Source organism: Acanthochromis polyacanthus, chromosome 13 (genome assembly GCF_021347895.1).
Source record: "Acanthochromis polyacanthus isolate Apoly-LR-REF ecotype Palm Island chromosome 13, KAUST_Apoly_ChrSc, whole genome shotgun sequence".
In the NCBI taxonomy this organism is placed as follows: domain Eukaryota; kingdom Metazoa; phylum Chordata; class Actinopteri; family Pomacentridae; genus Acanthochromis; species Acanthochromis polyacanthus.
The window spans coordinates 34036829-34153102 of NC_067125.1; the positions used below are offsets into that span (position 1 = coordinate 34036829).

The 116274-nt window shown below is 40.3% G+C and overlaps 9 protein-coding genes across 10 annotated transcripts; 1 reads left to right on the plus strand and 8 right to left on the minus strand.

Moving 5' to 3' along the window:
- Positions 1–3507: 3507 nt before the first annotated feature.
- LOC110971865 (extracellular calcium-sensing receptor-like) lies at positions 3508–6784 on the minus strand. The gene is made up of 6 exons (XM_051958297.1): positions 6530–6784; positions 5587–6399; positions 5276–5503; positions 5013–5136; positions 4667–4880; positions 3508–3565 (listed from the first exon to the last, which is right to left on the minus strand). Exons 1-6 carry the CDS (start codon positions 6782–6784, stop codon positions 3508–3510), a joined length of 1692 nt encoding a protein of 563 aa, XP_051814257.1.
- Positions 6785–7371: 587 nt separating this feature from the next.
- Positions 7372–11429, minus strand: LOC127536793 (extracellular calcium-sensing receptor-like). Its single transcript, XM_051958056.1, has 5 exons — positions 11151–11429; positions 10194–10988; positions 9839–10066; positions 9593–9692; positions 7372–8899 (listed from the first exon to the last, which is right to left on the minus strand). Exons 1-5 carry the CDS (start codon positions 11412–11414, stop codon positions 7983–7985), a joined length of 2304 nt encoding a protein of 767 aa, XP_051814016.1. The 5' UTR covers positions 11415–11429; the 3' UTR covers positions 7372–7982.
- An 810-nt stretch (positions 11430–12239) lies between these two features.
- On the minus strand, positions 12240–16980 carry LOC127536894 (extracellular calcium-sensing receptor-like). Its single transcript, XM_051958298.1, is given in 6 exon segments — positions 12240–12421; positions 12424–13146; positions 15076–15199; positions 15448–15573; positions 16157–16495; positions 16663–16980. Coding segments are annotated over 6 exon segments (1812 nt in total).
- A 779-nt stretch (positions 16981–17759) lies between these two features.
- On the minus strand, positions 17760–22844 carry LOC127536895 (extracellular calcium-sensing receptor-like). The gene is made up of 6 exons (XM_051958299.1): positions 22636–22844; positions 21265–21559; positions 20761–21099; positions 20052–20177; positions 19679–19802; positions 17760–18667 (listed from the first exon to the last, which is right to left on the minus strand). Exons 1-6 carry the CDS (start codon positions 22842–22844, stop codon positions 17760–17762), a joined length of 2001 nt encoding a protein of 666 aa, XP_051814259.1.
- A 950-nt stretch (positions 22845–23794) lies between these two features.
- On the minus strand, positions 23795–27482 carry LOC110955967 (extracellular calcium-sensing receptor-like). Its single transcript, XM_022201166.2, has 6 exons — positions 26882–27482; positions 26458–26743; positions 25555–26373; positions 25235–25465; positions 24952–25075; positions 23795–24819 (listed from the first exon to the last, which is right to left on the minus strand). The coding sequence occupies exons 1-6, from the start codon at positions 27085–27087 to the stop codon at positions 23906–23908; spliced, it is 2580 nt and encodes an 859-aa protein (XP_022056858.2). The 5' UTR covers positions 27088–27482; the 3' UTR covers positions 23795–23905.
- A 1673-nt stretch (positions 27483–29155) lies between these two features.
- Positions 29156–32897, minus strand: LOC110955966 (extracellular calcium-sensing receptor-like). Its single transcript, XM_022201165.2, has 6 exons — positions 32695–32897; positions 32327–32615; positions 31368–32174; positions 31048–31275; positions 30432–30555; positions 29156–30295 (listed from the first exon to the last, which is right to left on the minus strand). Exons 1-6 carry the CDS (start codon positions 32895–32897, stop codon positions 29385–29387), a joined length of 2562 nt encoding a protein of 853 aa, XP_022056857.2. The 3' UTR covers positions 29156–29384.
- Positions 32898–34514: 1617 nt separating this feature from the next.
- Positions 34515–37592, minus strand: LOC110955981 (extracellular calcium-sensing receptor-like). Its single transcript, XM_022201196.2, has 6 exons — positions 37450–37592; positions 36990–37278; positions 36144–36899; positions 35843–36070; positions 35635–35758; positions 34515–35434 (listed from the first exon to the last, which is right to left on the minus strand). The coding sequence occupies exons 1-6, from the start codon at positions 37557–37559 to the stop codon at positions 34515–34517; spliced, it is 2427 nt and encodes an 808-aa protein (XP_022056888.1). The 5' UTR covers positions 37560–37592.
- A 17539-nt stretch (positions 37593–55131) lies between these two features.
- LOC110955964 (extracellular calcium-sensing receptor-like) lies at positions 55132–58771 on the plus strand. The gene is made up of 10 exons (XM_051958057.1): positions 55132–55205; positions 55322–55625; positions 55844–55930; positions 56053–56160; positions 56287–56453; positions 56625–57102; positions 57190–57420; positions 57525–57648; positions 57758–58230; positions 58331–58771. Exons 1-10 carry the CDS (start codon positions 55147–55149, stop codon positions 58769–58771), a joined length of 2472 nt encoding a protein of 823 aa, XP_051814017.1. The 5' UTR covers positions 55132–55146.
- A 20619-nt stretch (positions 58772–79390) lies between these two features.
- Positions 79391–112652, minus strand: LOC110955979 (neprilysin). 2 transcript variants are annotated; one of them, XM_022201194.2, is made up of 23 exons: positions 111982–112652; positions 108671–108847; positions 107245–107280; positions 103849–104010; positions 92108–92188; positions 91701–91796; positions 91494–91612; positions 91306–91374; positions 90596–90730; positions 89903–90004; positions 89655–89791; positions 89376–89469; positions 88091–88219; positions 85251–85349; positions 85043–85120; positions 84734–84837; positions 84324–84382; positions 84117–84236; positions 83581–83714; positions 83091–83156; positions 82127–82222; positions 81835–81911; positions 79391–81671 (listed from the first exon to the last, which is right to left on the minus strand). In XM_022201194.2, exons 1-23 carry the CDS (start codon positions 112022–112024, stop codon positions 81572–81574), a joined length of 2313 nt encoding a protein of 770 aa, XP_022056886.1. In that variant the 5' UTR covers positions 112025–112652; the 3' UTR covers positions 79391–81571. The 2 variants fall into 2 exon arrangements, with proteins under 2 accessions (XP_022056886.1, XP_051814015.1); XM_051958055.1 differs by lacking the exon at positions 111982–112652 and adding an exon at positions 111563–111868.
- Between the last annotated feature and the right edge of the window lie 3622 nt (positions 112653–116274).

Genomic DNA, 116274 nt, shown 5'->3' on the forward strand with positions numbered 1-116274 from the left:
CCATGCTCTCATGTTCATGGACCTACTGCTTTACAATGAGAAGCATATGAAGTAAGCGTCCCAAAGAAGGAGAAAAAAGAGGGCATGGTAGAGCGATCTAAGAGTTTGCACGAGAAACATTCACAAAATATGTATTGTTTATGTATTATTTCTTTGATATTATGTTAAACTGAACATTTTGGGAGATGTCAGAGGTACGGAGGTCAAAATAAGAGGTGACAGTGACAGTATTAAAGCTATAGATTACATATCTGATCCTGAACAAGTTCAGTGTCAAGTTGGTCTCGTCACTTCTTAAACAATTATATCGTGACTCTCAGCTGTATGGTGTGGTCACCCCGATGCTGGGGCAGAACAATTAATATCTGTTTTGATGCTGCAAAACTTCAAATGTCAAGATGGAAGAGATATTTCTTCAGTGGCAAATCATTAGGTTCTGCCTCGAGTTGAAATTCATGTAATAATTTGATTCCTTCTTTTTTAATTTAGATATTTTGTTGTTATTTTGTTGTTTGTCATGAGGCAAAACTTTCATTTCACTTCATTTCAGTGTTGTAGTGCTTCATGTGTGGGGTCATGTAGGCCTGATGTACTACACAAATCCACTTATGGAGGATGAGTTACACTGGAAATTCAAAATTTATAAATCATAAAATTGCACAATATCGTTCAGCTCTTACAGACAGGATGTTAATATATTGAAATACATGTAAGATTTTGGCCTTCACAGTTTTTCGGGGCTGTCTACCAAAAGGAGTGAGACAATAGATTGTAAATATATATATTTTTTGTTTGCTTTTTAAAAATTATTTATTATTTTGCTATGCCAAACAGTTCAATTTGATTTCTTCTGGGGTAAAAACTGGTCAGTACACTTGAGATCACAGCTAACAGAAAAACAACATAACAAGAAAGGATGTGAGGGAGGGCGAGATCAAAACAGAGCCTTAATTGAAATAACATCCAACAATTACATGTTGTGACAAAGGTGTTAATTAATGTTGGCCCTATTTTTTTCCACTTGAAGCAACGTGCCACCTGTTGTTCCTGTTGTTGTGTAAAAGGATGAAGCAATCTCTTGCAATGTTTACTCTCCTGTGTCTGCTTTTCGCTGCAGCTGTCCCATTGGAGTCAAGCCACTGGGTAATACAGTCGTGCTTGCAACAGATGGGGACTTATTTACCTTCCACTGTTTTTCTTCTGGCTTGTTTTGAGTTTGCATTTGTGTAGCTCTTTTTTTCATGATGTATTTGAACTTCAGAGTAGCAGTGTCATCTGATTTGGTTTACTTGCAGCCGGCCCCCTATCTGTTTTGAGTAGTGTTATCATACATTACATACATTCCCAGGTAATCTGCTTTTACTGTATTATTCATTAACATACAGATAGTCAGTTAGAGATTTGTAGCAATTTTAGCTACTTGTAAGTGCAGCATTTCACCAAGAACCTGCACTCCATCTACTAGGCTGCTCCTGTATCTAATTCAAAACCACATTTCCGTATCTGTATGTTTTGCACACCTAACCTTAGCCTGCACCTCGGCCTGCGTTGGTGAGATGCAGGCCACAAAAGTTCATCTGCAGTCTGCCATTTTCGTCAATACCATCATAAAAGTAGCATCATAACCCCTCGACAGTTCATGGCCTGAATACAAGTGAATGTTTTGCCGCTGTTTTCAGCTGCGTAGTTTCATTATGAGTCAACTTATATATTTTGAAAGGACAAAGACTTGAGATCCAAGCATTTAGACACTTTAAGATGCAAATATTACAACAACTGTAGCAGGAGCAGCAGCAGCAGCAGCAGTAGTTTTTTACTCTGTAAGAAGAGTGTGCACACAATATATTGTCATTGTCTTCTAGTGAGGGGTTAAGGAAACACTTCTTGTATTATTTTAAAGTATTTAATTACTTTATTTCCATTCCACGTTCCCTTTATGAGCTATTGTGTTTTAGTTTTCCAGATTCACTTTAAAGTCGTTGGTGTAAGACAGTTGAGGAGTCCAGCTACGAGTGTTGAGCACAATCACCCACAATTTGGAATGAATCTAGCAAGCTCCGTATAAGATACTACAAAATAAAATAGATATCACAGAAATATCAGCCATATTTTGGTTTTTTTTGGGCACCTAAAATGTTGAATACCAAAACAGAAAGATTACTGGACTTTAAGAGAAAACCTTTTTTTGTGGATTTTAAGAGGCAGACAAAATCCCACTTCTTGTTGAAATCTTTTCACTGCAGCTCATAAAGGAAACACGGTATAAAGATTGACTGCTGTGCACACTACTGAAAATATCTGGGGTAGACAAGTGAGGCCTGGTTTGAGTGTTCATCGAGGTAAGACATCAGCTCATTTGCTGGAAATTCTCTGGACAAAAATATGTTCTAATCACACAGGGGCTCAATCAGACATTATATAGGCTTTACATGAGGGTGCTGGCTGTGTAAAGTCTGTTTAATGTCCAGTCCAACTGTTTTGGACATTTGTATTCTCACTTACAACTCCTCTTAATGTGTAGATACAACACGGTCTCACGGGGATTCGTGAAACTGTTACGTAAATTTTTTGTTTCTTTTTCGTGCGCACCAACACGATTTCGTCATGTTTTTCGTGCCGCTCACCACGAAATGTTTTTCGTGTTGCTCACAACGAAACCTGCTGTGGTAATCACATCTGAAAGTGGTTTATACCGGCGGATTCATGACGATCTAAGCTGTCCATCGGCGTATACTGCTTGTGTGATCGTGTTTGCGGCCGCCGGCCGCCGGACATTCTTTAAATTCCTATGCAAATTGGTAAGTGTACCACCGGGTTATGGTTAGGTTATGGTTAGGTTATGGTTAGGGTTATGGTTAAGGTTATGGTTAGGGACGATGTCATGCAAAATATAGCGTTGGATTCGCCATGGTTTTACATTAAAAATATAATACACACATTCGTTTGAAATACGTTCTGGGTGGCACGAAAAGTCCGCCGTTTAAAATACATTGGTGTGCATTTCGTGGTGAGCGGCACGAAAAACATGACGAAATCGTGTTGGTGCGCACGAAACCGAAACAAAAATTTACGTAACAGTTTCACGAATCCTCGTGAGATCGGGCTGGTAGATAAGCTCAGGGCTGCAGTCCTTATGTGAAAACAACTGCAAAAATCGAGTCATGCTTATATCACTAAATCAGAATTACTACGGTTTAGAATCATGTTTGCATATTTGCATAAAATGAGCATTGTAGATTGTGACCTCTATCTTTTACACCATAACTGCATTGCAGGACCTTTTGCTTTGATGAGAGGGAATATTATGAGGGACCAATAACTCCCTTTCAAGGTGCTTATGTGATTTTTGTACTATGTGAACCCACCTTTCAATCCAATACGATTGGAAGCAGTCGCAGCAGTATCTTAAGTGACTGATATTATGTTTTGTGCTTCATTTTTGTACACTAAACCTTGCATTTCGGAAGAAAATAACTGTGGGACAGACATAAAAATTATGAAATGACATCAAGGTACAGTTTTCTCTTGAGCCAATAGGTATTTTCTCCATTGTTTTCTTTTTTTTCTTTCCAGTATGGAGCACTAGTTAAACTATGTCAATTTCTCAAATTAGAAATATCTGTGCTGTATCAAAGATCTTATTTATTTCTTAACTGTCACTACATTTTTAAAAGTAAAAATGTTTTCAGAGTTGGGGCAGCTAATTTCACCTTGAGGATACATTTGTGATTGTAGGTGGGGCTGTGCTTATGTACAATATTCTCTTTTGAGCTCTTTTCTATTTGCAGTTGTGAGTTTGTGCAAAGGTGAACAAATACATAAGAGAAAAAACTTTACAACATGTAATAAAAATTTATTCACTGTGTCAAGAATCATACACTGTACTACAAAAGTGTGAGCACAGATGACAGCTCAGTCACAAAAGGAACATTGCACAAAATAACCAAAACATCTAAACTGTTAATAATGTATATCGCTATTTGATGTCTTTCCCATTATGTGCTTCTTAGTGTTCTGCTCTGGTCTAAACAAAATAATGAAGCATTTTGGCAGAAAAATGCAGAAAAGTAGACCATAACTGGAGGCCAGAATAGCAAATATCTCCACAGCTACAGTGAACTTTCCAGGAGAGCTGACATATGCTGGGATAAATGCGGTCCACACTGCACAGAATATCAACATGCTGAAAGTGATGAATTTAGCTTCATTGAAATTATCAGGCAGCTTTCGAGCCAGAAAAGCAATTATAAAACATAACACAGCGAGAAGTCCTATGTATCCCAGAACAGCGCAGTAACCGATTGCTGTGCCAAAATCACACTCTAAAATGATTCTGTCCTTAAACAGCAGCATGTTCATGAGAGGAAAGGGAGGAGTGATTGTTAGCCAAAGGATGCAAATCAAAACCTGTACAAGAGAAAATGCCAAAACACTGAGTCTCTGTTGTGCAGGTCCGAACCATTTCATCATATTACTGCCTGGAAGTGTAGCCTTAAAGGCCATCAACACCACTATCGTTTTCCCCAGAACACAAGAGATGCAGAGGGCGAAGGTGATGCCGAACGCTGTGTGTCTCAGCATGCAGGACCACTCAGAGGGCCGACCGATGAAGGTCAGAGAGCACATGAAGCACAGAGTTAAAGAGAAGAGCAGCAGGAAGCTCAGCTCTGAGTTGTTGGCTCGTACTAGAGGAGTTTCTCTGTGGCAGTAGAACACTAGGGTTGTGATGAGAGTTAGAAAAACTCCCAGCAAAGAAAATAGCACAAGCAATGTTCCCAGAATTTCATTATACGCGAGGAATTCTATTGCTTTGGGGATGCAGGCATCTCTTCGTTTGTTGGACCAGAACTCTGGTGGGCATTTCAGACAGATAATTGAATCTGTGAAATGAAAAATAAGACAGGGAATTATGGAGCAGAAATAGATTTCAACAGTGAATAATTAAAACTGCTTCTCTGATTTTCTTTTTCACTTTCCATCAGGTGTACACCACTGGTGTGCTGTTTATCTACCTGTTAAATTGGTGATCTCTCCTGCCGGGCAGGGTATGCAATCATAACAGCAGACTGGTTTTCCTTTCTGGAGGACTTTGTGAGTTCCCGGGAGACACTTCTCACTGCAAACTGACACAGGCACCTTCGACACACACATGAGAATAATGTATGCAAGTTGTATGTGCCTTTAAATCCACATGTAGAAATAATACAAGTCAACTTTGTCATAAAGAAGCAATTGTTTTCAGTAAATCTGTAAGGAGAACTCCAAACCGCTTTACCTCAGGCAGCCCATTTCCCCAAACAACTGGGATACTGTTCATGACAAACTGGTGACTGTCTGGAAGAGAAGCATCATAAATGCCAAGTGTTTTTCCTTCCATGGTTCCTCTGCTTGCAATCTGTAAATTAACAAGTTCATATCTCGCCGGTGAGTCTCCATTTTCGTCAAAATAAACTCTTTCCCCCTCCCTGGTTGTGAAATTTACAGTGTGAAGATATTGCAAGACCTAGAACAAAATTACATAGGGATTAGATGCACAGATTTTTGCTATGTTTTCATTCTGTCACTATCATCTGGTTAGTTTCTCACCTGCCACGGTTGGATGTGTCTGATACCAGCACAGCTCCTGTTAGGAAAGGCCCCTTTACCTCCATCACATTTGATCAGGTTGTCAAGAGCGTGAGCCACTGCGTAAACTGATTTGTAGACGTTATTAGTGAATCTGAGCTCAGACACATCAGTGAACTTTGATTCAACATTTTGCAGGCTCTCAAAGCCGCTACATGGCTGTTTCTGTGGGTTTGCAGTTTGATTCAGAGAGCAATCAAACACATCTTCCCAGAAGTCTCTGACAAACTGACTTTCAGGGAACTGTGAGGGGTGGAGCTGTCTCAGATACTCTCCCAGCCTGGGGATCTCAGCTTTGGTGATGGTGAAGCCCAGCGAGCCCACCAGGATGCTGTGTCCCTCACTGTCAGTCAGAGAGTGATCTGTGATCCAGGCGTCACTGCCGATCCACTGCAGACCTGTAACGTTCTGTTTGTACAGCGCAGCTGCCAGCAGCTTAATTTCTCTGTGAGACATAAAAGCTACTATCACTTTGGAAGTGGAGAGCTTAATGATCTGTGTTATTCTCTGCAGAGTTTCAGGTGGATCCGACGAGGAAAGTGCTTCAGAATACTCAACGCACACTCCGTATTCTTGTGCTGTTCGGATAAATGCTGCTATGCCATTGAAGCCATACTCATTATCCACAGCTAAAGCCCCAACCCAGGTCCAGCCAAAGTGCCTGACCAGCTTTGCCAGCGCTCGGCTTTGGTAGTAGTCACTGGGAATAGTTCTGAAAAAAGTGGGATACTCTTTTCTGTTGCTCAGACAGGCACAGGTGGCAAAGTGGCTGATCTGCAAAGAGACATACAAACATATGACAAAGCAAACAGAACCATTGTTGCATGTGGTGGTTATACCTTTGCAGAAAAGAGCAAAATAGCACACTTTAACTAGCTTAATTTACCCTCCTTCTTTGACTTACCACAGGTATTTGAAACCTTCCAACAACCCGTGCAAATGCAATAGTCGGTCTTGATCCTGAATGCCCCAGGATAGCTTGGACTGTTTCTGATTTAGTGCAGTTCTCATCACTGAATTCTTCCTTTAATCCACTCATCAGCGCCAGGCCAGCTCTCAGGATGTCCATGGTTCCACAGTTACCATAAATCTTGTAGCCGAGTTTAACATTAGACAGCATTTCAGGATTTCTGTTGATTTCATTTATAGCAAAGATCATTGCTTGAGCAAATTTGAATTCTCTAAAGTTGAAGCTGGGAGAGAATGAAATGATATATGTTCATGGTAAAGATACAACAAAGCAAAATACACAGACACACTTAAATCACTTAAAAAATAAAAAACAATACACACTTTTTGCATTTTCTGACTTTTGGAATTGTCTGAAATGTGTTAACTACATAGTCCTGCCCTGTGCGAAATGAAAAAATGCCTCCAATAAGCAGATGACCATCCTGGAAGAGTTCAGGTGGTTGTGAAAAGCCCTGCAGTCGACACACAGAATCTCCCTTCTCCATCAGTAGAGCCAAGAAGAGCAGCCTCAGTGAAGGCATCGCTCTGCTCTGCTCTGAAGGTCAGTACAGTCAGCTCCACATCTCACGGCATCAGAGCTTTATACACGTTCAACAACAGGTGCAGAAGTTGTCATGGTTGAACTCGGCCTCAGGAGATGAACCAAACAAAATAAGCCAAACATGTTTTTGTCTGTGAAAGCGTGTTTATTATTATTCTTTGGTTACAATTTATTATCTGTATTATACAGTGTAAAATGTAAAGTAATTTGAATATAGGCTGGTGTATTTACATTATCAGTTAAAGTTGTCTTTAATATAGTACTAGATGCTGCTTTTTCGATATCAGATTACAAAATCCATTCTAGTAGTAAAAGACATATCTTTAAGTAACTGAGGATAAGTCTGTACTTGACAGTCTGGTTAACTTTCTGAAACGCAAGCTCAGTCCACTTTCTGTCGCATTTTAACTCACTGTGGGCTTATTTTTCACTGCAACCTCAAATTGTGCACCTCTATGGAATCAACACAAACTTGGCTAGAAGTAGAGCAAACTCAAAAATGTCTTGCTTGCAGGAAAAGAAAATTAAGTGCCCACATGTGCTACTATAAAGGAAAAAATGGAAGCTCGACATACTATACATGTTTCACTGTTTATATTTGTAATTTGTTTCGATATGCGTTGCTTCTGCTCTGATAACACAGCCTGCAGTTCAAATGAAGAGTCCCTAATTTTTGAGGACAGTTGGCTTCCCATTTGCAACAGGGATGTCAGATTTTTTTTTCATATGATCTTGTGCACATGGTTTATTTTACATGCCTGGGAGTTGTGGGGCTCAGAGGGTTAGCAAACTATTATGAAAAAGTGTCCATGGCACTAAAATTCCTTTATCACTACATTGTTTTTCAGAAAGATTTTCTTGGCCCATTCCCCATCATATTCTTTTTCGTATTCTTCTCTGGTCTCAGTAAGATGATGTAACATTTGGGGATAAAGATGCAAATTAAAAGTCCAAAACTGGAGGCCAGAATAGCAAATATCTCTACAGCAACACTGAACTTCCCAGGAGAGCTGACATACGCTGGGATAAAAGTGATCCACACTGCACAGAATATCAACATGCTGAAGGTGATGAATTTGGCCTCATTAAAATTATCAGGCAGCTTTCGAGCCAGAAAAGCACAAATGAAACATAACATGGCCAGAAGTCCGATGTACCCAAGCACGGCCCAGAAGCCAACAGCTGAGCCCAGAGCACACTCCAAGATGATTTTGTCCTTAAATTCCTGAAAGTTCACTGATGGAAAAGGAGGAGAAATGATTAACCAGAGGATACAAATGATCATCTGTATAAGAGTGAGTCCCAGAACACTGAGTCTCTGCTGTGCAGGCCCGAACCATTTCATCACATTGCTGCCTGGAAGAGTCGCCCTGAAGGCCATCAAAACCACCATGGTTTTCCCCAGAACACAAGAGATGCAGAGGACGAAGGTGATGCCGAACGCTGTGTGTCTCAGCATGCAGGACCACTCAGAGGGCCGACCGATGAAGGTCAGAGAGCACAGGAAGCACAGAGTTAAAGAGAAGAGCAGCAGGAAGCTCATCTCTGAGTTGTTGGCCCTGACGATTGGAGTTTTTCTGTTTTTGAAGAAAATATAAGCCACAAGTGCAGTCATGCATGTTCCAAATAAAGACGCTGTAGTGAGCAGAGCTCCCATAATTTCTTCAAATGACAGAAACACCGCCTCCTTCTTTATACAGGCATCTCTTCTGTTATTTGACCAGAATTCAGGAGGACATCTGGTACAGGTGACAGAATCTGAAAATGAATATTGGAGCAGATGTTAGATTTGCTGAGTGGATTCATCTCATACTTCTGTGTTTGCATCTATGTTATCCATGCAATACTCATGCAAAAGTATCTCCAGACATGATACTGTGACAAAAATTCAAATAGGACCATTTTTTGATCATTGTGAATGAGGTCAGTTTCATTATTAGATATCTCGGGCAACTATTGTGCATTGTTAGGGCCACACTGTAAGAATCCTGGGGAGTTGAATTTTCAAATGGGGGGGTGGGGGGTTGGGGGGGTGGATACATTATCTTGGGTTTTGTGTATTCTGGGTTGCTAAAGAACCAGGGTGTGTGAATAATGAGTATTGCTTGAAAAAACAAATCTCACAAAACATTCACAGACAAAACAAAACAAATTGCACTCATCTCTCTCCTCCTCTCCAATGATATTTCCATTCAAAAACAAATGTGGGCAGAAATTTCAAATCAAATTATTTCTTCACATGCAGCTGAACCTTGACTTGAAGTTCTTTGGTGTGTATAATTTAATCTGGCAAGTTCTGAAACTCTGTTTGGTATATTTGCAGAAGAGATACAGCATAATCTTCACATAATTATATGATGGAATTTATCCATGCAACTGGCTTGGTGTGCTACATTACTCTCAGATCCTTTCAATAAAAAATTACTAAACCTGTGATGTTGCTGATTTCTCCCTCTGCACATCTTGCGCAGTCATAACAGCAGACTGGTTTTCCTTTCTGGAGAACCTTTCGAGTTCCTGGGGGACATTTCTCACTGCAAACTGACTCAGGCACCTGCATGAGCAAAAACAATAGAGAAAAATGGATGTTGTTTTTACAAGCCTCTCATAAATTTTGATGCATCAGAAGTGAATATTACAGAGGAACAAATCAATTTTAAAAGTTTAAATATCTAATACAGTAATCACTCGACAGCTTACCTGCTGTGAGTTCTGCGCCCAAATTAAAGATGTATTCTGCAGATTGAGCTGTTTGTCTGCAGGTAATGATGCATCATAAAGACCAACGCTGACAAAGTCCACAATTCCTTTTTCTCTGGGCTGCCAGTTTATGATTTCATACTTTGCTGCAGGATCTCCATTCTCATTAAAGTAGACCTCATCTCCGTCTTTTGTTTTGAAGTGAATCGTTTGTATGTGCTGCAAAATCTAAGAAGATGTGTGCTCATTCAGGTAATTACTTCAAAAGCACAAAGACACAATGCACCAACTATAATGTAGTTTTTTCAATGTTACTCAGTGTCAGAGTTAATATTTCAATTGCCATCTAGCTCACCGTGATTGGATCTAGCTGTAAGTCCTTGTTGCATGTTTTGTTACAGCTGAGCGTGCTGTGAAGTGCATGAGCCACGGCATACACTCCCTTATAGACGTTGTTAAAGATCGGCATGAGTGACATGTCAGTGAAGCTGTTCTGAACTCCTGTCAGGTCTTCCTGTCCAGTACAGTCTCTCTGAATCTCTGCTGAGGACTTTGACTGATTGAATTTACAGCTAAATAATGTTTCCCAGAACTCTGTGAACATTTTATTATTTGACGAATTCAACGGCTTCACATTCATCATGAACGCCTTCAGGCCACTGACGTGTGCCTTGGGGATGGAAAGGCCGATGGCTCCATCTAGGATATGATATTTATCTGTTGCTGCTGTTTGGGAATCAAAGATCCAACCCTCGCTGCCAACCCACTGGTATCCTGTCAGGTTGTGGTGAGACAGCTCATGTATTAACACATCCATGTCCATGTGGGACAGGAACGCAACAATCACTCTAGAGGTTGAAGCCTTGATAATTTCAATTATCTTCTGTATCTTATCAGATGGATCTGTTCTAAAAAATGACACAGAGTACTCCAGACAGATGCCCAGCTGCTGTGCAGTCTCTATGAATGTAGCCATGCCATTATTGCCATAATCATCATTTGTTCTAATAGCTCCAACCCAAGTCCAACCAAAGTGCTTGACCAACTGGGCCAGAGCTCTGCTCTGGTAGTAGTCGCTGGGTATGGTTCTGAGGAAGGATGGGTACTTGGTTTTGTCACTGAGACAAGCACATGTGGCAAAGTGGCTGATCTACAGGAGAAAAAAAAGAATTGAAATGAAAAAGATAAATGTTATAAGATAAAGAATTATAATCGAAAACATTCACATAGTCATATTTGCCCCGAGGAGCTGTAAATATAGAATAATCATAATTTTTCACAAATATAGTTACATTTTGATCTATTTACCCACCACTGGTATGTGAAAGGGTCCAATGACAGTAGCTATTGCTGCACAGGGAGAGGAAGACGTTTCTCCTATTATGGCCTGCACTTGTGCAGGTTTGATACAAGGTTCCTCAGAGGGTGCAAACACAACTTCATTCCCATTAGCCAAAGCCAGAGTGACTCGTACACTTCTGGCAATGGAGCCACAAGTATCATAGATTTTGTATCCGAGAGAGACGCCAGGCAGCAGGTCTGTGCTGTTGTTTATCTCCTCAATGGCAAAAAGCATGGCCTGAGCAAACTGAAACTCTCTGAAATTCAAACTGGATTCAGACAGAAACAATCTGACTTGCATTAGTTTGCTCTTAAAATAGAGACAGTATTAAATGAAGCATTCACTGGTATTAATACACAAAAAGTAACACGCTGTAAATACAAACTGATTTTTATGTTGTATTTTACCTGGTGCATTCCAGTGGCAGAGGTTGTGCATGTAGCTCTCCTGTCTGTCCTTCCACCTGCTGTGAAAAGAAAACATTCCCCCCAAAATAATGTCTCCATCATTAAATAGTAGAGGGCTCTCAGAATCTCCTCTCTGCCTGCACACTGGCTCCTCAGCTCGAGACAACAACACCACCAGCAACAGCTGTAAAAGTGCCCAACCCTGCTCCGGCCACCTCTGTGTGGATGTCATGCTGTCAGAAAGAACTAAACCACTGGGTGGCATGACTTTTACCTTACTGTAAATGAAGACCTGCACTGCTATTTATACATTTTGGAGCAAAAAAATGTATATTTATAGAACAAGGTGGAGTAAGAGGAAGGCAAACTTTTATTAAAGATGTTTTGCATGAGCGTTATCATGCAATAACATACATTTAGAGATGAATTACCATGATTTAAAGATTTGTTTGGTTGAGTTTTCCAACTAAATGGTGTGTAACAAATAAATACTTTTGGGCCCATCAGAAACCTAAAAATTGAATGTTTTCTTTTCAGTTTTACAGGTTCTTGTTCTGACAAATTTTATCATGTTAGTAGTTGTTAAAAAACATATCATGCCTTTCATGGGTCTTGGTATTAAAATGCTTTTATCATTATATCATTTTAAGAATCATTTTCTTGGCCCATTCCCCATCATATTCTTTTTCGTATTCTTCTCTGGTCTCAGTAAGATGATGTAACATTTGGGGATAAAGATGCAAATTAAAAGTCCAAAACTGGAGGCCAGAATAGCAAATATCTCTACAGCAACACTGAACTTCCCAGGAGAGCTGACATACGCTGGGATAAAGTGATCCACACTGCACAGAATATCAACATGCTGAAGGTGATGAATTTGGCCTCATTAAAATTATCAGGCAGCTTTCGAGCCAGAAAAGCACAAATGAAACATAACATGGCCAGAAGTCCGATGTACCCAAGCACGGCCCAGAAGCCAACAGCTGAGCCCAGAGCACACTCCAAGATGATTTTGTCCTTAAATTCCTGAAAGTTCATTGATGGAAAAGGAGGAGAAATGATTAACCAGAGGATACAAATGATCATCTGTATAAGAGTGACTCCCAGAACACTGAGACTCTGCTGTGCAGGCCCGAACCATTTCATCACATTGCTGCCTGGAAGAGTCTCCCTGAAGGCCATCAAAACCACCATGGTTTTCCCCAGAACACAAGAGATGCAGAGGACGAAGGTGATGCCGAACGCTGTGTGTCTCAGCATGCAGGACCACTCAGAGGGCCGACCGATGAAGGTCAGAGAGCACAGGAAGCACAGAGTTAAAGAGAAGAGCAGCAGGAAGCTCAGCTCTGAGTTGTTGGCCCTGACGATTGGAGTTTTTCTGTTTTTGAAGAAAATATAAGCCACAAGTGCAGTCATGCATGTTCCAAATAAAGACGCTGTAGTGAGCAGAGCTCCCATAATTTCTTCAAATGACAGAAACACCGCCTCCTTCTTTATACAGGCATCTCTTCTGTTATTTGACCAGAATTCAGGAGGACATCTGGTACAGGTGACAGAATCTGAAAATGAATATTGGAGCAGATGTTAGATTTGCTGAGTGGATTTGTGTCAAATTTCAGTGAGGCAGCTTTTCTGTTAAAGCTCGTGTTCGGAGTTTCCGTTTGTTTTCAATTTATGTGTCATTTTTTAACAAAGCTTAAATGTGTTAGTCTCGTTCGATACTATAATATAATGTTATTATAACGCGATATGAAAATTTATTCCTGAGCTCCGCCTTCCTCTCATAGACCCCCATGTTATTCCAAAAAGCGCCGGTTGCTGCCGACCAATCAAGTTCGAGCTTCAGCTTTGTCATGCTGTCAATCAACGGTTACGCGCACAGCAAGCAAGCCCATGCAGAGGTGGGCGAGCTACGCACTACGCAACCGTGTGCACATTTGTTTTGCTTGTGGAGGAGAGAGCATCAGGGATCAGCAACTTCCCGAAAAGTTACCAATCCTATGGCTTGTCAGGCCAAGAGACTGCAGGACGTTTTTTGGCTCGGGGTGCTCGCCTCGCTCCCCGACCACGGCCTCCATAGCCCGCCTGACGGCTTCGTTTAGATGTCCAACCTCTGGAGGAAGATGTTGGGGCGTCTGGGACATACTCTTTGTCAGAGGAGTCATGCAATTCTGAACTCTAGATAGAAATAAATAAATAATGTAACACATATACACGCGTAAATGCACTAAGTTTGATAAACAACGTCATTGTGAGGGATACACGAGTGTAATCACATATTGAAACTTTACTAGTTCGTCCTAGCAGATTCATGTTATTTTGGTATTAGGAAAAGTTAGACTCAATACAGAATTCTAACATAATTCCTTTATTATTTACTAAATGTACTAAATGTAGAAGAGTGGAAAACAGCAAAACAGGCAAGATGCTGCAGCACTCCGGGCACTCCTTTCAGGTACTGCGCGTACACAAATAAAGGGGCCAAATCAGAGGGAGGGTGGGACCAACAGTGTTTTGGGAGACGCTGCGATTCAAACTCCAGACACGAGCTTTAATGTAACAATGATGTTACACAATTACCAGATGATAGACAACAGTGTTTTTTTCCAACCTGTTGCTCTGACTGTGAGCAAACTAAAGACTTATTGTTTTTGCTTTCATTTTCTTTTCATTTTCAAGGACAGTGCTCAAATCTGGTTGGAAATTTGACCGAGAAAACTGATTCCACAGGAGCAGCTGTGACAGATTCTCCCGTCAGTCAAAATGTCTTTTGGGAATGCAAATAACCAATATTTTGACTATTTCTTCTAACCATTTAAAGAATCCGGAATAGCTTTTTCATATTCTGCTTGTGCTTTCAAATTGTCTGCTTCATAAATTGAATAAACTAATAAATTCTTCATCACCAGCCGCTCCAAGTACAACTTTCTTTGCAAAATCAAAACCACATACAAGTTCAGTAACATAATTAGACATGTCAATAGCTGTTTGATACACTCATGCATTTTTTTCTTGAACATAAATGTGTTAAAGACACACTGGAAGAATACTGGGCAGTGGAGTGTTTAAGTCGGAAGAAAACAATGAATTACTCTGAGTTTCATGTATTCCTGGTTTCCCAATGAGTCAAGGTGTGTGTTTGGTGAATACTGCTTCAAGACATTTGGAAATGGAAACAAAGCAAACTGCATCAATCCCCATGAAGATATGTCTGTTTTAAAAAAAACAAAAAAAACAAACATAGACAGAAATCTCAGATCAAGTGATTTCTTCATGTGTGGTTAACTTCAGTTTGCAATTCAGCTGGTGTGTATTATTTCATTTAGCAATTCTTGAGACTTTAACATATTTGTAGACAAAAACATAAGAAAGTAATGATATAATTTTGACATCCTCATTCTTCCAAGTTTCTTACAATTGACATATGATCATGATAACATTGGTGTGCTACATTACAGCTCAGATCCTTTCAATAAATATTACTAAACCTGTCATGTTGCTGATTTCTCCCTCTGCACATCTTATGCAGTCATAACAGCAGACTGGTTTTCCTTTCTGGAGAACCTTTCGAGTTCCTGGGGGACATTTCTCACTGCAAACTGACACAGGCACCTGCATGAGCAAAAACAATAGAGAAAAATGGATGTTGTTTTTACAAGCCTCTCATAAATTTTGATGCATCAGAAGTGAATATTACAGAGGAACAAATCAATTTTAATAATATAAATATCTAATACAGTAATCACTCGACAGCTTACCTGCTGTGAGTTCTGTGCCCAAATTAAAGATGTATTCTGCAGATTGAGCTGTTTGTCTGCAGGTAATGATGCATCATAAAGACCAACGCTGACAAAGTCCACAATTCCTTTTTCTCTGGGCTGCCAGTTTATGATTTCATACTTTGCTGCAGGATCTCCATTCTCATTAAAGTAGACCTCATCTCCGTCTTTTGTTTTGAAGTGAATCGTTTGTATGTGCTGCAAAATCTAAGAAGATGTGTGCTCATTCAGGTAATTACTTCAAAAGCACAAAGACACAATGCACCAACTATAATGTAGTTTTTTCAATGTTACTCAGTGTCAGAGTTAATACTTTAATTGCCATCTAGCTCACCGTGATTGGATCTAGCTGTAAGTCCTTGTTGCATGTTTTGTTACAGCTGAGCATGCTGTGAAGTGCATGAGCCACGGCATACACTCCCTTATAGACGTTGTTAAAGATCGGCATGAGTGACATATCAGTGAAGCTGTTCTGAACTCCTGTCAGGTCTTCCTGTCCAGTACAGTCTCTCTGAATCTCTGCTGAGGACTTTGGCTGATTGAATTTACAGCTAAATAATGTTTCCCAGAACTCTGTGAACATTTTATTATTTGATGAATTCAGCGGCTTCACATTCATCATGAACGCCTTCAGACCACTGACGTGTGCCTTGGGGATGGAAAGGCCGATGGCTCCATCTAGGATATGATCTTTATCTGTTGCTGCTGTTTGGGAATCAAAGATCCAGGATTCACTGCCTACCCACTGGTATCCTGTCAGGTTGTGGTGAGACAGCTCATGTATTAACACATCCATGTCCATGTGGGACAGGAATGCAACAATCACTCTAGAGGTTGAAGCCTTGATAATTTCAATTATCTTCTGTATCTTGTCAGATGGATCTGTTCTAAAAAATGACACAGAGTACTCCAGACAGATGCCCAGCTGCTGTGCAGTCTCTATGAATGTAGCCATGCCATTATTGCCATAATCATCATTTGTTCTAATAGCTCCAACCCAAGTCCAACCAAAGTGCTTGACCAACTGGGCCAGAGCTCTGCTCTGGTAGTAGTCGCTGGGTATGGTTCTGAGGAAGGATGGGTACTTGGTTTTGTCACTGAGACAAGCACATGTGGCAAAGTGGCTGATCTACAGGAGAAAAAAATAATTGAAATGTAAAAGATAAATGCTATAAGATAAAGAATTATAATCGAAAACATTCACATAGTCATCTTTGCCCCGAGGAGCTGTAAAATATAGAATAATCATCAGTTTTTTCACAAATATAGTTACATTTTGATCTATTTACCCACCACTGGTATGTGAAAGGGTCCAATGACAGTAGCTATTGCTGTGGTAGGAGAGGAAGACGTTTCTCCTATTATGGCCTGCACTTGTGCAGGTTTGATACAAGGTTCCTCAGAGGGTGCAAACACAACTTCATTCCCATTAGCCAAAGCCAGAGTGACTCGTACACTTCTGGCAATGGAGCCACAAGTATCATAGATTTTGTATCCGAGAGAGACGCCAGGCAGCAGGTCTGTGCTGTTGTTTATCTCCTCAATGGCAAAAAGCATGGCCTGAGCAAACTGAAACTCTCTGAAATTCAAACTGGATTCAGACAGAAACAACATGACTTGCATTAGTTTGCTCTTAAAATAGAGACAGTATTAAATGAAGCATTCACTGGTATTAATACACAAAAAGTAACACGCTGTAAATACAAACTGATTTTTATGTTGTATTTTACCTGGTGCATTCCAGTGGCAGAGGTTTGTGCATGTAGCTCTCCTGTCTGTCCTTCCACCTGCTGTGAAAAGAAAACATTCCCCCCAAAATAATGTCTCCATCATTAAATAGTAGAGGGCTCTCAGAATCTCCTCTCTGCCTGCACACTGGCTCCTCAGCTCGAGACAACAACACCACCAGCAACAGCTGTAAAAGTGCCCAACCCTGCTCCGGCCACCTCTGTGTGGATGTCATGCTGTCAGAAAGAACTAAACCACTGGGTGGCATGACTTTTACCTTACTGTAAATGAAGACTTGCACTGCTATTTATACATTTTGGAGCAAAAAATATATATATTTATAGAACAAGGTGGAGTAAGAGGAAGGGCGTCATGGCAAACTTTTATTAAAGATGTTTTGCATGAGCGTTATCATGCAATAACATACATTTAGAGATGAATTACCATGATTTAAAGATTTGTTTGGTTGAGTTTTCCAACTAAATGGTGTGTAACAAATAAATACTTTTGGGCCCATCAGAAACCTAAAAATTGAATGTTTTCTTTTCAGTTTTACAGGTTCTTGTTCTGACAAATTTTATCATGTTAGTAGTTGTTAAAAAACATATCATGCCTTTCATGGGTCTTGGTATTAAAATGCTTTTATCATTATATCATTTTTAGAATCATTTTCTTGGCCCATTCCCCATCATATTCTTTTTCGTATTCTTCTCTGGTCTCAGTAAGATGATGTAACATTTGGGGATAAAGATGCAAATTAAAAGTCCAAAACTGGAGGCCAGAATAGCAAATATCTCTACAGCAACACTGAACTTCCCAGGAGAGCTGACATACGCTGGGATAAAGGTGATCCACACTGCACAGAATATCAACATGCTGAAGGTGATGAATTTGGCCTCATTAAAATTATCAGGCAGCTTTCGAGCCAGAAAAGCACAAATGAAACATAACATGGCCAGAAGTCCGATGTACCCAAGCACGGCCCAGAAGCCAACAGCTGAGCCCAGAGCACACTCCAAGATGATTTTGTCCTTAAATTCCTTAAAATTCATTGATGGAAAAGGAGGAGAAATGATTAACCAGAGGATACAAATGATCATCTGTATAAGAGTGACTCCCAGAACACTGAGTCTCTGCTGTGCAGGCCCGAACCATTTCATCACATTGCTGCCTGGAAGAGTCTCCCTGAAGGCCATCAAAACCACCATGGTTTTCCCCAGAACACAAGAGATGCAGAGGACGAAGGTGATGCCGAACGCTGTGTGTCTCAGCATGCAGGACCACTCAGAGGGCCGACCGATGAAGGTCAGAGAGCACAGGAAGCACAGAGTTAAAGAGAAGAGCAGCAGGAAGCTCAGCTCTGAGTTGTTGGCCCTGACGATTGGAGTTTTTCTGTTTTTGAAGAAAATATAAGCCACAAGTGCAGTCATGCATGTTCCAAATAAAGACGCTGTAGTGAGCAGAGCTCCCATAATTTCTTCAAATGACAGAAACACCGCCTCCTTCTTTATACAGGCATCTCTTCTGTTATTTGACCAGAATTCAGGAGGACATCTGGTACAGGTGACAGAATCTGAAAATGAATATTGGAGCAGATGTTAGATTTGCTGAGTGGATTTGTGTCAAATTTCAGTGAGGCAGCTTTTCTGTTAATGTAATAATGATGTTACACAATTACCAGGTGATAGACAAGAGTTTTTTTTCAACCTGTTGCTCTGACTGTGAGCAAACTAAAGACTTATTGTTTTTGCTTTCATTTCCTATCCATTTTCAAGGACAGTGCTCAAATCTGGTTGGAAATTTGGCTGAGAAAACTGATTCCACAGGAGCAGCTGTGACAGATTCTCCCGTCAGTCAAAATTTCTTTTGGGAATGCAAATAACCAATATTTTGACTATTTCTTCTAACCATTTAAAGAATCCGGAATAGCTTTTTCATATTCTGCTTGTGCTTTCAAATTGTCTGCTTCATAAATTGAATAAACTAATAAATTCTTCATCACCAGCCGCTCCAAGTAAAACTTTCTTTGCAAAATCAAAACCACATACAAGTTCAGTAACATAATTAGACATGTCAATAGCTGTTTGATACACTCATGCATTTTTTTCTTGAACATAAATGTGTTAAAGACACACTGGAAGAATACTGGGCAGTGGAGTGTTTAAGTCGGAAGAAAACAATGAATTACTCTGAGTTTCATGTATTCCTGGTTTCCCAATGAGTCAAGGTGTGTGTTTGGTGAATACTGCTTCAAGACATTTGGAAATGGAAACAAAGCAAACTGCATCAATCCCCATGAAGATATGTCTGTTTTAAAAAAACCAAAAAAAACAAACATAGACAGAAATCTCAGATCAAGTGATTTCTTCATGTGTGGTTAACTTCAGTTTGCAATTCAGCTGGTGTGTATTATTTCATTTAGCAATTCTTGAGACTTTAACATATTTGTAGACAAAAACATAAGAAAGTAATGATATAATTTTGACATCCTCATTCTTCCAAGTTTCTTACAATTGACATATGATCATGATAACATTGGTGTGCTACATTACAGCTCAAATCCTTTCAATAAATATTACTAAACCTGTCATGTTGCTGATTTCTCCCTCTGCACATCTTGTGCAGTCATAACAGCAAACAGGTTTTCCTTTCTGGAGAACCTTTCGAGTTCCTGGGGGACATTTCTCACTGCAAACTGACACAGGCACCTGCATGAGCAAAAACACAATGAGAAAAATGGATGTTGTTTTTACAAGCCTCTCATAAATTTTGATGCATCAGAAGTGAATACTACAGAGGAACAAATCAATTTTAATAATATAAATATCTAATACAGTAATCACTCGACAGCTTACCTGCTGTGAGTTCTGCGCCCAAATTAAAGACGTATTTTGCAGATTGAGCTGTTTGTCTGCAGGTAACGATGCATCATAAAGACCAACGCTGACAAAGTCCACAATTCCTTTTTCTCTGGGCTGCCAGTTTATGATTTCATACTTTGCTGCAGGATCTCCATTCTCATTAAAGTAGACCTCATCTCCGTCTTTTGTTTTGAAGTGAATCGTTTGTATGTGCTGCAAAATCTAAGAAGATGTGTGCTCATTCAGGTAATTACTTCAAAAGCACAAAGACACAATGCACCAACTATAATGTAGTTTTTTCAATGTTACTCAGTGTCAGAGTTAATACTTTAATTGCCATCTAGCTCACCGTGATTGGATCTAGCTGTAAGTCCTTGTTGCATGTTTTGTTACAGCTGAGCATGCTGTGAAGTGCATGAGCCACGGCATACACTCCCTTATAGACGTTGTTAAAGATCGGCATGAGTGACATATCAGTGAAGCTGTTCTGAACTCCTGTCAGGTCTTCCTGTCCAGTACAGTCTCTCTGAATCTCTGCTGAGGACTTTGACTGATTGAATTTACAGCTAAATAATGTTTCCCAGAACTCTGTGAACATTTTATTATTTGACGAATTCAGCGGCTTCACATTCATCATGAACGCCTTCAGGCCACTGACGTGTGCCTTGGGGATGGAAAGGCCGATGGCTCCATCTAGGATATGATCTTTATCTGTTGCTGCTGTTTGGGAATCAAAGATCCAGGATTCACTGCCTACCCACTGGTATCCTGTCAGGTTGTGGTGAGACAGCTCATGTATTAACACATCCATGTCCATGTGGGACAGGAATGCAACAATCACTCTAGAGGTTGAAGCCTTGATAATTTCAATTATCTTCTGTATCTTGTCAGATGGATCTGTTCTAAAAAATGACACAGAGTACTCCAGACAGATGCCCAGCTGCTGTGCAGTCTCTATGAATGTAGCCATGCCATTATTGCCATAATCATTATTTGTTCTAATAGCTCCAACCCAAGTCCAACCAAAGTGCTTGACCAACTGGGCCAGAGCTCTGCTCTGGTAGTAGTCGCTGGGTATGGTTCTGAGGAAGGATGGGTACTTGGTTTTGTCACTGAGACAAGCACATGTGGCAAAGTGGCTGATCTACAGGAGAAAAAAGAATTGAAATGTAAATGATAAATGCTATAAGATAAAGAATTAAAAGCTAAAACATTCACATAGTCATATTTGCACAGGGTAGCTGTAAAAATTAAGGATAATCATAATTTTTCACAAATATAGTTACATTTTGATCTATTTACCCACCACTGGTATGTGAAAGGATCCAATGACAGTAGCTATTGCTGTGGTAGGAGAGGAAGACGTTTCTCCTATTATGGCCTGCACTTGTGCAGGTTTGATACAAGGTTCCTCAGAGGGTGCAAACACAACTTCATTCCCATTAGCCAAAGCCAGAGTGACTCGTACACTTCTGGCAATGGAGCCACAAGTGTCATAGATTTTGTATCCGAGAGAGACGCCAGGCAGCAGGTCTGTGCTGTTGTTTATCTCCTCAATGGCAAAAAGCATGGCCTGAGCAAACTGGAAGTCTCTGAAATTCAAACTGGATTCAAACAGAAAGAATTTGAATTACATTAGTGTACTCTTAAATTAGAAACAATATTAAATGAAGCATTAACTGATATTTATGTTGTATTTCACCTGGTGCATTCCAGTGGCAGAGGTTTGTGCATGTAGCTCTCCTGTCTGTCCTTCCACCTGCTGTGAAAAGAAAACATTCCCCCCAAAATAATGTCTCCGTCCTTAAATAGTTGAGGGCTCTCAGGGTCCCCTCTCTGCCTGCACACTGGCTCCTCAGCTTGAGACAACACCACCACCAGCAACAGTTGTAAAAGTGCCCAACCCTGCTTTGGCCACCTCGGTGTGGATGCCATGCTGTCAGAAAGAACTAAACCACTGGGGGCGTGACTTGCACTGGTATTTATACATTTTGGAGCAGCATAAAAAATTATTCATAGAGCGAGGTGGGGTGAGAGGAAGGACAACGCGACAGGCGTTAATATATTCAATATATGATAAATGTATGATGTAATAATCGGTCCAATATTAATCTAATCTTTCTAAATGGACTGTGCAGAGAGCTGTATCCCCTATAAATTTAAAGTTGTGATATCGTGAACAAACTGTGTCATATTTGCAGATTCACTGGACACAGGACATTAGCATTCATTTAGAGACATGTTTGTTCATCCCTGATGAACACAAGCATAAATTCTACTCTATTTTGCTCCTGAGTGGAAAATCTGACTTTACGCTCCCGAATGCTTCATAATGTTTACTATCTTACTTGTTCTTTGACGTTTAGTGCTAGACTGGGACAGCTTATAGTGAGTGCCCCTATTAGATTACACACTGCTGTCGCTGAAAATGATGAAAATATAAAAGAAAAACTGAAAATACCAGTTTTTGTCATGAAACTAGGTGGGTGAACCTAAGCAGCAGGCGATAGACAGGCAGGTGGATTAATCAGGGTTTGATATTGTGTAAAATAACACAAAAAGTCCTCAGTGAGGGAGGCACGGGGAAATAACACAACGGGGAAAACTAAACTAAACCAAGGGCGACAGCGTGAGGCCGTGATGGGGCTAAACAAAACTAAACGGGGAAGAGGTGACTCACAAAGCAGTCCAGGGGGAGAACGGGAGACGAGGCGGGGATGAAGCGGATGGAAGTCGGTGGCCGAGCTGAGGCAGGAGCAGAGGAGCAGGCAGAATCAAGGCAGACAAGGGGGTGCAGAATGGAGGAGCGGTGATGAGAAGGCGAAGTAATCCAGACTGTCCAACAGTTGTGTGCTCGTGGCGGGGTGCAGCTCGTACGGCGTGTGGCATGGGGCATGAAGCATGAAACGATGATCCAGTAGTGGGAGCAGAGGAGAGCCAGGCTTTTATGCTGCGCTGATTGTGGATTTGCGCCTGGTGTACTTCCAGCACAGCTGCTCATCCTTAGCCTGACGAGCCAGAGCACAGGAGCAGGAGGGGGTGTGACAGTTTTAATTGTAAACTTCTGTATCACACAGACACTACCTCAGTGCACAACATCAGTCAGGATAGGAATGCAGTGAGACCCAGGAATAAAATGCTGTAGTTTTTTTTTAACATTTGCTGCTTTACATCTGACTCTTTAGAAGAAGAAAAAATAGTTAAATTTAATTTACGTTTACATTTTATGATGGGCTTTAGGTTGGAAAGAAACTGCTGAGCTGATTTGTGTCACATTGCCAGTCTATCCATAGTTCACATAAAATATAGATGAGAACAGCTTATTATTTTATTCATATTCACTGGCCTGAATGTGAATTCTGTCATTGCATTTTCAATGGCAACAGCCCCTGTTATACAGGGTCTGAAAAAATAAAGCCATTGTTGCTGTCAGTGATGAAGGGGTGGCCTCTGACATTCATACATAACTTTTATTGGACAGTTCTTATTTTTCATTGTGGCCTTTTGAACAAATCAGTGAATTCTAAAGAGCCAACTGAAATCACCAGTAGAATGTTTCAAGTCATAGTCTTCAGAATTTAAATGCAATACAAATCTAACAGCATGTTTAAGTTTGATAGTTGTGTGGTGTATTTTAATTGAAGCAAAAACCACAACGATATTTGAATATCTGATTTTTATTTAAATTTTATTAACACATTTTATATACACAGAAATAGATTTCTTTAAATTAATAAGATGAAGAAAAATTACATTTACAATTCATGACAATAATTTGCAAGGCATGTGTACTGTAGATATACTGTAAGCAATGTAATATTTCAGATTTTAAACAGCTTAATTCGTGAATAATTGATTGTAGTTACAGTGTGACAGAATTCATTATATTTATTTATCTAGACTAAATTGGTGACAATACAAATTCTACTGTTGTGTTTTGAACAAATATCTCACAGGGATCTCAGAGTTCCTTTACCCATCAGATGTTTCTTTGTGTTGTTCTCAGGTTTTAGTAAAATGATGTAGCACTTGGGCAAAAAAATACAAAACAGCATCCCATAACTGGAAGCCAGAATAGCAAAAATCTCCACAGCCACAGTGAACTTCCCAGGAGAGCTGACATACGCTGGGATAAAGGTGATCCAGACTGCACAGAATATCAGCATGCTGAAAGTGATGAATTTAGCTTCATTGAAATTATCGGGAAGCTTTCGAGCCAAAAAAGCAAGCACAAAACACAACATGGCCAAGAGACCGACGTATCCCAACACAGCCCAGAAGCCCACAGGTGATCCCAGAGCACACTCCATTATAATTTTCTCTTTGTAATGTTGCATGTTTTTGAAAGGAAAAGGAGGATTTATTGTCAGCCAGAGTATACAAATTAGAACCTGTATGAGAGTAAAGCCCAGAACACTGAGTCTCTGCTGTGCAGGTCCGAACCATTTCATCACATTGCTGCCTGGAAGAGTCGCCCTGAAGGCCATCAACACCACTATTGTTTTCCCCAGAACACATGAGATGCAGAGGACAAAAGTAATGCCGAACACTGTGTGTCTCAGCATGCAGGACCACTCAGAGGGCCGACCGATGAAGGTCAGAGAGCACAGGAAGCACAGAGTTAAAGAGAAGAGCAGCAGGAAGCTCAGCTCAGAGTTGTTGGCCCTGACAATAGGAGTCTGTCTGTAGTGGAAAAAGATTAGCGCTATAGTCATCGCCAGGCACGCACCAAAGACCGAAAAGGTGACCAACAGTATGCCCATTAACTCCCTGAAGGTGAGGAACTCTATAGCTTTCATGTCACAGTTATTCCTCTCTCCGTTGGACTTGTACTCTGGAGGGCATTTATCACATATCACAGCATCTGAAAGCATAAATATGTTTAGGCTGTACAGCATGCACATCTTCAGATAAACTAATAAAGTGCCGGCCGTGATTTTGCCCATCAGAAACACACTGAGCACTAATGCAAAAGCTATGAATCCTGCTGTCTCACTTGTACTGTTGCTGAACTCTCCATCAGCACAGGTGATGCAATCAAAACAGCAGATAGGTTTGCCCTTGACAAAAGCCCTGCGGGTCCCTGGCAAACAGCTTTCACTGCACACAGACCTCGGCACCTGCATTACACAGAATATTAAAAACGACGACAAAATCATGTTCATATGGTAAAGAACTGCTACTGTTAGTGATATAGAGTGTCTAAACCTTGTTCAAAATAATAAAAACAAAATCTAAGTTAGAATTTAAAATCTCACAGTATGTCAGCATTAACTCACCTCAACGTTTTCTCCTGCCCAGATGGCACGCACGTCTGCTTTCATCTCAAACTGCTGCCCTTCAGGTCGGGAGGCATCATAATAACCAATAGTCTCAAATAGTATATAACCTGTCTCATCCATCTGCCAGTTCACCAGAGCATAACGTGCAACAGGGTCACCCAGCTCATCAAAGAACACATTTTCATTGATCTTCGTAGTAAAATTGATCAGAGTTAGATAATGCAGCACCTGCATGGAAACAGCAGCGTTATGATAAGACTACATACTCATTAACAGTAGTTTGGATTCATTCTCAGCTTTTTTGTTCTTATATTTACCTGCCATGGTTTGACATTTTCAATATCAGCACATGTATTGTTCTCAAAAGGCCCCTGTCCATCTTTGCAGTTAAACAGCATGTGCAGCGCGTGAGCAACAGCATACGTGGCCTTGTAAACATTATTCAGCAGGCTGGCATCTGAAACATCTGTGAAGCGTGTTTTTATGTCCCACAGAGACTCCTTCCCATCGCAGGCTACAACAGGAGCATGAATCTCTGGTCGGGGAGTCAGCGTGCAACTGAACACTGTCTCCCACAACTCCACAAGCCCCCGATTCCCCGGCGTGGTGGAGGGCCTGCTGTTGGCGAGAAACTCCTGCAGTCCAGGGATGTGAGCGTTCAGCGCTGCAAAGCCCACCGCCCCCTGGACCACAGCGTAGTTCACCGAGGAGGCAATATAACGATACGTGATCCAGCCTTCACTTCCAACCCACTGCAGACCTGTCACATTCTGAGCGTGAAGCTCTTTGATAAGTATGTCAAGGTCTGTTCCATCAGCAAATGCTACTATTACCTTAGAAGTGGATTTTTTTATAATATCCACCACCTCTAAGAACCACTTTCTGGGATCAGTTCGGTAAATGGCCAGTGAGTACTCAACACACACACCTTCCCTTTCTGCTGCTTCCAGGAAAGTCGCCATGCCACCGTTCCCATAGTCACTGTTAGTTCGGATGGCTCCCACCCAGGTCCAGCCAAAGTATTTCACAAGCTTTGCTAAGGCTTTGCTCTGGTAAATGTCACTGGGTATGGTCCTGAAGAAAGAGGGATAGTCTCTTCTGTTGCTAAGGCATGCACAAGTGGCTGAATGACTGATCTGAAAGACAGAAATAACACATGTTAAGCATTTCTCATTCAACACTCAGCTTCCCTTGACTCTTCCCTTAGCCCCAACACTCACCACAGGTATATGGAAGGGTCCCATGGTGCGTGCAATACCTATCGTAGAAGTGGATGTTGTTTCACCGATGACAGTATGCACATTGGAGAGTTTGGTGCAGTTGCTCGCTTCGCTCTCGTACCTGTTCATCAGGTTTAGTGATGCCCTGATGGACAGAGGGATGCTGGGGCAGGAGTCAAAGATCCTATAACCCAGCGTCACTCCTGGCAACAGTTCTGAGCTGTTGTTGATCTCTTCTATGGCAAACATCATAGTGAACGCATACTGAAGCTCTCCTGGGTCCAGTCTGAACAAAGAAGAGGGACCAATGTGTGCAACTTATGTAGCAAGAAATGTGAAACAGACATAAGACCACATCAAGACTGAAAATGTGAATAAACAGCACATATAACAATAAGAGTTACATGTTATCTCTTTCTCTCACCCTTCACACTGCATTGATCCTGGGTTGGCTTCGAGGGCTGGATTAACAGTGACTGGGTTCTGATGGAAGGAGAAAATGCCTCCAATGTTGATATCCCCCTCCTTAGAAAACTGAGACAGTTGTTTAGTCCCATATGATTCACACACAGGCTTCCCTCCTCTAACAGCCATAAGGGAAAGAAGTAGCAGGTCGGCTATCAGCAGCATAATTACTCAGCTGACTACCCAAGGCCTAAAGATAAAACTCCCTCAACTCTGAGCGTTTTATAGGAGTTTTCTATCTCAAAGCCCTGGAGCTTGGATACAACGTTTGTGAATATTGTCTATGTGCCATCCAGTGACATTGCCAGGAACAATTTTTGACAACAATAATTCCAGGAGCTCAAGCATGTCTTTAGGGATTTCTGAGTTGTAGTTGTTGTGAATTTGATTTCAGTTTTGCACTTTGATGTGAAGCCAAATAACTGAAGAAAAACAAATATTATAGACACGGGACCAGACCAGACACAGAAGCCAAAATCTAATATTGTACACCCACACCAATTTCTACACCAAATATATCACAGAGGAAGCGGTCTGATAAATGTACTGTATAATAAATCTACTGATTTTATTGTTTTTCTTGTAATTTCTATGTAATTCAGCACAGTCAGTTACATTAAAGTAGTCATAATTCAGTTTCAAGGATAGCAGAGCACTAAAGTGGTTAATTGTATTCAATATTCTCTGCAAAACTGCTCAGGGAAAAACTGCACATACAGCAATTAGAAGGAGCTTTGTCTTCATTTAACCAATTATATGTGATCACGTGTTTAATTTAGCTTAATCTCAGAAGGGGGCAGATAAAACCTTATTTTATTTATTGTGCCTGTGAGGCACACAACAAAGGCAGGTTTGGTGTAAATAGCTTTGTGGTCTTAAGACTAATGCATAAGCTTCAATACCACTTTGTTGTTCAGGTGATTCATTTGGTATCCTGTTATGTTCTTATTGTGTCAGTAGGTGCCAGTTAATTTGTGAGGAATTGGAGTTTGTGGTTCATAATACAAAATGTTTGCACTGTTGTTGGTCCGAAATAAAATGAAACTTTTCTGAAGAAACATAAAACTCAAACAGAAACATTGTGAATTGCATGATGTTGTTTCTATGGTCACTGATTGTTATTCATTTTGAACAGCAAATTAGATGGTAAATGGGGATGTCTATGTATGGGATCTGTCCTTAGTGTGGGCTAGTTAGCAAATAGGTCACTGACATGAGGGTTTTTAGTGGGCAGCAAAAGACACAATGCCTCAACGGCCTAGTGGTATCGTGTTTTTGGGCTGCTGCATTTTTGTGAACATGTTATCTCTGGAATGCTGACTGAATTTCCTCAAATCTGGCAAAAACCTTCACTTCAGATTTGGATGGTCAAAGGTCAAAGGTTACTGTAATCTCGCAAAACATATTTTTGGCCAAAACTCAGGAATTGAAATGCTAATTATGACAAAATTCCCATGCAAATCTTTAATAGGATAACATTATGAAATGATGACATTTCAAATCCAAAAGGTCAGTGGTCAAGTCTGATTAGCCAGGTCACACAACTGCAAAATAGTGTTCTTGTTCTTTGTAAATGTAACAAAAAAAAAAAAAAAAGCTTCTGTGTTTCTTTGTGAACATCTCTTTGTGAATTCAGTGAGGATTTAAGGGTAATGGGAAGTGTTTTATTTACATAAGCTACATTAAGCCAGCATAGATTGATAGATAGGTTTTAAAGCTTTTAACCTGATCACCTGAATAAAATAAGCTATCAATCAGCCAAAATTCTCTGTGGACAGTGTATTTTCTACTCGCACTACAGATGACAACAAAACAGAACAACAGTAATTTTATCACAACTAAATCAATCAGTCCTGAGACCATTAGAGAACAAGTGTGCGTGGGCTGAATGCTCAAATATGACATTTACTGACTACAATGAACTAGAAAAATAATAGCAACAGTTATAAGTCTATAGGTGCTCACAGCTCTCTGAATATAATCAAAGCATCAACACGTTAACACGGTGTTTCTGCATTTATCTCAGCTTTAAGTTGTGGTTCTTGCTGCTTGCTGAGTTTAGAGAGTAAATGTTTATTTTAAAAAAAGGCTAAAAGGACCTTGCATGCATCATACTAAGTGAACTTGTACTCAGAGATAAACACCCATTCAATTTGTTCATGTATCCTGTAGTGTTTTTTTTTGTTCAAATAGCATATGTCAAATGATATGGACTCTAAGATGCAATAGCATTTTTACAAAAGACACATTAAGCTTTCCAAAAACCTCTTTAATAAAGGAAACCGCTGCTGAGAGGGAACAATCTGCTGCTTTCACTTACTGCTCTTTACAGTTTTTCCACAGCTGTCTCTGCTCGTGGCCTCCAAAGTCAAATTAATTCTATATTCTTAGTGTTTTAAAAAAAAAATCATATAAGTGTATTTCACTTCAGACATCCGTGTATTGCTAGCCTATGTACTCATTTACTGTGTTTTTGGCTGCTTTCTCCCCATCATATGTCTTTTTGTATTTCTCTCTGGTTTCAGTAGCAAAATGTAACATTTTGGAACAAATATACAGAAAAACAAACCAAAGCTTGAGGCCAGAATAGCAAATATCTCCACAGCTACAGTGAACTTCCCAGGAGAGCTGACATACGCTGGGATAAAAGTCACCCAGACTGCAGTGAATATCAGCATGCTGAAGGTGATGAATTTGGCTTCATTAAAATTGTCAGGCAGCTTTCGAGCCAGAAAAGCAAGAATGAAGCAAAGCACAGCCAGAAGTCCTATATAACCCAACACCGCCCAGAATCCTATAGGGGAACCTATATCACACTCTAGAACAATCCTTTCTGGAGCATAAGCTGTATTTTTGTAGGGAAACGGCGGAGCAAGAGTTAACCACAGCACACAAACCAACACCTGAAGTAAAGTACAGCCAAGAACACTTGTTCTCTGAAATGGAGCAGAACACTGAGGGATGGTATTTGTTGGCCTTCTAGCCTTGAAGGCCATCACCACTGCTATGGTTTTAGCCAAGACACATGACATGCACAAGGCAAAGGTGATGCCAAAAGCTGTGTGTCGCAGCATGCAGGACCACTCAGAGGGCCGACCGATGAAGGTCAGAGAACAGAGGAAGCACAGAGTTAAAGAGAAGAGCATCAGGAAGCTCAGCTCAGAGTTACTGGCTTTGATGAGAGGTGTGTGACGAAACCGACAGAAGAGACATGACATCACTAATGTTAAACTGGCTCCAAACAATGAGAAAGCAGTGAGGAGGGCCCCCATGGCTTCTCCGTAAGATAAGAACTCGATCACCTTTGGAACACACCGGCTGTGATCTTGGTTTGACCAGTACTCCAGTGGACACCGTGAACACTCTGCAGAATCTGAGCAGAAAACACGAAACATTCACGTGCTCATGCTGTAGGCTGCATGTTTTTTGATAGATCTCATATTAAAGCAAGCTTGGATTACAGATTCAGACTTTGTCTTCCAGGAAATAATAGGAAAGTTTCTACTTACTGCTGGAGTTGCTGATCTCTCCAGCAGCGCAGGCGACGCAGGAGAAACAGCAGATGGGTTTACCTTTAATCACAGCCTGCCGGAAGCCTGGCAGACAGCTTTCACTGCAGACAGACAGTGGCCTCTGTAACAACAACACAACTTAACAGCCACAATTTGTTGTTCTTGTAACCCAAACACTTCAATTAAACCATTTCATTCAATTATCATTAGTAGCACTAAAATAAACTGTAAACTTAAACATTTGTCAACCTTAAGCTTAAGCCCTTCAGAAACTGCAGAAGTGAATACTCAGTATGTCAACGAATTGTTTTAACATTGTTCCAATTAAAAATTCTAATTAACAAGTGACAAAATTATATATAGAGATTTTTTTTTGCCTATGTGACTCCACAGCTTAAAAGTACAAGACTCCATAGTCCATTCTTAATTATCCTATTTTTAATTCCGAAGAAAATTTACATCAAGTAATGTGATTGTATAACTAAAAGAGTTGTCTAAATTTGCTTGCATGAGTACTGTTGTTTCAAATTCATTCAATATGACATCAGCTTTTTCTGCATCCACAACAACTTATTTTCAAATATGAATACTCTATACATATGTTGTTTAATACCTGAAGGGATTCAGCAGCCCATGTTATGTTTATTCCATTCATAGTGAACTGCTTTCCATTTGGCAGTGAAGCATCATAGCTGCCTACAGCCACAAACAAACTATCCCCTGCCCTGTTTCTCTGCCAGTTCACCAGCTCATAAGTGGCTGCAGGGTCTCCGTTTCCATCAAAATACACTCTTTCTCCTGACTGAAGTCTAAAATTTACATCTTGGAGGTGTCGCACAACCTACAAAAATAACATTGTAGTGAATACCTTCGCGTATGTGGAAATGTACATTATTTGAAATACATACATATTTTATTAAGGTAATTTCTTACCTGTTTTGGCTCTAAATGATCTTTCCAGAGACATGACTGATTCACAGTTTCGTCAATTTGTCCACATTTTAACATACTATGAATGGCATGAGCTGCAGCGTACACAGCCTTATACACATTATTTGATATTCTCAGCTCTGACACATCTGTGAAAGGATTATGAACGTCCTGCAGTCTTTCAGAGCCGGAGCAGTGACTCTGACCATGCAGATCCGATTTAAAACTGCAGTCAAAGGTCGCTTCCCAGAACTCTCTCAGCAGGTTACTCTGTGGATCCTGACTTGGGTTAACCTGCAAAAGAAATTCCTGCAGGCCTGTGATCTTTGTCTTTCTAATAGTGAAGCCCAGAGACCCCATCAGCATGCTAGAGTACCTCTTATTAGCCAAATGACCTGCTGTAATCCAGGATTCACTGCCCACCCACTGCAGCCCAGTCAAGTTCTGCTTCAGAGCTTCCTCAAGGAGAATGTTCATCTCGCTTTGTGCAAGAAAGGCGACCAAAACCCTTGCACTGCCACTACGCATCACTCTGACCACCCTTGCAACCTGCTCACCAGAGTCAGTCCTTGAAATGGCCTCTGAATACTCAACACAAATCCCCTCCTGACGTGCAGCTGTGATAAATGTTGCCATTCCATTATTGCCATAGTCATTGTCGCTTCTGACTGTCCCAACCCAGGTCCATCCAAAGTGTTTTACCAGTTTTGCCAGGGCTCTGCTCTGGTAGTAGTCACTGGGGATGGTTCTGAAGAAGGAGGGGTACTGCTTTCTGTTACTCAGACAGGCACATGTGGCAAAGTGGCTGATCTAGTACAAAACAGAAGGAGAGAAATGAAAATACATTTAATACATGCAAGCGGGCAGGCACTGGCAATTTAACTTTAACTGACGTTTACTATAACATAGCCAGAATTCAGTGTTTGTAGACAGTTACTTCCATAAATATTGTACGTTTTTACCACTGGTATCTGGAAAATCCCTGAAATCTGTAACATCACAATGGTTGAGGAGGACTCGGAGGCTCCGATAACAGCATGAACAGATGAGAGACCAGAGCAGTTTTTACCCGGACTCCTTTCCTGCCCATTCATTAGACCCATTATTGCACGTGTGGAAGGCAGCGTTGAACCGCAGCTGTCAAATATCTTATAACCCAGAGAGACATTAGGCAGCAGGGAGCTGCTATTGTTGATCTCCTCGATGGCAAAAATCATTGTTTGTGCAAAACGAAATTCTCTGAAATTTATCCTGAAAAAGAGTAAGAGATCAGACTTCATGCAACATCTCTTGAGTCAGTATGTCAGCAAAGGAAACCAACAAACAATACCTGGAGCATGTCAAAGGTTCTGGATTGTCTGTGAAGGAGAGTGAAGGCTTTGAGATTTGGCTGTGGATGGAAAAAGCTCCTCCAATAGTAATATCTCCTTTCTTAGACAACAGAGGGAACTCCGGCCTCCCCAGCATCTCACAGAGAGGAGAGTCTTCCTGCTGTGCTCTGACGGCTCCCATAACAGCCACAAACAGAAACATTACACTGATGCAGCAACACATCTTTTACAAAGACACACACACATGCACACACAACCCTGTGTTGACTTATTCTATCACTATCCCAAATATGTGCCTGCGTTAATGGGCAGAGCTTTATACTTCTACAGATGGTGATGATTGAGGTCGTCTAATCAAATCACAGCGTGGTGATGATGTCAGGCTGCTCCGCTTCATTTGGGATGAAATGATATTTTTGATAGAACCATTCTGTCATCATAACTGTAAACTGTGTGTCAAGAAGTCTCAAAGAAAAGGCTGGATGTTTTTTTCCCCTTGCAGCAAATATGTTGTATTGAATCTTTTTTAAATTATTGTATAATTATAGCTGCTATGTAAAAACTTACCATGGTGGTTTGGGGTTTCTAAAACAGATGCCAAAATGCAATACAAAAACAATTGATAGTGGAAATTAAAGCAAAAAGGCAAGAATGATCTATGCAAATTACTTGTACTGTTTTAATCAGTATTAACTGGCATGCGTGTGTGCAGGCATGCGTGTGTATGTGTGTGTGTTGGGGATGCTGTTGTGAACATTAGTGTGTTATTATAAAATAGCACATAACAAAGCCATACAAAAAGTTCTGTACAGAAAAAAAATACAAAATAGGAGCCCAGGATTCATAAGACTCACATCTAATTCTGCAATTAGCATATATTGCCAACATTCAGCTTTGCAAATAGCATTTCGTGTACTAGCAGCCATACCAACAATCTTTCCTTAACCCCGGTGTGATTATACACTTATTGTGAGGTTGGAAGAAGCATCAAATACTCACATGAGACTGTCCTTTATGTTGATACATATTTTGTAGTTTGTAATATTAAGATTTTAGATGCAAGTCATTTTTCACACTGTATATTTTGTTCATGATAGAATTTGTACATTTTTACACACTGTATATTTTGCACATTACATATTTTTTATTACCCCATCCTTTTTCTGCTGTAACATCATTTTAAACAAAGGATCAATTGTCTATCCATCCATCCAACTCCCTTCAGTGTTTCTGTGCAAAAATGCAATCATTGTCACTTTACTGTAAATATATAAAATTATTATCTCGCCACATATGTGGTATATGTAGGGCATGTGTACATATTAAAATGTAGTTTTATGTGCATTTCATAAGCATGTGCAAAATATAGAATATGCATTCTTACAGCTCAAAGCATGATAGAGTTTATCTAACAATAATGTAATACAACTGGGGCTGACTAAAATACAATGTGAACTCCTAAGTTAAGGACAACTTGGTTCTGAGTTTCACTAATAATATCTGCTTTTCTTCTATCCCTTTGAACAAAGTTAATCTTTGTCCCAGCAATCGGCCATGCAGTTTTTTATGCATTTGTTTTTCATGGTGCGTAACGATCATTGCAGCATTTCTCACCTATGATGCACTGATGGAAGAGAAAATATGATCAGTGACATATTTTATATTTCCAGATTTTTATTTTGCATGTGGTGGCTTTCCTCTCAGTCATGATTGAAATGTGACTGTAACTGGTAGTAGCTCTACTGTGCAGGCATTAGAAACAAACAACAGTATATTGTATTACATTAATATAAAATGACTAAGATTAATCATAAAACTGTTAATAATGTACATCACTATTTGATGTCTTTCCCATTATGTGTTTCTTAGTATTCTTCTCTGGCCTAAACAAAATTATGAAACATTTTGGAAGAAAAATGCAGAAAAGCAGTCCATAGCTGGAGGCCAGAATAGCAAATATCTCCACAGCCACAGTGAACTTTCCAGGAGAGCTGACGTACGCTGGGATAAAGGTGATCCAGACTGCACAGAATATCAACATGCTGAAGGTGATAAATTTAGCTTCATTGAAGTTATCAGGTAACTTTCTAGCCAGAAAAGCAATTATAAAACATAGAAGAGCTAAAACCCCAATGTATCCTAACACAGCCCAGAATCCCACAGGTGACCCCAGAGCACACTCAAGAATTATCTTCCCCTTATAGTGACTCATATTTTTGAAGGGAAAAGGAGGATTTATTGTCAGCCACAGTATACAAATTATAACCTGTAAGAGAGTGAATGCCAGAACACTGAGTCTCTGCTGTGTAGGCCCGAACCATTTCATCACATTTCTACCCGGAAGTGTCGCTTTAAAGGCCATCAAAACCACTATTGTTTTGCCAAGAATGCAAGAGATGCAGAGGACAAAGGTGATGCCGAACGCTGTGTGTCTCAGCATGCAGGACCACTCAGAGGGCCGACCGATGAAGGTCAGAGAGCACAGGAAGCATAGAGTTAAAGAGAAGAGCAGCAGGAAGCTCAGCTCTGAGTTGTTGGCCTTCACCAGCGGAGTTTCCTTGTGGATTAAGAACAGAGCGGCCACTATTATAGTGAGGAGCACTCCGAGCAACGTGAAAAACACAAGTATTTTACCCATAACTTCAGTGAAGGAGAGAAACTCAACTTTTTTCAGTACACATGCGTCTCTGTTTTGATTGGACCAATACTCTTCAGGACACTTTCTGCAGTCAATAGAATCTGTAATAAAAATATTTACTATTATTATATCGTATTCTGTTATATTAACTTAACATGAAACAGTTCTTAATATTGTAGTTTAAATAGTTACATCCTAAAAACAGAAATAAGAGACCGTACCATTGCAGACCTTAACATGATACACAGACTGTAGCAGGTAAACATTGTATGCAAATCACCATAATTCCCATCTGGAGTACCTGTGGTGTTGCTGATTTTCCCATCTGCACATGGTATGCAGTCATAGCAGCAGACTGGCTTTCCTTTTTGAAGGACTTTATGAGTTCCTGCACGACAGCTGCCACTGCACACTGATACAGGCAGCTGTGAATCATATAAAAAACAAAGATTTCTTTTAAATGGATTACTAATGATCAAACTTATCAGGCTATGTGATAAATTATTTACCTCTTTGCTTCCTCCAGGCCACATTATAGCTTCAGTGTTGAGAACAAACCTCTGTCCAGGAGGCAAGGAGGCGTCATAGTAGCCAACTGGTTTAAACTGAACCGATCCATCTGATCCACGCTGCCAGTTCACCACCTCATACCTGGCCACGGCTGCTCCAGTGCTGTCAAACCACACTTTGTCCCCATTCTTGATAGTAAAATTCACCTGTTTTAGAGACTCTACAACCTGAAAAAAAATACAGCATGTCAGTATATTTCTTTACAAAACGAAGAAATAAACAGTTATCGGTTTATTTTACCTGCCACGGTGTGACCTTCACTGTCTTATCACACCCCTGAGTGTGTGAGCACTTTAAGATGCTGTGCAAAGAATAAGCAACAGCATATATTGCTTTGTAGATGTTACTGGAGTATCTCAGTTCAGCCACGTCATCATCATTATATCTCAGCTCAATTAAATCTTGGTTTTCTTTGCAAGACGCTGTTTTTGTCCCACTGCTCCTATTTGTCTCCTCACACTTAAATTCTGTCTCCCAGAAGTCTTTCACTAAAAAATCCTCCAGGCCACTGATATTGGCCTTTTGCACTGCAAAGCCCAGTGAACCTCCCAGCACACTGAAGCTGGTGGGAGTCACGAGGCTGTCAGCAGTGATCCAGGCCTCCACACCGATGAACTGTCGGGCTGTGATGTTGTTCAGACTCAGCTGCTCCAGCAGGTTGTTCATCTCTACGTGGGCCAGGAAGCCGACGATGACCCTGGCGGTGCTCTTCTGGATCACTTCTACCACTTTTAGAAGTTTTTCTGGGTCTGAACGGTGAAATTTTTCTGTATACTCCACACACACTCCTTCCTCCTGGGCTGCAGCCAGGAAGATAGCCATGCCGTTGTTGCCGTAGTCACTGTCGCTGTTGACCGCTCCAACCCACGTCCAGCCAAAGTGCTTGACCAGCTGGGCGAGGGCTCGGCTTTGGTAGAGGTCGCTAGCAATGGTTCGGAAGAAAGAGGGATACTCTTTCCTGCTACTCAAACACTCACAGGTAGCTGAGTGGCTTATCTGAGAATGCACAATAGAGAGATTCAAGAGAGAGACACAATAAAGACAGTCTTCACATAATGCACTTGTTACCCATCAACCTCCTCTTACCACTGGCATTTTAAATGGTCCTGTAGTCCTTGACAGCACAATAGTTGAAGAGGATTCAGACTCTCCAATAATAGCATGAACAGCTGATTGTCCAGAGCATTTCCTTTCTAAAGTCCACTCATCACCATTCATCAGGGCCATCACTGCACGCATTGAGGACAGTGTTGAGCCACAGTTGTCATAAATACGATATCCGACAGAAACATTTGGAAGAAGAAATTTACTTCTGTTGATTTCCTCAATAGCAAATATCATGGTCTGGGCAAATCGGAACTCCCTGAGGTTGATGCTAAGACAACAAGAACAAAACATAAACTCGCGCATAAACTAAATTCTTGCTTGTGTTGTACGTCGCTTTGGACAAAAGCGTCTGCTAAATGAAATTGTAGAATTGTAGAATTCAGTGTTGTAAAAATCATGAGAAAGTGTTTTTTTGTGTGTGTGTAGAGCTCGAAATTACCTGGAACACCTGAGTCGTGTTGGTTTCTCTGTAAAGTCAAGTGGAGGTTGTGTGATTTTGCTGTGGATGGAAAAGGCTCCTCCAATCATGACGTCTCCCTCTTTGGACATCAGAGGGAACTCTGGACTCTCCAGAATCTGACAGAGGGGAGCTTCCTCGTCCTCCACTGTTTCAGAAGCCAACAGGAGACCAATGAAAATCAGGCCTGTTATCGCAGGTAGCATTTTCTGCTCACAGGATAGCCACCTGGATCGAGGTCAAAGCAGACTTTAATGTGATGTTTTATCAGCTTCACTGATGGCAGGGCTCACACGCATACAACCAATCAGAGAAAAGCGAGATAGGACAGCCTTGATTCGCTTCATCATTTTATTGTATGCAATGCTTTTGCCTTAGCAGGTTTGTTATTAAGTTATTCATACAAAGCATGTGAACATATGTATAGGAAATGGGAAAAAATAGCAGTGCATCATAATATAACACAAAGGTGCCATTCTGTATTCTGTCTGTACTTAGGCTATTTGAATGTTTGTCCTATTTTTTTGTCTGTTCTTTTCCTTGTTATGTTTGGTTCATTGTTTGTTTTTTACAAATTTAGAACTTTAAGCTAAAAAAATGTTATAAATACATAGATTTCCTTTGCATTCGATTTCTGCACTATGTTAACTTTATGTACACATTCATTGTGAGCATTATAGTAATCCCAGCTTTTGCTCTGTGATATTTATGTTTGTTTGTTTGTTTGTTTTTACTTAATGAGTGACATATCCACCATGTCACTATATACGGATAGTGTATACTATTTTCCAGTAAACCCCAGTTTTGGAAACTGTGTTGAACCAGTTAGGAAGCTGGTTTAACTTCAACCCTACTGAGTGGAAAACCCGCACACCCCAAGTATACTTTTTGTTGTATCTCAAAAGTGTGTCGTTATGTGATTCCAATTTTGGATGACTTTACCAGTCAGTTTGTTCTTGATTATTTTACATCCTCATTTTTTGTTTCTGTTTTGATTAGTGGTTTTTTTTTTTTTTTAAATAGTAGCAATATATTGGGTTCAGGGAGGACTGCAGTCAAAAACATCAAATTCAGAGTATACAGCTTTAAAAGATGAGAAGATTTTTGAAATTCATGTTTGCTGTGGGTCAAAACTGAAACTATGGCAGACTATCAAGGTAGTCGGGTCACTCAGTCAGTCATTTTGAAGATGACAAACAGATTTGTAAAGCATAGATATTAAGGGTTGTACCGCTACAAAAAAGCTCAAATTTGAAAGGAAAAGCAGCTATTTATGTCTAACACAATCTGAAAATTATCAGAAAAATAATACTGTCTTTCAAGATGCAATTAATTACATAATTAATAATGTTTTAAGAAGAAATAAATGAACAATTTGTTATAAAGGCTGTTTCTTAAAATAGTTTATTCTAAGGGTTCCTTGGTTCTTGAATATATATTCTTAAGTATAATGACAATTCAAAGTCAAACACATTTCCTCAGATTAAGCTGCAAATGTCAACATAATTATCAGACAAACTGCATCGGTTTGTGACGGATGCTATTTCTTATATTCTGTCATTCTCTTCCTTTTTTTAAAGGAGTCTACACGAGCCATGAAGACTGTGTTAAAGCAGAAACAGTAAATATGACAAATATATTTAATTCCATACACACAATAATCAGCGTCAGCCATAATTCAAGACTGAACGGTTTGAGTGCATTTGGAATCAGTTTTCTTTTATTTTACTCTATATGTCACATCATTTTAGAGGATTCCGCATTTAGATAGTGGAATTAAAGTTCCTCCTTTGACACCAGATCAAAATAAACAATTTGACAAACACTATTTAGCAAAACATTCAGCCATGTCATATTTAATTTGGTGTTATTGTTGTTTTCCAGTCAAAGGGATGTGTATTAGTCAGCTGTGCCAGTGCCTCTTAGGCCCCTTTTAATTAAAAAGAAATTTGTTTGTGTGTTTGTGTAGCGATGCCTGTTAGTTTATGAAACACTTCAAAGTCTCTGTCGGTTTTGTCTTTTGGGAGCTGATTTAGTCGGAACAAGTTGAAGTTCAGGTGCCTTAGGCTTGACCATGACTTAAACCTCAGGCATTTCTCCATCACAAGCACACTAATGAACTAACTAACTCCCTCTGGAGTTCCCACTGACTCCAGCCAGCCACAACCTTTTTGTTTTTCCTGGAAACTTCCCTTCAGGGCTGTTGCATCATGATCCCCTTAAGATCTGCACTAGGGAACTTGTTGCTTTTGTCAGGACTGTGCCCTGGAGCTCAAAGTTTGACACTTGACCATGTTGATTGATTCTGAACGTAACAAACTTGAAGAAAGATAGCTACAGATTTTGAGTTTAGACGTTTGTCTTTTTTAGAAAAGTGATGTAATGAATGTATGACATGAGCCATCTAATTAGACACCAGTTTAGATAAATTTCTAAAACAGATTATACAGTAAAGGTGCCACGATAACCTTACAATAAACAATTAATGAAAACTGTTATTAAATATTGGCATGTTTTTATTGTTTTACATGCACAATTAAATAGGAACTGTTTAATAGCTAATCATGCCTGGATAATACAATAAGAAAGGACCTGACTCTGACTCCAATGTGTTTGCCTATTATCGTCCTCTATGTTAATTGTTTTAACATATTAATGATTGATCTACCTTGATGTTACGTTACAGCAGCTGGCAGGAGGTTCACGGAAAAAACTGCAGGGTTCATCTAACCTGAATATACAAACAAGTGACAAATCAAAGGAAGAATCTGAGAAAAAACTGCAAATGCAGGAGCTTCCACACAGGTGGACTGCATGGTAAACAACTAGCATCCTCTTGTTTTGTGGCATCGATAAAAATGATGAGCAAGTCCGGTTAGTCTGCATTTTTTATCCACATGGCAAGAGTAAAAGACCCAGACGACTTAGAGCGAGGGCTAACTGTTAACATGGGCAGCAGCTTCAGTCACACAGACTGCTTTGTAATAATAATGACGAAATGGACATCTGCAATTACCTCTGATAAGAAAGACAGTAAATGGAGTAAAAAAAAAAAAAATTGTGTTCCACAGTGTACTGATACTCAAGCATTAGTACCATGTTGCTTTTCCTCAGGTAACTGAAAATGTAAGTGCAGGATGTGATCAGTGAAGTCTGTTGACAGTTTCACAGGGAAAGTAGAAGGGCTGCAATGAGATTAATGCATATGTGACAGCGAAATGGTGCAGAAACTAAAGGCACTGATAGGCAGAGATGTGAATAAAGTGAAATGATCAGGTACAGTACATGCCTGAACCTCTGGACCGCACAGTGAGAGGATCTAGTGGCTCTGTTATAGTGTGGAGGCCATTTTTCTGGCCACTTGTTTGGGTCCACTTGTCTTCATAGATGAAAGGGTCCACTGTAAATCAATTTTAAAAAAAAGAAAATCCCAGCATGATCACCTATATTTTGTGATGATACGTGTCTACCCTGATGGGATTTGTCTGTTTCAGGTAATACTTCTACTTCTGGGACAGGAAGGGGCCTTGAATGGTTTGATGAAAATTATGTGTATCATATAATACAGTCTTCACAGTCACCGGATGTCAGCCTAACTGAACACCAATTGGAGGATTCTGAACAATGTGTTTAACTGTGCTCACCACTGCCATCATCAAAGCGTCAAATAAGAGAATATCTTTTGGAAGAAAGGTGCTTATGCCTACTAAAGACTTCTACAGACTTAGAGAATCAATGTCAACAAGTTTGAAGCTGTTCTGGTGACATGTTGTGGCCCAACACCTTACAAATCTTTTCTTGTTAGTTTTGCTTTGTTTTGAGCGAAAGATCTATATAAAGACAAAGATGCACATGCTTGTATATGGAATTAAAATCCCAAATCAACACAATGATTAAAAATTATGTGATAATAAGTATGACAGTGGCCATGATGCCTCCAACTATAACGAGCCAACTGCACAAGACACATCTGAAGTAGCTGTAACACCTTATCACCACATGTTCATAGAGGTATGCAAACTTGCTGAAAGGCAAGCAGAGAAAACAAAGTATTTCACTAAAATTGGAATAAAAATAGCTGATAAGTCTAATGTCTGCTAAATTGACCAAAGCTAAGCATGACAGTTAATCTTATGAGTAGTTTTCTCTTTGCAAAATGTTTAATATATTAGAGGATGAGAACACAATCACACACCAGTCTTTTCATGGTGAACTATAAGCATGACCATACCATGGAGAATGTTGCCACCTTATGGCATTATTGTGCAGTACAGTATTATTGCTGGAAGCTATAATTATGACAGAAATTATTGTGCAGATTATAATTAATATTATTATTACTGTTGTTAGTATTATCACTACTGTTATTATTAATAATAATGATATGATGAAAATAAGAACAAGAAAAAGTAGAAATTGTTTATGAAGGGTTCTTGCCAACACAATGAAAACTCTACAGAAGGTATACAGTAAAATAATCAAAGAATATTAAAAAGACCAAAAAAAAAGTGAAGCCAAATCTAAATATGAACACAAACTAGCATACAATATATAATGCTAATGTGATGTCTTCAGTGGGACTTGCTGCTCTTTTATGAACCAGTGAGGTGACAAACTGACCACAATGCATTCTGGGAAAAAAGTCCAGTTGAAGAGTAGGAAACAACAGTTGTAGAGTGGGAGTAGGTGAGCAGCATGTTACTGTGCTGGAAATGCAAACTGTAGATTTAAGTTTGTTGTCAGGGGTAGTTTAGCTTGAATCGGTAATGTTATACCTGAATGTTCAGTGTAGAGTCAAAGAAAACATGTTCTTTATTATAATGACTGCACCTACATATTCTGTTGAGCCATTTTAGATTGAATGCTGTCCTTAGAAAATTTCAAAGAAAAGGTCACTGTATATCAGGTAATTGTAGTTTCTTTTCTATGCACAGCCTTAACAGCGACTCAGAAATGTTCATAAATCTCACAACGCTTCGGGAATCAAAGAGTGACCTTCAGTAATAGAGAGAAACCTCATCTGATTTGAAGCACCACTTCAGACTCCCAGAGGGAGTGAAGTCCATGGAGTGCTTTGTTTGCCTAAACCCAACAGAACCAGGAGGACTCGGTTAAGGTTATCCTTTATGGGAAGTCTTTTCATTCTGCCCTGGCTGTCTGATGGACACCCAGAGAGGCCCATGAGCCTGACTGTCTCCTTCTAAACATGTAATTTATCAAGCAATTGCTGATGATTTAGAGCTGCTTTTGCAAAGACTCTAACCAGGCAGATTAATCTCTGAAGGACGTAGGAAGATAACAACATACTGAATAAAGGGGCATGTAACAGGAAATCTGTTCAGACTCGATTCTAATGACCAAGTGCAATTATGGGTTTGATTAAGCCAAATTAAATTACATCCAAACTGTGGGTGGAGGAACATTCAGACCCTCCTTGAGTGAAATACACTGTTATTTAGCAGAAACTGGATTTATAACTCAGTGAATACTGCCAAGTTGTTTGAATTCTGATGCCAGAACTCCAAGAAAGTCAGCCAGAAGGAGAGGAAGAATAAAGAAGAATCAAGGTTGCTTCATCTAAAATTATAACGCTAGTTCTTGCCAACATTCACTGCTAATGAAATGAAATTCATCTAAGTATGCAAGTCTCTTCTGGAGAAGCATAATTTTTGTGTCATTATGACAACCACAACACACATTACAGCGGCATAAAATGTTACATTTGTTTTGCTCAGCTGAGCATGTTATTTTAACTTTTCCCACCTGAAGCGTCATTTGAAATTGAAAGGTTTTCTTACTTGTGTTTTCTTTTCTGATTACACTGACAAACATCTAAATGAACCTCAAACAGATTTCTTTATTGCACTCAATATGTGTTAAAAAGGCTTTGATATGCCAGATTGTTACACTAAACCCAAAAATATTTTCTTCTCTCTAATATCAAACTAATTAGTGTATCTGACAGGGTATAATGATCCTACTGTAGTCTCGCTTATTAACGTGTGTGCTTTGTTTTGAAGGAGGCAAGCTCCCATTCAATTAAAAAGCTCAGAATTAATTAATTTCCAGCACAACACCTGGTGAGCTCCTGTTTCATAGCCTCGGGCCCAGATGTCATCAGTCTTGTCGGAAACACTTACTTGTCTTTGCTTGCCCAGCTGCTCCCCTTTGTTCCTTCTCCCCAGCCCTCTTGGGTAAAAGTTAAATTGGCAGGTTTAGGATGATGTCATTACGTCACCTCCCTTCCACGATATGCACAAAAACAAGTTTAAGTGCTTCCCAGGTGTGTGTATGCTTCAGTGCGTGCTGTTGTTCATAACTAATTCATGGGCTATTTTCCTGATGTACAAGTTCACAAACAAATCACTCACAAACATACCTCCTCCCCATGGAGCATCTCTCAAAGATCCTTGTGTGTTTGTGTGATACATTTAATATCGAACCCTGCGATGTATTTTTAAACGTATCAAAAAAAATTTACTGTATATGAGAAAATTCAGTCTAAAACCTGATACTGTAGCAGACGTCTATTAGATATTCAAAAGCAAATTAGACATGGAGGTCATGGGGTTTTATGAACTGATTATACTCTCTGATTTCTGTAATTAAAAGAACAGCCTAATTTCAGCCTTAAGCATTTAAAGAGTAAGAGATGATATAGTGGCAACAGGATGTAATTTCAGCATTTTGTAAAAATTATACTGTCAAACAGTGGCGGCTGGTGGTGAAATTTGTTGGGTGGGCTAACAAATGCATAATACCAATTAAATAGTTACACAGCTGCAAAAGCAACATCACCTATGATACACACAGTTACATCAGTTACAGGTACATTATACTTTAGTTCGCTCTCTCGCTCTCTCGCTCTCTCACACACACACACACACACACACACACACACACACACACACATGCCACATCGGTTGTCTCATCAGCTTGCACAGCCACAAATGCCGTCTGCGATATTTCATCAGTCACTTTTTGTTCATAACAGCTAACATACAATCAAGCAACTCGTTTTGGCTAGTCTTGGACGTGTATTTTGCAACTTGTGTGTTTGACAGGTGATCTGCTAACTGGCTGTCTAAAAAAGAAAATTGGTCAACCAGGTCCAGAAATACGCCGCGTTGGGTTTAAGTGGGGGATTCGTCACCCTAGCTAGCTCGTGTGCTCCACAAAATTTAATACAGTCCACAATCCTTGATAGTGAATGTCTATTTTTTTTCACCAGCTCGTTGTGCCTCTGTACAGCGATGCGGTGGCCCTCATCCAGCTGACAGGCGATGTTAACTTTTCCTAACATGGACAGCTTGACGCTGTTTCCGATGTGACTTCATTCATGTTTTCTAATTTTGTCTGACAAATGTTTCAAATCCACAATTCCTTGTTGAGTCCATGCGGTATCTCCTCCAAAAAGTAAGCATGGGAAACAGAAAAGTGAATTCTTAGCTACACTTGCCGTTAGCCAGTCCTTTCTGTTAAACCAAGAAACGCAAAACTTACGATTTTGTTGTTTGTCCCATTGAGTTATTTGAACATCATTTGGCCGATGTGATCCCAGTCTATTAACTTCCAGCTTTTCCTCCAACGACATTGAGGAAAAAGGACAAGAAAGCAAATAATCCACCTCGTTCATGCTAACGCCCGCCATACCTTAACTTTTTCTCCCTCCTTCCCAACTCTGGCACAAATAGCAGCACCGCTGTGCTAACTCGCTGCTATTGGTCAAAGTCAGTGGCCTGTGGGCTGACTGAAGTTAGCCCAAATGATCAGTAAATCACAGGGGCGTGACATGACATCTGCCAATCACTTACAAGAACGAAATGAATGAAAGCGGACTGTATTTGCTGAGGCTGTAAAAAATAAGCCCATTTAGAGATATTCTGTGTTTTTCTTTTGACTGATTGGTGCTGTTGCTACCTTTGGTTTCACCTAAACTTAAAACAATCTGTTGTACGTTATTTAAATATAATTTTCTCATCTTTTTTTGTGTTAGCTTGGGAGGGCTTAGCCCTGTTAGCCCATTTATACCAGCCGTCCCTGCTGTCAAAGATTAAACATGTCTGTGGTAGTCCTTCACCTGAAGGTGGATTACACTCTCACATTACAAAACAGATTTTTTATTTAGTTTTTTAAGGGTGCAGTTTTAAATCAGGGCCTTTTCTCGCTCCTCACACTTTTAAAAAAAACCCTCCAAACAGTCACTTTTATGCTGCAGCTTTAAAACATTACAATGCACAGGTCGTCCTTCAATGTCTGTTTTTACCATCAATTTACTTGGTGAGTCATGCTCAAACTTTTAAAAATGAAAATCACTGCATAAACTGTGAAACTTACACAATACTGAAATGGTAATGCACATTGTTCAAGGATGCTCCTTCAACCTCAATATATTTTCAAGAACAAAGAACAAAGAAAATAGTTTTCCTAGAAACTTTGATTTAACTAAGAACTGAAGCAAATGCACAGGCAATAAGGGGCCATTCATGCTTGATTCGGCAAATGGTTTTGGATGTGTTCCTTTCCTGGACAATAAATGGAGTTTAATGCATATGTTAGTGTCAGCATGTGGCATCAATTCAGTAGAGGGGAATAAAAGAAATTAGTAAAATCCATATGAAATCCAGTGCTAAAGCTTCTGTACTTTTTGAGCAACTATTCTTTTAAATGAACGCAGCACACTTTAGGTTCTTGGCTGCATAGAATACATTAATCCAAGTCAAGAATTTTGAGCCTATTTGCCACATTTTATAGTGGGAGTAGATATCCAAAATGGAAACATTGGTATAGAAGATATGAAATCTTGTTCAGCAATAGGACCCTTGCCATAATGGAACTAGGGATGTCATGATGTATGAGTTAAGCACCAGACCACGACAATATTTCTCTTTACCCCTGTTACCCTCGAGGTCCCTGCCCTGGTAAAAGGACATATTTGTTATAAAAATGCAATTGGCACCATTTTTAAAGGCTGGTACATTCAATGAAAAGGCCAAACCATAATGATGTACATCACTTTACAATGCATGCAGTATTTGTTGTATTTTATTTCTGTATGGTGTCAAGTGGGGCCTAGTTATTTGAGATCCCAGGAGCAACCACCACCTAAATAAAAGCTTTAAGCAAACCAATGAAAAGTTAAAATGAGAAACTATATAAGTTAACCACATGATTATGCTTATGCTTGATGCAAGAATGATTTTAATAGGCTGATATATATTCTGGAAATGATGATTGCTATAGAAGAGAATGATTTAAAATAAGTTATTTGATCATGCTAAGAAAAATGATTTAAAGAAGTGATTCAGTGTAACTAAGTGAGTTTTGACTTGAAGTAATCTGTGCTGTTCTGAGTTGTGTGCAGGGCAAAAAGCAGAAGTCACCATGACACTGCAGAAAGGAGGACATTGAGGAAGTTCTGTGGCCAAATATGGTCTTGGCAACATGTCTCAAGCAATGTGTGTGTGTGTTAACAACGGAAGGTGGATGCTGTGTACTTGTTGGAAAAACATGATTTCTGTATTACTGATGTATGTGATAACAAGTTGATTGCATGAGTTAGACGGTGTCAGGGGCGTACCTAGCCAGAGATGTGTGTATTAGAGGATGACACTATAAAAGAGAGAGTCAGAGACACTGAATTCGGAGTTCTCCCCTGGAGGGGGGAGATGCTGCTCGCCGGAGCTGCCGGGGAGCATCGCCAGAGTTCTGAAGAATCTTCACCGGACCCTTTTGCCCAAGAGACGTGAAGACAACGCGGGACTTAGGCTCCAGAGTTCGCTGAGAACATCGTTGGAGGCAAAGTCTTTGTCTGACTTTGTTCAACAAGCGAAGACCACACTCTGCCAGACAGAGAGTCCTGAGAGGTCTGCAGTTATCCAAAGAGATGAAGAGAGGCAAGCACCCATGGCATCCAGAGAGGCGCAGGAGGCAGCAGCAGAGGGCTGCTCCACTCCAGGGGCTGGAGGACCCAGTGACCCACCACAGCCTGATGAGACGGGGGCTTTCCACCACCACCATCCGACTGAGAAGACAGCTGAGACGCCCGCACTTGTGTTCCAGCTGCTACTAAAGATAACTGCCAGACCAACGATTGGCTTTCGGGACCTCTCCACTCCCCCTGCCGAGGAAGAACACCCTCCATCCACAAAGAAGACTTCGTACCGAGTCTACTGGTCGATCGAGTGGCTCTCCCAGATGCAGGTGAAGACCGGGAGTGGCAGCTAAGGCCTGGCTGTCCGCTCTCTCTCCTAAATTTACTAATTAGAGAAGATTCTTAGGTACGCTCAGCTTAGTTTAATTTAGTTAAGTTAGAAATAATCAGAAATAATTAAATTGTTTAATCATGAATAATGCTGTGCCCCTGCTAATAATTGCTTAATAAAACGCTATATTGCATTTAAAGAGAAGTCTAATGAAATGATTATGATTCACCTATTCTGCATAGTGGTAAAAAGTTAAGTTGATTGTGTGCATTAAATCTAATGGTTCTTAAAGGTTACTTTAATCCAACTAGTTATTTAAACATTACCCCTGAGGTTAGTTTTCCAAACCTCTAAAACGAACCTAGGAATATCAACAAGTGCCACAGTTTTAAGAGGAAAGCTGTCGTTAACAAACGTGTTCAATAAATCAATTCTACTACTTAGGAGGGCTGCTTAGTAAGAGAGTATTTATTGGAGTAAGAGGGGTAAGACGTTTGGAAGAAGACAGTTAGGACCTAGGCGAGTATTCCTCGACACCAGCTTAATTATTCTGCTGAAACCTGTTAGGTGGAATACTAATAGGCAGATAGAATCTAACCCTTTAAACGGAGAGCTGGTCCTGATTTAACCTGAGGCAAGGGTTAAAGAAGGCTATACTGAACGACAATGGTGATAATTTTGATCAGGTACAAAAATAAAAATATAGAATTTTGTAGATGGCCTTGTGATGTGGACATGGATACTTATTGCATTTCAAAATTCTTCCAAGTGTCTCCAATCCAAAGAGCCCAAAGTTGTTCATTATACAGGCCTTACAGGTGCAAAGCAGTTGTTGACTGAATTCTTTTTTTCCCAGGTGGAAATTTTGAAAAAAATAGCCTCAGGGTAAAAGCAATTTTGTTGAAGAAATAGTGATACTGAAAAAGTTTTCTGAATGTTCAACAGTTGAGTAATTGTCATTCTCTGTCAAACTCTGATCATTTAGAAGAGATGCTGGTACACACCGCTTACCATAAATCACACTAATAAGCAAGTAGGTGGGGGAGATACAAGTGTTGGTCATACTTCAACTGCAGGTATCTGTACCCCACTATACTCACCCTGCACCTCATTTCAGCATAACCAAAGATGTAAACAGGAGAGAAGTGTCATCACATGGCTCCTAATCTGATCTTACAACAGCACAGATCGACAAGAGGGTTCTGAGAGAAATACGGAAACCACAAAACCACACTGCTAAACCTGCAACACAACCTGAAAGGTACAGACAGCTGAAGGGACACCAGATGCATAGTTCTCATCACAAAAGCCCAGCGTTGAATCTGGTTAAAGTTTCATTGTGAAGAAAAGGTTTACATGCACTTGTAAAGAACATGTGTATCATGGTAGTCTTAACTTTCCAGTGACATCTAAAACTCTTAATTTTCTATGATTGAAACACGTGTCTTTGTCATGAAAAACATTCATCCACTTTCACAGATTTATTACAGCTTGTATGGAAATATGACAAAATCAGCTGGCTCAAAAATATACATACAGCAACTCTAATTACCAGTTTTGGTAATGTAGAATGTTGCGTTAATCAAATTTTCCTTTGTGGCATGGCATCGTACCATCTTGTGAGTGATTACAATTGACTATAGCAGTTGATTTCTCTAAGCAAATTTAAATAGTGCCCATTTGACACCCTCATTAGACCCAGCCATCAGTGCTGTAATTGGAAAGTCTGAGGAGCTGAGCAAGGATGTGAAAAAAGAAATCATTGACTAGAGCGAGCCACAAATGTCACTTGGAGCTATTTCAAAGATGCTTCAAATATCAAAATCAACGGTACAAACAATTGTAAGTATAGAGAGCACGGTACATCTGTGCCACTGCCCTAATCAGGAAGAAAACACAAGCTATCAAGCGCTGCTGAAAGGTAACTGGTGAGGATAGTCATGAGTCCACCAAGAATCACCAAAACACAGGTCTGCAATAAACTAGAACCTGCTGGGACACAGGTGTCAGTGTCCAGATGTGTATGGGCTCTGGACACTGACACCTTCAACAAGGGCTAAAAGCTGCTGTGCAAGAAGGAAGCCCTTCATCTAGAAACAGCTGATCACACTGACAAAGAAAAGGCCCTCTGGATAATAATAATTAAAAGAAAATCTGTCATTGGATGAAACAAAAATTGAGTTATATGGCAACAATGACTAGAAATGCATTTGGAGGAGAGAAGGTGAGGTTTTTAACTTTAAGAACACCAAATCGACCATCAAGCATAGTGGTGGTAGTATTATGACTCGGGGCTGTTTTTCTGCCAGTAGAACTGGAGCTTTACACAAAATTAATGGATTAATGAAGAAGGACTGCCTCCAGACTCTTCAGGAAAGCCTAAAACCATAAGTCAGAATTTTTGGTCTTGGATGTTCCAACAAGACAATGACCCCAAACACATCAAAAATGATAAAGAAATGGCTAAATCAGGCTAGAATTAAGGTTTTAGTCTAGCCCTCCTAGAGTTCTGACTTAATCCATTTTTGTTTTTGTGACAAAGATGCATGCGTTTCAGTCTTCAAAAAGGTTGAATTGATCAAAAAGATTTATCAAAAAGAATTATTGTTGAGTTTAAGTTGTCAAAATCACTGGAAACACAACACTGCCTTGATACACATTGTCCTCATAAGTGTAAGTAAATTTTTGTTCATGACTGTAGCAAAAAATGTATCTGTTGGCTGATATGGGCACATGGAGTGGGTACGAGTTAGAAATATTCCTAATTCTATGCGTGTTATAACCTTGAGCCCAAAAACATCAAGCAAGCAGAGGTAAACAGAAATAAATGAAAAAACAAAACAAGGCAAGAACTGCAGCGTGTGTGTTTGTTACCACTGAGTGAATCCATAAAACCAATAATACATCTAGCAGAGTAAGCTGAGATTGCTAGTGGAGGAACAACAATTCACAGATGTGTGAAATGTCGTGTAGCCGATGGCCACGTGTCCAGTTTGATCAAAATACCTTCCTTAATGTAGACAACTTGACTTCATTTATCCAATTTCCCCAAAACAGACTGTCCTTCAGGGATTGACAATAATGTTTTCTTTGTATCTACCAAGGCAAGCATACACAGTAGTTTAAAAATCACACAAACCATAATTTAAATATCAGTAAAAATGGATAGAAGTACTAAACAGTCATATTAATATTAACATGACCAAACCCATGAACAGAATAGCTATTAGATTCAAATGAAACCAGAGTAACTCAGAGCAAATGAAAAATGTTTTAAGCTTTAATTTGAAAGAAACCCTTGACTCAGCCTGCCGTTTTTCCTCGGGCAGGGTATTTCAGGGCCTCAGGGCTGTTATTTTAAAAGCTCTCTCCTCCTTCGTCTTCAGCTGAGAGCAGATAGAAGACTCCTGTCCGAGGATCTCAAAGTGCAAAGAAGGTTGTACAGGGATAAAAGATCTGAGATATACCAGGGAGCCAGACCATGCATTACCTTGTAAGTAATTAAAATAACCTTGAATTGATTCTAAAAGTTACTGGATGCCAGTAAACAGGTCTGAAACTGGGGCGTTTAAACTTATTTACTCTGGTTAAGAGCTTGGTGAATGCAGTCTTTGCTCTCACTCCTTAAAGGAAGAATTTCAAGAGATGATGATGTACCTCAGGCTTCTCACCACTGAGCAGAGAGAAAATTATAACCCTGAACTGCTTGAAAGTAAACCCAACCTTTTTCCCTTACATCTCTTTATGTCTGATTGAAGAAATGCCATTCCAACAGAGTCTAAGTGCACTTATTAAAATATTCTCCTCTATTCTCAGGCTAGATACAACATATAAACCGTCCCCATTTGTATTACCTTTACAAGTGACAAATGCCATCTGAACTGAGCAGTGATTCTGCTTCACATCTTCTATATTTCTGAGCTCTTTGTCCTCCACACATCCTGCAAAAACAACCTCTTTTTACAGCTTGTAGCTGTAGCTTATACAGTATATAAAGGTGGAGAGGTCAACAGAGCATACAATTGACACAGAGCTTCCCACTCTCAGGAGGGGCGTGGTCAGGGCAAGCAGGATCATGAAAGACTGCCACCACTACAATAATGGACGCTTTGAGTCGCTACGCTCTGGTCGGGACCTGCAAAATATCAAGGTGAACACAGACAGACTCAGAAAAAGCTTCTTTCCTCATGCTGTCAGGACTCTGAGCTCTGACCTCCGTTTTAAATCTGAATCATAGCTACAGCACACCAGATGAATGCAAATAGGTAAATAATATATCAGTGTATGCACACACATGCCCTCCATGCATAACATGACAACACTGTACTCTTGTGCGAGGTACACTGGATTTCAGCTCCACAATCTCTATTTTCTTATTATTTATTGATTTTTTTTCCTGTTCTCTTTATAAAGAATGTTCTATTATGATGCCTTTTTGTTAGTGCACAGCCTTGAGGAACAGGAACTTCGCATTCACTGCACACACTCTTGAATGTTGAAGGTAAAGCTCTGAATACACAGCTTTTACATTACTGCTGACACAACCCCAGTTTGTAGAACTTTTGCTCCATCTCACTGTCACTTGTTAACAAGGCATCAACATACTTAAAGTCCTTCACATTTGGCAGCAACTCATTCCGAAACCCCAAACAGCAATGAACCGTTATCAAGGAGAGCAACACAGCCTCAAACTCAGAGCTACTGACCCTCATCCTAATTTCTTCATAGTCTGCTGCAAGCCATTCCACTGAATGCTGAAAGTCAAGGTCTAATGATTGAATGATTCCAGCCATGAAAATCAGAACTGGTATCAGTGATAAGGAGCAACTCTGTTCAAGTCCAACATCCTCTGAGATTTGTGTGACTTTCTGTCAAGCATGCACACAGAGCTTGTTCCAGTCTCACATTTCCATATACTCCAACACAAGACAAAGTCCTGACCTACAGAACACATGTAAATGCGATAGTCAAGCTCCCATGACTCGTCCAGTATCCCTGCAAGGGTAAACTACTTGTACACTGCCCCACAACCAGAATCGAGTCTCCTTTTCCAGCACCCTGACTGACGTTTTCCTTGGCAGGCTGAACATTGTGATATCGTAATAGCTGCTGCCAATCACCAGTGTGGTCTCTCACTCCACAGGGACAGTCCATAGTCTTTGCTTCTGTAGCCACAGACGCTGCAGTCCCTCTGGCTTCCAGATACCTGTCTACTGTTTCAAAAGTCCCCAGAGTCCACCAACTACTAAAGGACACCTTCTGTTCGATAGCCTCCTCAATAACCACGGAGATGGAATATAGTATTTGCCTTAGGTTTAATTTCTTTTACAATCACAGGTACTGATGGCCTTTTTCTGGCCATGAAGCATCACCTTTGAACTTGGTCACCCATATTCATGCCCTCGGCCTCAGCGTGGAGGTGACTTACCTGCAGATACACCTTTTCTGACTCATCTGCTGATTTATTAAGAACTTGTTGTGAAATTGTGTATACCAATCAAAGCATAGATGTATCGATGAGGGGAGAGAGTTTTGACTCTAGATGCCAGTTGCTAAATATACATATGTTTAAAAGACACTATAACTGAGGGATGTAACTGACTTTACAATATTTTTTTTCAAAAATAATAAGTATTGCAGTGGAATAAACATATCTCTTGCTTCTTTTAAGTCATGCTCTGATTGTCTTAGAGTCTGCACTAGCACATTAACCTATGCTTAACTAACTGTACTACTCTTGTTGGCTGAACCTATTATTTCAATCACCCATCAATGCGACTTTGTACCAACTTTCTATCTTTTAGTGTTTCTTTTCATCTATATATTCTAGGGATTAATAGAATAAAATCCAACACCCAATACTCAGGGGCTTCAATTATCCTGACGCACATATTCCTGCAAGGATAACTGTGATAACAATTGCAGTCTCATTATTCTGAACTTCTAATCAGCTTGTTTTTAGGAACAAGAAAGGTGGCCCTTTCCCTCGAGACCATACGATCCTTTGAGTCTAAGAGCTTGTTAAAGGCTTTACCTACAAGAAAAAGGAAACTATTGTATCCTAATACAGCAGGGTGCTCTAGCTTAGCACACTTCTGTCCTTCCTCCTCTGCATGTCACACAGGGACATATTAACCGAATAAAAGAGCCTATATGGCCTAAGGCAGCACAACATACAGTATAATATTCTCTTTGCTTCACAATCTGTGGTGCTCTATTTTGCTGCCTGCAGGTTTGCCTTGATAATGATACGCACAACACCCTAATGACTCATTAATATCAACATATTAGCCCACGGAATGATACTAGTGAAACTAGTGAGTGCTACAAACAAAGTTACAAAATTCTGGTTAAGCTACAAATGCTGACAACAAATAACTATAAAATAGTTGTTCATACTTTGCATCAGATGATAATGTTATACAATATGCTAATAAATGCTCAAAAAATGCAAAATTCCACAGTATGCATCTCTCATGAAGTTTTGATTTTGCCACAAAGCCTTAATTAAGGGGTTATGGTTGGGCAAGTTCCAGGAAATGTAAATTGATGTAATGTCCTCTGAAGTGATGGAAACGTGTCTGTTTGTCTGTGTTAGTGTTATTGTATGTGTGTCTGTTAGGGAATGTAACTCCATGTAGTGTGATACTGTGTACAGCCCCAGGTGACACCATTCTACTGTCTGCCTCCTCACATCACTGAAGGATGATCTGGGCCTAGTCAGGCGTAACACTGTAAATTGACACAGCTCTTGTCTTTCTCCATTATCTTCAAGTGCCCATTCCAGCTCCCTGTTATTGTTGTTGTTTACTGTGAAACTTGGGGTTGGTTTTCCATTGATCAGAAGCCCAGGGGGAATTTTGTCAATCTGACAGCTGTGATAGCAAGGCTGGTGATATAAATACAGACCACAGGGCAGCAGCTCTTAAGTGATAGTATAGGCTGGAAGGTTCATCTGTGTAGTACTAATGCAAAGAAGATACAGCACTTAAAAACTGAATTCTTAATAACTTTATAGGAGATGGATGAGATATTTTTCAAATAATTGGCTTGATCTTAACAATGATGCAATCTAAATTGACCTTACTTCTGTTACTGCACTTTTAAATTTGTATAGATATTGTGTTTGATTCCTTTTTCCTGATAAGTTCAGTGCTATTTGTCAGCTTAAATGGATTTACTGTTCATATGGGTCATCCACAGATTTCTTGATTAACAATACATGTACATTCAGTGTATATGGTGATTTTTTTTTTTTAAAGAAAGGATGAGCAATTTTTGGGTGAGCCCTCTTGAGCCCAGTGTTTCATGGAGAACAACCAAGCTTATGCTGTTGAGTCTCCTGTGGATTTTTCCTCACTACTCCCACCAAAACCAGAGCCTGCAATGTGAATTCATTCCCGGTACTGTGTCACTACCTGTGCTGGAGCAAAAAGGGGACATCATCTTGGGGGGACTGTTCTCTCTTCATGACATGGTGGTGGAGCCCAGTCTGTCTTTCACCTCGACGCCTCCTCCGACACAATGCACCAGGTGAGCTATTCTTAGCCAGTCCTCATACTGCTGCACCTGCAAAACAAATTGTGATTATTCAACTGCAAACTCTGCTCACTGCTCAAGCTTCACACAAGTATTCTACTTTCATCTAGATTTAATTTCAGAACGTTCCGTTGGATGCAAACTATGATTTTTGCCATCGAGGAGATCAACAGAGATGGCAAACTGCTTCCCAACATCACACTGGGGTATAAGATCTATGATTCATGCAGTACACCCCATCAGGCTCTGAAGGCTGCTGTGGAGTTAATGGGAAGTGAGAAAGGTTCTGGGATTGAGGGGAAGTTGCAGAGCAAAAGCACCTGTAATGAGACTGTACCAGTGGTGATTGGAGACGGAGGCTCTACTCAGTCTCTTGTAGTAGCTCGTTTCCTGGGAGTCTTCCATGTGCCACAGGTACATTCTGCTAAACAACTCTTTATTACTCTCTTACTGTGGCTGCAAAGTGTAGATAGTTTATCTACTTGTTCTGTTACTACCACAGGGGAGAATCAGTGCTTTATGTACTGTGAGTTAAGTCCAGTTGACTCATATAAAAATGTTTTGTTGTGGGACGCTGGACATTGTTTTCTTCCGGTGGTTCATTCTAAGATTAAATTTCCACATTTTTCCAGGTCAGCTATTTCTCCAGCTGTGCCTGTTTCAGTGACAAAAAGGAGTTTCCTGCCTTTTTAAGGACCATGCCCAGTGACTTCTTCCAGGTTTGAGGCAGGAGATAGACAACTCACAATGTGCCATAACCTCTGTACAAAAACAAGTTTGTTATAATTTGTAAATTAGCATAACTTTATCTATGTGTATCTCCTCTCCTTTCAATCTACAGGTAGATGCACTGATACAACTTGTCAAGCATTTTGGCTGGACGTGGGTGGGTGTGATTGCAGGAGATGATGCATATGGTCGTGGTGGGGCGAACATCTTTGCAGATGAGGTGGGCCACACACCCAGAGAGTAGGAATTTAGTCATTAAAAGTTACCAATTTGTAGTTTTTGAGAGTGTAATCTATTGAAATTACCATGAAAATGAAATGAAGTTGTCACGTGCCTCCTCTTGCAGGTTAGAAAATTAGGTGCTTGTGTTGCCCTGCATGAGATCATCCCTAAGAACCGAGCACAAACTGCCATTTCATCTGTCGTCTCTAACATCCGCTCTTCACGGGCTCGAGTGATTCTTGTGTTTGCGGTAGAACAAGATGCAGCAGCGTTGTTTGATGAAGCACTCAGGCATGACACTTTTGTTTGGAATCTGCCAATAACCATTAGTAATAAAAATATGATAAAATATCAGTACAAGTTTGTGATTTCCTATGACCTTACTGATTCAGAGTTACTGAGTTTATATCAGTGATTTGTTTGTTACTACAAATATTCCCTTTATATAATTATTGATTTTAGAGCGGGTCTCACTGGGATACAGTGGCTGGCCAGTGAGGCTTGGAGCACAGCTGCTGTCCTTTCCACCCCCAGAAAATACCACCACATCCTCCAGGGTTCTATGGGATTTGCCATCCGGCGAGCACACATCCCTGGATTGCAAGACTTTCTGCTTCAGTTGAATCCATCAAGCCCAGATGCTCATGAGAATCCCTTCCTGGTGCCCTTTTGGGAAGAGGTGTTTCAGTGCAGCCTGGGTGTGCGGGCTAAAGGTCAGCAAAATAATGCTGAAGATAAACCTCCATGCTCAGGAACAGAGGAGCTGGAGAACATAACAAATATCTATTCAGATGTCTCACAGCTAAGGATTTCCTACAATGTCTACAAAGCCGTGTATGCCATTGCACATGCACTCAAAGCTATGAGAAGCTGTGTAAAAGGAAAAGGACCCCTTTCTCAGCAGGCTTGTCCAGATGTAGACAATATAGAGCCATGGCAGGTACCATTACGTGTCTTCACTATGTCAGTTTGTGTTATCAAAAATTATTACATTACATCATGATCATATGCACTTTCTTCCCTTTAGCTTCTTCATTACATAAAACAGGTGGCACATGTGAACTCATTTGGTGATGAAATCAAGTTTGATGAGAACGGTGACCCTGCAGCCATGTATGACCTGGTTAACTGGCAGCTGAGCCCAAATGGAGAAATGGAGTTTGTCACTATTGGCAAATTTGATGAGACAACCACAACCGAAAGCCAAAAACTTCAGATCCAGGAACATAATATTCTTTGGAACGGCAATCAAACCAAAGTAGGGATCTTAACTGCTCAAACCGGTGTTTTATCAGCAGCAATTTGTGCAGTAATGTTTTTCATTATGTGACTGGTGTAGTTTGTGTTTCCTCCTTTGCTTAGGTTCTCTTGTCAGTATGTAGCAACATTTGTCCCCCAGGTACCCGGAAGGCAATCAGACCTAACTTCCCTGTCTGCTGCCATGATTGTGTGGTTTGTACAGCTGGGGAGATTAGCAATCAGACTGGTGAGGGAAGGCCATTTGGACACTTTGTATTTCAGAATCCTACTACTCTATATAGTTGCAGTAGAAAAGCCACAGTGTTGTGGCTCAAGCCGTCTTGTCTTCCCTTCAGATGCCATAGAGTGTGTGCGCTGCCTGCCAGAGTTCTGGTCCGACCCTGAGAGGACTGTGTGCATCCCCAAACAGCTGGAGTTCCTCTCCTTTAGTGACGCCATTGGCATTACTGTGACGGCTATTTCCCTCATTGGCTCCCTCATCACCTGCGTTGTGGCCTTCATATTCTCCTGTCACAGAACCACCCCCATTGTCAGGGCCAACAACTCAGAGCTGAGCTTCTTGCTGCTCTTCTCCTTGACTCTGTGTTTCCTGTGCTCTCTGACCTTTGTCGGTCTGCCCTCTGAGTGGTCCTGCATGCTGCGACACACAGCATTCGGCATCACCTTTGTCCTCTGCATCTCTTGCATTCTGGGGAAAACAATAGTGGTGCTAATTGCCTTCAAGGCGACACTTCCAGGCAGTAATGTCATGAAATGGTTTGGTCCTGTGCAACAAAAGGCAATAATTTCTTTTTGTACACTTGTGCAGGTAAAAAAAATTCTACTTTTTTTTTTTTTTTTTACATGCTTTGAATAAGTATGGAGCATTTGCTGTAATATTTAAATGAGACGTATTTCTTTTTATGCAGGTCATCATTTGTACAGTGTGGTTGATTGTATCTCCTCCAACTCCGCGCAAACTGATGCCACGTGAGAGCGCTATTGTGATTCTCTTGTGTGACGAAGGTTCACATATAGCATTTGCTCTGGTCCTGGGTTACATTGGCCTGCTGGCCTGCCTCTGTCTTCTCCTGGCCTTCCTGGCGAGAAAACTTCCGGACAACTTCAACGAGGCCAGACTTATCACCTTCAGTATGCTCATTTTTTGTGCTGTGTGGGTTGCATTCATTCCCGCCTACATAAGCTCTCCAGGGAAGTACGCCACAGTTACAGAGGTGTTTGCTATTTTGGCCTCCAGCTATGGACTGCTGGGATGCATTTTTGCTCCAAAGTGCTACATAATCCTACTGAAGCCAGAGAAGAACACTAGGAAATACCTGATGTCCAAAGCTACTACTGACAAATTTTAGGAGAACATGTTCATTTGATGCATGTTTTTTGCAATTACACACTTTTCCAGATGATTAAATTATAACAAAAAATCAAAGTGTGGATGTTTGTGGAGGAAAAAACATGGAAATGGTGTCAGACAAATTTTACCACCAGATGGTAGTAGTGTGCTGTCAATACAATCTTAGGTCATTTATCATATCCCACCAGGAAAAACATAACCTTGCTGTCACATACCTTTATTCTTATAAATAACTTTCCCCACTATCCCCACTCTCTTTGTAAGCAAGCAGCACCAAACCCACTTCTTCACCTGCAAAACTTCAACATCATTCACCATCACACGGTATACAGTATGCAGAGCTATGTGCTTTTTTCTTTTTTAAATCAAATGGATTTTCTTCCCAGCTACGTATACGACACCCCTGTGACGCCCTCTGTGGAAATGTGAAGTACAGTTCAGTGCTGGATTTGGCAGACGTGTTCCTGCTGATTTGACCTGAGATAGAATGATGAGGCCCAGAGTTTCTGAGGTATGCTCTGTAGAAATCCCAGCTGTCATTGGTTAATTAAACCCTCATACTCCAGAGGCCTTTACATATAAACATCACGCCTGGCTGTTCCCTATAATAACAAACTAAAACGCTAGACATTTTCCTGGCTCCCCCAGCTGCTCTCAGACTAACATTGATTATCCAGCACTGATTGATCTGTTGTTCCTCCCTGGGCAGAGGAATACATTGGGAGATGGAGCGATGGCGTGTCTCTGACGTCCATCAGGGACAGGCGGGAGGAACAGGGAGGTGGGAGTGGCAGATGGTCGAAAGTGTTTTATTGACTCTGTATTACTTGATTTACAATTATTTCAACCCTTCGTTCTACTTCCTCTTTGCATTTGTACCCCTTGTCTGGCCTCCTCTGCAGCACCGCAAATTTCAATAAGTGTAAGGCAGCGGATTGATTTCTCCTCATAGCGTGCTGCCTGTCTGATTAATTTCAAACCATAATCTTTAAAATCACAGCACTATTTGCTTGATTTAATTAAGGGAACCAGAATAGATCATCTCCATTTGAGGGTTAAATAATTAATTTGGCCTGAATGAGAAAACACTGTGCTGTAATTTCCTCAATAAAATGAATGGGTCATAAAATTACAGGCGCACGGACTTAAAAAGGGGGTTTTGTCATGGCTGTGAAAATATATTTTTCAAGATGAATTGCCTGTGGAGAATACAGAGCTCAAAACTGTTGGAAATCTATTCCTCAAAATGTTGATTTAAAAAGAATATTGGACGGTACAGGTTTGCTGAGAGTGTGTAATGACAGCATCTTCTTTTTACACACAGTTACTTCAATCAATCTTGTCATTAGTGAGTCTTTTCATGATGCAAATGCAGACCAGATGTTTACCAGATGACTAAGCAGAATTCAAGCTAATTCAAAAAATACTGTGCCATGAATATGAAATGGTGATTATATCTTGAAGGAAAACAAAAGGAATCATCACTAGCGATTGAGCTAAAGATAAAAGTGTAGAGAAAAAAAATCCCACAAACAGCTGACACTAAATCTCAGCAACCCAGTAAATGTGTTGAAGCCTGTAATATTTGGTTTGTTTTGATATAGTCAAGCTAATTGACTGTTTCGAGGAGGCTGTCTGTAGAATTGTGAAACAAACATTCTGCTGGATGTCTTTCAGTTGCCACAGTTGACAATCCGCTTGTGACTTTTGCCTGACAATTATATGCTACTCGAGATGTTTCCTCCCACCTAATTCTGAAGTGTGTGCAACTAACACCAGCAATTCAGGAGGCAAATCACAATTACAAAAGCTGCAATTAGCATTATGTGTCAGTTTTAGTCTGACAAGCACCATTTTTATGACTCTTCAAGGGAACATAACTAGCAGAGGTAAAAAGAGGTCAGATATCTCTTGTATGGTGCCCGTCAAAAACACAGCAAAATTATAAAGTAGGACAATGTGAAAGGTCTCAAAAATGACGATAATGTGTGCAAAATAGAGGAGAGCAAATTGGCAAAAGGGTAAGGTATTCACAATGAAAATTTTAGCATAATTTGGGGATATACAAATAGCTGGATATCCCTGTAAAACCAATACACTTCAACTGCTGCAGTAGGATAGGAAAAGAGTTTAGTGCAGCTGTAGTTCCATTGCATTTTACAGTGAAAGTTTTGTTTTGTACATACACCATTGTTACCAACAGCAGCATTAGAGGATGTGGTGCATGACAAAAACTATTTTAAAGAAGCAAGTGCATATCAGTGACTTTGTATAATCTTTATGTAGAGATCCAGGAACAATTTTCTTTTGATGACAATGGTTTCTTTTACCATAATCCTGACCTTTATTTTTTAAACATTCTTACCTATCTCCTGATGCCAACTTTTTCCAGGTAGTTTTTTCTCTCTCTATTATCTATTATGTAGTGAGAGCAGGAGTCACAGTGGAGATGGGCACCATAGAAACTGCCACAGAAACTAATGGTCTCTGCCATAATAGCACCATTCACAGAAGCACACATGGTTGCCTCCATTATATAGGGCACCAAATGATTAGAGGGTTTCAAAAAATCCTCTGAAATTGAAGGAGCAAGAGCAATGACGTCTTATTTTGGTATGGTGTGAGTCACCAGTGTTATTCTAATTAGGTGCCTGATTCACTTTTTTGGGCGTTCTAAAATGGGAGGACAGACAAGAAATGTGTTGACAGAATGCAATGGAGAGATGGGAATAAGTACAGAGTTTCTCATGCTGAATATTATGTGTGAGGGAAAACAATTCTCTGTCTGATGAGGGAATGTTTATGATGGGCTGTCATCGGGGAAGCACCACTGCAACTCATGAGCTGATTTTATGATGAAATGTTCCATTTGTACATACAGTCATGTAAAAAAAAAATATTAGACCACTCTTGTTTTCTTCAATTTCTTTTTCATTTTAATGTCTGGTACAATTAAAGGTATATTTGTTTAGACAAATATAATAACAAAAAATAGCTCAAAAGAGTTTAATTTAAGCGCTGACATCTAGCCATTTTCCATGGTTTTCTTGATCATAATCAAATCACTTAAGTTCTTACATCAGTAGCTATGGCATTGTACTGCCAAAACCAGTGCTTTAATGCATTCCATGTTTTCTTTTCTGTCCTTTCTAGTCTCTTGATACATACTGGAGATAGTACTTGATTGTAGAACCATTGTTTCTGATGACTGCAGCCATGCGTCTTGGCATGCTCTCCACCAGCTTCTGACATTGTTCTGCTCTCACAGCAGCCCATTCCTGTTTCCCAAATTCAAACAAATTTGCATCGTTTTTGAGCTTGTGGTTCTCCATTTTGCATTTGATGATTTTCCACAGGTTTTCAATTGGATTTAGATGTGGTGATTGAGCAGGCTAAATCGTGGTTCAAATGTTCTGGTTCTCTTTCCAGGCTTTAACTGACCTTGCCATGTGGCAAGACATGTTGTCTTGTTGGAAAATCCAGTTATTAGAGGCAGGAAAGAGTTTTTTTAGCTGATCAGGGCTGTACGCTTAGCTTTTTCACTAGGAGCACAGGTGCTCCTAAATGAAAAAATTAGGAGCACAGAAAAAAATTTAGGAGCGCTATGAATTTTCACTATGAATCGCACAATTTTATTATTAACATTCACACAACAAGCCAAGCAGTAGGCTCAGTTATTTAACACAGAGAACATCCCTGTCCCACATCTTTTTGTATTCAAGTCGCCTGGCACGCTTGGCTGAGTTCATCCAGCGGTCCACAGCAGGACTTGGATCAAAGTCCTCAAGACATGGCCCCTCCAAACTGATCCTCATGAGGTCTTCGGCGGTGGAGACTGCAAAGCTGCTGCTTTTGGAGCCCTTTATGCAGTTCTGCGCAGAGAAGCCCCTCTCGCACTGGGCAGCTGAAATGGGCAGCACCATCATCAGCTGCACCAACTGCAGTATGTTCTAGCGAGAATAAAGATAGGCCTTACTTATCTCATCTATAACCACCAAAATAATAGGAGAGCAGCAGTGGTGTGGTCTGTTTTGTTGCTTTTCAGGTGGGTGAACTGTTCATACTTGTATCACATAGACTATAGCTAGATAGTTTTGTTGTACTGGGTACTGAAATATTTCAGCATTTTCAGTAGGTTTACTGGGTATGCCTGAGTATCACATAGACTACACCACTAGGGGGCAGTCTACAAACCCAGCACTGTTGACTTACCTTGTAATCCACCCTGTATGGCTCCTTGGTCAGCATGGTCTCCCACAGGCCACTGTAGGACTTGTTCTTGAAGTTTTGACTGACCAAGATCTTGTCTGGATGGGATCTGTAGTGACTTTGCACATGCGCGATTCATCGGCGTCTGGCCGCGGAGTGATGTGCGTCTTCATATCTATGTGTGCGTCTCCTCTAATCAGACACTGGGACTGCTGCTGGGTTACTGGACTGACAGCCTGTGCTTTGGGATGGGCAGGAGCTCACAGCAGCACCTGCTGCTTGTTGAGGACAGTAACTGCAGAATGATCCGAGTTTTCCTGTCAGTCTCCAAAACGGCAGAAAAAGTCGCTAGATTTGTCGCTAGTCGCTTTTGACAAAAAAAGTCACTAGGACGCTTTGAAAAGTCGCTAGATTTAGCAAGAAAGTCGCTAAGTTGGCAACACTGATCCAATCGACAGAAATGGCGTAGTTGACGTTACCGAGGTGACTGTCGTGAGGGGACCTTGTGTGGCTCAGACGTTAGCGCATAATTACGTTTTGTAGCGTGCCGATATGGAAAAAAAGTTGTTGAAGAAGAAGGTGTAGGCTATGACTTTTAGTTTGATCCAATTTGTGTGGATTTATTTTAGGAGCAAAATGCGTACTCGCACGCGTGCTCCCTTTTTATTTTTTCTACTCGTACCGATCTACTTTTAGGCGCATATGTGAGTGAAGCGCTCGCATTGTACAGCCCTGCTGATGGAAGAAGGGTGTTTTCAAGAGTAGCCCTGCACATGACCTGAGTCATTCACCCTTCACACACTTGCATTTGCCCTGTTCCACCCATAATGAAACAACCCCAGATTGTGACAGATCCATCCCCATGTTTTTGCTGTAGAGGCAAGACAGTCTGGTTTGTTGGCATCTCCAGGCTTCCTCCTAACCGATAAGTTGGCTGGAGAAGGCATCAACTAAAAATTGGATTCATCACTGAAGAGAACCGTAGTCCAATCATCAACAATCCAATCCTTGTGATCCCCAGCAAAGAGTTACCAGGTTTTCCTTTCATTGATGAAGGGCTTTATCCGTGCCGTGTGACTGCAGACCAGCTTTAAGAAGTCTGTTTCGATATTTCTCCACAGTGCCCACTCATTTTTAAGGTCCTTGGAGGTCTGATGATGGTTCCTGACACAGGAACAGATGAATACACGGTCACCTGGCGGGGTAGAAAGATGATTCCTACCTCAACCAGCTAGCAATTTGGTACTACCATGTTTGGCTTGGGCTGCACAGTGGAGTAGTGGTTAGCACTTTCGCCTTGCAGCAAGAAGATCCCTGGTTCGAGTCCCGACCTGAGCCTGGGATCTTTCTGCATGGAGTTTGCATGTTCTCCCTGTGCATGCGTGGGTTTTCTCCGGGTACTCCGGCTTCCTCCCACAGTCCAAAAATATTCTGAGGTCAGTGACGTGCAGTCAGGGGAGGCAGATGGGGCACGGCCTCACCTGCCTCTAGGTAATTACCGTGGGATTATGGTAATGCCGTATACTGCCGGTGTTTAAAAATAGCAGCGGTATCAGTACCAATACCCTCATGAAAAAAATGCAATGCTCTAAATGCCTAAAATTGATTCTGTGTCCAGTAGCACTTATGTGTGGTGAACAGTCACAGTTTAAACAGTTTTCAATTTTTTTTGGTGGAGCCTTTAGTTGGTGCGCAAATAAAAACAAACGCTCCTTCGATCCATTAATATGAGAGAAAGAATAAGTAAGAGAAAAAGGTTCCTCTTACTCACGAATCCAAGATGCAAAGCAGGTCTAAAGAGTTGACGGTGAAGCAGCAGCAGCAGCAAGCGAGATGCAACAGCGTCGCCCCTGTGTCCGCAAGTTCAGCGGCGGGGTCCCTCATGGCAGCAGTAGCAACAGGCTAATTAGCATGCATGGTTCTCCAGCGAAGTCCTCAGCTCTTCCAATCCTCCTCAGTGAAAGTGTCAGCTGGTGTTGATAACTGATTGTCTCTGATAGCAATAACTGCTTAAATGTCCACGTTTGAGTCCACTTCTACACTTTTTTAAGCTAGTAAAAAAATAATAAAAAAATAACTGCGGCTAGCCTACCTGCACTTCACTTTGAACTTCAGTAGAGTGAGATGCTAAACTACAGGTTTCATCAGACAGAAATCTGCTAAATAATAGTTGTGCCAATACTTCAAAAGTATGCAGGTCTACAACTTTTAATCACCTCGACATTAAACTTGATTTTCTCTGCCAGTCTTCTGCTGTACTCTTCTGCCAACGTAGCTCGTAAGTAGTCGCGGCGTTTTTCTCTTCTTCCTGTTTTTCCCACTCACGAACAAAATGAGCCCTGATTGGCTAAGAGCGCAGCTTTACCGAAAACCTTATTGGCTTACAATACATCACTCAAACACCTTGAAAATACATGGCTGAGTAAACAAAATATTATACAATAAAAGAATCATGAGCAACGTAGTTCTCACCAATTATACTCATTCATATTGTAAAACGCATTTCTTTTAACTATATGCATTTTGCAGGTCATTACACAAGGATTAAAGAAAAATGACAATGTTTAAATTTAAGGAACAATGAATGTAAATGTAATATATTTTTTTATCCAATCTTTTTTATTATAGAGGAATAAACAGTTGTTGTTATGACACACAACATCTCTACAAAATGGACATCATGAAGCAACCAAATATGCACTATGTTAATAATAATGATAATGGGCAGGTTCAGAGTGGGGTCATAGACCAGAAAGCACGAGTCAGGAATGAATCGCTCATCTGTGGAGTTACTGAGGTCTTTGATGCTGGCTGGTAGAATGTTGTTCCACTCTTTCTGAAGGACTTGGCAAAGTTGGTGGACATGTTGTTGGACATGTCCATCCAAAGCATCATGTGGCACATTGTCTGTCATAACATGCTGTCTGAAACTATTTCTTGGACGACAGATGGTGGAGTTAAGGACATCAAAGTGCCTGGCTCTGGCCCTGACTGACATGCCAGCATCCAACAAGCCAACAGCCCGTCCTCATCTTTCTCTTGTCATCTGTGGCATTGTGTCATTTGAATGAAGCTTCATTTTAAGGGGGTCTTTTATAGCCACTGCTCAAAGAGGTGTTTGTGTGCTAGTTACACTATTTGTGTGAATTCATTCTGAGAGTATTTGTTTGGTTTTATTAGTTTTGACTGTTTTATTGTTGCATTTGTCATGGTAGACATCATGCAGCTCTCAAAAGTGGGTACTTCCCTATTGATCACGTTTCCTGCTATCTGGCTATCAGGTGTTTTTTAAGTGTTTTATGCAGAATAATAACAACACTTCACTGTGAGGAAACAGAACAAAAAGCCATGATTTCAAGGCAGGATGGCAAAGGTCTGTTTACTTCCCAGGAGAGCAAATGCAGGCTGGAACAAAGGCCACCCAAACTGTGCAGCAGATCAGCATACTGAAGTGAATGTGGCATCATTAAAGTTATCAGAAAGTTTCCTTGCTACAAAGGCCAGGAAGAAGCAGACACAGGCCAGCAGGACCAGGAATCATCTTCGTTTCCCAGTTGTCCATGAAGTCTTTTTCTGCAGGCTGAGGAGGAGCCAGGGTCAGTAATAGCACACAGATCAGCACCTTGGAAAAGGGGGAAGTGTTTAAAATACCAAGGAAATGACTGAAGCAGACAGTAACAGAAAGCAGTTTGCAGTCTTCAAGGCCTTCACAACAAGACTGCATCTAAATGAACCTTGTGGTATAAAAAGTAGAATTTAACACATGGATCCTTACAAAAGTAAAACAGTGTATACCTGCTGTGTTAAACACAGAATCACCTTCTCCAAGGTGCAAATGAAGACGTCCGACTTTTGCTGAGCAGAACCAACACAATATATGAAGTTCTCCCGTGACAGTGTAGAATGAAAAACCACCAGGACCACCACAGTGCAGCTCAGCAGGTAGGAGACACATGACACACAGCTGATTCCAGACATCGTATGCCTCAGCACAGGACCAGACCACATGCTGACCAATGAAAGCCAGTGCAAAAAAGAAGCACAAACCTGAGTGACAGCAAAAGCATGGACCTCACCTCTGAGTTGGCTGACACCTCAAAGCAGAGGAAGGATTTTGAGGAAAGGAGATGTGAGAAGTTAATGGATGAGGGAGCTGCAATAACATTCTGCAATTACTCCCTTAGCATGATGAAACTACAACGTAACTCCATCCAAAATTTGATTTAGCAACATCTGGGGTGATGCTACATAAGGTGTGCATCATTAGTACAGGAACATGGTGAATGTGGCAGATGCCAGGGCTGCTCCAACAGCTGCGCCAATGGAGAGGATGAATCCTGTGGTGTCACTGTAAGAAAGGAAATCCACCTGCAGCAGAATGCAAATTGTGTGGATTAGGTTGGATGAGGACGTGCACAGGACACCAAATACACTCCCGTAAAACCTATGAAAAGACAAAGACAATGCTAGAGTGTGCACAAGAGGAAGACAACAAATGTATTTACACTTTTGCTAATTAATAACACACTATGACTTGGAAAATGTAGAAAAAAGAGGCAAAACCTGCCAGGATTGGAGATTTTGACGATCTAAATTTAATTTATTCATTTCCACCAAATTATTCTTATTCTTGCAAAGAAACTACAAATACAGTCACTGTGCAGACTAATACTCCCTTCCTAATACCTGCCTACCTAATTTGCAAGATTAGAGGTTGAAAGTCTTTTTATATTAACTTTTTTAAAGCCCTTAATATTTAATATTTATAATGATCACTGTGGAGCATTAAGAGTTTGAAGTGGTTTAAATTTGGTCTAAGTTTTACTTCTGGTTTTAGAAGCATGTGCACATTCCACTTTAATCTTAATTTCATTACTTGAAGGAATGAAATTAGAATAGAATTGAAATTTAATTCATCAAATGGACAGGATGTCCAGAAAAATTTAAACACATTACTTACCATCACATTTACATGCAGGCGAATAAGAGGTATTGTTCAGTTATAAATATGGTTTTGTCAAACAAAAAAATCAATATAATGAACCTTTTGTTTGTAATTTTTATTGGTATTAGCATATTTGTCTCCAATTCTGCACAACTGTCCTTGTAGGACAAGAGTCTCAGGATACAAATATAGTATATCATATACAGCACTGATAACTCAGAAGCAGGCACATTTGCACTTCATAGATAGACATAAGATGAAAAAAATCTGCAAATATACTCACTTTATTAGTGCTGCTACATCATGTCAATGTGAAACGGACTCTCTGACCCTTAAGAGGGCATGAAATGTCAAATATCAACAAATCTCTATTGTTTCTTGAGCTGTCTTAAGCCAGTTGAGAACATGTGGGGTATGTGGATCACCTTTCTCAACAAAAATCATCCATTGCTTCAAAATTGTTGTAAAGTTCACTTCTTGCAGGCCTTGGGCTAGCTAAGAGAGAAAATATAGTTGCAAATCACTTCTGAAACTGATAACATCTGGAGCTTCTAAAGATTATAGTGCTTCGCTCACTTGTTCAGGCTCCAGCCTCTGGACCTCAAGACACTGACCTCGCATGAATGAATGTTTTCCAGGTTCACGGGTCAGCATATCTTTTATTACATGAGCATAAACAAATGGTATATATTCAAAGTGATTATTACTTGACTCTGTACAAACTCTTTCTCCAGTCTTTTGAGGCAACTCAATGCAGAGAATATCAAAGCAAGAAAAAAACGTTAATTTATAATAAATACACAGATACTGCAAATTAAATCGTTTTTTAAAACTGTGAGCTATCATTCAAATTAGTTTTTTTTCCCATTAATTTTGTTCTCCTATGACTTCTGAGCTTGAACAAAATATCAGAAACAGTGTTTCCCAGACTTCCGTCATGAAAGGATCAGAGTTGCATGAACTCAGTCAGAGATGAATGCAAACTAGAAAGGCTTCCCAGTTTTGGGATATCAGCTGTCCGCAGAGCAAATCCTACAGTCCCAGCCAAGGAGGGAATATGACCTGAAACAGTTCCACACTCAGCCAAGTCTCATGAGAAATTCAGAAACTCACTGCTTATCTCTTACATTCTGCTTCCTCATACAAAGCCTGACTAAGAGACAAGAAGCAGAGGTATATTCTGTACCTGAGTGGGTGCATCTAATCTTCATAATATTTGTGTATCTGAATGGAGGGCTGCACAGTTGCGTAGTGGTTCGCAATTTCGCCTTGCAGCAAGAAGATCCCCGGTTCAAATCCCGGCCTGGGCCTGGGATCTTTCTGCATGGAGTTTGCATGTTCTCCCTGTGCATGCGTGGGTTTTCTCCGGGTACTCCGGGTTCCTCCCACAGTCCAAAAATATGCTGAGGTTAACTGGTTACTCTAAAGTGTGAATGTGAGTGTGATTGTTTGTCTGTATATGTAGCAACCTATATGTGGCAACCTGTCCAGGGTGTCCCCTGCCTTCGCCTGAGTCAACTTGGATAGGCTCCAGCACCCCCCACGACCCTAGTGAGGATAAAGCGGTGTATAGAGAATGGATGGATGAATTAAATGAAAGCTTAAAGCTGTAGTAATTAAATGACCTTTGCTGCATCTGAATCAGTAAGAAATGTCACAACAACGCTGGAAAACTGGATTTCTGGATGACTTTAGCAATCCTTTGCTTTTTCATCTTTGGATGTCTTTGGAATAAAAAAAAGAGATCTGCAGGTGGTAAGAAGGTTTTGGAACTATTTCATGGTAGACAGCACACAATTCAGTTCCCCTGAGTGCATCCATAAACATCTGAATCTCAAATCTGCCAAAATCATCATCTGCAGACAACAGTCCAACCCAAGTCCATCCAATCAGGTGCAACAATTCAGTTATGGTCCATTCTTGCACAGCACTGATGGGGTTGTGTGAAAGAACAGCAGGTACCTCATACTATTGCTCAAACACACACAGGAGACTGAATGGTTAAAAGACAGACACAACGAAACAGGCAGTTAAAAAGACAGTGAGCATGAAAAATTGGATGTAGTCTCACAAGCTGAGTTACAAACATGATACTATACACCATATGACTTGTACCAGAGAGAGAAACATCATTTTTGAGGCCAACATTTTTGTCAAATGCAATGGTTATCTTAATATAAAGGACTTCATGCCTTTGTTTTGAAAGGAAACAAGAGCAGCCAGAGGACACCCACATGACCACAGATATAACTTGAAAACTGAATGCAGATATCCAAACACACAAGCTGCTTCCTGTGAGGCTGCAGACTGTGGAGCTTAAAAAAAAACAAATATGTAAGAAAGACACATATGGTGCTGTAACACAGTATTAGAAATATTTTGCAGCAAAACCAACACACACATGAATCATCATTATGTTTGCAACACATCAGTTATCCCCCTGACGAGTATATCAAGCACCCCAAGGGTGTTTGCAACAACAATGGAAGCTGAAGACTGAGCATCAGCAACAATAACCGGCACTGCAGGCAAAGATCTACATTCTGAATTACCATGGTTATGACTGATAACAAAGTGGTACACTCTGCTAGGAAAGCATCAGCTGCCAGATAGCCATGGGTGAAGTTGAACAGGAGGTCTGGGTTATTGTTAATTTCCTCCACTGCAAAGATCAGAGCCCTAAGCCATGGGTAAAAACGGTTGAAAAATGGAAATCATAAATCAAGACATACAAAAACAGGAGCTTTGTGCGGTTAATGTTCAAGATAAGAAAATATTTAGCTATTAAAAATCTGTAATTTCACAGGAAGCATTCATTTTCTCTCTTCAACATTCCAGCTCAGACTGCAGTACTTTCACATAAACAAGGAACAGGCCACCCATCACTCCATCTCCTCCCTGATAAGCACTACCTGTAACAGACTTCACCATCAGCTGGCAGGCCTCCCTTTTATAAAGCCTCTCGATCATGCCAGCAAAGCAGCAGAAGAGCTAAGCACAAGATATGCATCATTTGGAAGACAGGAACCCAGCAGGGGAAAATCCCAAAAAAATGTACAAAATATGAACAGCACTGATTAGGAAACACACAAGACATGAGCACATCAGTGCATCCAGATAAAAGCAATAAATGAAACTGGGAGCTTTAAAAAAAAACACAAATGAAGCGCTATATTCTATTTTATGCTCAAACCACAAAGCATACCTTAACTCGGTAATAGGGATGGAGATTTATTTTGAGCAGAAGTGGTGGTTGGAGGTCATTTCTTGCCACACCAAAGGAAGGAAGGGGGAAAAAATACGCTTCTAATGAATCTCCGCCACAAGGGAGGAAAATCTGTTTGTGGCTGAGCAGGAGAGAAATTGTTACCGAAGGGAGAGAATACAGGATACAGTAATTTGGAGTTAATACAGTAATGGAGTAAAACCTAGGTGTGTCCATTTTGATCGCCTTGGAGAGCAGTTTCAAAAAAACACGATGCAACTGTAATTCCTTTTATCTTAATATGAGAGGTCATTTGAGATCATATAAAACAAGTGAGCAAGTTTCATCTACAGCCACATTCTTGAGTGAATTAATGCAAACAGCTTGAACTCATACATCTCAGATATCAGCATACAGATGCAGGGCTATATGTTGGCATGTGAAGGTGCTTGTGTGGATGGACAATTAGCAGAGGGAACAGATTAGAGAGGCCTCTTAACAATGAGAGGGGTTAGAGGGAGGAAAAGAGAGCTGTCATTTTCAGGAGCAGACGCTGTCAGTTGCAAGTGTTCGTCCAATTACACCATGAGAGTCCTCCTCTTTTCTGTCTTTCTTCCTTTTCCACTCATTCTTCCTGCGCTCTCCGCTCTCTAGACCACCTGATCTCTCTCACCCTCCGCTCTTCTCCTTCATCTTTTGTTAGTTCGTAAAAGATCTCTAGCAATTACTGCTCTGCTCATCTTCTCCTCCTCTCCTCTTCTGAACAAAGCAAAATCTGCATCCCAATTCCTCTCAAACTTGTAAAATGACAATAAGTCAGCAAGTAAATTAAAAGTGTAGAAACAGCTTTTCAGATGCTATTGTTGATTGCTAGGTAACTTTCAGAGGAGCATTTGTACATGGACACTGAGTTTTCTATTAAATAAAGTGATATAACATGTTAATTTAGCAGCAAGAAGTTGTTATCTCTGGACAGAGTGGGCTAGTTGTTTTCTACAGCCAGCTGCTCATCAACCAGTTTCATATTTATCTTACAGATCTAAGACTGCCATCATTCTTATTAAGCACAAACTATCATGTGCATCGTTTCCACTAAGATTCCACCTATAACCGCCACAGACAAGCAGACAAGGCCTTCGTCAAACAGAGACAGGGTCAAAATCCACATAGGACAAGACAGCTGCACCTCAATTCAGCTGAACTGGTTTGAACTGTTCACTAAAATGCATTTTCTTTTTCGTAACTGCAGTATCGACCCAAAGTATTGACCCTCCTGAAGACACAGAAACCCCTCAGGAGACACAGTAGCTGGCCTCAGCTGCAGCAGCTTCTCCTGGGGGAAACAAGCAGAGAAGCCCAGGGCTCAGCACAGCTGGGACTTGTTCCATAGAGAAAAGGATGTGACAGGATTGGTCTTACCTTTGAAAAATAAGGCAAACGTTTAAGTTTCTGTCAGTAATGTAATGCTTTTTGTGAATGTTGAGTAGAGGAGAAAAGGCGAGAGTTAGATGGGACCGAAGAAGGGCTAAGGATGAATTTTATTCTAAGTCCACCCGATTCGTTTCACTCTGCCCCGCCGGATGCCGACGTCAACTTCTCACAGCACGGAGCCTGGCGTTGCACCCATCACAGCAAACAGATTAGAGAAGAGACAGGTGCCATGACCAAGAGAGGTAAGAAACCCACGTTCCACCCAGATCACTGAGATATAGGATGATGCAGAGTTGAATTCAATAAATCTTTCCACACAGCCCCCAACACATTGTTAGTGTTTCTATATTTGTCTTTCAGTTGCGGCTCCACAAGCTTCATCCTACAAACTCTTTCCTGTTCTTCTGATAGTAGGATGGATTGTCGGCTGCACAGCAGTTGTCTACTTTGTCTTCATTTTTGCTTGGGTACATGATTGCATCTCTACAATATTTGATGTGCTTCAGTATAAACACAGTTATGCATTAATACTGTAAGCATTATTGGAGGTTTGTCCTTCATAAATGTAAGTAAAATAAAAAAAATGTAAATTGTTTTAAATGCATTTTAACTGTGCCAGTTGCATGTTAAAATCAGTTCACTACATCAATCCAGGCTGAAATAGCTCTACTAATAATTGATAGGCTGCTGTGGAATTCAGTAGGTCCCCAGACTATGTATTATTCTGACTTTACTGATTCCCTGATTTGTCTTCTAACTGTTTCCATTAAATTTAAGGTTGATGTTCATCATGCCTCCCTCCGGATGAGTTGTATTACCTCTGGCGATGACTTAATTTTTCATCTAGACTCATCATCTACTCAAAATGACTTTGTACAGTGACATGTAAAGGAATACTTTATAGAAAATCCCATTGAAACTGTTCATCTAAGTCTAGTAAATGCTGTTCACCTTCCAAAACCCAACAGTCAGACTGAAGCCTCAGCCTGTGTGTTTGTTATTCTAATGGATTTTGATTTTCTTTCTTATGCAGAAAAGAGGTGTGTGATGAAGAAATTGGATTCATCACAGAAATGAAGTTTTCCTTCCAGGGGACGCAGGGAAGAAAAGATCTCTATGTTTTGATATTAATTTTCTATTAGATACATACCGTCAGCAATTTCAGGAGGCATGTGGAAATGTTGATATGAAATTGAGCAACGAATTGCAACGAACCCTGAAATGGTCCAGCAGTAATGATGTTTACCTCTGAAGAAAGTTTACTTTCACAAGAACAGATTGCCTGTCCTGTTACATATTAATGAAATAAAAATATTTCTGCAATTGTATCCCATTTGATTGGATGCATAAGAATATTCTCTACACTGAGTTATAACACTTTAAGGCATTATGGATTAAAAGCCATCAACTCATCCGTCAAGTAGATGCTCTAATGAGAACGCCCAGCTGTTTCTATGAACAATGTCAGTTGTGATAGATTCCAGTGAGACTGCTGTTCACTTAGCAGAGCTCTTCAGAGGTAGAGTGGGGAAAAAAGTTTTATGACTAAGAAAAAAAAATGAGGGATGTGTATATTTTAGTGTGAGTTGTACTTGTGTAACTCATGTTGTGGGAGCATAAATCTGCTTACATAGTCACATTGTGACACCTGCTTCTCTTAGGTAGACAAAAAGCAAGTCACAGTAATATAAATCATGCAATTATAGGAGGAAGACTTGGTTTAAAGTTAAATAAATTCAATTAGAGTAAGGATTAAGCTCCAGGAAGAAGTGATTGCAGTTAGAGTTAGTCTTCATCAAATGTATGGAATTTGATGTCGTATTTGCTGAAGTGAAGTGGTCTCTGTGTATTCATGTCACACATCTGGACATGAAAAATATTGAGTTTTATGGGTAGCAATGTCGTTGCCATGGATACCACAAGTCCATCTTTTTCAAATTTTGAGTGGTACATTATTCTCATGGGATGTGAAGCAAAAAACAATGGAAGGGAAATTGGTTGAGAAGCTGCCCTTTCTTCAACACTTTTGATTGTTATGTGCTTGGACTCAGAGAGAGTTTCTGATCATAATTAGTTTTATCAAAAGTAAATACTTGATAAACAGTTTCACGTCAACCCATTACCAAACTCGAGATTAGCCCATTTTTGGAATTCAGCTAAAAGCAATCGAAAAACTTTGCCTGACGCGTCAGCTCATAAGCTGACATTACAGCTGAGTCTCAAATTCTGTAATACTAGGACTGTCAGCTTTAAAGGGCATTTTCAAGGCCACATTTAATAACAGGGTATTAGGTTGTCTGGTTGTTACTGCAGGTTGTGCCACATCCACTTTCCAGTAAGCAAGAGGTGTAAGCCTTATAATCCTGCACAGGCAAAATAAGCCTGTACATTTGGTGTCATGTTCAACATGTGCACCAGATGCAAAAATCGGTCTGACACGATAATGAGGTAGAGATGGAAACTTTCTGTACCACAGCATTGCAATAGAATTTGCAGAGCCACTTGTAAATCAGCAGCCACTTACACACACACACACATCATGCAGACATGCTAACACATGCTTGTACACAGGCACATATGAACTTGCATTTAGCACACACGTAATAGAATTTTAGCAGTATCAGGTTGTTTGAAACTGGTAGAACAATTATGCTTTAAGCTGGTAACATGTCCAGTCTGCCCATTTCAGTAATGGCAGAACTCTACCTCACGCCTCCTCTTGTCAGGATAAATATCCCTCTCCAAACGTCCAGCTAGCCTCATTTTGGCTCCTCAAACAGATTATTATGCAGGTACACCACATGGTGATGTGTAATAATACATCTTCCTGGCACTGTGCATTAACTCTGCATTAACTCTGTGTATCAGCTGGTTAGATTATATGTTTGTTTCCATGCTATTTGCGCCACTCCAGCAAAATCATGAAAAATGTGTGTCTAGGAACACAGGGTGGTGGATGTTCTAGCAAACAAAAAAGTACATCACTAAAGAAAATAAACCCAGTTAAGGCTTAATCCTCCATAAATATTTGAAAGCAGCAACAATAACAAAAAAATTATAAAAATACCTGTAATGTTTACAGACAGGTATGTATCTTTTGGTAGCAATAATGTTAATACCAGAAATTAGTATTCGTATTAGAAACACCATGCTCTTGACTGCCTCATAGAGAATTAATACTTGTTACAGTAGCTATAGGCCCTGATCAGATTCTAATTCAAGAGAAATCAATAGGTAATTCAGATACTATTTGAACAACTATAAGATATGAAAACACTGATTTTTTGTAAGCATTGCAACCTGCCAGACACCAGGACAATAAAGTAGAAATTACTTCTTCAGACAATGAGAAAATAGAGTAGTGAGACAGCTTGCAACTTTTAAATCTCTCAATTTCTTACAAACAGCCGCTATGCTGTTCTCTCTAGAGTCCTTTGACTCAGCTGCATCTGTGCATCGACAGTATGTAACCTAATGTAGTTATGGATTATTTACAAAATGAATTCTTTAACCTAGAAAAGCGACACAGGGCATGTTGAGGAAGAAGTGGCAGTCCCGATTGTGACAGAAAATACTGTTAAATCAGCTGAACCAATTAAGTGCTGCGACCTTCATGCCTGTCCTGAACTTGAGGCTGTTAATAAGAGCTGCATGGTCTACAGTGTCACTGTGTGGGCTAAGATGTAAAAGTAATGAAACTGATCTTCCACCTGTCTTCTGCTGCGACTGGATCAATGGTTACTTTAAAAGGAGCAGTCTTTGTAATGTACAACAGCCTCAATCAAGACCTGGTTTGGAAAAGAATGCTGTTTTTCAATTCAATTATTAAATCAGTTAAAAAAACAGCAGTCTGTGGAAATTTATTGTTCAAAGAGGGGAGACGCTGACTTATTGCATGATTTAATTAGATACGCAGAGGGTAATTGCACTGCAGTTGGCGTGCTGAAAACATGAGAAAAAAAACGTCAAAAAAAATGGCTTTCTCCATATTGCTTAACTAGATCCAAAACTGGAGGGGAGGGAGGTATTTGAAAATTGAAAGGAATCTATGACCCCTAAAATATTACCAGGGCATATATTATTTGATCTAAGTGAATTTATGCACTAAACAATCACAACAGGCTTAGCTGAAAAACACACATTATGTTGAGCAACCACAGGAGGTCACTGTTTTACATTAATTATGGAATAAGTCCACACACCTTTGAAGGATCAAACAGGAGAGCTAAAGTTTATATTTCTAGATTTTCTTTTTATTTATTTATTTAGTGATAGAGACATATTGGCTGGTTACTGCGAAGCATTTCAAGGGTTTCATCATGAGTCATAACATAAATGTTAACATCTTGAATTGGTATTTGAGTCACTGATTCACTATAAATGCAGTATGTGCAGTGTAAATGTTCAATCTTTGAGTCTCACAGTGTTGCATACCACAATGTAGGCAAACTTTTGTTCATATCAAATGCAAAAAATACAAATTGAAGATTTTTGCAACCTGTGTGCACTCATTAAACAAAAGCAAAGTGTTTTCAAATGGCAGTAGTCACTTAATTTATGTATTAAATCAAGAGTCCCACATGCCACTGAATTTTTTCGTTTATACTAATGCCTGGATAAGTAGTAGTATTAAAGCCATGTCAATTAAAGCTTTTTACATAAAATTCAACCTCTTTAAAAATCAGAATGGCCGATTATCAGTGGCTTTTAACAATGACAGCACAGTAAGAGTGCACTTCACAATAAAAGCCCCTTTCAAATCAAGTGTGCGATAACACAATGCCCACTCTGAACGCCTTTACCCCTAGACCGCTCAGCCATTCATGATCCTGCATAATTTGCACGTGTTAATGGTTTGTGTTTGCACATGTGCATCTAGTACATCTGCAGACACATATGCATATAACATGTTGTGTTCCTTTTATGCACACTTCTGACACCACACATTGCCCCAAGCACTACCACACACACATAGGCATTCCAGAGGCTGTGTGTGCCCCCCCTCAAACGCACGCACAAACACACACAAACAGGCACACATACCACTGGACCCACTGTTAGGGTCACCCAAAGGGCGCCTGAAGGAAAACTGAGTCGTTTTATGACTAGAGGGCAACAGAGGGGAGCAGAACTTTGTGTTGAAAGCAAATACAAAAGCAGGTCTGGCATGGGTGACCTCACTAAAAACTGTCCTCAAGTTTTATAGCGCATTAGTGCTAATTACGTTTTCTCTACTGAGTTATTTATTTTAAATCAAGTCACGTTTCTGTTAAGTGTGAAATGATTTTTGCATGCTGTGTTTTCACTTTGGGATAAAACCTCAGCAGTCTATAATGGTTGAAGTGCAAAACACTGTGTACAGCCACCCCAGGAACATGCTGAGGTGCTGTAATGTTAGCTGTGATGTTAGCTACCAAAGCTGCTAATGACAGGGAGGGTGAGAGCACGAGGGAAGTAGGTGGTGTGAACTTTCAGTTATCTGCCAAAGTGCTACCAGCCATTGAGAGTAAAAGGGGGGACGCTTGGCAGCAAATATGTAACTGCAACTGATATTCAACCCAAAATAATATTTGAAAGAGTCTCTCAAAGGTGTACATGTGTTCAATCACACAGGGCTTTTTTTATGCTGTACATGAAATAAAGCAGGGTTGTAAGGAGTTAAGCTGACAAATAAGCTTTCAGAAAGGCCGAAAGTCTGTTGTTGATTTTCAAAGCCAACCTGTTTGACTGTGGAATCCAGCACGAACCCCAAAAATGCACCACCACTGAGAGGTATGCATTCACACTGGAGATGTTGAAATAATGTGGCATAAACCGCTAATAGGCTGAATTTTAGATGTTCCCCGTGGAAAATATCCTTACAAATGAAGAAATAAACAAAATAAAGGTCACAGAATTCCTTGCTTTACTTCTGTATATTTGCACAAGTGTGTGTTGGCCCTTGGCCGTGCTGCACGCCCCCATCCCTCCAGATATTCCTGAGCCTGGCTTCAAAGTTTGGTCATATGTGCTCCTACTTGGCATCCCTGTCCTATACATCCTGTGTGTTAGAATTCTCTTTGGCTCTCTCTTTTACCTGTGAACCTTTTGAAGTGTTTTATTTTTTTTCTTATTCCCTGCACATCCCTGACTGTTTGCCTCCCCACTTTCAGCCAGGGTACAAGCCATCCCCGTGCCAAGAAATGTTCTTGCTAGTTCATTGCTGCATGGGGTATATTTACCAGTTGGCAGCCCGGGAGCAGCTATAAAGATATTGCACATTCGTTTGTTTGTATTGTGACTAACTTTTCTCTAACTTCACAATTAGCTGCTACTCCCCTAATGCTTAGGTCCAATTAGTGGGGGAAGAGTTTGGGCTTATGCTGCAATTAAATTACATTTTTTTCCCTCTCTGTGGAAATATCAAAATTAAAGGAAATGCTCATATTCCTAATACTTCCCTCAAGTCAACAATATTGCATAGGTGGAACAGAATGTGTAAATATCTATTTAACTTCTTTAAGAACATCACACATACTGCAATCTGGGTGAAGGGCAAAAGGAAAATGTCGCAGAATTTTATCTTTCATGTATCTAAATACAGTTTCCATATGTGACATCCAGATAAAACACCACGAGCATCAAGATATTACGTGCACTCAATCATGCAGTGCACAATTTAAGTCCCACTTGACATTATCATTTTTCATTTTGAGGCTTTCTGCTAAAATTAACCATCAACACTTACCGTAATTAATCTCTCTGTACCAGAATGAAGAGCGCAGATTTACACAAAAAAACCTGATCGAGATGCTGAAGAAACACACAGACCTCGCCGGCAAACGTAGTGAGTTATTTAAAGATTTATTTTGAAAGAAAACAAAATGCTCCTCAAGATGATTATCAGTCATTATTATAAAGTATCTAAATACAGGCAACTGAGGTATATCTGTCTTTCTACAAGTGGAGTGAGAGTGAGAGAGAGAGACAGCAAGAAAGAAAGCCTGAGGGAGTGAGCAGTAACAGAAAGCTTGCACAAATAATGATGGAAACAAAATAACTGGAAACAATATACCAAAACTGGACATGGAGGGTGCTGTATTCAGTCTGCAGAAGTGGTCTGAATGATCACGGTGCATCATTCATTGCACTATAATTTCTATAGAAAAAGGCAAAAATTTCCACAATTGACAACCATGTATCACAGCCTCAGTTACCTTTGAACATAGAAAATAAAGGCGTATCAAATGGGGAATTGGGATCTATGTACTGACTTTATACAATCTTCTGCATTCAGAAAAATGCATGCACTTCTGAGTTTAAAATATTTAGGAAAAGACATTCCTTTGAACACTTACTTGTGATAATTCTCAGGTAAAATTTGCTTTGTGTATGAAAGAATCATTAAAAAGGATTGGTAACATCTTCATATGACTAAACTGAGATCCCTTTTCTTGAAGGAATAGCTGAACATTTAAAGAAATATATGCCTTCACTCTCTTGCCAAGAGTTGAGAGGATCAATTCCACTGTCACATCACTGTAAAATAAAGTCACATCCAGGAGAATGGTTAGCTTAACTTAACTAAAGTTCACTGTCGTACATGCTTGTTTAGTCCATATAAAAATAGAAATGTAAATACTCAAAGTCCTTTTTCACGTCATTGTTGGGTTGCCAGGCAACTAGTGAAGACTGAGGTCACTGCTCCAGGCGGTAACTTTTTGGGACTTTATGCTACTTCTCGTTCATAACACAATGTAAAACCATCACTTGTTTTTTACAGTTTAGTTTTTGAACTGATTAAGCAAACAAGATGTTATGTTGTAATTATTGGGTCATATTTTTTCCCTTTTCAGCAGGGCCAGGGGAGCTGTTATTACTCTTTATGCTAAGCTAAACTAATTGCCAGTTGACTGCAGCATACAGACATGAGAGCGGAGTCGATTTTCTCATCTGAATTCTCAACAAGAGAGCGAACAAGTGTGTACGAAAAGTCAAACTGCATTTCTTTACCCTTTGTTCTTCCACGAATACACGTACACACTCACACACAGTAGCACAACTGTAAGGCATACCAATTCGCTTGACAAATGGTAGGCAGTGATAATAAATGACTTAGAAAGACTGGAAAATAGACACAGAGATGTACATCCATTAAGGGAACTTATGAAAAGGGTCTGGTGTCGGTCGATTGTCATCTCAATGAGTCATGACCAGTTGTCATCTTAAAAAGGCAAAAAACGTAATTTTGGTTTCTTATCTTCATTCCGCTAATGAACAGCAGCCACCTGTCAACTGCAGTAAGGTCATTACCATTAAATATAGAAAAGTACTGCGTAATATGTGATCATGATTAAATACTTACTGGTCGATTCACCAAAATAGATTCTGATTTTCTGCAATAATTTATCTAATTTGGCTTTATGTATAAACAAAGAGTGCATACATTGTAGAGTGTGTCAGCATGTAGACGAAGGCTGCAACCAGCTGAGGTTTTTCTGAGAGTCGTACAGCTCAGTCCCACATACAGCACAGTGGTTCAGCCCTGTTACATGTATATGAGTGTGAGTGGGTGTGTGGTGTATCCATATGCCAGTGGGTTGAGCACATTTATGTCTGCCCCTCTCTTGCCAACTACTCGTACCGTATATTGACTGAAACACACTCACATAAGCACTCACAGAATACACATCGGTGGACTTGTAAATGGTAAGTAAAACAAGATGAACACTGAGCGAAAGATAAAAACAGAGGGTGTGATTGTATCCAGTGAATGGGAGAATAATCAGGCTGATTGAATGAACTACAGTATCAGGGTTGGAGAGACAGTGCTCCATCTGTCCTTGAGGGTACAGTCTGCTGCTGTCCTTGGATGAAGTGCACACTGCAGTGTCAATCCAACAGCCGTGGTCCATCCAGTAAAGGGCTAAGGGAAGCTTCCACTTCCTCGTAGCCCCTCCATGAGTGCTCAAACAGTCAGAGGGGAGAGGTACCGTGAGGGGGATGAACCCATCCCAGAGGGCTGTGGATCACCACACGCGACAGATGTTGTCGGGGACCATGTAGCTGCTTTTGTTGCAGCTGAACGCTTTGGCAAATTCTGGGAAATTCTGAAGGGAGCCCAGTACCCTAATAAACACACCAGAGGAGATTGATGGCTGGAGTGAAACTGGAATGTTACTCGCAAACTGAAAATTACATAACATCTCATATTGGCATCTATTTTAAAATGTTAGCCACCAGTCTAATTTGCTTCCTGCCCTTTTGCTCCCAAAACATGATTGATTGTTACCTGAATTTCCCTGGACTGTGTACGTCGACTTTAACGGAATTAACAGCCTGCTCTGGTCTGTGCGTTCCACACCACACCTGGAAAAGACAGCACTGCGTTAGGCCAACAAATATTGATTTCAATATGCTGTGCTATTTGCATTTACTCCTTCATCCATGCACCAATTCTCTAGTAATCCCCTGAATCACGCATTCATCGCTCACCCGAACAATCCAATCAGCCTTCCAGTCTTTCATCATATTCACCAATCATTCATCAATTACTGCAATCTGTAAATCAATTGATCTACTACCTGAGCAAAGTTTAAGAAGAAGAGTTGATCATGGGAAAGGTCGATGCCAGGCAGTGGTGGCTCCTCTCCGTGCTGCTTCACATAGTTCTTATAGGCCTACAGTAAAGACAGTCTTATTTCACAATTCCTTTAAACCATATCTCCAAATTACACCTTATTGCTGATTTTAAAACTTCAACCAATGTAATTATGCTGCTATGTAAATGAATATAGATTACATTTGCTGTTGGTGAATGCACTTTATTTCTCACATAGCACCTTTCCTGATAACTCAATGATATATTTGGAAAATAAGCAATAAACCAAGCATATTACATTTCGAATAAAGTGGCTCTTGTTATAGTCTTGTTTGTTCAAAATGTCGATTTCCTGGGGATACTGCCCGTAAACTCCTTATGCTTGCTGCAGTGGAAGATTTTAATGCGTTTGGCTGTTTGATAAATCACGCTAAAAATACAAATGTGATATTTCGAAAAGAGCACAGCAATCATAATTCATGCCGTCTTGTGTTCATGCACATTTCAAGTCCAGCGTAAAATGTTCCTTGTTTGTAAAGAACATGGATGTTGCCTGTTGTTGTTTTTCATAGAACAAATCAGATGTACACTTGTCCCCTGCAAGGTAACTAAAGTGTTAATGTAAATGTGAAAGCACTGCAAAAGAAACACTTGTGTATATGACATTGTGGGTTAAAAAAAAGAACATATCTCGCATATTGCATTCCAATTTGTAAATGCCCTTTCCCTGTACACTGTGGGTCAAAACTGACAAAAACAATGGCAACATCATGTCCTTTATTGCTGTGTTTACTATGGCTAATGAGTCAGTCAGTGACCGAGCAAAATGACTTGTCCATTAATGTCAGCAAGCAAGCGACAATAACCGCAGACTGAATCCCCTCCTCTCTCATCTGTAAAGCAGGCCTCTTAAACTGACTTTCCTCATTTGTTTTCAGGCTCATTACCTGATATGCCTGCCGTATCCCTCCATTGTCAGCAATGTTCTCCCCGAGGGTGTTGTTACCATTTAACTATAAAGGGGATATAAGGACAAAGAACACAAAGATTGGCAAGGAAAAAAGGGAGAGAGGGAGATTGCAATTTTTCCTCTGTATTTCGGCAAATCGCAGATATCACTTCTTGGGATATAAGAAATCATTTCCCCAAGGATAAAAGAAGCATTGTTCAAAAGAATAGGACAGAGGAGGAGAGACAAAGAAGGAGAGGGGTTGATATGTCAACACAAAATATTAAAGACACCTGAAGCGCAGACGAGATGAGGCTGCAAAACTAGGTGAAAAGATGGGAAAAAGACAGACAGATAAGCTGGCAAAGGTGACAAGAAAGCAAATATAAATGTGTTAAAGCAAGGCTGGATTATATTTCATGATAATATGTCAGAAAATGTTGCTGAAAATTCTTTGTAAAAATGGGGAAATGTTGACAGGAACGTACATGTAGTCCACTGGCCAGGTCCCAAGAGAAGTTGCCATACTGATCCACGATGCACTTTGACAGCTCCAGGAACCTCTGAGTGGAGTCTGGTGTCCACCAGTCCTTCAGGTCACCATCCTTATCATAGTTACGGCCTAAAAACAAAAAGAGTACAGATGCATGGAAAAGTGGGTGAGGTGGAATTTGATCAACAAGAAAAACAATCCTGACACTTCTCTAAGCCCAAACAGCCATTATCTTGTTAACAGCAGTCAAACGTGGCTTTTGTCAGTGACATGTTTCCATTCCATTTGGGCGTCTGAGTGGATATCAGCACAAAAGAATCTTGACATCTCTGAGTGGAGCATAATACTGTCACATGAAATGACTGTGCTGAAAAACATTTTGAGGCGGAACACATGAATGGCATTACCAAACAGTTCTGTTTTTTTCTGAGGTGGTACCACTTACAAGGGAAATATTTGAATACTAAGACCAATTACAATCTGACAAAATGAGAGGAACAGAACAGCAGCAAACAGCGTAGAAAGTCCTACCATTGTCATCAAAGCCGTGTGTGATCTCGTGACCAATAACCATGCCGATGCCACCGTAGTTGAGAGATTTAGTCTGGCCCTTGCTGAAGAAAGGGGGCTGAAGGATACCTGCAGGGAACACTAACAAGAGAAAGCAAAAATGAAATAAATTGGATTTCCTTTTGTCTTTCACGACTGAATGTGTTCACTCGTGCGCATGTGAAGTACCTATTTGGTTTTTGCTGGATGAGTAGAAGGCGTTGACAACAGCAGCTCCGGTTACCCACCTGGAGAGAGACGAGGATGCTGGAGTTAAACCAAGATGCAGAGAGGTGTGCTGAGGCACAGCATAATTCATATTTGATGAAACATGTCAAAATTAACCTGCAGTTAAAAATAACCAGATCTAATATTAGCATGCACGCTGCGGAGAGCTGAACTCTATATGTGAGTAGGAGTTTGAGTGGGAGAATGTGAATGCACTGTGCTAAATGTGAGATGGATAGCGGGTCACACCACAAGCACCATAAACCAAATAAAGTATTGTTGCTTGCGATTTAAATAATCAACATTGCAGCTTTAAATAACTGCACTGCCTAAAATAAGCCTATTAATTCCAGCCCTTCAGGACATCTTACTCCTCTTTGTTGACTTTGACTCTGAGTTTCCGCAGGCGTTTCTTCTGCACATACTCCAGGTTCTGTAGGATGTTTTCAAAGTACTCCTCTGCACTGTAGCTCAGCTAACACCAACACACAGCCGGAGAAACAGGAGGATTAGCCATGATGAGAGCTATCAACACTCGGTCATATATTCTCAGCAAAACTCATAAATGACAAGAATTGGATGATGTTTTCACAGAGTTAGGTAACTGGCTACAATGAACCCGTTCTGTATTCTGATACATTCATTCAGGGCAAGAAGGAAAACATTTTTCAGACACTCACGTCTCTGTACTCATTGTTAAGGTATTTGTCATCCATGATGTTGTCAGAATAGCCGATCCGTTCCCGAATAGCTCGGGCCTACACAAAAAAGGGAGACGAATTTGACTAAGAAACATCTCATGCATGAGATATCCTAAAGAACAGAATACAGAAAACAACACATTTCAATAATTATTAGCTTTTTTAAAAAAAACAAAAAAAACCATACCTTCTCCTCAGCTGCTTTCTTGGTCTCTGCATCCATCCAGGTCAGGTCATCGAGGTTACTAATGAACACTTCCCGAATGTCTTTAATCATCTCCTCCATCTGAGCCCCAAACACACACACACACACACACACACAAAGAGAAAAGGAACAGTAGTTGCAAATAAGTCAATGATAATCAAATGCATATAATGAAAAAAAACCTAATCTGTCAGTCAGTACAATAATTCTGCAGTGAAGGAGTTTTTTTTTTACTCCAAACTCTGCAGCGAAGATCACAAACCCACAAAGTGCACTAAACAATCTTGCGACATCCTGCTCAACAAAGTCATAAAAGTACGCTTCCCTGATTTAAGTCAACTCATCATTACATCGTCCCACATCCCCTCAGGCTTACACACTCTCTGTGTAGGAGTCTGATGACCTTGGGTAACATTACAGGAAGTGTGATAATATTAGTGTGATTAATACGACATCAGCCTTTTTTCTGTATTAATAAAAGTGAGTGAGATAATGACAGGCAGAAATAAATCATGTTTAGTGACTAAACATGACAGCTGAAAGAACAGTATTCAAAATGGATTTCTGCTTTATCCCTAAAAGTCTGGCCTTGTTGCAATTTAAATTCCCTACAGTGGCTGTTTTGGCTGTAAATTTACAAATTCATTATTGATAGTGCTATTTACATGTTTCAAAAATTTACACCTACTTATCAGTGCATCCAACAGTTTTGGGTTGGACGTTTGGTAGCTAAAATAGTCCTGAACCTCATAAATCTAAATTACAGAAGAGGTACATGGACATAGTGTTTAACCATGAACAAGTTATTCTTTTCTTTCTAAGCACATTAAAGTGTGCAGCTGCACAAATACAATCACACTTTTGCAGAACTGTAGTAGTTTCAAGATAATGAGATTTTCTTTTTTCATATGCAAATTGACACAGCAAGGTGTTCCTAAATCTACATCAAAAGCTCAATTTTCAGTAGAATCCTGGGGTCTCAGTTTTAAGGTTTTCTATAATGTATTCTTGAGTTACAGTATTTACAAGAATGTTGCTTGATAGAGAGAGACAGACAGACTGACGCCACTGTGATGGGGTAATACTGGGCAAACCACACGCTGTACTCTGGTCCTCAGGCCTAAAAACAAAACAAAATCCAAACATTTTGCTCACAAACTAAAAAAAAAAAAAAAAGAATTAGAATAATTCAGAAAACAGTGCTCAAACCGATAAAAGAATGAAAGTAAAAGAAAAAAAGGAAAATTTAAAAGAAAAAAACTGCAGTGACAGAGAAGGTCACCCCTCCAGATCCCTCTAACCACAGCTGTGCTCTGAAACCACAACGAGCAGACAGAGGCATCCCAGTGTCTCATCACATCAGCAGACCCCTCGCTAACACACGGCATGAGCACTTGGACAGCACGCCTGTGGTTCGCCACAAGCCGGCAGCGACCATACTGAGGCTTTTCTGAAAACCTTTTAGCATACGTGAGATTGTGTTGTGCGCATGCATACACTGTGGTCCAGCTCCAATAAAGTGAACGTTTCATTTTCCAGGGGAAGTTTTCACTTCACTTCGCTGCTCTATAGGAGAAGATCGTTAATTAGCTGCAGCTCGGTCACACTTAACCAGTGGTGGCAAAAAAGAAATGTTGGCAGCGGGCTCAGAAACACATAAATGCTACGTTTTTGTATGCACCAGTTAATGCAGTGCTACAGGGGATAGCCCAGATGGATAGTTGATCATTGGACACTGAACTAAAACATGAATAAGGAGGAGGCTCAGTGATGATCTGGGATATTGGGAGGTAGGATGGGAGCTCGCTTTAGGGTCCTTAAGGGCCTTTGCAAGTTATGAGTTCCTGAGTTGTGATATAAAAATAAGGAGAGTTGCTTACTTTAGAAATTCAAGGATTTCTAACTATTTAATCTGATTTAATTTACTCAGTCCCTCAATTTACCAGCTAATATCTATTTGGAATTATATTCAAGCCTTGCTTAAAGTAGCATAAAATAGAAGAACTTCTATTCAAGAACCATATTTCTGTTAATCCACTGAGTTACATTCCGTTAGGAAATGTGTCTGAAATATATCTGCATGGCTTAAAGACAGCTGGCATGAGAAGCGAAGCCTGCGTGCCAGCTTTAGGTCAGCTTGGCACACTCGTATGTGTTGTAACGTATTTGAGGACATGGACGGTGGTGTGCACTTGCATAATGTAAGACGTGTCTATCATTTTTGACACACACACACACAAACACACGTATGGTTTTATGTGAGATCCACATGTCAGAGTGGGCAGAGCTCCATCCGGAAGATGGCTTACAGTAATTCAGACGCTCAGTATTATGACAGATGCACACAGCCAGACACACACTCTGACTCACGTACACACACCGTCATGTGCCAAAGCTTCCGCGTGCACACAAACATACACTCCGACGCAAAATGAGGTTTACAGTGTGGGTGGTGTGATCACGATAACAAGAACACCTTGTGCAGCTGCTTTCACTGGATGCAAGCAAAAAATACAGTGTTGCAGCAGAGACACAGGACCCAAAGGTGACTAAAAAAACAGGTGACAAAAACACACACATAAAGTCAGATGTGCCTGAAACACTTGTTTTCCTACTGTATGAACGAATAAGTGAATACATAAACACCCACACGGTTTTTGCAATGCCCTGCAGATGCATTACTATTTCATCGCTTCCAAATGTCAATAAGCAAGAAAGCATAGAATTCAATTTAGTCCACAGATTGTTCTCTAGTGAGAGGTAGTTGAGTTGTAAATCTAACCTGATCTAATAATATATAGAATAATCCACCCTCGACTGACCAGTTCTTTGCTCTTTTCGGAGAAGGCCTCCTGCACGTAGAGTCGTCCCACAGCGTTGTCCATGTTGCTGTTGACGTAAAGTGCACACTGTCGCCACACTGCTGCCTCTGACGTTGCACCAGACAGAGCCTGCAGGGAAAGTAACGAGGCACAGATCAATTAGAGATGCAGGATAAACTAGTCAGCATGTTGGTAAAAGAGGCTCCTGGCAGTTCTTTATTTGCACCGCCATTATACATTGCAATCACACTTAGGACTAGAAGAAATAGGGCAGAAGGGAAATGATTAGATTAGGAGGAGGATTACAAAGATTTATAAAGAGTAGAGGAAGAATATGAATGGAGCTGCAGGTGGACATCTAGTGTTTATTAGAGACTGACTCATATCTAAGTATTGCTGTGTATGTCGGCTAAAATTAAGAAGTAGGAAGAAACTGCAATATAGAATAATCTAGAGCCAGTCTTTTGGACGTTTTAACAAAAGTGGAAACAAGTTTATTATTAAAATTTGTAGTCAATATCTCCACAACAGAATATGTATACTGACATTTTTGGCATCCTCAGACATAGTTCATGTAGGAAGCAGTGCTGATATAATAACCTAGTGATCATAGTAAACATTGTGTCTCAGTGAAAGAGTGGAATTCAATCCCCACGTATACCAGAGACTCAGAATCTTTTGCAAAATCAGCCTCAGGGTTTGGCTGAAATCAGCATAAACTAGTCACCACCAATTATCACCTTTTCTTTAATGTTTTTTATTGATGTTCTTCATTATCCCACACTGATAAACTTTTAGGTTTTCTATTGTTTTGTGCAGTGTGTTTTTGCTTTGTGGTTGTTCTCTTTTTCTGTATCTGCCCAAGGACAATGGGTGAAAATTAGCTGCTACCTAACTCTGGTGCTGGAGCTTTTAATTGTGCACTGTCCCTACAAAATAAATTACATAAACTAAACTAAACATCAGCATGTTAGTGTTATCACCATAAGCACAATGTCGTGCTAACATCTGCATTTAGATCAAAGCAACACTGTGCCACAGTACAGCTGCATATTACCAACAGAATCACTGCAAATACTTAGACTTGGTTAGCCGTAAAATTTCTATCTCAGTGCTTACGTTGGTCAACATTTTTTGCTAAGCGAATTTAAGGAAACCTTGTGTTGTCCTGTGTTTTTGTTTTTTCAAAAACCAAATAAATAAGCAATACCCCCCATCTATTTCTTGGTAGCCACCTTTGAAAGTACTGAGTATTGGTTCTTGTGTCAGGATCTCATCTGTGTACCTTGCGGAAGGCTTTCCTGGTGTCTCTGTAGGCTCTGCTCAGGCCCACCACCATGTTCATAGCAAAACGCCACACCATGTAGTTCTGCAGATCCCTGAGAGGAGAGAAAATCATGTTCAAAGAAACTTTCCTACTCATGCAAAGCTACGATGTAGCAGTAATAGGCGAGCAGCTGTTTTTATTGAACGCTGTGCGCTCCCGCCTCTGCAAGCACACAAAACAGGCTATCATCCACAATCACACCTACAGAGTCTTGTGAACACACACACACACACACACCTCTTTGTGTATTTGGACAAGACGAGGTTGAGTCTTCTGTAATAGTTGGGGGAGTAGTTTATGACCTTCTCTGTGTCAGGAACGCTGATGTTGACTGTGCCCATTATCTTAGCCGTGAAGTAACTCCAGTCAAATACCTTCAAGATGAGTAAATAAAAAAGCACACACAAAGAGGAGAAAAAAACATGAGGAAGTGAAGGCAAGGTGAAACAGAAACCAATCCTGGCAGAAAAAGAGTTTATTTTTACCTGTGACTCAACCTCAAGGGTGAAGTTGGCGTTCAGGTCCCCCAGTTCCATCTTGTTGTAAAGCAACACTGGGTTGTTACGATCCTCTGGAGTATCAGTAGCCTTGAAAAAGAGCAGAGACAAAGAGGCTGAAAAATCAAGAATGCTGTCACAACCCTCCTGTTCCCTGACTCAAGCGTGCAGTCGTAGTGCAGGTCCGGCAGCATCAAACATATTTGGCATCCCAGGAGGCTTCAGGTCTGTAAATGTCAGAGCTCGATCGGTGTGACTGCCTTGTAAAAGCCACCAACCGAGCGGAGGGGAAATGAAGCATGGCAGTGAGCAGAGCAGAGCAGACCAGCTTGGAATGATAAACGTCGAGTGCGGAAAACCTGTTGATGTCTGAGAAATGTTGCTGTGCTGGCATCGGACTGGTTAACAGCTTGTTTTAGACGGCAGCTGCTCCAGACTGGAGCCGCAGACACACCGAGATGAGGGAGGTTTGCGCTACAAATGGATGACAGGAAGGTCATCTTGTTAACAAAAGCCTTGTGAAACTACAAGATAGAAGCACGAAGATAAAAGATTGAAGTGAGAAGATAAGACATGCATTGCCGCTGGGAAGCAAACTACAATATTTTCAGAGACCAGAGGAAGTTTGTAGAAGTGATTAGGCTTCTGCTGTGAAAATACAGAATATGAATGCGTGCTTACGTTGGCAATGTCCCTCTCCAAGTCCATAACTCGTGTCATCTCTTCTCTCATGCGGGTTTCATTGACGGTCAGGCCCCGGTCTGTGCGTATCAGCTTGGCCAGGTCGATCATGAACTGCTCGTAGGCTCGACACGCCTGTCAAACACACACTCAATCGTGATGTTTGTATCTCACAGGGTTAAAGTAGACCAATGACCAAAACCGGAGGTGATAGCATGTTCGTACACACAGATACACACACAGCCAGCCTGCCTCAAGCTAAGTGCAGTTAAGAACTACTTTCTGCATATCAATCATGCAACGGTGGATGGTGAACTGTAAACGAGTGGAGGAGAGGATGAGTGCTCCAGCCGCCCACATCTGGTCCACATTGAGACACAACTAAATACTCTGTTCTGCGTCTTTGATTTTAATCACTGCTTACTGCCTCAGTGCATATTTTTATTAATCATGTACACACTGGCTCCCAAGAGCATGTAAGTGTACCAATAAACACAAAGTTAATTCATGTGCTGATGTTTTAAGCTGACGCCTTCGTCATTTGTTGGGCATAATGTTTCCTGGAACAAACTCCAGGGGACATGGAACCCAGACTCAGTGGTACGGGCCAAAATGAAAACATGGAGTCGATTTCAGTGCACACTAGTTAAAAAGACTTAATTACATTATAATTGTGCGCGCAAAAGTACGCATGTAAAGTCTAACCTTACCTCTGCATAGGGACCATTGCAGGCGTAGTAATCTCTGGACAAGAGGCCGAGGCTGGTCTGCTGGTCAAACTGGCAAAGAGATGGAGACAAGAAAATGCACACATATATTAATTTTCAATCCGACGTGTGAGTTTCTGTAGTATTGTGCAAAAAAAACAAGGGCTTTCTAGCCACACTTGCAAACCCACGTGAATGATATGCGAGTTGGAGTCCCTGTCATCGGTGCCGACGAAGAAGTTCACCAAGAGTTGAGTCCCGTATTTCTCATTCAGCTTGGCAACGACGTCCTCCAACTTCCACGTTCTCCCTGAAGAAACAACACAGAAGAAGAAGTAGTAAAAAAAAAAAATGCCATAAATGACCCCATGCTGTGCGACAGTGAAAAAAGGCTCTACCGTAGGTGGTCTCCCAGTTGTCCACAGCTATGGGCCACTCGAACACATCGGGCAGCATGTCGAGCAGCGGAGTCCCTCCTCTGAGCTCGATTAAACCTTAAATGGAGCGTAGATACGAGCAAGAAAACAAACAAAAGTGAGTTGTTGGTGGTAGATCCATTTTTTTATTATGAATCAAGAATCTGAAACAGGAAACCTTGTTTTTATTCATGTACATTATTGTAATCAAAGTCAATTTGAGAATGTTTGATATTACTTCTTACTTTTAAAATGAATGATTCCTGCAAGTCATTTGACAAAAAAATAAACTGAACGAGACACACAACCTTCGATGACACTCAGAAAACCGATATTAAAGAAGATGCAATAAGAAAAGGTCTGTTAGCATCTTGTCCCTGCTGACTCACTTTCATTGGTGCAGGACTTGTACAGGGTCTTTGCCTTGGTGAGAGCAGCAGCTTCCCCCTCCACTGTTTTCTCAAGGACACCTACAAATAGAGCAGAGAAACACAGCGAGCATGAAGCAAAGGAACGCAGACAAAGATAAAAGAGGATCGAGTGCAGCCGTGCTAATCTGGACTGTGGGAAAAGACAAGTGTTTATAACCTGAGGTGCATTGTGTGTATTCAAAATACAAGCAGCTGCTCGTCCAGATGCATTTAATCAGTGTAAATTCAGGCATGCTGTCTGTCCCTGTGTCGGAAAATGTCAACAAAACTAAAGGTTCACATTGCAGACCGTGGCATTTAATAGCGACAAGTGACAAACCACACAATGTGATAATAGAGAGCTCCAGGAAAAAGACTCTCCTTCAAAGCCGTTTTTCTCAACTTCATTATGGATATTCTTTTTCCTAATACGTACAGTAGCTACCTTAAAAACAAATACAGAGCTGTAACTTTTTCAGGTTACAGCTGCGAGGAAGTTTCTATATAATGACAAAACATTGAATCTGAATATTCTAATGAGGGTGCTACAGGTTTGCAGAGAACAAACGAGGCTTTAATGTTGACTTTTCCTTACAGAAGAGACTGCAGGCAGTTTCATTATCCTGACAGTTTTGCAGTTTCATATCAAGTTCTCTTGCTCTTGCAACTTTGAAAAAGTTTAAAATATTTAAATAAAAATGCCGCAGAATTTTGCACTGATAGGCCAGGAAAGGAACAAGAAAAGCATAACAACATCTGGCACACCGATGCACAGTCACACTGCACTGTCAGGTTTTACTTTGAATGGTCGAATAAATAATTAACACTAATAATTTATAAGCTGGGCAGCAATCAGTCTTCTTTTTTTCTTTAGCAATTAAGATTGTTTGGGTTATTTGCTGTAGAGGTTAACACTGTCATGCAATCCACAAATTAGTGACAACATGCAATGCATATTTAAACCTCCGGTTGCTATAAATTGGCTCCTCAGCATGTCAGCAGTAAACATGGTGAAGCTCCTAGCACGGAAGTAATAGGAAAAGAGGTGGAAAGAAATCAAGGGGCAACAAAACTGAAGGTGTGGCGGTAAAGGGCCATTAAAAACAAGAGTGAACACCATTGCTTGTTTTATTGCCTGCGTTCATTGCCTCTTCAACACCTGTTGTGGGCATATGGACACCAGTTAGCTGAGCCTCGGGCTGCAGAGCGTTTCTGGGTAGACAGCTAATCAAAATGAGTGATACGTGTTGGGGTGTAAACATGCTCCACTGAGGGGGCGGACAATGGGACCAATACAGTTTTCCTGTGCTGCTGCCTCAAGGCACCAAGTTGCATATCGTAGCTTTAAAGTCTAACTATGTCTTCAGGAAGTACTGGCTGCTCGGAACACGAGCTTAAATAAATTTTCCCATCATCAAGGTTCAATCTAACACCCACGCAGTAATTTTAGTGTTTGCTGAGAATCACTGTGGTAAAATCGAGTATATTGTGATGCTGTGATGCAAGCAGACAGTCTGTGGCCTCTGTCCTTTGAAACAAGAAAACCCCACACCTACTCGAGAGGTATCTCAAACTTTAGTACGAGTTCAGCTGCTGGTTTGTCATTCAGCATCAGAAACAAGAAAATCTTAGCTGTGCCTACACTTTTGTACCACCACAAAGTCTTTATGAGCCTGACTCTTAGATCGCAATAGCTTACTGCAGATGAACCAGTGCGTCTGGGCTTCTGGGAGGTGCAAGGCAGATTTTTATCAAAGAAAAACTGAGAAATGGCTTGCCCTGTCAAGAAATGGCAGTTCAAATCCTGACTAAGTCACCTTCAGCAAGTTATCATCATTTAGAACTTAGGGCTATCCAACGAGGTAAGCAACATACCACTACTTAGTCACTAAGATAAACGTGACTAATAAATCATCATGTACAAAAATATGTCATGTTGTACAAGATGTTTTTCTGTGAGGCTGATTCTTGGACAAAGATAGATTTGTAAAAGAAGTTTCTGGTTCATCATTTTTCTCCATCTGTTGCCTTCACTACACCCTGTGGATTTTTATCTAGAGCTTTATTCATTAACTGTGTGGTTGCTTTATAAGGATGAATAATACTTTTAAGTCTAAGTGCATTGTAATAAACCTCCTGTACATGCAAAATGAATGGAAATGGCAGGACTCATGATTGCTGTTGTTGTTGTTTATGGAAATTTCGAAGATGTAACAGCCTTTATGCATTCCACATTTTAAAAATGTCTGTCATTAGGAAAGCCACGTACATCTACATTTATATCATTCAGTGTCGCATTTGATGTATATGCAAGGTGTGTCATGAATTCATTATCATATGTTTATGTAAACATTTCAGAAATAATGTATGAGCATTAAGGGGAAATATAATGAGAGCTCAAACGCTGCTGTTCGTACTATTTCCAACTATTATGTCCCTCGGAGGACAGCTTTCTGAAGATTGAAAATGCCATAAATTATTGGTGTCAGCCAGCTTAGCATTTCAGAACATGTGTCTCCTCTGTATTCATAAAGCTGCCATTTGTTGACATCTACCAAGTCTAGTTAGTTATCCGAGTAAAGCTGTGCAAACATCGTCTGCGTCGGTACAATGCGAGCACCGATTCCTAAGGCTCCTTCGGTCTTTAAAGAATATAAAAACTGGGATTAAAGTCAGTTTACTCATGGCTGGTAGCTCACCAGACAAAACGCGAGCAAACATGGGCATGTAAAACCAACATGCCTGAAAGTAATCCTTTCTCTTTTGCAACATAGTGTGATGAAATAAATTATATAAAACTGGGGTGGCATGTTGGTGTAGTGGGTAGCACTGACCTTTTAGAGAAAGGAGATTCTGGATTGAAACCTGCTGGTTGACTGGGGGCTCCTTGTGGAGTGTGCGTGCTCTCCCAAAGACATGCATAGTAGGTTAACTGGGAAGTCTAAATTGTCTGTAGTAGTGTGTAAGCGCGCATGGTAGTCTGTTCTTCTTGGATTTAAGCTCAAGACCCCCGCAACCCTCTACAGTAAGAACAGGTGTGGCTAATGGATGGATTATATAAACAATGTTATGTAAAACTGCAGTGATTTTCACTCGGATGTAAACGGAACACTATTTGGCATCACAGAAACAAATTCTCAAAATGAAAACAACCTTTGAAAGAGAATTAGTTCTAGGAACCCTGGGTAACCTCATTTTTTGCTGAAACTAGTTGAGAAGACACACCATGTATGTTCAGTACATAGCTACAGCCAGCAGCATAAAGAAGAAAGCAAACTGTTCTCCTCTGAAAACAGCTGGCCTCGCTCTCTCTTTAAAAAAATAAAACCACAAGGTCTTCCGAGACTCACTTATTAATAAAATAATGTACATCTTGCCTGTTTAGTCCACGTTGATTGTTTTGACACCGTTTAAGTTAATTTGATACGTGTTAATTCAAGAACTTTTGACGCACAGATGGTCAGATTCTTATGCCGTCAGTCTTCTGGTTTCACTTTTGCTCACAGTTTTCAAAACGATAGACTTTTAAAATAACTGATTAAGAAAGAAACTCTCTGAAGGGCTACAGTGGAAGTGGGACAACCTTTTGACTTTGACAAGCCATCACACATCTCACTCTGACTTCTGTATTGCCTGTCACTTATAAACATATCTTATAAATGTTGCATCACTAGATACACACCATCATACTGCACATCTCAGGCAACACAGGATCAATACAGGGAAGAGGATGGATCTTAAATTACACAGGCAGCTGACAGGAAACTCTCCCCTGAGCCCAATAAGCCATCACTCATGTCACTGTGAGTTGGGATCAAAAGATAAAGATGAGGAAGATTAGATTTTGTTGTGTTTTTTTCATCTTTTTAATAATTAGACAAACTGACTAACTGACAAACCAGTCATAATAAAGATGGGTAGAACAAGCAGTTAGCATATCTAAGACAAGGTTTATCCTTTTCTTTATTTTGTCATTTTTATCTCATGTCACATCTGATTATCATGTTAAAAAAAAAACAACACACCATTGCATAATTTATGGACAATCCAGTCTTCTGTCTTTCAACTTAGAAGCCTTAACATACACTTTAAACTGTATGCATGTGGACAGTTTCACTGTGCATGAGGACATTCAGTTTGAGATGAACTACTACACTGGGTTTCAAATTCTTACGCTGGATAATTAGAGAAGGATTGTACTGACATAAACATTTAGTTTTAAAATTTTCAGCAAATGTTTTAAACACTTTTTTTCTGATTTGTCAGGTAGTATTTATACAATGGAAAACCTCCCTAAAGGGCTTTTTTCACATTATTAGGAAATATGCTCAGTAGCGAAAAGGGAAAAGATCTTTCTAAAAATGAAAAGTGTGAAATAGTGTAATGTCTTGCAAGAGGTATGAAAGCAATCGATACTTCTGGGAAAAAATACCTGAAGAGAGATCATTGAACTGCGAAAAGATTTGCAATTTAATCGCTGCACAAACGATTTTTGGTCAGATAAACGCATCGTTTCTGTCCGACAAATTTATAGCATCAAAAGGGCAGCTATGAAAAGGTCACTGTTGAGCAGGAAACAGGTGTTTGTGGGAGTTCAGAGCCTGGCAGTTGTGCATGAAGATGCTTCTCAGCAACCCATGACCAAAGCTCACAAAGACATGTTAACGGCATCATATACAAGCTGCTCTGGAGGGTCCAGATGGAAGAGGTTCTGGGTGACTGGTGAATAGACACCCTTTGATGATCTGGACTGAATAATCTAAAGTTAAATTGGAGATTTCTAAGTATGTCAATGATCTGACCCCTACAAGCGTCAGTCTAAGAGACACCTACTCAAGAGATTTCTCATTTACAATCCATTGCTGTACAAAACACCATTTACCCATGGGTTGCCATGACAATAAATGGAGAAAAAAATCATAGTGTGGCTACCAACATCCATTGACCTCAAGCATGTCGAGAACACGTGGAGCATCTTTAAAAGGTAGATTTATGTCTAGAAACAGCAGCTCTCAGAGGTAACACTGACATTCTTAAATAAACATGCATGGACCTACAGGTTCAATGAATGAGAGAGTTAAAGGTTTGTTTCTGTTTCAAGCTCACCGTGATCTTTTGGATGTTTCCTGGGTTGCATTCTTCTGTGATATTCTTTTCTTTTACATTTGGAACATGGTGTAAACACTTCAAGGTTCACTTTAGGTTCACATCAATATCAAAACTACTGTCTAGTAAATACAGCCCTTTATACACATAGTGCCCAAAGGCAGCAGCTGTCAGCTCTGGTCTGTTCTCCCTCGTCCTCAGCGAGTGGAATGCAACTCAATCAGACTGAGATCAGGAGGTGGACTCATTACAGCTCACCACCTGAATGATGAAATGCCATCCAGTGAATGTTTGATGCACTTGGCTGAATCTCAGCACACAGAAAACTCTTCCTAAATTCATTCAGTTGCTACTGTCAGCAGTCAGATCATCAATGCCAGTGTTCCAGTTCCATTGGCAGGCATACATGCCCAAACCATAACAGATGCACCACTGTCTGACAGACAAGATAGCATGGTTCAGGTCAAGAGCTATTCTTTTTTCTCTCCATACTTTGCTCTTTCAATCAACTTTGATCCAGTACTGTTTCTGTTTTTGGGTGTTTTTTCTATGAACTGTGACCTGCCTTTCGGTTTTTGAGGCTTTTTTTTTTCAGAATGCACCCAATATGTTTGATTGTTTGCAACTACCATCGACATATTTCTCACGTTTGCTTTATTACTCCATCAAGTAACTTGGTGGAGTTATGTCACGATCAGCATATGTTTGTCTGCTTGTCTTTCTGTGCCCGACATTACTCAAAAACGGACTAACGGATTTGGATTCATTTTTCAGGGAAGATCAGAAATGATACAAGGAATATTAGATTATGACAGTGATACGGCTAATAGTCTGAATTCATGGATTTGTTAAAGATTTCTGTATCATTGAGAAAAAGCGACACGGCGTCACTGGAACTATGACTACAAGTCTGCTGCCTCCTGGCGATCACATGATTGCGAACCTACTACAGCTCCACCACTGCCTACTTATCGGGATTCATCTGTGGGAGCACTGTGCTCTCTGCCTGCTTTTCTGGTTATCTATTTATCTATCTGAGCCTCATTACTACCTTCTCCACTTTGCACGGTCACGTTTTCCCCCTTCGTATTGACAGACAAGTCAATCTAACTGGCAGCTCTCATCTCGCGATCAGCTCTGAAGCCATGTGTGAGCTCTTTTGTGCACGAACTATCACTGAAGCTACACACAGCTGCTCAAGAAACATTCAGCAGCCAAGTGTCCAATTACTTTCGAACCCATGCAATATGAGCACTGAGCGTTAAGCGCTGTATCTCCCACACGTGTCTTTTAATCACTGATGTGTTGCTCTAACTCAAACTGAGGCTGAGAACATAAACTATCCTTTACTTCTTCTTCAAATTGAATATGCTCAAGCTCAGCGCCCAAAGAATAAAGAGTCTGTCCAAATACTTACGGAGTAGACTATGTAATTCAGTACTGAATCATCGTCTTTTAATATAATTCTTTTCATTTGCTAGGTGCTTTAAGTGATTTCTCTCCTTTATATCTACTTGTTTCGCTTTTTTGCATGACTGCATCTCACTTCAACCACTTTCTACCCTTTCATTTTTCAAATGCTTCCATTTTCTCATTACCATGTGTGCACTATTTATGTGCTCATTTAATTGTAATGAAGTTCTGAGATAAAGAGACCCTTCATAGGGCGCTTCCTGCAAAAGGGCACAGATCATGTGTGTGTGATTGGATTACTGACTGCCTGGCGCTAATGTTTAACCACAGCAAAGGCTTACCCTTTCACTCTCTGTTTCATACACACACACACACACACACACACACACACACACACACACACACACACACACACACACACACACACACACTTTGTCCCGCCGCATGTGTGTGTGCGTATTTGGATTTATTTGAGAATGGATTTTGTGCCACCTGATGTTTGTTTGAGACATCACGTCAGTTTGAACCAAACCACTCAGCGTGATACAGAATCCAAATTTTTTTGTTTCTCCTCTCGACATTGCCATTTTATCCCTGAGTGCTTCTCATTCCACAAAGCATTTCATTTGCAGTGTTTTAGGGCTGCTGGTTTTTGCTTAAATGTATGATTATGAAGGATATATTTAGAGTATTTTATAAGCAGGAGCCGCGAATGAAGTAAAAACTGAAATGAATTGGCTCTGGTTGAGAGTGATGAATCACTGCTTTAAACTTTTGCTAGGACAATAAGCCCAGAAGAAAATATATTACCTTTAAAAAATGTTATGCAAACAAGTACATTAGCTCATTAAAACTTTCTTAATGTATTTGCAAATAATTTACAGCTTAACTGAGGTACTTGCGCATTATAGTATTGAGTTTTTCAGATTTTTTTTATGTTGTTTTGACATTAAGACTTGGATTGGTTTTGCAGTCACATGTTGGTGTTCAAAAATAAAGAACATATTTTGGGGAAATTAATTATTTTGAAGGTCTGTGACTAAAAAAAATTCTGTCCAGTTTCTACATTAACAGTGTAATATGTTGACAGCTGGAGCACCATCAAATCTTGGATGTGAATGAAACTCTCCTGGTTGAATCAGTTACATTTGCAAAATGAATGCATTTTGATAAAAAGTTAAAGGTCTGTCCACATGAAAATGTAAGGGAAGAGGCCAGTCATAATTACTGATCTCAATTTAGATACAAAAAAACAATAACTGCATTTAAAAGTCCCATTCTGATTCCACTAAATGTGATAAGAAGTTATTTTGTGTTTTGTACAAACATTATACAAAAAAACACCTTAAAAGTCTCGCTTTTTGATTAATTTTACAACTATGACAAGGAGTTTTGTTCCCCATGCAGCGACAAAAACAGTACAAATTTGCTCGAGCTCTGACTCATTCCACTTTGCAGCTGTGCCAACAAAAATCATTACAGTGGTTGTTGAGAATTGTTATCCAGCTCAACAGTGTCCTTAGGTAGTAAATACGTGTGCTCCCAGCTAAGTTTTAAATCCTTGATTTTGGTGAGCTCCTAACTTTTCCACTAACCCAAACAGCAAACCAAACTTTGCCAGCTATACCAATTCTGCCAATTCCAATTAGTCAAAATGCCCCTTGGATGCTCTTACTGTGTATAAACCGTTGTGTCTTGTACCCAGTACAGTGTTGGCTGCAGAACAGCTAAGCGGTGGAGATTATTACCTTAGAGGAGGTCAGCTCTGTCCTGTTACTCCTAAGCATGCTAGCTGGCAAAAACATGCTCGATTCAGGATTTTTGTCCAATAAGTTGTCTTTGGCCAAGAGTCACAGCGTTAATATTCATATTATTTGACTTGGCCACTGACTCGTGCTATGCTATCTTTATTTGATATGTTTATGAGGAATAGAGTGTTTATAATGTTGTGCAACGGACCTGACTGGAATTTTGATATGAGGAGGTCATGTCAACAAACCATTTATCTCAAAAAGTTATATTGTGGTCACTATTGTTATAAACGTGTTCTTTTTCTGTTATTGTTATCACAGGAGAAAAATAGACATTCCGTCTTTTCAGCATTGTTTGTCATAGACTGTAAGAATGCCAGAAAACTGGTCTCAACATTTTCTTGATGTCGCAGCAACCTCACAGATATTCTCTTGGTGTTGCCAAATATGCATGGCTAGATTTCTCTTATTACAGTAAGATTTAGACTTGAAGTCATGTAAAAAAACCTCTGCTTTAATACATTACGGAGCACCAGGCTGCTCACACTCATAAGTCTCACGCGCACATAGATGCTCACACATAGGGCTTAACTTGACTACCACATGCTGTTTCACATTTCCTGACCTGTCCTCAATGCGTTTCTCAACTTCTTCCTGTCTTCATGTCGAAGCCCCCCCGCTTGGTGTGTATTCCACCGCCTATCTCATCTTCCATTATTTTCTTTATGTCTTTCATTTCACCTCAGCCTTCTTTTTTTTTTTTTGGATAAAATTTTTCCTTTCATCCTCTTTGGCTCGTCGTACCTCTCTCCCTCCTCTTCCTGACAGAAACTACTCGGTAATTAAAACACTCATGGTCAATTGAGCAAATCATTGCACAGTATGTCACACCTGAGTTAACGGGAGGTGGAAAATAAAACTCTAACCCGGCTCACACACACATATTCGCTTGTGAGCGCACACGCTACAGTCGCCGCAATCGGGGCGCAGATCCTCATTATGAATCATTTATGGCCTTTTACGGCAGCAGAGAACAATCCGAGGCATTTACAAGCAACCACACATCCACGCAGCCGCTCGCACACATACACATGCATGCAGCCTTTATTGCTGTCGTGCAGCCTAGAGCGCTGCAGTGTCCAGGTGTTTCCAGGCTCCTGCAGCTGTTCACAGGAAAAGGATCTGTCCATCTGTGGACGGCGGTATCCAAGCAGGCGGCAGCAGCTACCCCTGGGATCAGAGGTCACATGTTTGATGTCACTTCCAGAGTAGAGGCCACAACTCTGCTGAGGCCTCACGCTGCTGCTGTCTACTCCTCGACACACATCAGTCTTCAGAGAAAATTTTTACTTGAGAGCTGCTGGGTGTGTGAGTGAGTCCTCCAGGCAAGCGAAACGCACACTGTTGCAGATCATCAAGCATAATCTCCGATACATGGTCTTCTCTTGTTTATTCCTCTGTATAACAAACAGAGACCTACACAGAGAGGCACCCACAAAATAAAGCTGAACATGTGTGTACACAGTACAGTCCGAGACATTCCAGCTCTAACTGGTAAGCTAGACCGCCTGTCGGAAAGAGCACAACGGTGACGGTTGGTGGGGATTTAAGCCGCTGAATGATTAGGAGCGGTTCTTTGGCAGTTTTACTCCCTTCTGTGGTAAACACAGCATTTAGAGCAATTAAGTCAATGATTCTAAAACATCAACCTTTGCACTTTGCACAGTGTTTCCACTTTAACTGCAGTAGCTTATTTTCATCCTCTTTTTCCCCTCTCTTTTCCTTTTTCAGACACGCGGCAGATGTCACTGTAACACTTGATAGTAGTAAAAGTACAACAAAGAGTGAAATGACGCCATGCGCTCACACAGGGACATGCTATGTACGTAAATGCACATGGAGTATCAAAAGGCCAAAAATGAGCCCTTGTTGAGCAATGTTTATTTTCCTTTTTGCCCCCTGTGTGTGATTTTTATGAGTGTTAAGACTGCCATGGTGAGGAGGGAAGAACAGAGCAGAACAGAAGGGCTGTACATTGTTCTAAAGAAAAATGCAACACCTAAAAAAGGCACATATGCATTGTTTTGCATATGCCACTTGATAAAAGTCTAATTTGAAATCTAGGCAGTCCCTCTGATAATCTCATGTTCAAGCAAATCCCTGTTAAGGAGTATGAGTCAGAATTTCAGTAATACACTTTTATAATTACACTACACTGAATGAATAACAATGCACTTTTGCCACTACAAGCCGCCTCTGCACGAAGGGTATAGAAACAAATGCTGACTACATTAAGAGCAATCTCTAAGCTCTAATGAATGCTATATTGATCCCAGAAAAAGTTGTTTATCAAGAAGTAAAGGGAAAGTCAGGATGAGAGCTGCCAGTAACAAGTTTTCAGAATTAGTTTTCTCCAACATATACAGAAAATTTCAGCAAGAGAGTTGATAGGTACCCTATCCTCAGGGAAATATAAAAAATCTGCATGTCATCAATGGCAAGCACAACGGCAAAAAACAAAAGACAGGAGAAGACCGTTCACCGAGACAGAAACTTTGCGTTTTTTTTAAAGATTGGACAGATGAAGTGCTCAAGACTGGTGCAAATTATCTGAGTCCATGAGACAAGCTGCACTTTAAACCCTCACCCACGAAGGATCAATCTCTCTCACACCTCTGAATCACTCCGTTTCTCCTGCAGCCACTCCACACTGTCTTCATTACAGTGAAAGGTACTGGCATATAAATTGTAAATTTATGGCCGTTGAAGAGTTTTGGTTGTCTGTGGAAAGTTTGTGCCGCATAAAGATTTAGCACCCTCAGCACAGGACTCTACTGGCCTTCAAACAGACAACTTGAGGTGACGTATGGACCCTCACACACACACACACACACACACACGTGTAGTGTAACTTGAGCCTCGCAGTATCAACCAAACCACAAGTACACTAACAAGACTCTAGTGCCTCCTAAAAGCTGGCAAAACACCTGAGACACACACACTCACATGCATGCTTGCGATTAAGATTTTTCTCACTACCATGTGTTGACACCTTTAGAAAACAGCCTGAACTTCATGTCCACACACACTCTCTCTCACACATGCTGATAATGCCAACTCTGTTGACAAAGTCCCAGCTCACATGCTAGTACTGCAGCCAAACTCCCATGGCATCTGTGATATCTATAGAGCTGCAGTCCCTGAAGGACAGTCCTCCTTAGATCACATTCTCGAGCAACTGAATCAAGCTGTTTTCAGAGCTCTTTAGAAGCAAGTGGACTGAAAAAGACTTGTGTACAAGGGTGTTTCAGAGTTGTTAATCACAGATTAAATGCAGTATTGTTATGCTAATGAAAGCACATCTTTTGCAGGTTCACCTGCCCGTCTGCATTGTAGTCTTTCTGCATGTAGATCTAGGTTTGTTTGTGTGGGTGTGTGTAGGTGTCTGACCTTTGAGGATGACCTCCAGTTCGTCTCGTAAGATGTCAAAGGTGCTGTATCTAAAGCTGGTCTCTGGGATAATGTTCTTTTTAAGCCAACCGCCACAGGCATACTGGTAGAAGTTGTCACAGGGGTCCACGCTGGCATCCATGTTCTCAATGAGACGAGATGCTGTATGGACAGAGAGAAAACAGCTCCGGGAACTGGAGGAAATATGCACCGAAAGAAACTATACTGCAGGATACAGAGGTGCAACATAAATTACACAAATCATCCCTCACAGCAAACTATTTTAAGTATACACCAGTGAGGTTTTGGAGAAAAGTACGGGACTTCTGCAACTCTGCCTTTAAATTATGCTATTAAAGCTCTGAACTAAAGGAAACATTGTACAACACTTTTTTATTGACCTTTTAAAGGCATTAAATATAGTTGATTATGCCTTACTTTTGAAAAGATTTCAAAGTATTTATTTCAGAGTCCTGGACAGACACCACTGTGGGACGATCAGAAAAAAGGGTGTCACACAGGTCTCAGTCCTGGGACCTCTTCTGTTCATCCTTTAGGGAGTGGACTTTGTCTCCTCTGTATTCGGTGGTAATCTACATCTCTATGCTGACGACACAATATTGTACTGAATAAATTGCAGATAAAATCAAATACATGATTTTCACTGGGGCCAAGAACATTACTTTTGATAATCTGATCATCTTTTCTCAAATTGGTACAAATACTGAAAGAGTTACAGACTACAAATAACTGGGAGTTTAAATAGATGAGAAGCCAACTTTTAAATGTCCTGTGTTTACTTGGTGATTAAACTATGCCAACAAATAGCCCCAATTACAGGAGTGTATCTCACTTCATTTCAGAAAAACATTTAATGGAATGGCTAATCATTGCTGGATTATGATGGTATTTTGTACATAAAGCATCAGCGATGACTCTGAAGCCCCTGGACACTGTTTATCACTCTTCCTACGCTCATTTTTAATTGCTCTAATTGATTTATTACTGTTGATGGCTATAATACTCATCACTGAGAGCTCTATGCTCAGACTGGGTGGCCATCCTCCCTCTCTGTAGGGCGTGACAGATACTGGGTTTTATTTATTTATAAGGCTCTTACTGTGTTTTTTCACACCCTTACATTACCTCATTACTGTCTTTTAATGTGGGCCCCTCCTAATCATGCTCAAATTATTGGATTACTCTGCAGGTGTCTGCTTTTCTTTTTCCTGCAATGGAAAGTCTAGTTTTACCCACTGTGAACCTGCAACCCGGAAAAACCTTAGGAATAATCTCAATCTTTTGCTCTTTGGGCAATAATTTTATCAGATCTTTTCCCAGCTGTTCATGCATTAGTTTAATTCGTTTGTTTTTTAAAAAGCAAATGCTTTAATTATTGTCTCGTTTTTAAAATTATTTTGATAACTCTGCTATTTCACATTTTTTATTGTTATTGTTGTCCGAGTTTCTTATTTGTGTGCCTACACCTGAATTGTAAATGAACCCTCCATACATCAATGTACTGTGAGTTCAAATTATCATTGAATAAATGGATGGATGTATGAATGAATGAATAGTAAAGTTTTAGAAATATTGCACTGTGCCTGTGAATTGTCCTCTAACCATTTGGCAACTATTACATATTCTGTTGCACAAGTGGAGGTCAATGACGCCAACCGCATTACCATTTAATATTTTGGGAAGTACAGTTATTTACTCTCTTTCTAAGCATTAGAGGAGAAGATCAACACCGCCGGGACATGTACCTGTTCAATACAAGGATGCAGCCAACAGCTTGTTGGCGGAGTTTGGCATAAATACTGAAGATAGGAAAGCAGCAGCTCTGTCTTAAGGTAACAAAACACACCTGCACCTCTTAAGCGCATTGAACTCCTTTTTTACATCACTAACACTTTATCTAACCTGTTTAATCTGTATAAAAACGGATGTGATATTACAGGAGATTTTTTGTTGTTCTACTTTTTGGTAAAGCTAAGCTTACAAACATGTCAAGTCTTTCACTTAATCTTGCATAAATAAAACAAAACATGTCAGTTTTATGCTTCGTTTTGGACATGGATTGGACAAATGTGATAAGGCGCATTGATTAGTGAACCTTGAGGTACTTAAATTTATGTTTACTGTTCCCCTTATTTCCAGGCATTATGCATAGCCAAAACAAAAACAAAAAACAAAACACCAGCTGCTGGTTATTTTGCTCATAACATATGCACAAATATGAGGGTGGAATTGATCTTCTCGTATAACGATCAGCAAGAAAACAACTACTTTAGCAAGTTGTTGAACAACCTGGAGAAAAGCGCATGTGAGATTTAGGACCATCTAAAGCCTTGGATGTTGGCCAAAATACCCCATGTAGTTCTAATGCAAAGGGACAGTCAACTGCACCACATTTAAAAATCAAATGTTGTTTTCTTAAAAAAATAAAAATCCCCTTTTCTGCTATATTATCTAGAGCCATTTGCAAAGATGAAACAGTATAATGACACTAATTGGGCTCAATTCAGCACCAGTGCTGGACTTCTTTGAACAGCAATTAAATTACACAAGGCAGCTAAGACATCTCTTGTGACGAGGCTGTCTTTCAGATCTGACTAAAGTGGGACACAGGCTCCCTAAAAACACACTAGAAATGAATTGGCATCTGTTACTGTAAACCAGAGGTAGAGTTTTATCACTATTTTACAATTACATTTTTTTTCATTTATGATAAATAAACTCTTCTCCTATGAACATTTCTTTCTTTTGAAATGAGAAGATAGTGATAAGGTATGACGTTGTACTGTAGAAGACGGAGAGAGGGAGGTCTATTTGCTTAAAATATTAAGAGTAGAATTGTTGGGATAATGCTCTATGCAAGATACATGTCAATTGGCAGGGATCTTGCAGTTACAGGAGAGGAATTTATCTGGGTGTGTGTGGTACATATTAACATGTCAGCTCATTACTGCAGGCATGTGGTCAAGGAGAGCTTAGGGGTGAGTTAATAAAGCTCTGAGACATAAAACTTGAATATGTTGAAACGCTTCAGTGTTGCACAAATGTTGTGCACATACTGTATTGATTTGCTTAAGCTGTATATACATGCTTATACCTATTACCAGTTTCTCAACTTATCTTCTAGATATGATCAGAGGTGATCTGAGAATACCTCTTTGCATGTCTTTGCTGATCGGGACTTTTTCTTTGATCACTGTTTTGACTTAGAGGAAGCATATTCACAGCTGAAGTGGCTATTTTCTCTAAATAAGTCTAAAATCCCTGGGCTTCTGCAGCAGTCTCAATTTTTCCATTCCGTCTTCCTTGGAGAAAAAATGTCTAAGCCTCCAGAATGAGACACTAAAGACAACACACAAACAAACACACAATGCTTACCTGACTGCGTGCAGTCTGCTGTGGTGCAGATTTCATCTACAGGAAAATGCAAAACAAATCATCACTCAGAGGGTTTTATATTTTTGCACTCATCAGTCATTATGTCAGATTCTCATTCTCTCCCTCCTATTCTCCTTTTCCTTTATTTCTTTTCCAATCCGTCGCCATCGCTCTTGCACACATAAGTGTTGCTTTCACTCTGTCAGAAAGAATCAAGGCGCTAAAGTGTCGGTCAAAGTGAACCTGACATGTACTGACACACCAGCAAACTGCCATATAACTTTAAATACACTCCTTCGTGTGCTACATGTGATTGCTCATGATGTGAACATGGTTGAACGCACTCATGGCTACAAACACAAGACCAGTCGAACCTTCTTATTTTTCCTGACATGGCAGTTTACACATTTATCAAGCACAAGACTGCAAAAACCAATAATAGCTCAACACACATAAAAATCCTAATCACCTTCCTGTTCGTATTTTTGCGTTAACCTGCTGAACCTCATAGTCGTTCTGTTTGTCAATGATTAATCTTTACATCTATTAATGATCTGCTTATTATCATCAATGTTAAATGAATGTTCGTAAATAGCTGTTCTTGTAACACGACACATCTTTCTTGGGTTTGCTGGTGGTTAATGAAACATGTCATCCAAAATTCTAATATGAGCCTCCTGTCAGTTTAATAAATTTGACATTCAAGTACAAAAAACAAACATATTATGATTAACAAGGACATTGATCTGAAGCAGTTCTCATTGGTTTCCCATTGCGAGGAAATGATGTGGGGCTTTTGGTCCAATTTCACGGTTTCTCTATACATAATTCATTTCTCAGAAGGTGAACTGATGACATTTACACCAAAATAAACATTACACACCTCCTTGTAATGTGCACAAAAGGTCTAAAATCTGAATTATCATGCTGCGCTTTCAGGTGCACAGTGTTGTATGAGCATGCCTGAAAACACAGCGGAAAACTCCTTAGCACGCTGCTTTCTTCTTTCTGTCTCAGTGGCTGTACTTTTGCACTGTGCTCTAAAAGCACCCAGCTCAAGTGTCTTCTATCACCTGAACAAAGTACTGCTCTTCAGCTCGCTCCTTTGGGTTTACCATTAACCATGAACTCTGGAGCTTAGAGTAATGCCCAGTGCATGTATTTACTTTAAAGGCAATTTATTAAAGTTGTGAAAAGTTCACTTCATATCGTGGTGGCAAGAAAATAACTAACTTCACAGCCAGTAGATGTCATGAATAGTTTAAATGACATGATGCACTTGTTTCGATCAGACTGCTTTGTGTCAGGTTCATCAAACATTCTTCAGCGTGAGCCAGACAAAGATTAAAGAAGTATTTTTTTTTTATTCTAGGAGCTACTTGAGATTTTAGATATCTCACAAAACCTCTCTGACTAGAGCACTCACCACTCTTCTGTGTGGCAAAGAGGATGACGAGTGCAACGATGACGATGAAGAGCAATGAGACGATAGTAATGAGGCCGATCTCCAGGGAGGTCCAGCGGGGCTTCTTAACCGATTTGGGGGTGTTGGTCTCTGTCATTCTCGGATCTCCTCCTTCAGCTGCCGCCTGTATCAACTCACCTGTGAGAGAAGCAAATCTTAAGGGATGGGCCAGCTGAGAGGAAATGAATCAGCAACCACGCTGATGATTGCTTAATAGTGATTTATTAGGCTAACATCTCGAAACATATCCTGGTTCTTTAAAATGAGGAAGTGTTGCTTCTCTCTGGTTTGTATCACCCTAACCTGAGTAATATGTAGTTTCATACTGTGGGTTGCGCAAAGCAAAGCAGTCACATAGGCCTCCGGGAAACTGGGAACCACGATTATGTGACGTGTTATCAGTCATCAGTTCATAAATACATTTTTCAACAAGCAACATGAATAACTGACAATGAAATAATCAATAGTTGCATCCCTAAAACATAGAAAATAAAGGGATTTAGATAGCATAGATGTCAAAAAGAAAGTACAATTTCAAAATTAACCACTAATCTGACTCTTAAAAACTCTAAATGCTTTTCAATGCTGACGATTTCGCTACTTTGGAACATACTATTTTCAGATGAAATACAATAATGCTGACACTAACAAAGCAAAGATTCTGCTGCTAAGCTTTCTGATTGTTAAGCGCACCCACAAAAAAAGAAAATAGGAAGAGTTAAAGGGAGATAAAGACACATGGCAGTGATGGGAGGACAAATGAGTAAAAAAGACACAGCAAAACAACAATTTAAAAAAGAAAAAAACCCCATCTTGGAGCTAAAGGTGAGAACAATGGAAGTTCTTACCCTAGTGGCTGTACACTCCAGACACAAAACAGCAAAACAAAACAAAACAAAACAAGAAACACACACTTCTGAGGAACAGAAAACAAGCGAGACCTCTTCCTCGGCTCTTCACCATGCACCAGTGGTTGTTTTTCCTGTCAGGGGGCAAGAAGGAACTTTACAAAGTTCAACCAACATGCACGTCTACCTCTGAAGGCAATTAATCCTTAATCCTTTAACGACGACACGCACACACGTGCAATCGCTGCACACAAACACTCGTCCGCTGCCACACACTTGTGCACACTTTTACAAGCCAGTGTCATGAGGTGTCTGTGGAGATGGGTGGGTCTTTGTGCGTGCAGGCTGAGATGAGAGCACCGCATGAGCAAAGAGCAAAGACACTTAATTTCCTTTGAACCAACAGTCAGCTGCAGATGCACATCCTCATCCACATTACTCATACACCACCGCAATCTGGCTGAAACCTTCCATCACTGCTCCTTTATGAAGCAACAACGTGTCCTTATGAGGAAAACTTTCCTGCTTTTGGTCATTACCCAACCTGATTAGCCACCATTCATCACACAAACTCCCAGAAGGCTGCTTTCCCAACTCCACGCCAACAGTGAAGCTTCCATGACATCACTGTGGGTTTCGATTTACTGTAGGAAGGTGACGACTGGATTTGATTTTTACAGCTGAAAATACGACAGAAAAAATGAGTGACTGAAGGCATAAAAAGTAGAGATGAGACAGTCGGATGACACAAGTTGATATGTTAATAAGAGCAGGAAGAGGTTGGGAGGGGGTAGGGAGTAGAAAGAAGAAAGTTCGTCTGCGAGCAAACAGATCACCGTGACAGCAGTCCCACGGCTCTAATAAAACCATGTGTGCGTGCCAGCGTTGGAGATTTTGTAAATTATATCCATTCACTCTAATCCTGACACTTTGCATGCCAGGAAATCGAATGTCTGCGAGATTTATTCGAAAGGAAAAGGAACATAAAGACGGTGTGAAGGAACGTGCAAAAAAAAAAAAAGAGAGAGAGAGAGAGAGCAGGAGAGAGTGAGGGGGGTAAGCATAAGGCGTCAAATGTGAGCGGGACACGGAGAGGTCCTAAATCACATTTAAGTGACTCCCTCTCAGTGTGCTGAGGCATGTTAGGTATGAGTCTTAAGGAGCACTTACTGTACGTCTCACTCATGTACCAACACTAACGCTGCGCTTCTTTATCAGGAACTAAAGTCTGGTAATTCTCATCCATTCAGTTAAGGGACCTGCTCGCATGATGCCTTTGAGGATGTTTACTCTGTCGGAATGAGGAACGTCTGATACGTGTTTAATGTCACAGCTCCAGTTGCAGGATCCAGTCGATGCTTTTATTCTTTTATAATGTGGCTCTGAGTGGGTTTTGAAAGGTATGAGCTGCTGCTGTGTCTGCATTTTTAAGATAATGGTGTATGAAAGGAGTTCCAAAGAGTCAAACTTTTCTCTCTCTGTTTCTTCCCCCCTCCTCCATTCTCTGTCTGTCTGTCTGTCATGATATATCTGAAACATAAATGGCCATGTCTTGAGAGACCTCACAAACCCTTTCAAAATTAAAGCCATCATTCACCGAGACACCTGAAAACACTCATGAGTCTGCACACACACACACACACACACACAGAGGCTACTCGCACTGTCACCGTTTTTTTTTACAACCTACATCCATGTGAGCCGTGAACATGTCACACACATAAATGAGCTTGAATAAGTGCAGGAGTGTGGCCTACTTTAACTTAAAATAACACCTTCTCTGGGATGTGAATTTCAGCACAGGGCCTGTAGCTGCACACTGAACACTCCAATCATTTTTGAAAAGAAGAGTCCTGATGCCCAAAGGTGCTGTGATCTAGCTGAAATGAAGTCCACCTCTTAAATTGCTTTTTCTAATGGTGTGTGTGTGTTTTTTGTTTTTTTAATAGCAGCGTGGATGCAATAGTAAAAATAACTTTTAAAGGGACATCACACCAAAACTTACTGCAACATCACAGCATGCAGCTGGAACGCAGTGGACCAGTATCACCATGTGAGCTCAGAAAGAGCTACCCAGCCCGAGTTTTTCCTCCGTTCTCTGTTCTGATAAAACTCTCAAAGTGTTAAACTGAAGGGATAAAAATATTCCTCTGCAGCACACGCGGTGGGTTCGCAGCCGAGCAAGACGCAGCTAAATGCGTGCCAGCTCCTCATCTCCTGTTGCACGTCAGGAACTCCGAGGGGGGCGGCAGCAGTGATCAACTGGTGCACGCTGCCCCGTATCACCCAACCGGCACACACGCACACGCACTAAAAGGAGAAAGGACGAAAAAAAAAGAGGCAATATTGCGCACAGACAGGCACCGGCGCACGCAGATGGCACAGCGTTCGCAAGAGGCGCTCCGGCGTGCGTGAGCCACTTACCAGATATGTCGGGAAATTTTCGGTCGATGATATATATGGGCATCACATCCACTGATCAAACATCCAGCAAATCCACAGAGGGAGCGCGAAGTGCCGATCAATCTGTCACAGACGATCTATTTGCTTCAGCCCGGATTTCAAACAAGGCACAAAACCGATCCCGCCTCTCCTTCTTCTCCTTCTTCCTTTCTATTCTAGGAGTGTACATGCACACACACACAAACACACACACACGCACGCAAACACTCACGCACAGACCCTTCTCCACAACTACTGTACCACATCTACCCGGAGAGGATCGCTGAATTCAAATGATCCATCAGAGTCCTGCGCGGCGCAATTGGTCAAGTGCGTGATCGGGAGATCCCATATTTATAGAGCCGGTGACATGCAGTGAGGCGGTGAAGTAGAATCCTGAAGTTCCCCGTCCGCAGAGACGCTGTCTCCTCCGGCAGGGCGGCGTTTAGAAGTGACCCTGTCAGCGGCACTTGCTGTCAGTGGCGCCTAAACAGCTCCAGGGCGCAGGTTCAGGTGTGTGATGAAGTGATGTGGAGCATATTCCAGCGCACTTACTCGTGTATATTGCGTCGTGAGTTTTAAAGGCACACGGAAAATCAAAGTGGATCAAAAACCTGTCAGTGTGGACATTTCAAGGAACTGGCAGGACCTGCACCAAAGCAAAGCACTGATTATATGACTGATCTGAACGTAAGAGAAAAAAAAAAGACTTGGAAATCGCAGCAAGTCGTGATCAGTAAATCATATAATTCAGGCTCACTGGGTTTATTTCATTACCCTCCTCACACTGTAATACATCTCTGTCACTTTTTGGACAGAGGCGCCTGAAAGCACCACTATAATAAACTCAGCTAGGGTTCGATTGGTTCCAAAAATGTTCTGAGAAAGTTCTGCATAATTCTACTCATGTTTTCAGCAGGAAGTTCTCAGTTCTCAGAATGTTCTTTTTTACAAGTCAAAATGTTTAGTGACAACATTGTTAGACCATTAAACACTAACATGCTCAAAACTGATTGTTACAATGAGATCTATTTTCCTTTGTTCTACCACTGTGGAATATAATGGCAACGTTTTACAGATCATTCAATGTGTTCTCTTAACAACATCCCCAAAACTCCCTCAGATCATTGCTGGCAAAATGTTCATTTAAGCATTTCTTAAAGGCTGTTTGAGAATGTTATGTCATTGTTATCATGGAACGTTTTCAGAATGTATTTTAGAAGAATTTTTTGGAGTGTGTTCCTCAACAACATCCCCAAAATGTCCTCAGATCAGATCGTTGCTAGCAAGATCTTAATTTACAATATATATAATATGTAGAAACATTCTTTAAACTTGTATGAGAATGTTCTTTGTTATCATGGAACGTTGTAAGAATTTTTTATAAAAGAATTTTGAAGAATTTTCCCCCAAACATCCTTCCAACATTGCAGACTGAATGCTCACCATTGGTTTCTATATCTCACTACAAGAACATCTCACAAAGAACCTTCTGATGTCTTTATAATATCGTGAAAAGAAATTTTGAATGTTGAACATCCTTCATAGGAACTGGGGAATTGTTCCATGTTCTACTTTTAACATATCACATTACAGGAACGCTATAAAAAGTGTCGTGTCATTTGAGGTCTCGATAACATTGAGAGAACATTTTTTTGAAAGTTGTTGGATTACGCTCTTCCTTTGACATCATTGGGGACATGTTTGATAAGAATGTTCTATAATGCGTTCCTCATCAGAAAGCAACAAGTCCTCCAATTCATACGACCGCATCGGTCGTTTGCACCGTGCACCGGAATACGACCTATGCGGTCGTATGAACGTTTGCGCCCCTACGGGGAAAACGAACGCATTACGGGATTTAATTCGCGAAACGGCTTTTCCGTCGCAAAACGGCTTTTTTCTCACTTTCCCAACACGTTTTTAGGGTTATGGTTAAGGTTAGGGTTAGGGATAGGGACAGGGATAGTGTTAGATAAAAGTTTGTTCATGATGACGTTTCACCTGCGACTCCAGAGTGTCGATATTTACTCAACCGCCAGAGGTCGCATAGTCAAAACGTAACACTGGGTCGTAATACGGGCGTGTACAGACGACCTATGTGGTCGTTTTTGGTTTGAGGACAGGCTCTCAGAAAGCTAAATGTTCTACCTTTAATGTATGACATTACAGGAACATTATAAATTGTTCTGTATAAAAATGTTCTTCATTTGAGGCCTCAATGATATATGGGAAGCATTTTTTGAAGTCAATGTTCTTCCTTTTTTAAAATGACATTTTGTAAGGATGTTTCATTGAAGAATGTTCTAGAATGTGTTCTCTCAACAATATCCTCAGAACATTGTGGGCAGAACGTCAATATATTAATTATAATACAGTATGTCTTACAAATAATGATCTGTCAAATGATTCTTCATGCCATCTTGAAAACATTTTTTTGATAGTTGCATCGAGAACATCTTTCCTTTGCTATCAAAGAGGAAATGTCTGATAGAACTTATAATGAGTTTCCTCAACAAAAAGGCAAAGTGTTCTACCTTGAATTTTCACATTGCAGGAACGTTATAAAATGTTCTGCATAAAAAAGCTCTGTCATTTGAGGCCTCGACAACATCTGGAAATATTTTTTTGAAAGTTGCTTTAGAACATTCTTCCTTTGCTATCATGGAATGTTGAGAGAACGTTTTATAGAAGAATGGTCTATAATGTGTTTTCTCAACAAAAAGGCTAATTCTTTCTTTAACATACCACATCATGTCATCTGATGCCTCTGAAAAACAGTTTTTCAAAGTTGTTTGAGAACATCTTCTTTGCTTTGTTACTATGGAACATTGTGAGAATGTTGGAGAGAGAACGTTCTAGTGAATGTTCCTCAACAACATCATCAAATCGTCCTCAGGACATTGCAGGAAAAATGTTCCACCTTTTCTTATTGTATTACATCATGAGAACAGTTGATTTAAAAAAATCACCTGAGGCCTTAATCATATCTGGAGAACTTTTTTTTGAATGTTGTTTTGAGAACCCTTTGTTATCATGGAACATAATCTGTGTTCTTCCTCCAAACAACCTCTTAATGTCGCAGGTAAAGAAAAACCTTAGTTTTAACCTCTTTAGCACATCGTTCGAAATGATAAACATCCCTGCTTTGAACAGTAGATTAAAACTTTAAAATATTATTGGAACTTGTAGGTAATGTTAACCAATGTTTGTGGAACGTTCCGTGCTAACTAGAAAAGCTTCATCCTTCTCAAAGTTTACTTAATTTTGTTATTTACAGAGCCAGGGCAATCCCCACTGGGGTTCAATACTGATGAATTAGAGCTGTCACCAATACCTTACAGTGTATTTGATTCTGCGACGTTTAAAGCCTGCTTGCTCTTACAAGAATTGTGTTACTCTAAACCACAAGTGGTTCATTAGTGAATAATGCATTTGTTTGGCCCATAAAAAAACATTCTGCTTTAATCTGTTCTCTATGTTTTGTTACTGTTCATTTACATGTAGCCATTTGCTCTCACTATTGAACAGCTAGGTTCACCGCAGGGTCACATCTGCAGGAGCGGCAACCTATGCAAATACATGAGGATGTTTGGTCTAAAAGGGAAAGTCAGCATTAAAGTGAGAAGACAACAGAGTACATGCACTGCAGAGAATATATGACCTCATTTCAGCAGAAGCAAGAGAGCTCACCAGATAAGATTCTGAGTGACTGATTGTATTCATGTGTGCATGTAAAGTTGTAGTTGCTGACATGTGTAACTTTTATAACTAGTCGCAGAACACTTTAACCACATCGTCAGCGAGATGGACACCTCATCATCTGGTTGAAGAAACATTTGCTAATGACACATATATTACTGCTGTAGTTAGGATACTTTTTTAACTATCTTGGACTACACCCAAATCATTTTATGTAGTCCTTATACTCAACAAGTCATCTAACTTAAATGCTGACACACACAACTCATAGGACATTGTGTGATGTGACAGTGCCAGGGTAAATATCTGGTTAGGTTCAGACATAAAAGCAGCGTGATTGGTCTTGGCTAAAAATGCACAAGCGACATTCTCCAGGCTACAATAATAATTATTTGGTTTAAGTTATGGAACAGTAATGGTTAAAAGAAATACTTACCATCTGTTTAAAACTGAAAACAAATAATCTGCCATGGTAAAGCTCAGTGTTTCATTGACCCCTCCATCCACCCTGACCTCATTTCTACGCAAACATTATGGCTCTATAACCATGCCACTCCACTCTTTCCTTAGCAT

What these genes read in the sequence shown, in the direction of transcription:
- LOC110955979 (XM_022201194.2), bottom strand. Translation starts at nt 112,024, where the DNA reads ATGCCCATATATATCATCGACCGAAAATTTCCCGACATATCTG. An exon ending in AGCAGACTGCACGCAGTCAG is followed by an intron (nt 104,011 to 107,244) that starts GTAAGCATTGTG and finishes CTGTCCATACAG; the next exon opens with CATCTCGTCTCATTGAGAAC. An exon ending in GTCAAAGTCAACAAAGAGGA is followed by an intron (nt 84,383 to 84,733) that starts GTAAGATGTCCT and finishes GTCTCTCTCCAG; the next exon opens with GTGGGTAACCGGAGCTGCTG.
- LOC110955981 (XM_022201196.2), bottom strand. Translation starts at nt 37,559, where the DNA reads ATGTCCAAAGAGGGAGACGTCATGATTGGAGGAGCCTTTTCCATCCAC. An exon ending in ACACGACTCAGGTGTTCCAG is followed by an intron (nt 37,279 to 37,449) that starts GTAATTTCGAGC and finishes TTGTTGTCTTAG; the next exon opens with CATCAACCTCAGGGAGTTCC. An exon ending in GACCATTTAAAATGCCAGTG is followed by an intron (nt 36,900 to 36,989) that starts GTAAGAGGAGGT and finishes GTGCATTCTCAG; the next exon opens with ATAAGCCACTCAGCTACCTG.
- LOC127536895 (XM_051958299.1), bottom strand. Translation starts at nt 22,844, where the DNA reads ATGCCACACGCCGTACGAGCTGCACCCCGCCACGAGCACACAACTGTT. An exon ending in TTGGATCCTTTCACATACCA is followed by an intron (nt 21,100 to 21,264) that starts GTGGTGGGTAAA and finishes TTTCTCCTGTAG; the next exon opens with ATCAGCCACTTTGCCACATG. An exon ending in AGAAATCAGCAACATGACAG is followed by an intron (nt 18,668 to 19,678) that starts GTTTAGTAATAT and finishes ATTCATTTTCAG; the next exon opens with ATTCTGTCACCTGTACCAGA.
- LOC110955967 (XM_022201166.2), bottom strand. Translation starts at nt 27,087, where the DNA reads ATGCTGCTGATAGCCGACCTGCTACTTCTTTCCCTTATGGCTGTTAGA. An exon ending in GGATCAATGCAGTGTGAAGG is followed by an intron (nt 26,744 to 26,881) that starts GTGAGAGAAAGA and finishes TTCTTTGTTCAG; the next exon opens with ACTGGACCCAGGAGAGCTTC. An exon ending in AGAGTTCAGCAACAGTACAA is followed by an intron (nt 24,820 to 24,951) that starts GTGAGACAGCAG and finishes TTATGCTTTCAG; the next exon opens with ATGCTGTGATATGTGATAAA.
- LOC110971865 (XM_051958297.1), bottom strand. Translation starts at nt 6,784, where the DNA reads ATGATCTTTGCTATAAATGAAATCAACAGAAATCCTGAAATGCTGTCT. An exon ending in GACACATCCAACCGTGGCAG is followed by an intron (nt 5,504 to 5,586) that starts GTGAGAAACTAA and finishes ATTTTGTTCTAG; the next exon opens with GTCTTGCAATATCTTCACAC. An exon ending in AGAGATCACCAATTTAACAG is followed by an intron (nt 4,881 to 5,012) that starts GTAGATAAACAG and finishes TTCATTTCACAG; the next exon opens with ATTCAATTATCTGTCTGAAA.
- LOC110955966 (XM_022201165.2), bottom strand. Translation starts at nt 32,897, where the DNA reads ATGTTTCTGTTTGTGGCTGTTATGGGAGCCGTCAGAGCACAGCAGGAA. An exon ending in GAACCTTTGACATGCTCCAG is followed by an intron (nt 32,616 to 32,694) that starts GTATTGTTTGTT and finishes ACTCTTTTTCAG; the next exon opens with GATAAATTTCAGAGAATTTC. An exon ending in AGAGATCAGCAACTCCAGCA is followed by an intron (nt 30,296 to 30,431) that starts GTAAGTAGAAAC and finishes TTTTCTGCTCAG; the next exon opens with ATTCTGCAGAGTGTTCACGG.
- LOC127536793 (XM_051958056.1), bottom strand. Translation starts at nt 11,414, where the DNA reads ATGCTTTTTGCCATTGAGGAGATAAACAACAGCACAGACCTGCTGCCT. An exon ending in GACCCTTTCACATACCAGTG is followed by an intron (nt 10,989 to 11,150) that starts GTGGGTAAATAG and finishes TTTCTCCTGTAG; the next exon opens with ATCAGCCACTTTGCCACATG. An exon ending in GGGCGCAGAACTCACAGCAG is followed by an intron (nt 9,693 to 9,838) that starts GTAAGCTGTCGA and finishes TTGCTCATGCAG; the next exon opens with GTGCCTGAGTCAGTTTGCAG.
- LOC110955964 (XM_051958057.1), top strand. Translation starts at nt 55,147, where the DNA reads ATGGTGGTGGAGCCCAGTCTGTCTTTCACCTCGACGCCTCCTCCGACA. An exon ending in TTGTTTGATGAAGCACTCAG is followed by an intron (nt 56,454 to 56,624) that starts GCATGACACTTT and finishes TATTGATTTTAG; the next exon opens with AGCGGGTCTCACTGGGATAC. An exon ending in ACAATATAGAGCCATGGCAG is followed by an intron (nt 57,103 to 57,189) that starts GTACCATTACGT and finishes TCTTCCCTTTAG; the next exon opens with CTTCTTCATTACATAAAACA.